The 144,179-nt window shown below is 49.4% G+C and overlaps 1 protein-coding gene across 1 annotated transcript; it reads left to right on the plus strand.

Annotated features, from left to right (window-relative positions):
* The first annotated feature begins 7,775 nt into the window (after positions 1-7,775).
* On the plus strand, positions 7,776-64,611 carry LOC119955118 (stimulated by retinoic acid gene 8 protein homolog). Its single transcript, XM_038781006.1, has 9 exons — positions 7,776-8,168; positions 20,696-20,902; positions 22,760-22,835; positions 23,981-24,062; positions 29,562-29,714; positions 30,777-31,062; positions 32,911-32,999; positions 46,069-46,180; positions 63,897-64,611. The coding sequence occupies exons 2-9, from the start codon at positions 20,702-20,704 to the stop codon at positions 63,966-63,968; spliced, it is 1,071 nt and encodes a 356-aa protein (XP_038636934.1). The 5' UTR covers positions 7,776-8,168; positions 20,696-20,701; the 3' UTR covers positions 63,969-64,611.
* Positions 64,612-144,179: the final 79,568 nt, after the last annotated feature.

Genomic DNA, 144,179 nt, shown 5'->3' on the forward strand with positions numbered 1-144,179 from the left:
TGCTGGAGAGACACAGACTCCAGCAGTAATGACCGGCCGGACTGAGGGAAGACCCTGCAGAAGGAGACCAGGGAGCCGCAGGTCAGGCTCAATGGCCAAAGGCTGCACCAGCCATGCTGGGTGCATGAAGGCACCAAACAAGACCAAGGGTCTACAGGACTCGTGTGTCCTTAATGGAGCTGTTGGTCAACATGCACTGTCGAAGACGTCTTTGTAAACCTTTTGCCATGTGGCAGCTCCCTGTGACCATGACAGTCACGGCAGCCCTAAATGTCTATGCAACGGGGTGTTTCCAGGTGTTCCCAGGTTACCTGTGTGGAATACCCACCCAGAAGTGATGTACTTTATGCTAGGGCTCTGGACTACATACATTTTGACCTGGACCAGGCCTGGCAGGAATAGAGGGCTGGTTTTGGAAACATAGCTAGTCTGCCACAGATGCAGGGGATGATCGACTATACCCATGTCACTCACCGTGCCCAGTGGCACCAGGGCATCCCCTTCATAAATTGGAAGGGGTTCCACTCGCTCAATGTCTAGCTAGTGTGTGACCAGCAGATGCGCTTCATGCATGTGTGTGCCCATTTTCCAGGGAGCATGCATGACAGCTACATTCTCAACCAGTCGCAGATGACTGAACTCTTCAAGGGGTACCCCAGGCTGCAGGGATGGCTTGTTGGGGGACAAAGGATATGGCCGATGATGCCATTGCGGAGGTAACAGTGGTGTCCGATCTGTCATCAAGCCTGTTAAAATGCGCTTCCGCCGCCTGGCCAGGTCCGGTGGGGCCCTTCAATACAGCTCCCAGAGGGTCTCCCGTATTGTTGTGGTCTGCTGTGCCCTACCCAATCTGCCTCTGCAGCAGGACAATGACCTTCCTGAAGGTGACCTTGAGGAGCGGAACGTATCCTCGGACAAGGAGGATGTGAAGAAGGATGTTGAGAAAGAGCCCACTGAGGATTCAAATAATGGAGGCCAGCACAGAGGCAGGAAGGCGAGAGACACCCTCATCACCTCCCACTTCATGGAGGAGTCACTCACTGTCTGACAGCGTGATCCCCCCCAAACATTGTGTAGCCTCTGTGACCAGGGGATCAGGTTGGCCGAGGTACCAAACATCAGGATGCTGGGGTAGTCGAGTCCTAGAGTGCCTACTGCCCGGCTGATGCAGGAGGTTGATGACGACTCACAGTGAGGAATGCTCTCTGATGCTCCTCAGCTACTGCTCATGTCTGACTCCTGTATGTCTGTTGCCTGCACGTTGACTCCCCGATTCATGTCTGAGTGAAATTCTGTGGTACATTCCTTTATCCCTTTGCTCTAGAGAGGGATTAGCGGTGAGGGTCTAGTGTTCACTGAATCATGCATGAGTCCTATCACTACAATTGAAACATTCTCACTGAGCAGGCCTAACCGCCTGGCAGAAATTGAGAGCTAGTGAGAACAACTGTGTCCCAATGGGGAGAGGTACCGAGCCACTGGGAGGAGGGTTACAGAATCGAAGGCGTTAAGGTGGTGATGAACAATAATATTTAAATCAGTGACATTTCCAAATTCAACAAGTGATAATGTCCCCAACTATCTGTGCCTAACTTCATCCGTGCCCACGCTGTGCCTACTATTCCTTAGATGTGCGTACTCTCCCACTAAGTCGGTGTGTTCCCAGGATGTACATCAGAGATGGAGGAAGCGAGCTTCCTACCACACCCCATTTCCAGAGATGCCCTTGGCGGGCGTCCCCTCCAGGGCCGGCTCAAAGCACCGGCAACTCGGGCAGTCGCCCGGGGCGCCATGTGCTAGGGGGCGCCAGAGACTCGGGCCCCGCGCATGCGCAGTTGGGCAGGTGCCAACCAGCGCATGCGCGGTGGCCGCCCTCCACCAGGGCGGCCCCCCGCTCGGTCCGCCCCCCCCTCGGTCCCCCCCCCCCGTCTCCCCCACTCGGGTCCGCCCCCCGCCCCGCCCCCCCCTCGGGTCCCCCCCCCGCCCTGCCCCGCTCCCCCCTCGGGTCCCCCGCCCCGCCCCCCCCTCACCCCCCCCTCGGCCCCACCCCCCCTCCCCTCGGCCCCCCCCTCCCTCGGCCCCCCCCTCCCCTCGCCCCCTCCCCCCCCCAAGTGCGCCGAAGTTCAGCTTGCCCGGGGCGCCAGAAACCCTAGGGCCGGCGCTGCCTGGAGGGTTGGGTTCTGGGGGGTCCCGGCCTACTTTCCAGGGGCAATGGTGTTGCGTGACCCTGTTCTACCCCTGTGCCTACTCAGGAAGGGGAGATTCAGCTTGGCTGGGGACTCCCAGGGTGTCCTGGTGGAAGACAGCGGGATGTGTGCCAGTGGATCCTCCTCTCTCCAAGTGCTCATGGGCCCCTGGGTTACTCCATGGTATAGAGGGGCAGCTGGAGTAAGCTTCAGAACCCTCAATGTCATCTGGCGCTGTCAGTCCTGGAGACCCACCATTGTCTGCACCATGAAGGTGAAGACTTTAGCCACAGACCTTAAGGTGTGAGCGATGCTTTGGAGTTCGCCCGTCATGGGCCAGGCTGTTTGGGTGATGTTCCTGTAAGGCAAGGAAGGTTGTAGGAGTACATGGCCTGGTCAACGGCTTGGACTACACAAAATTCACTTGAGTTTAGTCATCTGGATGAAGGGGTAGTGGCGCCTCACTTTTTCTTACAGGTCCACCACGCTCTCAGCAGAGGCCCACTCCTAATCGTCCCCTGCGAGCTCCAGGGCACTCTTCTCTAAAGGAGTCACGAGCCTCAGCTTGGGCATCCCACCACCTGTCTTCTCTCGCTCGCGGAGATTCTGGGCAGGTTTATCCTGCAGGAACACAAATGGTGACGATGTAAGCTGGCTGCCTGATGGGTCGGGTGTTGATGACACCTAGCATGTGTGGGCACTGCGCACAAGGAGGGAGAGATTCTGATGGGGAATGCCAGGGGCGTGTGAGGAAGCTTGTGGGAGATCGGCTGCTGGGGCCCTGGGTGGTGGCACCATGTGGGATCGAGGTGACATTCCGATAGGTGTAGGCAAGGTGGAGAATTGAGAGGAGACCAGGGGCAATTACCCTGGCAGAACAGAGTAGGTCATTCAGCTTCCTGCGGCACTGCATCGCTGCCGTGTTCTGCAGGCTGCTGGCACTGACCAGTGCTGCCTCCCTAGAAGAATTTGTCACCTTGCTGGAGGGCTTCCTGCCAGCCCACAGATATATTATTGCCCGCCTCTCCTCCATGGCATCCAGCATTAGGGTGAGGGCCCCCTCTATGAATCGAGGGGCAGATTCCCTCTCTGCCATCCTCTTGGCTTGTATGACAGCAAGTGTTATGAAGCTGTTTAACTGCAGCACCCCTTCGTTGAAGTGCTCAAATGACCCCTGAGGCGGGTGAATCAGACACTTTGAGCCTCAGGCACAGCGCTTTTCATGTGGGGAAAACATTTTTTTCCAAACTGCCTGAAAAATGAGATGCGGATCACACCGCCAGGACCGGTGTTAATCACAATAATTTGTGTGACGAAAATGACACTTTTGTCATTTTTTTCAGAAAATTCTGGCCCGGAATTTAAACAGGTGGAAAGTCTGGTTAAATCCTGTTAGTGTTAGTTCCATTGGCAGTCTTGTGAGTTCGATATGGCTCTTAGTGTGCCAACCCTGCTTCTCCAATGTCTGCTCTTCAGGCACCACTTGTATTACCTGACAATCTCCCGGTCTCTTGCTGTGTCTTGTGACCTTCACCCTCCAGATCCTCCACAATTATGTTTTTTTTGCCACAAGAATTTATGCAAGAAGCAGCAGACAATCTTGAACTTTGAAAGATCAGTCTGGCCGTATGGAAGGGCACCTTGTCTTTCTTTGACACGCTGTGTTTTGCAGTCCCTCAGTGAGCAGGATGCTTGCTGGGGAGCACCGTGGCAAGAGCTTCCACACGGAGTCTTTAATTGTGGTGAGGCTGTTGCACTGCAGCTACCATATGGAAACTGTCCCACTCTTACCACCTGCCACAGAAATATTGGGAGGATTTACAGGTTGATCATCATGAACTTACCTTCCATTAGATTCAAGTCCTGAGGTGGAACCTGAACCCATCACCAAAGTTACATTATTGCACAAAGTCAAAACTTCAACTTGTCAAAGTCAAAACTTGTCCCTAGTCTGTGGAACAACACGAGTGACCTACAATTGTATTAGAAATCAATGTACAATATTAAAGCTGCAAGTTGTCTCCATGAAAGGTTAGGCTGGTGATCAGACTCCACTACCCTTTACTTTGGTCAGTCACCCCTTCTGTACACACCAGCTCTGAGGAAGGAGCCAGAATCCTACACCACAGAAGGGGAGATCAAATTGAGGTATGTAAGATGGTAAAAGGTATGGATAAAGTAGACGTGGAGCGGATGCTTCCTCTTGTGGGGAATTCCAGAACGAGAGGTCATCGTCTCAGGATAAGGGGTGAAACAGAGATGAGGAGACCAATGGGAGGTGGCAGTTGGAAAGGGGGAGTGGGAACACTGAAGCTTCCCATTGGTCCACAGAATAAAATGGAACGTAAGGTGTCAAAAGCAATAAGAGGAAGAAGTGAGGGGAGCAAAACAGCAGGAGGAGTGAGGGAAGGTGAGCGTCCGAGAGGAAGAGAGGGGAGTAAAGCTTCTCCCAAAGGGTCGTGCATCTGTGGATTTTGCTACTCCAGAATGTGATGAATGCTGGGACAGTGAATAACTTTAAAGAGGAATTAGACAGACTTTTAATTAGAAATGGGTCGAAGGATTATGAGGACGGGGATGCTGAGGCCATGATGAGATCAGCCATGATCGTATTGTACGGTGGAACAGGCTCGAGAGGCTAAATTGCCTACCCCTGCTTCTTATCTTCTGAGAAATAACTATTCTGTCTAATTCCACATTCCACTTCTTGGTTTGTAGTCCTGTAAGCGATAGCATCTCGAGCACAAATCTGGTGTTCTTGATTAATAAGGGGGCTTTATCGGGGAATGAGGAACATATCAGCCATGATGGATTGGCCTAATTCCGCTCCTACGTCTTATGGTCTTATGAGCCCAAGGTGATGCCTGATCTGGTTATTTGAGATGGCTGCCCAATCACGCCCACTCTTCCCACTTTAATTACTGTTGTGCAAATTTTCCTTTTCAAGTTTGTATTCTCACCTGAAACGTTAACACATCTCTTTCAGAAGCTTACTTGACACCAAAGCTGAATTGACCGAGTATGGCATCAAGGAGCCCGAGCTGAAATGAAATCAATGGGAATCGGGGGAAACTCTCCGCTGGTTGGAGTCATAGCTGGCACAAAGGAAGATGGTTGTGGTGGTTGGAGGTCAATCATCATAGCTTCAGGACATCTCTGCAAGAATTCCTCAGGTAGTGTCCTCGGCCCAATCATCTTCAACTGCTTCATCAATGACCTCCCTTCCATCACAAGGGCAGAAGTGGGGATGTTTGCAGATGACTGCACAATGTTCAGCACCATTCGCGACTCCTCAGATAATGAAGCAGTCCATGTCCAAATGTAGCAAGACCTGGATAATTCCAGGCTTGGGCTGGCAAGTGGCAAGTTACATTCGTGCCACACAAGTGCCAGGCAATGACCTCTCCAAGAGAGGATCTAACTACCAACATTCAATGGTATTACCATCGCTGAATCCTCCACAATCAACATCCTGGGTTCACCATTGATCAGAAACTGAACTAGACTAGCCATATTAATGCTGTGGCTGCCAGGACAGATCAAAGGCTAGGAATCCTACAGCAAGTGACTCACCACCTGACCGCCCAAAGACTGTCCGCCATCTACAAGGCACAAGTTAGGAGTATAATGGAATACTCTCCACTTGCCTGGATGAGTGCAGCTCCAACAATACCCAAGACGCTCAACATCATTCAGGCCAAAGCAGTCGCTTGATTGCTCCTCCTTCCACAAACATTCAAACCCTCCACCACTGACGCACAGTGGCAGCCTTGTGTACCATCTACAAGATGCACTGCAGTAAATCACCTCGGTTCCTTAGGCAGCACCTTCCAAACCCACGGCCACTACCATCTAGGACAAGCAGCAAATACCAGGGAACCCCACTACCTGGAGGTTCCCCTCAAGTCACTCACAGCCCTGACTTGGAAACATATCGTCGTTCCTTCACTGTCGCTGGGCAAAATCCTGGAACTCCCTCCCTAACAGCACAATGGGTGTACCTACACCTCAAGGGCTGCAGCGGTTCAAGAAAACAACTCAACATTACCTTCTGTAAGGCAACTAGGAATGGGCAATAAATGCTGGCCTAACCAGCGATGCCCAGGTATTGTAAATGAATTTTAAAATAATTACTCACCATCTCTGCCTGGCTTCTATTGCCACGATGACAACTTCAGACACTTGCCTTCACTCCCCATACCTCATTACAAAATACATTTTCCACTCCTACAGAGCTCGATTCTCATTTGAGAGAAAAAATGCTGGAAAATCTCAGCCGGTCTGGCAGCATCGATAGGGAGAGAAAATAGCTGACGTTTTGAGTCCAATGACTGTTAAGCTTTGACAAAGAGTTATTGGACTCGCAACGTTAGCTCTTTTCTCGCCCTACAGATGCTGCCAGACCTGTTGAGATGTCCCAGTATTTTCTCTTTCGTTTCAGATTCCAGTATCTGCAGTAATTTGCTTTTATCCATTCTCATTTATCGCTTATGTCAAACTCTCTCCAATTAGTTCCTTCTAGCACAGGGCGAATTGCTGGCGCTTGGTGTTTTACTCAATTAAACACAGCCCAGTAAACTATACCTCACTGCCCAGTTGTCCTTAAACTGGTAGGGGACCGAAACAACATTTAAAAACAGAAATACCTCTGTAAAAAAATGTGTGGTGCTGGAATTATACCCGCGAATAGAATAAACTCAGAAGTGTGAACTTTAGATTTATATTCTTTATATTGGTCTCCCGGCCTATTAACCTTCAAGTTAATAATAATAAAGCTTCGAATCTGAAATGAAAAGCTTCATGTGAACCCTGTCCCCGGAGCTGGCGGCTCGCTGTCCCGCCGGGTGACAGAGACCCAGCTGCCCGGCCTGGCCCCGGCCTCCCCTCCGCTCTCCCCGCCCGGCTGCCCGGCCACTCAGCCCTCTCCCTCCTCCCCGCTGTCGCTCCCATTCCCCCTTCTCCCGCCCTTTCCACGCGCCGCCTCCCATTGGTCACCGAGTTGCTACCCGGACCACGGCGGAGCTTCCCATTGGTCCGCAGAATAAAATGGAACGTTAGGTGTCAAAAGCAATAAGAAACGAGGGGAGCAGGACAGCGAGAGGAGCGAGGGAAGGTGAGAGTCAGAGAGAGAAAAACAGCGAGAGGAGTGAGGGAAGGTGAGAGTCAGAGAGAGGAAATCGGCAAGAGGAGTGAGGGAAGGTGGGAGTCAGAGAGAGAAAAACAGCGAGAGGAGTGAGGGAAGGTGAGAGTCAGAGAGAGAAACACAGCGAGAGGAGTGAGGGAAGGTGAGAATCATAGAGAGAAAAACAGCGAGAGGAGTGAGGGAAGGTGAGAGAGAGAGGAAATCAGCAAGAGGAGTGAGGGAAGGTGAGAGTCAGAGAGAGGAAAACAGCGAGGAGTGAGGAAGGTGCGAGTCAGAGAGAGGAAATCAGCAAGAGGAGTGAGGGAAGGTGAGAGTCAGAGAGGAAAACAGCAAGAGGAGGGAGGGAAGGTGAGAGTCAGAGAGAAAACAGCAAGAGAAGTGAGGGAAGGTGAGAGTCACAGAGAGAGAAACAGCAAGAGGAAGGAGGGAAGGTGAGAGTCCGAGAGAAAAACAGCAAGAGGAGGGAGGGAAGGTGAGTCAGAGTGAGAAAAACAGCAAGAGGAGTGAGGGAAGGTGAGAGTCACAGAGGAAAACAGCAAGAGGAGTGAGGGAAGGTGAGAGCCAGAGAAAGAAAAACAGTGAGAGGAGTGAGGGAAGGTCAGAGAGAGAAAAACATCAAGAGGAGTGAGAGAAGGTGAGAACGAGAGAACCAAAAACACTAAGTGAAGTGGTAGAAGGTGAGAGCCAGAGAGAGAGAAAAAACAGCAAAGCAGTGAGGGAAGGTGGGAGCCAGAAACTCCAGGAGTGAGAAATAAAAACAGGAAGAGGAGTCAGAGAAGGTGAGAGCCACAAAGAAAAACAGCAAGAGGACCGGACCAGACTCAACTGCCTCCTCAAAAGTAAGCTAAAAGAAATGCTTGCTGGACTTGTGTAACATCAATGAGCTGCTGCATGATATATGTTTCATGGTTCGTTCTCACAGCTATGCTAATGTCTGGTCTGCCCAAGACACATAAAAGTGATGTCCCTTAACACCCCATCTTATCTATGGCTGGTTCTGCACAGCATGAATTGACAAATGGTTGGGTGAAATGTTACAACCAGTTTTGAACAAGTTTTCTACAAACACAGTGAAGGATTCCTTCAAATTTGAGAAAACCATACAGGGCTTGCATAACGATAGTGATGCCGTGTCCATGTTCTTATTTGACATTGTTAGTCTATTCAACAATGTTCCACTTAAGGAAGCATTGCAACACTGTTGCACTAGACCCACCATCATTGCATTAACCAGTATTCATTGAACTTATGAACTCAGCAACTCGCGCAGTTCAGCTTTAATGACACCAGGAATACGTAGAAACATATACAGAAAATAGATTCAGGAGGAGGCCTTTTGGCCCTTCGAGCCTGCTCCGCCATTCGTTATTATCATGACTTATAATCAAATTCAGTACTCTGATCCCAATTACTCCCCCTTATCCTTTGATCCCTTTAGCCCCAAGTGCTCTATCTAATTCCTTCTTGAAAGCACACAATATTTTGGCATCAACTACTTTCTGTGGTAGTGAATTCCATAGGTTCACCACTTTCTGGGTGAAGAGATTTTTCCTTACCAGGCAGGCCAGAACGTCTGCCTCTTTCTCCTCCTGGATTTCTGGGTCCTCCGACATCCCAAAAATCGCCACCTCTGAACTCGGCACCACCCTTGTTTTTAACACTGTGGACATGACATCCGCAAACCCTTGCCAGAATCCCCTAAGCTTCGGGCATGCCCAGAACATATGGACATGTTTCGCTGGTCCTCCCGCAGACCTTGCGCACCTGTCTTCCACCCAAAGAACCAGCTCATCCGGGCCACTGTCTTAAAAGGTTTATTCTTTTTTATAATAAACATTTTATTGAGGTATTTATGGTTTTATAACAGTAACAGAAGAAAATATTAGTAACAGAAGAAACGGTGTACATATAAATGTAAACATAGTGAAAAAGCCGTCTTCCTGTCTCACAGGTCCCACCTTTTCTAACCCACTCTACACTAAACTACCCCCCCCCCCCCCCCCCCCTCCTTCTGCTGACGGTTAATTCTCCCTAAAGAAGTCAACGAACGGTTGCCACCTCCGGGTGACCCCTAACAGTGACCCTCTCAAGGCGAACTTGATTTTCTCCCAACAGAGAAAGCTAGCTATGTCAGATAGCCAGGTCTCCGACTTCAGGGGCTTTGAGTCCCTCCATGCTAATAGTATCCATCTCTGGGCTACCAGGGAAGCAAAGGCCAGAACGTCTGCCTCTTTCTCCTCCTGGATTTCCGGGTCCTCCGACATCCCGAAAAGCGCCACCTCTGAACTCGGCACCACCCTTGTTTTTAACACTGTGGACATGACATCCGCAAACCCTTGCCAGAATCCCCTAAGCTTCGGGCATGCCCAGAACATATGGACATGTTTCGCTGGTCCTCCCGCAGACCTTGCGCACCTGTCTTCCACCCAAAGAACCAGCTCATCCGGGCCACTGTCATGTGAGCCCGGTGAGCAACCTTAAACTGTACCAGGCTGAACCTGGCATATGTTGTGGATGCGTTGACTCTACTCAACGTGTCCGCTCAGAGACCATCCTCTATCTCTCCACCTAACTCCTAGTCCCTCTTGAGTTTCAGTTCCTCGGTCTGTATTTCCTCTGACCCATAAGCTCGTTATAAATGTCCGAAACCCTCCTTTCTCTCACCCACACTCTGGAAACTACCCTGACCTGAATCCCCCTTGGTGGTTGGAGCGGGAAGGTTGAGACCTGCCTGCGTAGGAAGTCCCGCATCTGTAGGTACCTAAATTCATTCCCTCCCCGTCAGTTCAAATTTCAACTCCAGTTCCCTCAAGCTAGGGAAGCTCCCCTCTAAAAACATATCGCCCATCCTCTCAATCCCTGCTCTCTGCCATCTCCGGAATCCTCCATCTAACCTCCCCGGGGCAAACCGGTGATTATCGCAAATTGGGGACCAGACCGATGCTCCCTCTGCTCCCACATGTCTCCTCCATTTCCCCCAGACTCTCAGGGCCGCGACCACCGCGGGGCTGATGGAGCAGCATGCTGGCGGGAACGGCAGAGACGCTGTTACCAATGCCCCCAAACTAGTGCCCTTACAAGATGCCGCCTCTACTCGCTCCCAAACTGTCCACTTCCTGATCATGGCTATATTCGCCGCCCAGTAATAATTACTAAAGTTCGGGAGTGCCAACCCGTTCCAACATCTCCTTTTTAACCCGTGGGGTCTTACCCGCCCATACAAAGCCCGAGATCACCTTGTTGACCCGTTTAAAAAAGGACTAAAGAGCAATAAAGATGGGGAGGCACTGAAACACAAACAGGAATCTTGGGAGAACCGTCATTTTCACTCTCTATTTTCTCCTAGGCAGTGACAACGGGAGCGCTCCTCCTTCATTCTATTAGTCGGGACAGATTAAGCTTGTGCAGCCGTTCCCATTCCCACGCCACCTGGATGCCTAGGAACCGAAAGCTTCCCCCTACCACTCTAAACGGCAGCTCCCCCAGTCACCTCTCCTGCCCCCTTGTCTAGATCGCGAGTATCTCGCTTTTCCCCATGTTCAATTTATAACCCAAAAACCGGCCAAATTCCCCCAGAACCCTCAGAATTTCTTCCATCCCTTCCAATGGGTCCGACACATATAAGAGCAGATCGTCCACGTATAGTGAGACTCTGTGTTCCACCCCCCCACCCGGACCAGTCCCTTCCAGCCCTTTGAGGCTCTCAATGCAATTGCCAGCAGTTCTATGGCCAGTGCAAACAACAGCGGGGAGAGGGGGCATCCCTGCCTCGTCCCCCGGTGCAGCCTAAAATAGCCCAATGCCAGGCCGTTCATCCGAGCATTTGCCACGGGCACCTGATACAGCAGCCTGACCCAGTCAATGAAGCTCCGCCCCAATCCAAACCACCCCAATACCTTCCACAGACAATACCATTCCACCTGGTCAAATGCCTTCTCTGCGTCTCTACCCTCTGGGGGCATCATGATAACATTCACCAGCCTTCTTATGTTGGCCGCCAACTGCCTCCCCTTAACAAATCCCGTCTGGTCCTCCCCAATCACGTCCGGGACGCAGTCTTCAATCCTTGAGGACAAGATCTTAGCCAACAATTTGGCAGCTACATTTAGTAGGGAGATCGGTCTGTAGGACCCGCATAGCTCCGGGTCCGCGTCCCGCTTCAGGATCAATGAGATAGTGGCCTGTGACATCATCGGGGACAGCCCTCTCTCTTTCTTGCCTCATTGAATGTCCTCATCAGCAGTGGCCCCAATATCCCAGAGAACTTTTTATAAAACTCCACGGGGTACCCATCCGGTCCCGGGCTTTACCCGACTGCATGGCCTTCAGCCCATCTGCTATCTCTTCCAAACCAATCGGGGCCCCCAGCCTTTCTACCAAGTCTTCATCGACCTTCGAGAACTTCGCACCCCCGTAAGAAATGCCTCATCCCCTCCAACCCAGCTGGGGGTTTCAACTCATACAGTCTGCTGTAGAATTCCTCGAACACCTTATTGACCCCTGCTGAATCTCCGACCAGGTTCCCATCCCTGTCCCTTACTGTCCCAATCTTCCTGGCTGCCTACCGCTTTCTAAGCTGCTGCACAAGCATTCTACTGGCCGCCTCCCCACATTCATAGATCGCCCCCCTCCTTCCTCAGCTGCTCTACCGCCCTCCCTGTGGTTAACAAGCCAAACTCCGCCTGTAGCTTCCGTTGTTCCCTTAGAAGCCCTGCCTCTGGGATCTCCGCACACCTCCTGGCGACCTGTAGTATTTCCTTTATCAGTAGGTCCATCTCTGCTCTGTGGGCCCGTAACAATATCAGCTCCCCTCTAACCACCACCTTCAATGCCTTCCAGACCACCGCCGCCGAAACTTCCCGCTTGTCGTTGACTTTCAGATAGTTCTGGATACATTTCATCAGCCGCCCACACACCTCTTCATCAGCTAAAAGTCCCATGTCCAGCCTCCAGTGCGGGCGCTGGCTACACTCCTTGCTCACCTGTAGGTCAACCCAGTGCGGGGCATGGTCCGAGATCCTGATCGCTGAATACTCAGTGTCCACTACCCCTGTCAGTAAAGTCCTATTCAGGATAAAAAAGTCAATCCGGGAGTACACTTTATGCACATGTGAGTAGAAGGAAAACTCCTTCACTCCCTGCCACCCAAATCTCCATGGGTCCATCCCCCCCCATCTGCTCCATGAACCCCTTTAGCTCCTTTGCCATTGCCGGCACCCTGCCTGTCCTTGAGCTAGATCGGTTTAGCCCTGGGTTAATGATTGTTTTGAAGTCCCACTCCCCCCCAACCAGCTTATGTGAATCCAGGTCCGGGATCTTCCCCAGCATCCTCCTCATGAATTCCACATTTCCCAATTCGGCGCGTACACATTCACGAGTACCACCGGCAGCCCCTCCAGCTTTCCACTGACCATTATGTACCGACCCCCCCACGTCTGCAACTATTCTTCCCGCTTCGAATGACATTCGCTTATTAATCAGGATCGCAACCCCTCTAGTCTTAGAGTCCAGCCCCGAGTGGAAAACCTGTCCGACCCATCCCTTCCTTAGTCTGACCTGGTCAGTTACTCTAAGGTACGTCTCCTGCAACATTGCCACGTCTGCCTTTAGTCCCCTCAAATGCACGAACACACGTGCCCTCTTAACCGGCCCATTTAGCCCCCCCTTCCCTCCCTCGCCGATCAGCCATCACCTTTCTTGGGCCAGTCTCCAGCCCGTGCCCCATGCATTCGCAGGCACGCCCCCAGACAGCCTCCATCCCGGCCTCCCTATTGTCCCACAGCAAAAGTCCCATCCCCGTCAGCAGCACATTCCCCCCCCCCCATTCCACCCTAGTAACAGCACCATACACACAGCCCCCTCCAACAAGCATACCATCTGCTCACCCCCCACTGCGCTTCCGTGAGCTAGTCTGCCCAGTTAGCTTGGTGGCCCCTTCCCCACCTATTGTTCCCTCACCCCCCTCCCCCTACTCAGACACACATATGCAAATGTAAACAATCCCGACCCAATTGCCCAAAAGAAACATGCAATGAAAATCAAAAAGAAGATCAAACATCAAACATCTAACATTCACACCTCCATCCCCATCAGTGCAAATGAAAATTTTAACTCAAGCAGCTCGTCCACAGACCCCAACTCAATACAAAAGACATTACGAGTAACATCCAAAGACAAAAACTTTTCTTTTTTAAAACAAAATTAACTGAAGAGAAGAGAGAAAAAGAAAACAAACACATGAGCACTGCAGCAAAGTTCAATCCAAACACCTCAGTCCAATACCAGCCCATTCCTTCTCGAGAAGTCCATCGCTTCCTCAGGTGACTTGAAGTAGAAATGTTGCTCTTCGTGCGTAACCCAAAGACGGGTCGGGTACAGTAGTCCAAACTTTACCTTCTTCTTAAAAAGGTTCGATTTTATCTGGTTGAACCCTGCTCTTCTCCTGGCCACGTCCGCGCTCAGATCCTGATATATACGCAGGACATTGTTCTGCCATTTGCAGCTCCATGTTTGCCTGGCCCACCGTAGAATACACTCCTTGTCCAGGTACCTGTAGAATCTCACCACCATTGCTCTCGGGAGGGGGGGTGGGGTCACCCACACACAGCTTCCTCGCTAGCACTCTGTGTGCCCTGTCCACCCCCAAGGGTCGGGTGAACGTCCCCTACCCCAGTAGCTTCTCGAACGTACGCACTATGTATGCCGTATGCCACTGCGTGCGTTCCTTCGGACCCCTCCGGGAGACCCACAATTCTCAGGTTCTGACAGCGGGACCTGTTCTCTAGGTCCTCCACCTTCTCCTGGAGCCTTTTCTGCTGGTCTCTCAACATTCCCACCTCCAACTCCACTGCAGCTTGGTGCTTCCTCCTGCTCAGTCAGTGCCTTCTCCCTTTTCTGGATTGGCCGATCTTGAGCATCCAGTCTGAGTTCCAGACACGCAATCGACTCCTTAATCGGGTCCAAGCATTCCTGCTTCTGCTTGGCGAAGCCCTCCTGAATAAATTGCATCAACTGCTCCGTCGACCGCTGGGTCGCCGAGCCAGAACTTTGGTCGTCTGCCATGCTTTCCCCCGCTGCAGCCTCAGCCCAAGCCTTCTCCGTTTGCCTATTTCTTCCTTTGCGAGCACTCCTGGTCCGCTTCTCCATGCACTGATGTAGGATTCCTCTTCACAATTGCGCCCAACATCAATTTTCCACTTCAGATCCGACAAAAAATCGGGGAAGAAGGTCCAAAGTTCCGACCCAAGCAAGAGCCACTAAATGTGCGACCTACTCCTTCATAGCCACCACCGGAAGTCCTTACTCTTATTCTCAAACTATGACCCCTAGTTCTGGATTCACCATCATCGGGAACATTCTTTCTGAATTTACCCTTTCTAATCCTATGAGATCCCCTCTCACTTTTCTAAACTCCAATGAATATAATCCTAACTGACTTAGTCTCTCCTCATAATACAGTCTCGCCACCCCAGGAATCAGTCTGGTAATCCTTCTCTGCACTCCCTCCATAGCAAAAATATCTTTCCTCAGATAAGGACACCAAAACTGCACCCAATACTCCAGGTGTGGCCTCACCAATATCCTAAACAATTGCAGTAAAACATCTCTATTCCTATACTCAAATCCTCTTGCTACAAAAGCCAACATACAATTTGCCTTCTTTCTTTACTGTCTGCTTACTTTCAGCGACTAATGCACAAGGACACCAAGGTTTTGCTGAGTTTCTACCTTTTCTCAATTTACACTCATAAAAGTAATAATCTGCCTTCCTATTTTTGCTACCGAAGTGGATAACCTCACATTTATCCACATTATGCGGCATCTGCCATGCATATACCCATTTACTCAGCCTGTCCATATCCTGCTGAAGCATCTCTGCATCCTCCTCACAGCTCACCCTCCCACCCAACGTTGTATCATCTACAAATTTGGAGATAATACATTTAGTTCCTCATCCAATTATTAATATTTAATGTGAACAGTTTGGGTTCCAGCAGATTCCTGCAGTACCACACTATTCACTGCCTGCCAATTGGAAAAAGATCCATTTATTCCAACTCTTTGCTTCCTGTCTGCTAACCGGCTTTCTATCCATCTCAAGACACTACCCGCAATCCCATGTGCTTTAACTTTACATGGAAAACTGCTATGTGCCAAAAACCTTCTGAAAGTCGAAATAAAGTACATCTACTGGTTCTCCCTGGTCAACTCTGCGAGTTACATTTCCGATATGTAGAAGATACCTTTGCTACATTTAAATCTGCAGCTGCATATAATAATTTCCTTACTGTACTCGTTGAGAGATCTGTCAGGAGTTCATTAGTACAAACTACCACAAGCCTACCTTCACTGGTCAGTATGCATGTTGAAATTCTCACAGTTCCACATGTTATAAGATTGTCTTATCGGCAACTTTGTAAGTTTGTATAAATTGTTCTTTTCCCCTGACATCGGTATTCTTGTGAAGTTGCAGATGAGTGCAAGACAAAAAGCTTCGACGAATCTCCCCTTTTCAGCAATACTCAAGTTCTGTACCACTAAATAACTACTTTTAAATAACTCACATTTTCAACTTCTAAAGCAAAGTTCCCTGTATTGTTATTTAGGACATTCAGCATTTATCTGTACAGCTAACATTTGCCAACAATTGAATTCCAGTGTCGGACTGGCACAAAGACAAAGGTGATGCAAGAACTTTGAGAAGGTCTTCAATAAATGAAATGAAAATCGCTTATTGTCACGAGTAGGCTTCAAATGAAGTTACTGTGAAAAGCCCCTAGTCGCCACATTCCGGCGCCTGTTCGGGGAGGCTGGTACGGGAATCGAACCATAAGCTACATTAGAGATTCAGAACAACAAGCAGGGTATTGGGTCTTGGAGCAAAGTAGCAGAAAGGAATAAAAGACGGCTATAAAACACAGAGGGTAACAGTTTAGGATGTTTCTCAGATTGGCAGAAAGTGGGAAATGCCACACAGGGATCTGTGCTATGGCCACTGTGTTACACATAAATGATTTGGACTCATTGTAAATATGTTCAGATGATATAAAATCAGGGTTGGAGGTAATAATGTGGTTTGTACACCTGAAATATAAAACATAAACAGACTTTCAGATAAAGTGGGCAAATGAAATGGAAAGTGTGAGGTAGCTTATTTTTGTGGAAAGGAAAACACTTATTTCTTGAAAAGTGAACAACTAAATGGGATAAACAAGCTGAATCCCTGGGTACAAAGATTCATAAATACTAGAAGTACAAACACAAGTTGATAAAGGCTCAGATTAACGTCTACGCTCCGAATTGGAATGATGTGGAATTTATGAGACGCATGCTAGGCAAAATCCCAGACTTAGAGTCACACCACCTGATCATGGTGGGAGACTTTAACACAGTCATTGACCCCAAGCTGGACCGGTCGAAGTCCAGGACAGGGAAGCGACCGGCAGTGGCTAAGGAATTGAAGGGTTTTATGGAGCAGCTGGGGGTTGGATCCCTGGAGGTTCGCGCAGCCGAGAGCGAAGGAGTTCTCTTTTTTCTCCCACGTTCATAAGGTTTATTCCCACCTAGACTTTGTCTTGAGCAGGGCATTAATCCCAAAGGTGGTGGGGACAGAATACTCAGCAATCACAGTCTCGGACCATGCCCCGCATTGCGTGGACCTGCGGCTTAGTGAGCAGAGAGGGCAGCGCCCACTCTGGAGACTGGATGTGGAGCTGCTGGCGGACAAAGAAGTTTGTGGGCGGATTAGCAGGAACATCCAGGATTACCTGGAAGCAAACGATACGGGTGAGGTAGCAGCGGCAACGGTCTGGAAGGCTCTGAAGGTGGTTGTCAGAGGGGAACTCCTCAATTCGGTCCCATAGGGGAAAGAGAGAAAGAGCGGAGAGGGAGAGACTAGTGGAGATACTCCAAGTGAGATACGTGGAGGCCCCCGAGGCGGGGCTACTTAGGGAGCGGCGGAGTCTGCAGGCGGAGTTTGAACTGCTGACCACAGGGAAAGCGATAGCACAGCTGAGGAAGGCAAGGGGGCAGTCTATGAGTACGGGGAGAAAGCGATTGGAATGCTGGCACACCAACAAAGAAAGAGGGAGGCGGCCAGGGAAATTGGGGGAGTAAAGAATAAGGAGGGTAACACGGTCTTGGATCCAGGCTGGGGGGGGGGGGGTGGGTGGTGAACGGAGTATTTAAGGAATTCTATAGTAAGCTATACGAGTCGGAGCACCCGATGGGAGCAGAAGGGATGAGGCAATGTTTGGATCAGTTGAGGTTTCCAAAGGTGGAAGAGGACCTGGTGGAGGGGCTGGGGGCCCCGATTGAATTGGAGGAGATTGTCAAGGGTATAGAGGGCATGCAATCGGGTAAAGCCCCAGGGCCGGATGGTTACCAGGTAGAATTCTAGAAAAGAATTTCGGAAATATTGAGCCCACTCCTGATGAGGACCTTCAATGAGGCGAGAGAGAAAGGAACCCTTCCCCCAACAATGTCACAGGCTTTGATCTCACTCATTCTTAAAAGAGGGAAGGACCCGGAACATTGTGGGTCGTACAGGCCGATTTTGCTTTTAAACATGGATGCCAAATTGCTAGCTAAGAATCTGGCCAGTAGAATTGAGGGTTGCGTCCCAGAGGTGATAGAGGAAGACCAGACTGGGTTTGTTCAAGGCAGCCAACTCAATACCAATGTCCGGAGACTTTTGAATATTATGCTGATGCCCTCAGAGGGAGGGGAGGCGGAGGTGGTAACAGCGATGGACGCAGAGAAAGCCTTTGACCGGGTGGAGTGGGAGTACCTGTGGGAAACGCTGGGGAGTTTCAGGTTTGGTGAGGGCTTTATTGGCTGGGTGAAATTGCTGTACCAGGCGCCTGTAGCAAGTGTATGTACAAACCGGCTGAGGTCGGGGTACTTCGAGCTTCACTGGGGAACGAGGCAGGGGTGTCCCCTCTCCCCTTTACTATTTGCCCTAGCTATAGAACCACTAGCTGTGGCGCTGAGAGCCTCGAGGAACTGGCGGGGACTGGTTTGGGTGGGAGGGGTGGGAGTGGAACATCGGGTCTCACTATACGCTGATGATTTGCTCCTGTACATTTCGGACCCTGGGGAGGGGATGGGGGAGGTTCTGTGGATCCTGAGAGATTTCGGTAGTTTTTCAGGGTACACACTGAACATGGGAAAGAGCGAGTTGTTTGTGATCCAGGCCAAGGGGCAGGAGGAGAGACTGAAAGAGCTGCCGCTCAGGATGGTAGAGAAAAGTCTTCGTTGCCTGGGTATACAGGTGGCCAGGAAATGGGATGCCCTGCAGAGGCTCAACCTGACCTGGTTGGTGGAGCAAATGGAAGGGGACTTTAAAAGGTGGGACATGCTCCCACTGTCACTGGCAGGGAGGGTGCAGACTGTGAAAATGACTGTCCTCCCCAGATTTCTGTTTGTCTTTCAGTGCCTCCCCATCTTCATCCCTAAGGCCTTTTTTTAAGCGGGTGAGTAGGATCATTACGGACTTTGTGTGGGCGAATAAGACCCCGTGAATCAGGAGATCGCTGTTGGAGCGTAGTCGGGGAGGGTGGGTGGGTTGGCGTTGCCGAACTTTCAGAACTACTACTGGGCGGCTAATATAGCTATGATTAGGATGTGGGGGATGGGGGGGGGGGGGGGGGGTGGCGTGGGAGCAGCTGGAAGCGGCGCCATGTAAAGGTACTGGTCTGGGAGCTTTGATAACGGCTCCTTTGCCGTTCTCGCCGACCCGTTACTCCACAAGCCTGGTGGTGGTGGCGACACTGTGGATCTGGGGGCAGTGGAGGAGGTACAAGAAGGTGGAGGGAGCGTCGGTCTGGACCCCGATATGCAACAACCACAGGTTTGTCCCGGGTAGGATGGATGGTGGGTTCCAGAGCTGGCCGAGGGCAGGCATCAGAAGGATGGGAGATCTGTTCATAGACGGAAGCTTTCCCAGTTTGAATGCGCTAGAGGACAAATTTAATCTGCCGCCAGGAAACGCTTTTAAATATCTGCAAGTACGAGCCTTCCTGAAAAAACAGGTAGTGGCCTTTCCGACGCTGCCGCCACTGAGGATACAGGACAGGGTGGTCTCCGGCACCTGGGTGAGGGAGGGGAGGGTGTCAGATATCTACCAGGAACTACAGGAGGCGGAGGAAACCCCGGTGGAGGAGCTCAAGGGCAAGTGAGAAGAGGAGCTAGGTGAGGAGTTGGAAGCGGGTCTGTGGACAGAGGTCCTGGGCAGGGTTAATTCCTCCTCATCATGTGCCAGGCTCAGTCTAATTCAATTTAAGGTGGTCCACCGGGCACACATGACGGCAGCGAGAATGAGCAAGTTTTTTGGGGTAGAAGACAGTTGTATGAGGTGCAAGGGCAGCCCAGCAAACCATGTCCACATGTTTTGGGCATGCCCGGAGCTTAGAGTGTTCTGGCAAGGGTTTGCGAGGGCAATGTCCAAGGTGCTTAACAGACGGGTGGGGTCGAGTCCAGAGATCGCGATCTTTGGAGTGTCCGAAGATCTGGGAGTTCAGGGGGCGAAAGAGGCCGACGTCTTGGCCTTTACCTCCCTAGTAGCCCAGAGACGGATTTTATTAATGTGAAGCAACTCGAAGCTCCCGAGTGTAGAGACTTGGGTTAACAACATGGATGGGTTTCTCAGCCTCGAGAAAATAAAGTTCGCCTTAAGAGAGTCTACGCTAGTGTGAAACTGGACCTGGGCCCTCGGGAGGCCATATGTCGGACCGGCTGGGGTTAGAAACGGGCGCGGAGGCAGATGTTGTAGCCTTTGCCTCGTTGATCGCCCGAAGGCGGATCCTGTTGGGATGGCGAGCAGCCTCTCCACCCTGTGCCCTGGAGTGGTGGGGGGACCAGCTGGAATTCTTAACGCTTGAAAAGGTCAAATTTGAACTGAGGGGAAGGATGGAGGGGTTCTACAATTCATGGGCGTTATTCATTATGCACTTTCGAGAATTGGATCACACCGAACATTAGTGGGGATTGGGGGCTGGGAGGGTTGGGGAGAGGGGGGCTGTGTGTGTTAATGGTGACTGGATGATTCCTGATTCCTTTTTGTCATTTGTTTATGTTAACATGCGGGCCAATGTTTGGGGTTTGGTGGGAGGATGGGATCGTTGTTATTGATATGGGGATTGACATTACATTCGTTACTGATTATTATTTATTGTTGGGTGTAAACTTGGGAGAAAATGTGAAAAAGAAGGATACATTATTTTTTTTAAAAAACGATCCATGAAGCTCCATGTTTATTAAGAGAGTGTCACAGAAACTATTCTTAGGAGTCTAATTTGTTGTAATAGGACAGCTATGCTATTCATGTTTAACGGTTTACAAGTCTATATCTGCTCCTGGATTTCAGATTTAAATGGAGAGTTCTGGAGATTGCACTAGTCCTTACACAGATGCTAGCTCGAGTTTCTTGGCGATGCTGCAGGAAGTGGAACCTCGGGTGGCTCGCCGCCGCCTTTCTCAAGCTCGACATCGTGCAAAGCTGGCAGGTCTTTTCAATCACCTGCGAGACACAGTATGTCCTCAGTCCAAGAGGACTAAGAGGACCACTTCAAAAGTAAGACAGGTTTGAGAAACAGTTCAAAAGGAAAATACTGCAGAAGCTGGAAATCTAAAATAAAAACAGAAAATGCCGGAAATACTCTGCAGGTCTGGCAATATCTGTGGAGGGAAAAACAGGGTTAATGTTTCAGGTTCAAGACCTTTCCTCAGAATTTTCTGATTTTAACTGAGCGATAGTTGCTTGTCACCTGAAACTGGGTAGCAAGTTACGTCCAGGATAAAAGGGTTTCAAGAGTTATTTTTCGAGGATAGGTCTTGTTTTTTAAATTATGCTGCAGCATTGTACATAGATTCAGATCTTGTTTATATTACAGAAATCAGAGTTACACACATATGACACTAGTGTATATTGTGAAATACGTTGAATTTTATATTGAAAGGGTAAGAGACGAAATGTAATAAGTTTTGAAAATGAGAAAAGTTGGCCCAGATTATTGCCATGATGAGTCAGGGGCACGTCCCGTTTTGTTAGGGAAGGGAATGAGGGTGTCTCACGTTTCACCAATGCACAGCTTACGGAGGCAGCTGGACATTTACATTATCAGCTGCCTTCACTGAAGTCCGATTTTGTTAGCCCAGGACTGTCAAGCTCATTGGAACTGTCAACAGAGCTCTCAAACGGGCCACGAGAAACTATCAAGAGGACCTTGAAAAGTGCCAAGAGGAACTATCAAAAGCTTCTGTCAAGGCATTTTAAAAAATGATTGTTTGCGATTTCACTCTGCATGTTGACATAAGCTTGAGGGTTTCCATTACTGGATTGCTGTTGCATGACTGATTTCACAACCCTCAATTAACACAGTGGGCTGCCTGCTGTTTCACAATTTGACTGACAGCTACAAGTGGTTATAGACTCTTTCAAGTGGGGCTATGCATTCCATTGGTAGTTATAAGAGATTGAGTACTTCAGTGAAATGTTCATTGTTTTACAGCTTTATTTAGTTGAAGGAAAATAAATCTATTAAAAAACTTTTTTATGAATGAGGGTTCTTTTTTTTTCAATATAGTGAAACCTGCAATAGGCACTTAGAACTTTATTTTGTAGAACTTTATTTTACCTCATCTCTGCATGGAACCTGAAGTCTGCCCAGGGTGGATACAGGATGAGTTAGCATGGTAGGTGAAAGGATGGTGAGTGGGTGGGGTGACATGGATTGGTATGAGTTGGCACTGAGTCGCATAGGGGCTACAAAGGGCCACTGGAGGATAGAGGGATATGGGTTGGCATGGAAGGTATGAAGGGTGGGTACATGGCATGACAAGCATGGGCTGGAATGAATGGGGCATGGTGAGTGTTTGGCGAGGGGGGGGGGGGGAGTGGCTGAGGACTGCAGGGACTTTTCATATTTAATTGTCTTAAAATAATGTTGGACACTGTACCCGAGGCTGGCTTTCTGTCCAGTCTACCTCTGCATCCAGCAGCCTCCTCAGTTCTCCAAGGGCCGACCTCTAATCGAGCTTGCCCTGGATCAAAAATCTGAATATGGGCAGCTATTTTTAGAAGTCAGATTTGTGGAACTGGGAATTCTTCCGATTCTGTGCACCCGACATGTAGACGAAAACCCCGGCTGATATCTCCATTACACTTCATGCCTGTAAGGTCTGCTATCTCCATCTGCTTAAAGGTGATAGAAATAGGCATGCTGTACAGCATCAGGCAAGAAAGAATTGTTCTCCTCTTCAGGGAGGTGAGGGGGGGCACTACACAAGAGCTGACACGAGCAATATAGCATGAGACTGTCCCTTTTACTCTGAGCAAACAACAGATTATTTTAGCAACAGTGACGCCGCTGAATTAAACGATTTTCGTTATGGCAACAGCTAAACATTTGCTATTATATTTTATTTAAAGTGGCAAGTACTTCGTAAGGCAAAGAACTACATACTGGATTTAGAAAGAAAGCTAGAAAATTTGCTGAAACTGAAAGGTTAGTATATACAAGACTATTAAAATGATTCACTCCCTTTTCTAATTTACGGCCAACATCAGCAAGCAAAGAGGTTAGTCACTGAGCTCTGATAACTGCAATGAGCTTAAATAGATATGTTAAGTTCACTTTGGATTAAAGGTTGCTCCCTATCAAATTACAGAAGCAGATTGATGAATGATTGGAGGAGGAAAGTGATTTAGGGTTACATATGCACAAATAATGTTTGTGATGGATATGATTGGAAAGTAGAGAAGTTACCGTAAACCAGTATTGAACCTTGCTTAGACCTCACTTGGAGTGCTTTGCACAGTCCTGACACCACATTATAAAAAGGATATAGAGGCACCAGCGCGGAGGGAAAAAAAAGATTCACAAGAACGGTAACAAAACTGAAACTATAGGCAAGGCATGTTTCTGTAGAAAAGAGAGAAAAGGCTGAAACGTGACCTAACAAAGGTTTTTTAAATGATGGGACCTGATAGGATAGACATAAAGGGAGGAATTTCCCTTGATTTGTCGGAGTCAGTTTCAGACAGAAAACCAGAGAGCAGCTTTCCAGCTGCACAGCCGAGTTTGCGCTCTGGATATTCTGACACTGTGCACAGAGAATGTGGGGTGTGATATACGCTGTTACTCTGGCGGGGCGGGGCCTGATAGAGCGAGCAAGGCCCGTTCCAGAGAGATCAGGTATTATCTTTAAAGGGCACCCTGCTCTGCCCAAAAGTAAACACCCCCCCCCCCCCCCCCCCCCATGGACACGGAGGGTACCCCCACATGCTTTGGGGCACCTCCCCCCTCCTAAAGGCAGAAGCGCAACCTACTCCAAGGGCATCAGGGCACTCTCCCACACCACAAGCATCAGGCGACCTCCCTCCCACCCCCAAAAGCATCAGAGCACTCCCCCACCTCGCAAGCATCTGGGCAACCTCCCTCCTTCGGCATTGGCACTTTGACAATGCCCAAAACGCTTTACGCCTCTGGTTATGTGGTATTCTTATGAACAGAATTAAATGCATCATTTCAGTTCGTTCCTATAAATTTCTGGCAATATTTGTTCGACAGCATTTCAAATTGTAGCTAAATGGCTCTGTTGTGATCTTCACAAATCTGATTCATCTTTTTAATATCTTGCAAAATGACAGAAGCATATCATTTGGAAGATGGGCATCCATCAAATTTGGAAGAAATAAAAGAACAATACATCAATTACTACAAGGAGCATTGGTACAGTATGAGAAACAATGCAGTGATACTTACAGGAATAATTAGTTCAGCATGGACACTGAAATAACGCCCGTTTTTTTCCAATGGGATACATTTTTCCGGGCAAATTCATTGCCTCATCATATGAATTATGATTCAAATATGCTTCATGGATCGAGAATGCTTTGACCTTGCTCTTCAGCGTGTTTCAGTTCATTTTGTCCCATTATGAGCAGCTCATTTTATTTTCCGCACATGATGAGAGCTTCATCTTTACCTTTTGCCATAGTTGTGACCATACCGTTGAACATTACAAAATCCCTGCTAATTGTTGGTTTGTTATTTTGAATGTTCAAGGCAGTCATTAACTTTCAGTTTGAAAACAGACTTTTGGTACTTTCACATTTAATTGGGTGATTAAAGCACGTGGTGACCATGATATTGTATCAGTCGATTCCCCTCTGGTTAATGTGTCAACTTTGTTTGGTACCAGCAACCTGACCCCATATAAATTGGGTGGATGGGGAGGCCAGAATGATGTTCTGCTTTTCGCCTGCAGAGTTATTTTTAAATAGGAGGATCAGACTCTGATGACATAATGTAACCAGTGATCTGAACAAGGAAACCACTTTGGTTCCCCTGTCAGATGAAACTAGTCAGGAAAGGCGCAAAGAGATAAGTTTTGAAAAATACTTTCACTTTCCTTGCGGGAGTAGGATTGCTCCTCCAGGCTTCACAAGGAAACTTAAGGCCCATTTTCCCCACGTGCCCTTCCCCACAACCCCCCACCCTAACTGTCCTTACTGCCCCCGCTGCAATGTTACCAGTGACGGGAGAAGTGTTGAGTGGCCTGTTTGCTTGTGGGCCAATTGAGACCCTTAGGTGGCCTGTTAATGGCTGTCTAAACGCTACCTCCCGCTGCTACTGGGACTTCACCTGCGGCAAATGTCAGGTTGAGGATTGCTGGCCAGGCAAGGGGGGGATTGCGGGGGTGTCTCCTTTTTTGAGGCCCCTGTATCTAATGGACGACCCCCCCCTCCCCCCACAAGGTAGAATCACTCTCCCCAACCTTTCCCTTACCCCTGCCCTATGCCCCACACTCAGCCTTCCCTGAAGAAGAGGAGCCACGGAGTCCAGGGTATTGCGGGAGCAAGGCCGACAGGAGCAGCAAGGAGCGTGGAGGTTGAGCCTCGCGCATGTGGAGGTAGAGTTGACCTGTGCAGTGCTTCGCTCCAGATTCCGCACCCTATTCCGAACCCCAAGTCTTCCTGCCATTTTCTCCTTGTCGTGTCCACACACCTTGCTGCTCCTGCCGGCTTTGCTTCCGCAATACCTTGGACTCCATGGCTCCTCTTCTTCAGAGAAGGCTGATGTACCGGCTGTGGCCACTGGCCTTAGTGACTTAGCAGGGACAAGAGAACTGCCAGAATTTTGTATCACTGCAGCTCTTGGAGGCTGGACTTCCTCCCCAATGAATGTGGAAGCACTGTCTCAAGCCAATTAATCACCTGTCAAGTATTAAGGATTCAACATTAGAAGTCTGGGACAAAAGATTAGATTTTGTTACTTTTTTGGTCATCCCGGCTGTAACATAGAACATAGAACAGTACAGCACAGAACAGGCCCTTCGGCCCTCAATGTTGTGCCGAGCAATGATCACCCCACTCAAATCCACGTATCCCAACAACTCCCCCCCCCCCCCCCCCTTACTATTAGGACACTACGGGCAATTTAGCATGGCCAATCCACCTAACCAGCACATCTTTGGACTGTGGGAGGAAGCACCCGGAGGAAACCCACGCACACACGGGGAGGACGTGCAGACTCCACACAGACAGTGACCCAGCCGGGAATCGAACCTGGGACCCTGGAGCTGTGAAGCATTGATGCTAACCACCATGCTACCGTGCTGCCCTATTCATGTGTCATGAATTTGCCTGGCAACAGCTGTAAAACCAATTTAACAAAACATAATAGAATGTGACCTGACTGGCAACAAGTAGAAATCTTCCTAGAGACAGCAGTAGTCAGTATGCAAAAGGTTGGATGAGGTGCATCACTCCCAATAATAATATAAGGCATTTTAGATAAGAATCAGATGTGAATAGAATATTAGTAGAAACAGTGTGCCCAGACGATTGGGAAGATCAATGAGGTATACGTATTATAATGTCCAGAGTCAAGGAATTTGATAGGGGCAAACAGCCAAATTAACAGAAGGTAAAATCAAAGTGGAAACAAAGGTATAATTGGCTGGATCCACAGAAACAAGGCAGGCCAGTTAACACCTAGCAGGCAGAAGCAGACAAGCTAATTTACAGCTGACAGCCTCTATGTCTTGGAGCCAAGGAAGTGCAGAAAACCTTTGTAAAGGCAGTTTAAATATCTTCACTTGACCAGGACAAGACGTTTTCCAGACTTGATTATCACCCCTGTATTGTATTATAAGCTGCTGCTTCATAACTTAGAGATTTATTTAATTTGGATGGTGTTTGGGCAACAGAAACCTTAAGGAGTTCAGGTATCGTAAATATATTTTGGAACAAGAGGTACATTTTACATCAGCTGTGTGTGTGTTTAATAATTCACAAACTTTAATTATTGTAGGGTAGAGTAGTCCTGTTCATGTGCATTTAATAAATAGTCTTTTAATAATTGTTACATGGCGACTGGGCTACCTATTCTCACTGGGGTTTTACTTGTCTCCTCACACCATTACAAAAACCAAATGTGTACACCCCACAAACCAGTGTTCCAAGTTGGGGTACCCTCGCAGATAAGATCAATGTGGTTTGTGACACTTATGACCTGCCCATGCCAGTTCAGGTGGACATACGCAGCATTCAGATTTTGTGCTGCCTCTTCATTTATCTGATTGGAACATATAGTTGAGCAGTTCCTGTGCTGCTAACTCCCTCTGCATTCAGTGGTGTAGTCATCCTTCTGTTCTTAAAGGTAGACTGTCCCTCCCAACGAGAATATGTACTAAATAATCGTACTGTGAAATTCAACGGTGTTGTCTGATCGGATAAGGCCCCTGACCTATCCTGCGTGAATAAAGGGGCTTTAGAGGCTGGTTTAGCTCACTGGGCTAAATTGCTGGCTTTTAAAGCAGACCAAGCAGGCCAGCAGCACGGTTCGATTCCCATAGCAGCCTCCCCGGACAGGCTCCGGAATGTGGCGACTAGGGGCTTTTCACAGTAACTTGAAGCCTACTCGTGACAATAAGCGATTTTCATTTTCATTTCATTTCATAAAGAACAACATATTATGGAATTGTGTAGCTATCAGTGCCACATTTGTGTAAGGTGTGATGCGAATGCCTGTTCTTGTGTCACGCATATCTATGTTGCACTGACTATTTAAAGTGAAATTCACCTTTTTATTTGAAGTATCATTTGACTGTTAATTCGTGTGCAATTTGCGTTGGTCTGATTTATGTTGAAGTAAAAGCTTCAAAAAGTGAAGAAATGGAGTTTCTTCATTTGGAGGTCATTTAGAAAATTTGATTATTTTACTTTGTGGTTTCCCCACAGGAATTGTAACAGTATACATTGTTTCCTTGCTTTTTCTACTTACCAGCCCATTTGGGATTTCAGCACTTCATTTGTGTATGTTGATTGCAGTAGATTTAAGGAATAAGGAGAGTGGTGGGATGTGTTGGGAAATTTGATATGACTAGTTCAGAGGAAAGAATGAGGTTGGAATATTAGTAGAGGATTAATCACTCTCTCACTGATAGTGGTGCAATGTTAGCAGATGTACATCCAGTTACTGTCTCTACATTCAAATGTAACTGTGGCCAGGCAGTGGTGGAGGCGGGTACAATTTTTTCCTTTAGAAAACAGTTAGTTACATGGGCAGGGTGGGTATCGAGGGATATGGGCCAAATATGGGCAAGTGGGACTAGCTTACTGATAGAAACTGGGCGGCATGGATAAGCTGGACCGAAGGGCCTGTTTCCATGCTGTAAACATCTATGACTCTATATATGCATTTCTGCTTAGTGCAAAAGTCAGCGATACGTCAGCAGTTTAAAAGAGAAAGTGCAAGGATCAGAAAGCAGACATTTCGGAGCCATAAATCTAGTTTACGTTCTTGAAATATAAGGGGCGAGATTCTCCGCAAATGCGGAGTATCGTAAAGACTGCCGTGGGACAGGCCGTGACCCACGGCAGCCTTCACGCCCACTTCCGGGGCCGATTCTACCCCCCCCGGGCGGGGCTAGGAGCGTGGCCCCGTGCGTCATGGCGGTGCGGCCTTGACGACAGTCGTCAAGGCCGCACGCCAAGTGTCATGCCGGCTGACGCGGCCGATGACGTCAGCCACGCATGCGCAGGTTGGACAACGCCAACCTACGCATGCGCAGTTGCCGTCTTTTCCCTCAGCTGCCCCGCAAGACGTGGCGGCTTGATCCTGCGGGGTGGCGGAGGGAAAAAAGTGCGTTCGTTACGGACGCATGACCCGCCTTGGCACGGCCGTGGTACTGCCGTGCCAATCGGGCCCCCAGATGCCCCAAACGGTCATCTGGCGCCCATTTCACGACGGCAGCAAGCAGGTGTGTTTGCTGCCGTGTTGAAACAGGCGTGAAGGCCCGGCCGCTCGGCCCATTGGCCTCGGAGAATCGTCGCTGCCCGTAAAAAACGGCGAGCCCCGATTTGTGGCGTGGGTCGGGCGTGGGGGGGGGGGGGGGGAGAATAGCGGGAGGGCGTGAAAAATGTCGGGAGGCCCTCCCGCTATTCTCCCACCCGGCATGGGGGCGGAGAATCGCGCCCAAGAATCTTGATAAAAATATGACTGAAAATGAACAACTTTATTTGAAATTTGATTCAAAACTATAATATTCTGATTTTAAACGACCAAACTGCACCCCTTGGAATCCTCTGTCCGTTGGGATTCTGTTTTCTTGCTGGCAGCGCTCCCCCATCCATGGGTTACCTGCGTAGAGTGATTTCAGTGGGAAATTCCATTGACAAGCGGCTGGAGGTGTGACATTATCATAAATGTAAGAACTGCAAGGATTAATGTAATGTCTAAATCAACCACTAGAGGGAGCGAGATGTACAAGTATATAAGACATCTAAGCCTTGTGGGTAAGAGGTTGAGGAGAAAGATAGAGAACACACTGAATGAAAGATAGTGTGAGTGAGAGCAGATCATAGTTAATGTAATAGTTCAGATTAGTAGTAGATGAGTGTAGATTATATGTTTATTATCAACTGAATTATATAGGAGTAAGTGTCAAGTGCAAATAAGTAGTGTTAATACATTAATAGCTTTGTTCAATCTAAAGCTATTTGTGGTCTTTGTGAACACTATGCCAACCATCCTAAAATTAGAATCACAAAGGACACCACAGGAAGAAAGAATTCCACTGCTAGCAAGTAGTGCACCTCCGAAAAACACACGGCTGGGGGACCGGAGAATCCCACCCATTGTGCTCCTGAACTCTAATATTTTTGTATTCTTAATGTTTTCCCCTTTGCTTACATCGGTAACACATTTTTCCTACCTTCACAGTGACTTGGCATCAGCAAGCCTACCTGGTAAGACAAGGATGGCCCTTTGGCAGTGGCTGAGAGAATACAGAGGCCATCCTGCAGAAAGTGATCTGAAACCTGTTTGTTCCCAGTCTCCTGTAAAATCCTCAGCAGACCTCATAGAATTTGAAGGGTTAGTTTTGCACATGTCAATGCTACCGTTGGTAATGGTGGGGAGGGGTGGAGGGGGGGGGGGGGGGTGGAGAAATACAGCTTAACTAAGTCACTTGCAAGTGTGTTCAAATAGCCTTTCTCCTCTCCTTGCCCTATTAATCCCTGTTTTCCAAAATAAATGAGCAATTCTTCAGCAGCAAACTCCTAACGGGGTGAGGAAAGGATTCAGTTCTGTACCTGTTGCTGGACAAACATATCACCTATGAGCAGAATAAACGCAGATTCTCTGAGGCAAATGGGCTGACAACATTGGTTTGAACGTTAGATAGAGAGTACAAATCAATTATTTTGCAGACTGTGTTTCCCTATCTTTCTAAACGCTGAATTTCTTCAGGTGTAGCCTGTGCAACTGCATAATCTTTGGGTGCAGACTTGATTAGCGCTGTCTTATGCCCCTGTTCCATGTAATTGCACAACCTACTTTATGTTATTTGAGTTCTTGGAGCATTGTTATTTTATTCATTATTTGTATATTTGTGCTGGAAGCCTTTCTCTGATTCGGGGAGTGTGTTTCTTCCAATGTCACTCGAGGAATCGTGCAAAAAAAATGTGTCATCTACTTTTTCTCAACTTCTTTCAGTGGACTTATTTCTCTCTTCCTGATAACCATACTTCCCGAAGATCGTAAGATTGGGAACGCCTCATGAGGCATTGCAAAGGGAAACCCTATCCTTTTGCAGTGCAGGCTGCCTGATTAGGAGCGCAGCGAATAACAAGAAACTCAGAGAATTTTAAATGCAACTTAAGGGTTGAACCCTGCACGTTCCCTCGGCCGCAGAAAAATACTTTCCACTGCACTTCGGTACATGTGACAATAAATCAAATCATAGAATCATAGAATTTGTTTCAACAAGTTATTTTTGGATCAATGACATTGACATATATGCAACACTATTATTCTTGTGTCATAAGTGGAAATGCCACAGAAAGAAACGTAAAAATTAGATGCTGAAGCACGCCAGGTTGTTCTAACTTTCAAATTGTTTTGAAATGATCTTTACTGTAATTTTTTATCTGGCAGATACCTGAATTTTTACAAAGAAACGGTGGACCTTTTAGTGGAGAACAGGATAGTGTCCATGGAACAGATCACCCTCCCCATTGTATCAAAAGCAATTTCACACCTCTGGCAGGAAATGTCTGGGGAGAAGAAGGAAGCTATCTTCAAAAAATGCTCCCAAAGGGTGTGTTTGTCTCCAGGAGAACAAATCACCTTGCAGATACCTATGCAGATGGACTGCAGTGTGAGAGACAGAGCTTTAGATAGCCAGGGAGCGAGTGGTTCTTCAGAATCAAATCATGATGAGGTATCTTATTAAGAAATTTCTATGCAAGGCTAATTAAAGTTTTTTTTAAAAAGTCTACTTAATAGGCAAATAAAAGACAGGGGATTTATTCCCTTTCCTACAGAAAAAAGATTATAAATGACAAAACCTACAATGTGAAAGACAGGTCTACTGACACATATCGTCCTACCCTCTGTTATTGCTGCAGTGTGGGAAAATAACCTGGCTATTTAAGTAGCTGAGTAGCACCAAATGATGTTCTGCTATTAGTTACATTTATAAAAATAATCTCTTCCTCCCTTTTATATCTGTGCATTCCCCCTCTCCCCTTGCCCAACTGAGCCCCTTTCCTGAACAGACTGTGTCATTCCCACTGCTTCAAGTGACTGGGAGGAAGCAGCTACTGGATTTTCCATCACTTGTGATTTTTGTTCAACATTCCCAATCTGAACTCTAATCTAACATTAATAGCCCACTTCCAGCGCACAGTGGTGAGGACCATTGCCTCAAGGCGCCGAGGTCCCAGGTTCAATCCTGGCTCTGGGTCACTGTCCTTGTGGAGTTTGCACATTCTCCCCGTGTCTGCGTGGGTTTCGTCCCCACAACCCAAAGATGTGCAGGTTAGGTGAATTGGCCACGCTAAATTGCCCCTTAATTGGAAAAAATGAATTGGGTACTCTAAATTTAAAAAAGAAATAGCCCACTTCCATCCTAAGTGAACCGGCTGCAGGTACTTCCAGTTAATTAACCATATTAGGGGCAGCACGGTAGCATGGTGGTTAGCATAAATGCTTCACAGCTCCAGGGTCCCAGGTTCGATTCCCGGCTGGGTCACTGTCTGTGCGGAGTCTGCACATCCTCCCCGTGTGTGCGTGGGTTTCCTCCGGGTGCTCCGGTTTCCTCCCACAGTCCAAAGATGTGCGGGTTAGGTGGATTGGCCATGCTAAATTGCCCGTAGTGTCCTAAAAAAAGTAAGGTTAAGGGGGGGTTGTTGGGTTACGGGTATAGGGTGGATACGTGGGTTTGAGTAGGGTGATCATTGCTCGGCACAACATCGAGGGCCGAAGGGCCTGTTCTGTGCTGTACTGTTCTATGTTCTATGTTCTATATTCTGGTTAACAGGAGGGCATTGCTATATGCAAAAATGTATCCTAATAACTCACTTCATTGGTGTTTTTCCAGCCTGCTCCCCAGTTTATATATAAAAAGTAAGTCTTCATAGTCTCAGATGACCACAGGCTGCTTCCCCTTTGAGGGGGAGAGCTGACTGATGGTGATTTAACCTGAGGATCACCACACCTCAGACGAGGGGCAAGGTTGAGAAGGTGGGCCTTCACGAATAACCTCAGAATAACCGGTACAGGGATTGAACCCGCATTGTTGGCCTCACTCTGTATCACGAACCAGCCAACAGAGCTAAACTGATCCCCATTTATATACACACACCAGTCGATTATATAGGCATATGCAGCTAGTTAGTCAAAAAAAAAAACAATTTGTCAACTCACATTTATATCCAAAAGGGATTGAAAACGTCCAGTAATATTAGGATGCATTAATCCCTAACAGCGCTGTGGGTGTAACTACACCACAGGGGCTGCAGCGGGTTAAGAAGGCAGCTCGCCGCCACATTTTCAAGGGCAGTTAAGGATGGGCAATAAATGTTGGCCTAGCCAGTGACGCCCAAATTCCAATAAAAGTGTAAAAAAGTACATATCCTTCATTTGATCCCCTGCTTCGCAGTATTCAAAGATGAGCCCATTCAATTTTCCTGGAATATCTGCTGTAGAATGGTGTAGATGGCCAGATATTTTTACAATGATCATTTCTGTTCCATGTGCTCCTACTTTATTCTCTCCTTTTTCACAGATGCTTTTTGAAGATGCGTTTGATTTGGCATCAGGATTCTTAGTAAAACCAGAGCTGAATACACGAACAGGAATAAAACGGGAAAGCAGGTAGCTGATTTTTGTCTCTGTTCTTTGTTGTCATGCGAACAATTTTAATGACATGGAAAGCAGTTAAAACCAAATCTTCATTATGTTTTGTGGTAACCAGAATAACTTTATTTGCTATATTTGTGTATGTGGTTCAGAATTCCTTTATCTCTTGGAATGATCTACACGTTTTGTGTTTGCAATTTACTGCTGTTGGTGGCATGTAAATGTATGTGGAATCTGTATTCCGTTATGATCAGGAATTTATCTTTATTGGCCGACACTCAGTAATATGATAGTTTTACCTGACAGGCAAAATCAGTTAAAACCTTTGACAGATGCTGTCACTTTTTCTCAAATGATCACTTCACTGCAATGAGGCCATATCTAAATCAATAAACTACGTTCCTGCCATCATCACCAGTGTATGGGTCCCTTGATCTTAACGAAGGGCCGAATGGCGTACTCCCGCTCCTACATCCTCTGTTTCAGTGGGGCTTTGGTGGGTGTAGTACCGGCACCACCCACTGCCCTCCCAGTGGAACTGCTGAGTGCAGAAGAGCTGATGGCAAGAGGCTTCCAATGGATGGGACTTCTACCCTGGGGGTACTTGATTCCAGGGGAAGGCCTATCACTGGCGTGACAAGTGTCTGAGTGGCACAAGAAACAACGGGCCTTCCAATAACAAGGTGCCCCCTAGTGATTCCGTCTTCTCAAACTCTTCACAAACCTCATTTCTTCGAACCAGAAATCTGCGATAGAATCCATACTGTATAGAAGAAGGCCATTCAGTCCATCGAGTATGCACCGACCCTCCGAAACAGCACCTTACCTATGCCCCCACCCTATCCCCATAACCGCACCTAACCTGTTGGACACAAAGGGGAAATTTAGCATGGCCAATCCACCTAAACTGCACATCATTGGACTACAGGAGGAAACTGGAGCACCCAACTGGAGAACGTGCAAACTCAACAGTCACCCAAGACTGGAATTGAATCCGAATCCCTGGTGCTGTGAGGCACTGTGCCACCATGCTGCAGTGTCCGTACCAACATTCCTCTTTGTGGTTCATCCAAAATCATTACTTTCTTCAGATTGGCATAGCAGCATCTGCTATGGATCTTCTCCCCCCCAAAGCCATTGGTCTGAGAGTCTGGACCACAGTGCAGCCTGTCACCTCTACCTACTCCTTTTGTGTCAAGGTGTTAAAACTTGCAGCTGACTTTGAATAAGTTCTAATTTCAGTTTTCTGATAACCGTCATGAGGAATCACTCATTGATCGACCTGTGGGGCTCCTTGAGTATGAGTTTCCATGGTAACGGGCTGAGGCCCATCCAGCTGGAACATGTTATCGAGCCTTTTAACTACTGTCCCAAACTGGGACTGGGAGCCACTGTTAGTCCAGGGCATTAGTGCTGTATGCCGCGAGTGCGGCTTTACTTTTGAGTTAAAATAAATTGGGTTTAACCTTTATCTTTGTCTCTTCTGGATTATTACACTGGCGACGAGGAGCAAGAACGCGATTCTGGACAGCCCTCTTAAAAGAAAAATGCCTCTGGTAAGAAGTGAACCCAGAAAATGCCATTATTTGGGAAACCCAAGCTTATGATGCGGGTGTTGAGGATTGACCCCAGTACACCGAAAGAATGCACAATTTCGTTCATGCAATGGCATAGAGGCTGATGACTGACAGAAGGTAATCCTCTTGACTGCCTGTGGAACCCAGACATTCGGCATAATTAAGAGCCCAACTTACCCAGAGGCCCTGCATTCAAAAGCTTTTATTGAGCTGGTGGACTTAGTGGTAAACCACTACGGCCTGAGACCATCAGTTATTCTCCAGCGCTAAATGTTCAATACAGGGCAGCAGGGTGGCGCAGTGGTTAGCATTGCTGCCTCACGGCACTGACGTTCCAGGTTCGATCCTGGCACTTGGTCACTGTCCGTGTGGAGTTTGCACATTCTTCCCGTGTTTGCGTGGGTTTCGCCCCCACAACCCAAAGATGTGCAGGGTAGGTGGATTGGTCACACTAAATTGCCCTTGATTGGAAAAAATTTATTGGGTACTCTAAATTTATAACAAAAAAAAATGTTCAATACAGCCGGAAGACTCTCTGGAGTACCTGTTATGGAGTTCCTGATCAGGCTTCGGAAACTGTCCATCCTTGTCGGAGATGCTACTGGTCCGGCTGCTATGTGAGATAAACAATATCGCAAGCTGCTTGTAGAAACCCCTTGGATCTTAAAAGAGCCATAGAACTCCCACTGTCCTGGTAAATGTTGAAAAACTAACCCAGGAGCTCCAAGGTTCTATGGACCGCAGCATGCTCTGTGTCAGACATCCCTTGTATCGGAAAGCCGACTCCCCAGCAGCACCTTCGCGCTCTGTCCCCTACTCAGCCACGGTACACAACGGCATGGCCAATGGCCACAAAACTCCAGGCTTAGAGAAGCTTCCCCAGAAGACTTTGGGGTGCAACTGTGTATATGGATGCTGTAACTGTGGCCGAAGGATATGTCCAAAGCAAGGCTGGCAGCATCTTCAGTACGTCTACTGCTCAGGCCGGAAGCCAAAGCCGCCTCAGGCCCGGGCCCTGCAAATCCAACAGCCCGAACAGGTCGAACTAATGCAGTTGAACTGCATCGTCACTCCATAATTACCCAATCAAAGTTAAACTCCGGATCAACGGTCACCCCTTGGAAATGGAAGTGGACATGGGAGCCGTGTCTCCATTGTGGGAGAACAGACCACCAAGCCGGCATCACACCACTGTGCCTGCGGGACACCAGGGCCAAGTTGGCCAAGTACACGGGAGAGCCTCTACGAATCGTAGGAACCATGGTGACCCCAGTCGCCCATGGACAACAGATAGTCCAACTTCCCTAATAGTTGTGCAAGGACCAGGACCCAGTCTTCTGGGCAGAGGTTGGCTGCGGGAGCTCGATAAAGCATCCACGAAGTTTGTCACCATCAGCATTAATAAGGGGTTGTATGAATACACCCGCCTGCCTTTTGGAGTCTCATCGACGTGTGGAATCTTTCAGCACGTAATGAAAAATATCCTTTGAGGGCTGCCTAGGATGGCAGTGTACCTAGATGATGTGTTAATCAAAGGAGCCACCAACAAAGAAAACCTGTGTCATGTGACAGTACCTTTAAGAAATGGGTGTTTATAAATGGGTGTGTATATAAATATCTGTAGTGAGAGTACCTTTAAGAAATGGGTGTTTATTACTGCAGTGATGTCCGAGAGTGGGTAGAGCTGGGCTGTGTCAGCTTTTTACTTTCTTTTTAGGCTGTTTACTGTATGGTGTGTTTTAGTTTTGTTTTCAGAGCTGGATAGCTGCAGTCACAGCCAAAAGGTGTATGAGTCTCTCCCTCTGTAATCTAAAGACTGTAAATCGATCCTTTGGTGATTTAAAACTAATAACCTCTCAGTAGTGACTTTAACCTGATGTGCTTCTGTTTAAAGGTTTTTCTAAAGCCCAATATCTTGGTGCACTATGATCCCATAAGGCTACTGCTACTAACATGCAAAGCTTCTCCCTAAGGAGTAGGGGCAGTCCTCTCCCATCATTGGGACGATGACACTGAGTGACTGATTTTATATGCGTCGTGAACCCTGACCGATGCGGAGCGATGCTGTGCACAAATCGAAAAAGAGGGTCTAGCTGTGATATTCATAGTGAAGAAATTCCATCCATACATCTACGACTGACACTTTATGATGATCACTGAACATAAACCGCTGTTGCAGGGCGGCACAGTGGTTAGCACTGCTGCCTCACGGCGTCGAGGTCCCAGGGTCGATCCCAGTCCTGGGTCACTGTCACTGTGGGGTTTGCACATTCTCCCCATGTCTGCATGGGTCTCACCCCCCACAACCCAAAGATGTATAGGGTAGGTGAATTAGCCACGCCAAATAATTGGGTACTCTAAATTTATAAAAATTTTAAAAATAAACCCGCTGATGGACATTTTTAAGGACAAGGCGATTCCACCCATTGCCTCGGCTCGGATTCATAAGAACATAAGAACTAGGAGCAGAAGTAGACCGTCCGGCCCTTCGAGCCTGCTCCGCCATTCTATAAGATCATGGCTGATCTTTTCGTGGTCTCAGAACCACTTACCCGCATTCTCGCCATATCCCGTAATTCCTTTATTTTGCAAAAAAACATCTACCCTATCTTTAAATATATTCAATGAAGTAGCGTCTACTACTCCTTTCGGTGGGGAATTCCATACTTTAACCACCCTCTGAGTGAAGAAGTTCCTCCTTGATTCAGTCCTAAATCTGCTCCACCTAATCTTGAGGCTATGCCCTCTTGTCCTACTTTCACCTACCAGTGGAAACATGCTTTCTACTTCTATCTTATCCATTCCCTTCAACATTTGATTGTTTCTATTAGATCCCCCCTCAACCTTCTGAATTCCAGTGAATATAATCCCAATCTACTCAGCCTCCCATCATACGATAACCCCCTCTTGTTCGCAGCGTACGAATACTCCTTCCAGCACTGCCCGGAACCGCACAGAGCCAATGCTGACACCCTGAGTCGTCTATTGTTACCCACCATCTGGAAGGCCGGTTCCGTGCACGGCCGGTGCCATGTTGTACAGCGCAACCGCTGCAGGTCATCACCGTGCTCATGTGCGGCCACGTACCCAGCAATTCTCCGTCCGTTTATTTGTGGAGGCCGGGAGTTTTACATGGCGCAACTGCTAGTCCCTCACCGGTCGGAGGTGCTGGGGCGCCGCCGATTTTTCCCACGTTAAAAAGCCAAGGATCCTCCGGACATTGCCTCAAAATCAGAGAATATAGCCTTTTGTTCTTTTGTTCTCCCTTCCAAAATGAACTTCACATTTTCCCATATTATACTCCATTTTTCCCCAACTTTTTGCCCATTTACCTAACCTGTCAATATCTCTTTGCAGAGTGTTTGTGTCCCACTCACAACTTGCCTTTCCACCTATTTTTGTGTCATTTTCAAATTTGGCTCAGTACACTCGCTTCCTTCCTCCAAGTTATTAATATATCTTGTAAACAGTTGCGGTCCCAGTACTGAGCTCTGGAACCCCACAGGTTACAGGTCGCCAACCTGAAAAATAACCCTTTATCCCCACTCACTGTTTCCTGCCCATTAGTCAATTCTCTATCCATGCCAATATACTACCTCTAACACCATGAAGTCTTATCGAATGACTTAACATTTCGTATGGTGTCTTGTCGAATGAAATGAAAATGAAAATCGCTTATTGTCACGAGTAGGCTTCAATGAAGTTACTGTGAAAAGCCCCTAGTCGCCACATTCCGGCGCCACTGGTACGGGAATCGAACCGTGCTGCTGGCCTGCTTGGTCTGCTTTAAAAGGCAGCGATTTAGCCTGGTGAGCTAAACCAGAATGCCTTCTGTAAGTCCAAATACAACACATCTACTGAATCCCCTCTATCCACTCCGGTTGAGAAGTCCTCGAAAAACTATAATAAATTATTCAGGGACAATTTCCCTTTCATAAAGCCATGCGAATTCTGTTTGATTGGATTATGATTTACTTCCTTAATAATTGATTTTAATATTTTTCCACCAATAGATGTTACGCCAATTGGCCTACAGATACCCACTTTTTGCCTCTCTCTCTGAATAGGTTTATCACATTGCCAGTTTTTCAATCCTCCAAAACTTCTCCAGAAATCAAGGGTGTTTGGAAAATTACAACCAATGCATTCACTATCTCTGTCGCTCCCTCAAAGGAGAAAGCCTGGTCATCTTGGACTATGACAACTTTACCTTACCTACTTCTTGTAGGATTCTAGGATGCAAGCCACCAGGGCCAGGGGACTTATCTGCCTTTAGTCCCATTCATTTGTCTAATACTGCGTCTCTAATGATGGTGATGGTATTTAATTCCTTCCCCGTATTCTTTAGTATTAATGGGATGCTCGAAGTATCTTCCACCGTAAAGACTGATGCAAAATATCTGTTTAACTACTCTGTCACTTCCTAGTTCCCCATAATTATCCCCCCAGATTCATTTTCTAAGGAACCAATGTTCGCTTTGACCTCTCTCTTCCTTTTTAGATATTTATATATTTAAAGAAACTTATTGTTAGGTTTTATCTTCTTTGCTAATTTCCCTCATAGTTTATTTTCTCCCGCTTTATTATCTTTTTAATCTCTCTTTGCTGAATTATGAATTTACCCCAGTCTTCGGGGCTATCACTGACCTTTGCTTACTTATATGCTTTTTCTTTCTCCTTAACTTCCTAGGTTAGCCATGGTTGGTTTGTCCCTGTCTTGGAATATATTTTTGCTGAGCATCACGATTGCCTCCTTAAATGTCTGCCACTGCTTTGTTTACTGTCTATCTGCCCAGTCCGTTTTAGCGAACTCTATCCTCATTTCATTGCAATTCCCTTTATTTAAGTCAAACACAGTTTCTCACTCTCAAACTGATTATTCAATTCTATCATGTTATGATCACTACTTCCTAGGGGATCTTTTACTCTGAGATCATTTATTAAACCTGCCTTATTACCCGTTACCAAATCCAAGATAGCTGGTTCCCTGGTTGGCTCTATGACATATTACTCCAGGAAACTATCCCTAATGCACTCTATGAATTTGTTGTCGTAGCTACCCGTACCAACTAGATTAATCCAAACAACATGAAGATTAAAGCCACCCATAATGATTGCTCTATTCTTTTTCCTCCAACGATTTGTTGATTTGTACCGTTTTCTTTTTTTAATTTAGAGTACCCTATTATTTTATTTTATTTTTCCCAATTAAGGGCCAATTTAGCGTGGCCAATCCACCAAACCTGCATATCTTGGGGTTGTTGGGGTGAAACCCATGCAGACACGGGGAGAATGTGGATTTGTACCCTTTTCTACAGCGTGGCTACTGTTTGGGGGTCTATACACTACTCCTACCAATGTCTTCTTTTTCTTAGTGGGACTAAGTACCCTACACCAACCGTGTCTGGATCATCTCTTACAACTGTCCTCATTTCATCTCTTATTAAGAGTACTATCTCACCACCTTTTCCTTACGTTTTGTTCTTCCAAAATTTCAAATATCCCTGAATATTAAGTTCCCAATTTTGATTTCCTGGTAACCATGTCTCCTTAATGGCTATGAGATCATATCCATTTACCTCGATTTGCGCCATCAGTTCATCTACCTTATTCCGAAAGCTTTGTGCATTAAGATACAAATTCTTGAGGCTTGCCCTTTTGCCATTTCTAATCATCTTAACTTTTCTTTGTACTGTGGCCCTTTGCGGCTCTCGCCCTTGGTTATCCTGTCTACCGTTTGTGCGTTTTGCTGTTCTTGCTTTCATTACTGTCCTTGTTTCTCTTTTCCTTGTCATCCTGCTTCGGATCCCATCCCCCTGCCATCCTAGTTTAAACCCTCCCCAACCACAATAGCAAACACTTGCCCTAGGTCATCAGCCCTGGTCCTGTCCAGGTGTAACCCCTCCAGTTTGTACTGGTCCCACCCCTCACAGAACTGGTCCCAATGTCCCAGGAATCTGAAATCCTCCCCCTTGCACCATCATTCTAGCCACATAATCATCCGATATATTCTGTTATTTCTACTCTGACAACACGTGGCACCGGTAGTAGTCCTGAGATCACTGCGTTTGCTGTCCTACTTTCCAACTTACTTTGAACTCCCAATATTCAGACTTTTAGGACCTCATCCCTTTTTAAAAAATCTATTGGTACTGATATGTACCACCACCACTAGCTGGTCACCCTTCCCCTCCAGAATGGCCTATAGCCGCTCTGAGACATCCTTGACCCGAGCACCAGGGAGGCAAAATATCATCCTGAAGTCTCCTCCTCAGGCACAGAAATGCCTATCTATTCCCCTGACAATTAAATCCCCTATAACTATTGCATTCCCACACATTTTACCCCTGTCTGTGCAGCAGAGCCAACCGTGGTGCAATTAAATTGACTGCTGCTGCTTTTCCCTGAGAGGCCATTCCCCTCAACAGTATCCAAAACGGTATCAAAATCTGTTTTGCAGGGGAATGGCCACAGGAGATTCCTGCACTGCCTGCCTCATCCTCTTGCTCCACCTGCTGGTCACCATTCGCTTCCTGTCTGTGGCTCTTAACCTTCAGTGTGACCATCTCTCTATACATACTATCCACAAACCTTTCCACCTCACGGATGTTCCAGTGTTCCCAGTGTTGCTTGTTATGCTCTCTCCTTAATTGGCTTTGTTTATGGTGGTTAATATGGTCGCCTTCCTTAGTTCTAATTACATTAGCTGAAGAGTTGCCAGGTATCTTCTTGATACCGCCACAAGGTTCAAAGCCGAATACTGATCAAAGACTCGATACACCAGTTAGTAAGTTTGAAATCAATGCTCATTTATTTACACACACAGTCAATTATACTCATGCACAAACTCTACTCAATAAACTATCACTACTACTAAAAGCCTAAACTTAACTTCGGGCGCCCACTCAGTCAGAGGAACAATGGCCGTTGTCCGGTTCTGAGGCTGCTGGCATCGAACTTGGAAAGAATAGTAGCTAGGAGCGTCTATCTCGTAGCGTGCGTTGACTTTGCGCTTACTTGCCTGGTGCAGCTGCTAGGCAGGTCTCTTGCTGCTGAGAGCCAAGGCCAAGAAGAACAATTCTGTCTTGGGGGCTTCTTTTTATACCCCAAAGGGGCTTCGCGCGCTTTTGGGCGGTCCTTGAACTTGGCCCCAATTAATTGGACTATATCTTGACTTGTATTGATTTCTTCCAATAAAGGGTTGGCTGCCCTGATTGCTTGGCGGGCCCTAGGTGGCCGTTGGCCTGCTTTTGTTTTAGTCTCCTCTGGCGCCGGGGAGTCTGCTTTGGTATCGTTTGCTTAAATGTTTCTCTTTTGTCCCCGGGGATGGCTCATTAGTATGCTAATGGCTTTGCAGTATCGGTCTTGTCTGGGAGCTGCAAACTCCAATCCACAGACAAACCTTGCACTTGCTTGCTTTCTCAGCATTGTCCAATTTTCTCTTCAATCTCTGCAAGTGTCCATTTTGTAATCGGGACGTGGCCACCCCAGGTGTCTACACCAGCCGCCACTACTCCATCTTCACCCATTTTTATTTCTATTGATTTTTAAAAAAAAATTGTTTTTACAGGATGTGCGCTTCGCTGGCTGGGCCAACATTTTCCTTTCTTCCATTGATCTGTTTTTTCCTTCCGACCGTCTCCCCTCCCCTCACCCCACCCCACTAAGGCCATCTGTTCCCTGTCCCAGGTTGCCCTTTGACACACTGCTTACATTTGTTCTCCCATTAACACATCCTGATCTTGTAATGTGCCACTATCAGCACAGTTCTTAGCCTTGACCACCACCATTTCCATTTCCTTTGTCTTTTTGTTCACAACATCTTTGTCAATCCCTCCCTTGCCTCCACCTATCATTGGCCCTCTATTTAACATAATATTAAATATATTTTAAAATCCTTCCACACTATACGGAAAATACCAGATTTTGAATTTGTGCAGGATTAACAAACCATTTTAAATATGTTCATTTTAAAACTCTCAGTTTGATTGCATTGAAATAACTCACCTGGAATTTGGTCCTTTTCTAAACCTTCATCGGAAGAGGTCCAAAACCAATTGTGTGCAGCTTTGTTAGTTATTTATGTATTTTCTGTGCCTCTTGTGTTCTTTTTGAATTTTTTTGTACCTCTTTTTTGTTTTTGAATGTATTTTCTCGTTTCTCTATTATTTCAAATCCCCACCTGCTCCCACCATTGTGAGACAACGGCAGCAACTCGTATTTACAACATCTGTCTTCAGAAGTAACACCCACTGGCTGTCAGCATCGAGAAAGTGGCAATGACAGTGAGTTGGAGCTAAATTGAGAACCATTGACAGGGAGCAAAAGGCCAGACCTTAACCCAGACCACCAACTCAGAGTAGACCAAACACCCCATGCCTGGGCAAAACCACATGGAGAGAGGGCGGGAGTCAGAAAAAGCTTGAACTTAAGATCCAGGTAGCTTCATGTTCCAGGATTGTACATAAGGACCGATATGGACTTAAGTCAAACATTCTAAGATTACAGAGCCTCTCAAGAATTCACGAGTAAGGCTTAATTTTACTTTGAAACTGCATCTTTCATGATAAATTTGGAAGTTGCCATGTCTGAGTACAGGCTGAGGAGCTAGGAGTTGCAAAACTGAGGTGCCACACTACCACTACGGGTGGGAGAAATGTATTCAACATGGCAGGCTTTTTAAAGAACTTGGGTGTAAGCATGATCAGAAGAATTTCGAGTGGAGAAATATTTTTTTTATAAACATTTTATTGAGGTATTTTTGATATTGTAACAACAACAAAATAAACAATGTACGTGAAACTATAAACATAGTGCAAATGCCGTCTCCCTCACAGGTCCCACCTTTATTAACCCCCTACTCTAATCTAAACTAACCCCCCCCCCCTCTCTGCTGACGATTAATTTTCCGTGAAAAAGTCGACGAACGGTTGCCACCTCTGGGCGGACCCTAACAGTGACCCTCTCAAAGCAAACTTGATTTTCTCCAAACTGAGAAAGCTAGCCATGTCCGATAACCAGGTCTCTGACTTCGGGGGCTTTGGGTCCCTCCAAGCTAATGGTATCCGTCTCTGGGCTACCAGGGGAGCAAAGGCCAGAACGTCTGCCTCTTTCTCCTCCTGGATTCCTGGGTCTTCCGATACCCCGAAAATCGCCACCTCTGTACTCAGTACCACCCTTATTTTTAACACCTTGGACATGACATCTGCAAACCCCTGCCAGAATCCCCTAAGCTTCGGACATGTCCAGAACATGTGGACATGGTTCGCTGGTCCTCCCGCACATTTTGCACACCAGTCTTCCACCCCAAAGAATCTGCTCATCCGGACCACTGTCAAGTGAGCCCGATGAACGACCTTGAATTGTATCAGGCTGAGCCTCCTCCCACTTGCGCTTCAGCTCCTCGGTCTGCGTCTCCTCTGACCCCATATTTTCCTTGTAAATGTCAGAGACACTCCCTTCTCCTACCCACCCTCTGGAAACTACCCTGTTCTGAATCCCCCTTAGCGGTAGGAGTGGGAAGGTTGACACCTGTTTGCGTAGGAAGTCCCGCACCTGCAGATACCTGAATTTGTTCCCCCTCGCCAACCCAAACTTGTCCTCCAGCGCCCTCATACTCGGAAAACTCCCCTCTATATCCCCATCCTCTCAATCCCTCCTCTCCGCCATATCCGGAACCCCTCATCCATACTTTCCGGGGCAAACCGGTGATTATTACAGATTGGGGACCAGACCGATGCTCCCTATACTCCCACATGTCTCCTCCATTGCCCCCAGACTCTCAGGGCCACCACCACCACGGGGCTGGTGGAGTACCGTGATGGCGGGAATGGCAGAGGCGCAGTCAGCAACGCCCCCAGACTGGTGCCCTTGCATGAAGCCGCCTTCATACGCTCCCTTGTCAACCCCTTCCCCACCACCCACTTCCTGATCATGGCTATATTCGCCGCCCAGTAATAATTACTAAAAGTTGGCAGAGCCAGCCAGCCCTCTCCCTGACTCCGCTCAAGCATTACCTTCCTTACCCGCGGGGTCTTCCTCACCCAAACAAAGCCAGTGATCACTTTGTTGACCCGTTTAAAAAAGGAGAGTGGAGACATCTTTAATAAGCAAGTGAACAGGGTACTCAATACAGTGCATTACCTCTGCCACACTGTGTTAACTCAATGTTATTACAATTAGGCAGCATTTCCTTAAGGTTTTTTTCCCTGCCTTGTTGATGCTTTGTAACTACAAAGCTGAAAAAAATAAACCTCTTTTTCAAGAGCTTCTGTCTCACTGCGGAGACTTCACGCCAATCCACATCTAACAGCTTGCTCTAAAAACTCTGCTCACATTTTGACAGCTGTGACAAATTCCACCACAGCAGCTGCAACAATCCACAACATTACAAAACAAATCGTCAATTCAAGCTGTCTCTCAGTGTTAATGGATCTTCTAAAATATTTCAGAATCTGATTCTAGATCCACAACTTCACCAATAACTAAGTAGTTCTCCCTTGGGCCATACCCTATCCATGCATCAAGTTTCGATTAAAATAAACCATTAGTTTTTGAGGTATAGGGCTGGATTTTATGCAGCGGGAACCACGGTGGCTGAAACCATTTAATAGCAAGAGAGGCCGACTCCAATCTCCAACTTGGGAAATCCTCTCCCAGTTCAATTGGAGATCAGAGGGGTTGACATGGGATTCCCAGTTCCAGCAACGGGATGTCAGTTATGCTCATTAATGAGCCAATTGGCATCTAGTATCCTTGAGCCCATGGTAATTTGGTGGTAACTTGCACATTCTCGAAGGTCCGCGCCGTAAAACCTGTCGGAGTTGCCATCAACCTCCTGGGGATGGTGCCCTCACTATCAAGCACTCTGTGCCCAATTAATGGACCGGGTTTGGGGCAGGAGGTTGGCCACTGAAAACCACCCTTCTGTCCTTGCCTCAATGAGTCCCCTCCCCAATCCTATTAATCCACCCCACAACCCCCCTATCCCACCTGCGCTCACCTGCAGTTTGGAAGATCCCTCTGTGATTCCGGGTCTTAGGTGGATGCATTGCTTCCTGTTGGTGTTGATGACATGAGGATCTGTCATCCTCTGATGGGCGGCAATTCTTGCTTATCAGGGACCCCCAAGCGGCAGAAACGCCCGTGACAGCAGCCAAATAAGTGTCCTTCCTCTCATGAAACTGACGGGGGACCTGCGCTGGTTCTCCGGTCGGTGGGCAAAACCCCCGACCACCTGAAAAAAATCCCCAATATATTATTTACAGATTTCTAAACAGGGGTAAAAACATTACCTCTGCTAGTGGCAGAGGTAAAAAGTGTGACAACAATGGGAAATACATATTTTGCAGACAGGAATTTGCGCAAAAGTAGAAGCTCTTAATATTTTATAAATGCAATACTTCATTTGGTAGGAGAATCTTGTGTTTATAGTAAAAATAATATTGGGCACACAAATGCTGATGTACTGATGCCTTTGCCTTTATTTCCTCTGATTCAATTAAAAGCTCTATCTTCACTCACTGCTCCTCTGAAAATCCAGAAGAGACGTGCATTTTATACAAACAGATAATTAACTTTGTGATGGCTCGACCTGGTACTGTTGCACATCACTCGCAGGTAAGACTTCACAACTAAGTTAAGCACAACAGCTGAGTCCAATTGGAGTTCTGATGGTGTAATATTGAAAATCTAAATTTCCCTACCAGGTAACTCACTTAAAAAATAGTTTCTTGCTAACAAAGTGGAAGTAAGTGCTTTGCATTTAATGTGCCAGACCTGTAGTTTGTTTTTAATAGTGTTCTTCCTTATTTTCTCCTCCCCTTTTGCTGAGTTGAGAGTGACTGTCCTTGACATCGAGGTCGCATTTGACTGAGCGTGTCATCAAGGAGTCCTGACAAAATTGTAGTCAGTGGGAATCAGGAGAGGAAAACCTTTCACTGGTTGGAGTCATACCTAGCACAAAGGAAGATGGTTGAGATTGTTGGAGGCCAATCATCCCTGCTGAGGAGATCAGTGCAGGAGTTCCTCGGGGTAGAGTCCATAGCCCAACCTACTCCAGCTGCTTCATCAATGGCCTTTCCTCTGTCTTAAGATCAGAGGTTAGGATGTTGGCCGATGATTGCACAATGTTCAACATCATTCGAGGCTGGGCTGATAAATAGCAAGTAACATTCGTGCCATACCAGGCACCAGGCAGGGATCACCTCCAGCAAAAAAAAAATGTAACCGTCTCCCTTTGACATTCAATGGATTACCATCGCTGAATCACCCACCAGCAATGTTCTGGGGGTGACCAGAAACCGAAGTGGACGAGCCATATAAATACAGCGGCTACAAGAGCAGGTCAGAGGCGAGAATTCTGCGGCAGGTAACTCACTTCCCAACTCCTCAAATCCTGTCCACCATGTTCAAGGCACATGTGATGGAATACTCTGCACTTGTCTGAATGAATGCAGCTCCAACAAGACTCAAGGAGCTCAACACCATCCAGGACAAATAAGCCCACTTCATTGGTACCACATCAAGCACCTTCACTCCCTCAACCACTGAGGCACAGTGGCAGTATTGTGTACCATGGACAAGATGTATCACAGCAAAACACCAAGGCTTTGACAAACACACAGCCTCCGCCACCTAGAAACCCAAAGGCAGTAGATGCATGGGAACACCGCCATCTACAAGTTCTCTGAAAGCCGCACACCATCCGAATTATGAACTGAATTTTACAGGGTGGGTGGGTGTATTGCAGGCCAACTGTCTTTAAAAAGATTGCCCACAGCGATAATGCACACTGAGTGACCTTAATAACTAGAGGAATGAATTTTACATGCCTCCTGGGGAGATGGGGGGGGGGGGGGGGGGGGGGGGGTTGTGGCACGTGAAATAGGATGGGTGCCCACCCATCTCACCATCTTCTCGCCCACCCCCCAAGCTCTTTCCCCATAATATGGGGATGTGGACAGGAGTGGGAAGCCCGTTTTTAAATAAACTTAAATGTTTAAAGGGTGGCGAGGAAGGGGAGACGATTCGCTCTTTGGGAACTGCCCTTGGCCAATCACATGGTAGCTCTCCATTTCTGCTCCCTCCTTTTAAACCCACTCCCTCCCACTCGGATTGACTGACAACTCCAGAGAATGAAGGTCCCACTCATTAATCAGCCCCACAGCGCTTTATGGCTATGAGCATGTTGACTCCACACTGACATGGTTTTTAGAGTGGGAGGAGGCCACGCCCCTCACATATCTCTTGCTAAACCCAGAGGGAGGGACATCCATCGCTCAGTGAAATGAACTCTCACCCTCAAGAGCTGCCGGCCAATCGGATTGGTGCTGGAACTGCCAGCAGGCCTGTGAACAAGATGTGGGGCAGAATTTTGCGCTGACGGGATTTTACGGTCCCACTGTCCTCAATGGACTATTGAATGACTTGCCACATTTTCAGGCCCCACTCATGCAGAATCAGGGCTGTATTTCTGCTCAGAATGCACCTCGGAGTGAGGTGAGCCTGGCTTCTCTGGGGGGGAGAGATTGAGCACTGTAGAAAGGAAGGTGAGGGATATGGGGGGTTGGATTTTAAGGCTGGGTTGAGGAACATTGGAGGGAGTATGATCTTAAGTGAGGGTGCCCCCAATGTGCACAAGGCAACTCCCAAAAGCACATAACCCTCCCTTTTTTTAAATTACTTTATCTGAGTTACAGAGCCAGGGCTCAGAGTGTGGATCAGAGGCAAACCCCTAATCCAGCTCCTTGCCTGCTCCGAAAACCAATTCAAATTGAATCCAATTCATGGTCCCCACAAGAGAGACATACCAGATCTGAGCCAAAGGCTCAATCTACGCTCAATCTTAGCCAAAAGGCCGAGAAGCGATAACCCTCCCCCCTCTCAAGAGTAGTTGGGAATGTGAAGCTGAGGTTGAAATCCAATAAGCCATAATCTTATTCAGCAACAGAGCAGGCTTGAAGGGGCAAATGGCCTACACCTAATTTGTATGTTCCTTCCTGTGCCTTCAAATGTTGGTTGAAAAACAGACCTGCCCACTCTCGCCCGTCTTCCAATGCTCAGTGTATTATGGCACTGGAGATGGATTTATGCTCTTAATTGCCCATTAATTGGGCAAGTGAGTGCAAACCCCGCCATCTCCTGTATTATGGGGAGCAGGTCAGGGGTGATGGGGAGAGAGCGGCATGTGGTGCAGTGGTTAGCACTGGGACTAGGGCGCTGAGGTCCCAGGTTCGATCCCGGCTCTGGGTCACTGACTGTGTGGAGTTTGCACGTTCTCCCCACGTCTGTGTGGGTTTCTACCCACAACCCAAAGATGTGCAGGTTAGGTGGATTGGCCAATCCCTTCCCTCTGCTGCCCCCGCGGGGGGTAAGGGTTAGGGTGCTTTCGGGGGTGTGGGTCGGGGATGGGAAGGTGTCTGACATCTACCAGGTAATGCAGGAGGTGGGGGAGGCGTCGGTAGAGGAGCTGAAGGCTAAGTGGGAGGTGGAGCTGGGGGAGCAGATTGAGGAAGGGGCATTGGCGGATGCCCTGGAGAGGGTGAACTCCTCCTCTTCATTTGCGAGGCTTAGTCTCATCCAGTTCAAGGTGCTGCACCGGGCCCACATGTCCGGATCTAGGATGAGTAGGTTCTTTGGGGGCGAAGACAGGTGCGTCAGGTGTTCAGGGAGTCCAGCGAACCATGCCCATATGTTCTGGGCATGCCCGGCACTGGAGGAGTTCTGGAAGGGGGTGGCGGGGACGGTGTCGAGGGTGGTGGGATCCAGGGTCAAGCCAGGATGGGGACTCGCGATATTTGGGGTTGGGGTGGAGCCGGGAGTGCAGGAGGCGAAAGAGGCCGATGTCTTGGCCTTTGCGTTCCTAGTAGCCCGGCGGAGGATCTTGCTGCAGTGGAAAGATGCGAGACCTCCGAGCGTGGAGAGACCTGGATTACTGACATGGCGGGATTCATTAAGTTGGAGAGGGTCAAGTTCGCCCTGAGGGGGTCGGTACAAGGATTCTTTAGGAGGTGGCAGCCTTTCCTCAACTTTCTGGCTCAACGATAAGGTACTAGGTCAGCAGCAGCAGCAACCCGGAGGGGGGAGGGGGGTAAAGGGTGGGGGGGGTTAGGGGGAATAGTGTTTAAGTTAATTTGCTTATTGTTAATTTATTTTGTTGTTTATGGGGGGTGGGGGGGGGGGGGGGGTTATATGTGTTGTTATGGGTGCCGGGGGGTGTTTATTATTATTATTATTGATATTGTTATTGTTTTGTTGATATATATTTTTCAAAAAATTCCGATAAAAACTATTTTAAAAAAAAGGATTGGCCAATCCCCCTTAATTGGAGGAAAAACAATTGGGTACTCTAAATTTTAAAAAAAGGAGTGGAGGGAAGGGTGTTGGGGTGGGCCATCCACCCTTCGCATTTCATGTGCCCCCCCCCCCCCCCCTCAGAAAACACGCCCGGATTGGGATTGCAAAATCCAGCCCAATTCACCGTTCCTTCACTGGATTCCTATCCCTATGTATGTACCTACACCACATGGGCTACAGCGATTTAAGAAGGAGACTCACCACCATCTATTCACCGACAATTAGGTATTGGCAACAATTGCTGCTCTCACATCCCCTACAAGATTAAAAATGTACTGGGTTCTGTTACAAGTGTTGATAGATGTGAATGGGTGAGTACACATTTCACGGCGTTGACTGTGATCTTGGTCTTACCTGATACCCGTGTGTCTGCACTCTGAAGCAGCGGAGCCCTTGCTGTTAATTCATCACCTGAGGTTGGCACCGAGGCCAATTGAAATAGGCCGTTGCGTTTGGAATCGGTTAACTCACTTGTAATTATCGTCTATGTGGTGAAGGCAACAGTTGTCCTCCAAACTTTCCAATCACAACAATAGTGGGTGACCTCTGTTGGAGTTCTGGTTAAACTAGTCCTTAATTTTGTTGAACTGTCAACCTCTTACACATCTTCCTTTAATCCTGCTGCTGATGGGTTGCATCCAACACTTCTGCATGGATATTACTTCAATACAGACCAGAAGATCAGACCGCATGCGTTCTGGTGTGTGCCAATCAGTATTACTGTTAGATCTATCCTAACCTTCCGCGGTCACTCTCATTGACAAATCCTCCCTGTGTCTTTCTGTGTTGAGGTTTCAATAATTTGTTCAGTGTAAAGCTGTTTGGTAATTGCTTTTTTTTAAGCTAAGAGACTTACTCAGTGCCTCAATAAGATCTTACTTTAATCTTTGAAAACAACAGCACATCACATCAGAAAGAGTTTTAAGTTTAAAATTTCAAAAAAAATTATTTCCAAAAATGAACAAGCATTTTTTTCCTGGGGAAAATTGATGTACAGAGAGATCTGGGAGTTCAGGTCCATTGTACCCTGAAGGTGCCAACGCAGGTCGATAGAGTGGTCAAGAAGGCATACAGCATGCGTGCCTTCATCGGACGGGGTATTGAGTACAAGAGTCGGCAGGTCATGTTACAGTTGTATAGAAGTTTGGTTGGGCCACATTTGGAATACGTGTGCAGTTCTGGTCGCCACATTACCAGAAGGATGTGGCTGCTTTAGAGAGGGTGCAGAGGAGGTTAACCAGGATGTTGCCTGGTATGGAGGGTGCTAGCTATGAAGAAAGGTTGAGCAGATTAGGATTGTTTTCGTTGGAAAGACGGAGGTTGAGGGGGAACCTGATTGAGGTCCACAAAATTATGAGAGGTATGGACAGGGTGGATAGCAACAAGCTTTTTCCAAGAGTGGGGATGTCAATTACAAGGGGTCACGATTTCAAGGTGAGAGGGGGAATGTTTAAGGGAGATGTGCGTGGAAAGTTTTTTACGCAGAGGGTGGTGGGTGCCTGGAACACTTTGCCAGCGGAGGTGGTAGAGGCGGGCACGATAGCATCATTTAAGATGCATCTAGGCACATATATGAACGGGCGGGAACAGAGGGAAGTAGATCCTTGGAAAATAGGCAACAGGTTTAGATAAAGGATCTGGATCGGCGCAGGCTGGGAGGGCCGAAGGGCCTGTTCCTGTGCTGTAATTTTCTTTGTTCTTTTAATGTACATAAGCCATCCTTTGATGTAACTCCTAAATAAACAAAATATGAAAAGATTGCAGCAAAGCCCTGGGCTGAACGTTTGCTCGCAGTGTTTCTCATCATTTGTTACTATTGTGGGAGCTAATTAATCTGAAATGTCTTGGAAAACTCAGCAATATGATGCAGCTGCAGAAAATTTAAATATAAACACAGCGCTGGACATGCTCAATAGGTCAGGCAGCTTATGTGGAGAGAAACAGTTAATGTTTCAGGTTGATGACCTCTCGTCAGAGCTGGAAAATGTTACAGATGTAACATGTTTTAAATGAGAGCAGATGCAGGGAAAAGGTGGGTGGGGGAGGAGAGAGGAACGGAACAAAAGGAAAGGTCTGAGTATTGAAAGCAGGAGTGATTAAAACACAGAATTGTTACGGTGCAGGTTAATTGGCAAAAGGAATGATGGTGCAAGGAAAAATGAGGTGGTATTGGAACAAGTTACGAGAAGAAAAGGTGAGTGGCAAAGGGTTGTAAATGGCGATTGTCGGGTCATAGAATTCCCACAGAATCCCTTCAATGCAGAGGGTGCCATTCGGCCCATCGATCTGCACCGAACCTCTGAAAGAGCAGCCTACCTAGGCCCACTCCCAGCCCTATCCCCATAACCCCACCTACCTTGCACATCTTTGGACACTAAGGGCAATTTAGCATGACCAATCCACTGAACCTTTGGACGGTGCAGGAAAATGGAGCAGCTGGGGAAAAACCCATGCAGACACAGGGAGAATGTGCAAACTCCACACAGTCACCCAAGGCTGGAATCGAACCCAGGTCCCTGGCACTGTGAGGCAGCTGTGCTAATCACTGTGCCACCGTGCCGCCCATTATCAGTCATTATCAGCACTTGCTCTTTCAAAGAATGGGAGCAGTGCTTCCAGTCTGAAACCGTTCAACTCAGCATTGACTGGAAAGTTGTAGAGCGCTCAATTAAAAGGTGAGGTGCAGGTCCTCATGTCTGTTGAGTAGCATTGGAACAGAGTAGGAGGTTGAGGGCATCAAGGTAAGAGTGGGAGTGGGGCAGAGAATTGAAATCACAAGTCGGCAGAAGCTCAGGGTGTCGTGTATTCATTGTTTATTCCTGGTTGGAACAAGGTCACTAAGGTTCCGATCACATGACGTATTGATGATGTCATTGGCTGTTTGAGCGGGCAAATGTGCAGTCTGTCCTGAAAGCATGTAGAGTAAACACCTTGCCAATAAAGCTCTTGTTTGTTGCCTTTGTGGTTTGCAAGCCTATCCTTTAAAATTCCACTAAGAGAACTGTTGACAAGGAAGGGACCATGCTGGCAGACTCCTGGATAAGTAAATAAAAATATTGAAAAATTGGCAATCCATGCACAGATATCCAAAAAGAATGAAGAAACTGAAGACTTTGCTGCACCAAAGCTGGCAACGGAGGGGTGCCAAATATCGGCAGAAGGAATCAAAGGAATTGAAATTCAAACATCAAAAGGATGCGCACCACGTGCTCTGCCCGGAAAGATCTGGAACAGTACAGGAAGCATTGTGAGTAGCAAGTACACGGCAACAATAGTTTAGAACTGGGGGTGATCCAAAACTCAGATGGAAACAGGCTCAGGGTACCTTGATTGAAAAAGAAGCAAGGTAGTGCAAAACATTTCATGGAACATCATGCATTCGGGAATGGGGGGAATTTCTGGTGCCCTGGGACCATACGATGAGAAACCCAAGCGATGAGAACACCAAGATTTGATTATTTTGTCCAAATTAATAAAATTGCAGCAGATATTGTAGTCCCAACTTTCCTGCGAAGCCTGGTGCAGCCAGAAAAACCAGGCTCGAAAACCAATGATGAGATTGTGGAGATTTTACAGGACCACTTCTCACCTAAACCTAAGGTCATCACCAAGAGGTTCAAATTCCATGACCATAACCAACAAGAAGGTGAATCAATCACACAGTTCGTAGCTACTTCAAAAACATTAGTTGACGACTGCGAATTTGAAGATATCATGAACGATACCATTAGAGACAGACTAGTGTGTGGGTTAAGAAGCAAAGCTATCCAAAGAAGGTTGTTAACTGAAAGCAACTTAAACCTAAAGAAAGCTTTAAAAGTCACGATCTCTATTGAAATATTGTGGTGAATGTATTCACCTAAGTAGGAATAGTCTGTATAGTGCTGTGACTTATGACCTGGAAATGATAATACGGTCTACTTCCAGGTACTGTACTGGTGATATATAGACCGACCACCTGTGGGTGGCATTCATTTGTACAGCAGACACTGGCAGGCGAGTTCCTGGATAATAAAGCCTTATATTCACTCGTTCTCACGGTGTCATAGTGAATTGACGTTATGACAATTTATTATCCAGCGACAGCACCATGGAAGCCGCTCTAAAGCCAGATAAACTCGAGCTCGATGGGCGAGCGACAGAAGCCAAAGAGATCTTCGAACATTGGCTTCGCTGTTTCGAGGCCTACCTTGACTCCTGCGCTACGCCTCCCTCTGAAACCCTCAAGCTGCGACTTCTCCACGCTTGGGTGAGCCATCGAATATCCATGATGATAGGGAAACCTCAAAGCGCATTTTGTGAAGCCCATAAACGAGGTATTCGCATGACAGCTCCTCACTACTGGCCGTCAACGCACCGGGGAAATCGCTGGACGAGTACCTGGAAACCCTGAACCTACTCGCGAGGAACTGCAACTATCGGGATGTGACGGCAGAGGAGCACATGAAGCTACAGATCCGGGACACCTACGTGACTGGGGTCCGATCAAACTATATCAGGCAGCGCCTGCTGGAAAACAGGACCACTGACCTGCGGGACATGGTAAAACTAGCCACCTCGTTAGAGGTGGCCTACCAGCGCCCCAGTGCATTCCCTGCGGACTTGGCGAACCCCTCGTGGACACCATCTCCGTGGCCCCCATCGGACCCGACTATGTCACAGGCCTGTGCCGCGCGGCTGCCAGTCCAGCCCCAGGAACCGCAGTGCAATGCACGCGGTGGACGAGTCCGTCCCTTCCAGGTAGAGAGCGATGCGTCAGACGTCGCCCTGGCCGCCACCCTCGAATCAGGTGGGCAGGCCGGTAGCCTTCTCTAGAACCCTCCACGCTTCCGAAATCCGACACTCCTCAGTCGAGAAGGAAGCACAAGCCATACTGGAGGCACTACCTAGCCAGGTAGGAGGTTCACCCTCGTCACCAACCAACGGTCGGTAGCCTTTATGTTTGACAATGCACAACGGGGCAAAATTAAGAATGACAAAATCTTGAGGTGGAGGATCAAACTCTCCACCTCCAATTACGATATCAAGTATCGTCCTGGGAAGCTCAATGAGCCCCCAGATGCCCTGTCCCCCGACACATGCGGCAGTGCGCAAGATAGCTGACTTCAGGCTATCCACGATGATCTCTGTCGCCCGGGGGTCACCCACTTTATTATTAAGGCCCGCAATCTGCCCTACTCCACTGAGGAGGTCAAGGCCATGACCTGGGACTGCCAAGTCTGCGCGGAGTGCAAACTGCACTTCTACCGGCCAGACAAGGGCCACCTGGTAAAGGCCTCCCGGCCCTTTGAGCGCCTCAGTATTAACTTCAAAGGGCCCCTCCCCTCTACCAACCGTAATGTATACTTCCTAACCGTCGTTGATGAGTACTCCCGCTTCCCCTTCGCTGTCCCCTGCCCCGACATGACCTCGGCCACTGTAATAAAGGCACTGCACATCATCTTCACACTGTTCGGTTTCTCTGCGTATGTCCACAGCGACCGGGGCACATTGTTCATGAGCGATGAGCTGTGTCAGTACCTGCTCAGCACAGGCATCGCCTCGAGCAGGACTACGAGCTACAACCCGCAGGGAAATGTGGTCGAGAGGGAGAACGCGACGGTATGGAAGGCCGTCCTTCTGTCCCTCTAGTCTAGAAGTCTCCCGATCCCCCGCTGGAAGGAGGTTCTCCCCGACACCCTCCACTCCATTAGATCACTCCTCTGCACAGCCACGAACGAGACCCCTCATGACCGTTTATTTGTCTTCCCTAGGAAGTCCATCTCTGGGGTCTCGCTTCCATCCTGGCTGACAACTCCGGGTCCTGTCCTTCTCCGGAGGCATATGAGGAGCCATAAGACTGATCCCTTGGTCGAGAGGGTCCAGCTGCTGCACGCCAACCCCCAGTACGCCTATGTCGCGCACCAGGACGGACGGCAAGACACGGTCTCCCTTCGGGACTTGGCGCCAGCTGGTTCTCCTGCCAATGCGCCCGCTGCCTACCACCACCCCCAGCGCCCCTTACGTCCCCCACTGGGTCTCCTGTATTGTCCCGCTTCTGCACTGCCACCACCCACCACCCCCCTGCCTACCCCCACCCCTCAATCGTCTCCGACACGCCGGACTGAGGCTCAAGCTCCAGACAACATGCCCCTGGAGTCGCCACCTGCAACTACCGTGCCCGCCGCATCGCCAGAGCTGAGGAGGTCTAGAAGAATGATCCGGCATCCAGACAGACTGAACATCTGATGACCCCACGTCACCCCGCTGGACTTGATTTTTTTTAACAGGGGGTGAATGTGGTGAATGTATTCACCTAAGTAGGAACTGTCTGTATAGTGCTGTGACCTATGACCTGGAAATGATAATACGGTCTACTTCCAGGTACTGTACTCGAACCCCGGTGGGCGATATATAGACCGGCCACCAGTGGGTGGCACTCATTTGTACAGCCGACTCTGGCAGGCGGGTTCCTGGATAATAAAGCCTAATATTCACTCGTTCTCACGGTCTCATCGTAAATTGACGGTATAACAATAGAAGGTTGTTAACCGAAAGCAGCTTAAACCTAAAGAAAGCTTTAAAAGTCACGATCTCTATTGAATTATCAACTATGGAAGCCCAACAATTAAGTTTGCACTAGAATCCATAAAATATTAGCTGAGATCTTAACGCCGACACCGGTTCAAAATTTCCATCAATGTGCAAAAACAGGGGCAAAGATGCAAGACACAGTAATTGTGGTTAAAAAGGGGAACATCGAGTGTGTGTGTTTCTGCACACAAGAAAGATGGTGCGTGGGGAAAGAAACAACAAGTTCCAAACAAGAACTATAAAAAGCAAGAACCAAGTGTATCAAATGTAAAACTGAATAGAGGGAAAAGGGTTCACGTGATGTAAAAAGGGAGAGAAAAAGACCAGAGTCACAGTAAATGACCAACTGTTGTTGAACATACTGGCCATTTCGGGTGCAAAAAACCGTTACTTTACTGGACAGACAACCGGCAAAAATGGAGGTGGAGACTGGAGCAGCAATTTGGTGGTACCGGAAACTTTACCAAGAGAAACTACAACATATCACCGTAAAATCCTCAAAGATAATACTAAAAACCGATACTAGAGAAGTGGTTCCATTGAGGGGCCATATCGATGTAAATATGCAGTTAAATGGATAGACCGCAGCCTTTTCCTGCACATCACATCCAGTCCTAATGGGGAGAACTTGGCTGGACAGAATCAAGCTAAACTGGGCCGTGGTAAATCACATGATGGGGTCCAAAGCAGGTCTACCGAAGATTTTAAAGAAACGTGCCATTGTTTTTAATGGAGAGCTGAGAAGCACGAAATATTAAGGATGAAATCCAAACAAGATGCTTAAAGGTGAGGTCAGTGCTGTATGACATCACACCTACGGTGACAGAGAATTAGAGAGTCTGCTCAAGTTGGGGGTCCTTGAACCCATTAATGTAAGTGTTTGAGCCATGCCAATAGTATCTGTAAGGAAGAAAGATGGTTTGGTATGCATATGTGGTGACTTTAAAGTCTCGATTAATCCAGTACCTTGTGCAAAGCAGTATCCTCTGCCTTTAATTTATTTATTGGCTGGAGGCCAGCATTTCAGTAAAGTTGACCTTAGTCAATCTTATCTCTAGATTAATGTGGATCCAGATCCACAACAACATTTGACAATCATTTTTTAAAATTATTTTATTAAGGCATATATAATTTTAACTATTTTCAAGAGGAAAAAACAACAAAGTAAATAACACCCACCCAACTAACCAGCAAACCCAGCCAACATGGCTTACATACATAATTCCCCACTCCCCCGTTCTATTTCCCACCTCAACCAGCCCCCATACCTCTCTCTTTCCTTTACACTGCCCCCCCCCCCACCTCCCCAACCCCGCTGCTGACAGCTTAATTATCCCCAAAGAAGTCGATAAACGGCTGCCACCTCCAGGCAAACCTAACATCGATCCCTTCAGGGCGAACTTAATCTCAAGCCCGAGAAACCCGGCCATGTCACTAACCCACACCCCCAATTTCGGGGGCTCCGAGCCCCTCCACGCCAATAAGATCCGTCTCCGGGCTACCAGGGAGGCAAAGGCCAAAACGTCAGCCTCTCTCACTCCCTGGACCCCTGGGTCTTCCGACACACCACAAATCGCAACCTCTGGACTCAGAACCACCCGTACCTTCAATACCTTTGACATGACATCGGCAAATCACTGCCAGAATCCCCTAAGCCTCAGACATGCCCAAAACATATGGACATGATTTGTGGGCCGTCCGCACACCGTCCAAGAGTTCATATAGATTATGCCAGACCAGTTGAAGGACAAATGTTTTTCATTGTGGTAGACACGCACTCAGAATGGCCCTGATGTTGCCATTATCAAGACTACTTCCTCAGAGAGAACAATTGAAAGACTGAGTGAGATTTTTGCAAGGTTCGGTTACCCTGAACAACTTGTTAGCGACAATGGGCCCTAGTTCATTTTGCAAGAATTTACAAATGATCTAAACGAGAATAGAATCCACAAATCCGATCTGTTCCTTATCACCCTGCTATAAATGGGCTGGCTGAAAGATTTGTTCAGACAATGAAGCATTCAATGAAGGTAACACGTGACAAAGGATTGTTGAATAAACAACTAGGCCAATGCCTGCTGACATACAGGAATACAACACATTTCGACAACCCAGTGCTCTCTGACAATACTCATGATAAAATGTCAGTTCTGCACAGCATGTGATTTGCTGAAGCCACCGGAGACAAGAGAAATTGTTGAGAGGAAACAAAGTCTGGTTTTGCGATGTGAGAACAGGGCTAAATGCTGTTTTTCAGAAAGGCCAGATGGTATTGGTATGGAACTATACGACCAGTGAGAAGTGGATAACTGCCATCATCTTACTACAGACAAGACTAGTCTCCTTCAGAGTTCAAACTTGGGACGATGTGTTGTGGAGAAGATACTTTTACCAATTAGAACCCGTTTACCAGTGACAGAGTCAACGAGAGTCCACAACGAACTGAACCAAGTGAAGACCTAAACATTATAAGATGATCAGGGGAATAGATAGAGTAGACAGTCAGAGACTTTTTCCCCGGGTGGAACACACCCTTACAAGGGGACATAAATTTAAGATAAATGGTGGAAGATATAGAGGGGATGTCAGAGGTAGGTTCTTTACCCAGAGAGTAGTGGGGGCATGGAATGCACTGCCTGTGGTAGTAGTTGAGTCGGAAAAGTTAGGGACCTTCAAGCGGCTATTGGATAGGTACTTGGATTAGGGTAGAATAATGGAGAGTAGGTTAACTTCTTAAGGGCAGCACGGTAGCATTGTGGATAGCACAATTGCTTCACAGCTCCAGGGTCCCAAGTTCGATTTCGACTTGGGTCACTGTCTGTGTGGAGTCTGCACATCCTCCCCGTGACTGCGTGGGTTTCCTCCGGGTACTCCGGTTTCCTCCCACAGTCCAAAGATGTGCAGGTTGGGTGGATTGGCCATGAAAAATTGTCCAAAATTCTATGATTAGCCTAGGACAAAAGTTTGGCGCAACATCGTAGGCCGAAGGGCCTGTTCTGTGCTGTATTTCTCTATTTCTATTTCTATTTCTATTACTGAGAACCTGACAATACCAGAAACAACTCTGGAAGACAGTACCCCAGTTAAGGACACTTCAACCTCGAAATCCTACTCCCACTTCGATTGAACCAACTACGGAACACATCAAAACAAAACCAAGCGCACCAAAGGTTGCAGTCAACAAGAAAAAGCAGACACTGAGGTTCACTGACAAGCACACAGAAATCAATATCCTCGGAAATGTCTAACTCATTGACTGCTATATTTATTAATTGTTCATATTGTAAATTTTGATCGTTAATATATTGGGCGGGATTCTCTAAAAATGGGGCTATGTCCCCACGCCGGCAGGAAAACTGATGCCAATGACTCCGGCTTCAATGGCCCCTGAAAGTGAGGAATGCTCACCTTTCTAGGGGGCTATTTTGTCGCTGGAGTCGTTCCCGCAGCTCTAGCCGGTGCTGAAGGGCAGGCGCGTGTTCGCACATGCGTGAAATGGCCGGTGTGATCTCATGCATGCGCGGACCGGCTGGCGTATTTTCCCGCATGTGTAGAATGGCCAGTGTATTTCCGCGCATGCACAGAACGACCGGCTTATTTCCGCGCATGCGCAGGGGTTCCCTTCTCTACGCCGGCCCCCGGGCAATATGGCGGAGCCCTACAGGGGCCCTGCGCAGAGGAAAGAAGGCCCCCCACGGAACAGCAGATCGGTAGGCCCCGATCGTGGGCCAGGCCACCGTGGGGACCCCCACCTCCGGGGTCAGATCCCCCCCCCCCCCCCCCCCCCCCCCCCATGACTGACCCCGCACACTTCCCTGTCAGGTCCTGCCATGTGTTAGGTGTGTAATTCACGTCGGCGCGACTGGGCAAAACCTTACGGCCACTCAGCCCATCGGGTCCCGGAGAATCACTGCGGGGGGAAGGGGGGGAACGCTGTCAACGGTCCCTGACCGGCCCCCGAAAAACAGCGCCTGAGAATGGGGCCTGGCAGCAGGGCAGGATTCGCGCTTCCCCCTGGGATTCTCCAGCCCGGCGCAGGGTCGGAGAATCCCGGCCATTGTGTTTCATTTCAGGAACCTCTAATCATGTAAAGGGGGAGGTAAGTATTGTGTATTCATGTTTGTTCCTAGTTGTAACAAGTTCACGTTAAGAGTCTGATCACGTGATGAATTGATGACATCATCAGCTGTTTGTGTGGGCAAACGGGCAGTCTCTCCTAACAACCTGTGAGGACACACCTTTCCAATAAATCTCTTGTTTATTTGTACCTTCTTGGTCTGCAAATCTATCCATTAAAAATGCCACAAGGGGCGCTCCCCGCGAAGGGGGTGAGTGACAGGGTGCTCTCGGGGGTCTGGGTCGGGGAGGGGAAGATATCCGATATCTACAAGCTTATGCAGGAGAAGGAAGAGGCGTCAGTAGAGGAGCTGAAAACGAAGTGGGAGGGGGAACTGGGGGAACAGATCGAAGACGGGACATGGGCTGATGCCCTGGAGAGGGTAAATTCTTCCTCCTCGTGTGCGCGGCTTAGCCTCATCCAATTCAAGGTGCTGCATAGGGCCCACATGACTGGGACGAGGATGAGTAGGTTCTTTGGGGGTGAAGATAGGTGTGCCAGGTGCTCGGGGAGTCCAGCGAACCATGCCCATATGTTCTGGGCATGCCCGGCATTGGAGGAGTTCTGGAAGGGGGTGGCGAGGACGGTGTCAAGGGTGGTGGGATCCAGGGTCAAGCCAGGATGGGGACTCGCGATCTTTGGGGTTGGGGTAGAGCCGGGAGTGCAGGAGGCGAAAGAGGCCGGTGTGCTGGCCTTTGCGTCCCTAGTAGCCCGGCGAAGGATTTTGCTACAGTGGAAGGACGCGAGGCCCCCAAGCGTGGAGACCTGGATCAATGACATGGCGGGCTTTATTAAGCTTGAGAAGGTTAAATTCGCCCTGAGAGGATCGGTGCAAGGGTTCTTTAAACGGTGGCAACCTTTCCTCGACTTTCTGGCTCAACGATAGGGTACTGGGACAGTAGCAGCAGCAACCCGGGGGGGGGGGGGGGGGGGGACGTTGATTATGTTAGCTTATTTTATTTAAATTTGATTTATCTAATTTTAATTTATGGTTAAGTTCTCTTGTTTGGGGGGGGGGGGGGGGTGGGGGAATGTGATACATGTGATGTTACGGTATGGGGGGAATTGTGGGTGTTATGGGGCTGTTAATTGCATATTACTGCTTTTTGCTATACTTTTTGTTATATTTTCTGCAAAAAATTCCAATAAAAAAAATAAAAAATAAAAAAAATAAATAAATAAAAAAAATTTAAAAAATGCCACAAGGGTCACACATGTGGACTGAACGGAGGTTCCGTACAGCGATCACCCACTCAGCATTTGATCTTCCCAGCGTGGAGGAAGTAGATTACTCTTTCACCTAGTCGAAGTGTTTGGGGTCCTGGACAGTGCATGGGAAGTTAAAAGAGCAAGAGAAAAGCAGGATGTTCTGCAGAGAGTAATCGACCTCCTGAATCTCCAAAGTGGGAAGACCTTCGTTGGGGTTTTAGCCTGTGTGGATTAAAAACAGGCTTTGCCAGAGATATTAATATCCATCTTTGGGCATGGATTTCTTCACATTATACAAGCACCCTTTTTTCATAAATGTTGACTTCATTTTTTGGGGACTGATTTTGGATGGTTTACTAATATAAAACCAGGAGTTGCACACATGGAGATGACATGCAGGTTCAAATGTTGGCAACAAAATTATTTTTAAATTATGTGAAATAAAATCACTCCTGTCTTGTAGTTTGAAAAATAACAAAGGTGGTGGGGGCAAAGCCCATTAGAACCAAAAGAACTTTCAATTTCTGATAGACTTTAATCCTATTTACTTTCTTTTGCCGTGTACTTTAAATACCTGTAACCTAGAAGAAGGGACAATGCTTGACTTCTTTCCACTGTCAGTAGCAACAACATCCCCCCCCTGTGATTAGGTGACCAGAACTGCCAACCACATTACAGAACTGGGCCTGACCCCACCTTATACAGCAACAATACAACTGTTTTTCATTGATATGCTATACCTCTGCTAACAACCACTTTTTCCTTTTCTGCAGTTATGATCTGTGTATTAGGGATTCTCCGCCGGTGTGATTCTGCGTTTTGCCGGTGCCCGGGGGTTTCCCGACTGTGTGGAGTTGCCCCACAATGGGAAACCCCATTGACCAGCCGAGTAACGGAGAATCCCGCCGGCCGGTTGGGGCAAAAATGTGGCGTGGCGGGGAGGAGAATCCCGCCCCAGTTTAGGGACAGTCTCTTTGACCAATCTCAAAGTCGGTTTGATGTCTTGAGTAGTCGCTTCCCTTCACCTACTTAGTTTAGCACGGGGGTTCCATCAGCAGTGTGACAGAAAAATAAAGAATCGCAGATAGGTAGAAAAACATTCCTGTACCTTCATGTGTGATTATTTACCTTTCTGAATTGAACCAGGCCCCAGAATAAGATAAATACTGTTCACATAGGTGCAAAGTTTGTGTTATTTACTGAAGCAAATGCTGTTTGGAGAATGACTGCCCCAGCTGCTACCATTGCAGAGCATTCAGGACTATCTAAACATCTAATTTGTGAATGAAAATGAATACTCTCCAGTTGCCTGGATGAGTGCAGCTGTAACAACACTCAAGAAGCTCGACACCATCCAGGATACAGCAGCCCACTCGATTGGCACCTCATCCACAGTGTTCACTACCTTCATCACTGACAAACAGTAGCAGCCGTGTGTCCCACCTGTAAACTGGCGGGACCCATCAAGGCTCCTTCGGCAGCATCTTCCAAACCCCCAACCACTATCATCTAGAAGGACAAGAGAAACAGATACCTGGCAACACTACCACTTGGAGGTTCCCCTCCATGTCACTCACCATCCTGATTTGGAAATATATCATCGTTCCTTCGCTGTTGCTGGGTCAAAATCCTGGAACTCCCTCACTAACAGCACTGTGGGTGTGCCTACACCACATTAACTGCGGAGGTTCAGGGAGACAGTTCACCACCACTTTCCTAAGCAGTAGGGATGGGCAATAAATGCCGGCTTCGCCAGCGACACCCACATCCTGTGAATGAATTTTTTTAAATGTTGGTTCCAGTTCCCAGCTATTCACCCATTGTTAGTATCGATTTATGTCACCATTTTGTTTCCCAGATCAATGCTGGATTGTACAGCCTGATATTGGAGAACTGAGCACAATCTGCAGGGAACATGGACACCATCCCAACACTGGGGCATGTGCTGTTCAAATGTTGAAAAAAAACACGATTTCATGAGCCAGAAGAAGGTTGTTTTAGGCAATGTGACCAGATGTAATTGACTGAGCAGATTGTCCTCCTTTTGGTACTAAATTACCTTCCCATCTCTGCCTGCAGGAGAGTTCCCCCAATGTTGATGACGAGACAGTTCTGCTGAGATGCACAGAGACATTCGATGATGATCTGTAACTAAAGGAGCATCTACAAACAAATCTGACGCAACCAGAGATGCAGAAAGCAAATGATTAGCTCACTACCAAATCAGCCAAATATGAACAGAATTGCTAATACCTAGCACTGTGAAAGAAAGGCAGGTTGACAGGAATTGCTGTTTACTTGCGACCATTTACTCAATTTCTTTCTGCGTTTGATAATAGGAAAGAGCAGGCCCCAAATGAGCTATATTTAACACACTCGAGATTCATCCAAAATCTAGTCTATTCAATTAATTGTTATTTATTTATTCTGTACAAGGAAAATAATTTCAGACTGGAATTTCTTTACTCAAGGACAGCAGCCCATTGGTTACTGTGGAGAAGCGATTGGCAGCATTTTTAGTTATCACATTAAGTTATGTTGCTTGCAGCTAACTGCAGCGCAATGTAAAAATGAAAATGTTTTACTTAAGAGCTTTTAAAAAAACAAGTTTTGCTGATAATTAACAAGCAGATATATACTTATTCTGCTCAAATCGTTCTTTGAGAACATAATTTTGTTTAATTAAAATCTCTTATAACTAGACTTGTGCACAGCATTTGTCTAGCGCAAACAGCATAACTGCCATGATCTGATAACAAGATTGTTAGCAAGTTGCAAATGGCCATCTCAGAGAGAGGAGAGCATTGAGTTTGAAAGTTGCCTTATTCTCTGTGTAAATGAAATAAAACAGAATTGTTTCTAGTAATTCAATGTGTCCAAAAATGGTTTCTAGACTGAGAACTTACACTTTGAAATAAATAATTTGTACAATATTATGGGCGGGAATCGGGCGGGAATCATTCCAGACTTTTTCCTAGAAAGTCTGGGGTGATTCTCCGTCTTCAAGGGGGCTAGCAGAGCCCCGGCATGCATCCTGCAGCTGCGGCTGCCAGCGAGGCCCTGCAGTGCCTCCCGCACAGCCACGGGTCTGCACATGGCGGAGTCCTACAGGGGCCCGGTGCGGAGGAACGTAGCCCCCCCCCCCGGAATGAACGCACCTGCCGATCGGTAGCCACCGATCGCGGGCCTGGCCACCTTGGAGGCCCGCCCCGGAATCGGATCCCCCCCGCCCCCACCAGGACGGCCCCTGCAGCCCGAACGCCGAGGTCCCACCGAGCAGGACCATACACGAACCGCGCCGGCGGGCACTCGGCCCGTCGAGCGCGGAGAATCGCCACGGGGGCCGCATTCAACGGCCCCCGACCGGCGCCGCATCAATCGCCCGCGACTGGTGTCGATTCTCCCGTCGCTGGAGAATCGCGTGCCGGTGTGGAAGCCTATTTTAGGTAATTCTCTGCCCCCGCGCAGAGCACAATTTTGACGCAGAGGGTCGGAGATTCCCGCCCCTATTTGAATTTTAACTTTGTGTTTATATCAATATTGTGATGGGTTTTTTTTTGTGAACATGTGGTAACAGCTGCATTGCTATAATCGAAGTGCAGCCCCCTTTCCTCCCTACAGAATGGTTTAAGAACTTTTTTACTCCTGTCTCTCTTTGTTGTTCTGGTGAGCCAGTCATTTTCTGATAGCTTGCCCAAGCGTATATTCTTTGCTTGTGAGCATTAACAGTGAGTATTAAGAGGCAACTCATGGCCGAGTCTGATCCTGTCCTCACCCAACATTCATGCGCGCATTGATTTTTCATCTTGGCTACTGGATCTGTCAGCCCAGGCGAGGGATTGAACATGGGGAACACTATGGTCTGTTCGACTTATCACAGGTGTATCTGATACCCTTACACATTCGCAATGTATTTGAAATTGTATTTTGGATTACTGTCTGAAAAGGAAGCATGCGCAGGATTGCTCGTTTGGAATGTAGACCCGATGGGCTAAATGGACTCCCTCTGAGCTGCAGTGATTCTGTGAAATATCGCGTCTCAGCATTTAAGTGAGTTATCTTTCCATGCGAAATGGCAAATGGACACGAAAGAGGAAATAGTTTACATCCACAGTTTATCCATTTCTCTCTGATACGGTATAAATTTTTGACTAAATTGAGTGAAATTGGTGGGCATTGATAGTTTGTCAAATCAAACCCGAGATTTTGATTGAAACCTCTGGCAGTCAGGAAAAAAGATATTGCAGCCTAACTTTGTCTCCTGCTTCCTGACAGGACAAAATATATACTCGGCTACAACTGTGGGTGAAGGTGGGAAATTGTCCAAGAGAAATAAATGTTGTCCATCACTTTAAAAGAACAGCACATGTGTCGACTTCTGTCCATTGTGAATATTTCATGCATTTCCCCCTGAAATGCAGCTTCATACTGAGGGCCGATAAACAAAAAATGGGAATGTTCCCAATAGATCTTTAAAAATATATTACAGGACCATGGGCGGGATTCTCCGACCCCGTGGCGAGTCGGAGAATCTCAGTAGGGGAATCCCACAACGCCGCTCCGACGCTGGGCCGCTGATTCCCCGGTGACCGGAGAATCGGCGCCAATGCCACTGGCAAGGTCGCCGTGGCGCCAATCGGGGCCACTCAACGTGGCCTCCCGGCGATTCTCCATGCTCGATGGGCTGAGTGCCCGCCGGGTCCCGCCGGCGCCATTCGCGTGTGGTCCTATCCGGCGGGACCTCGGCGTTCATGCTGTGGAGGCTGTCCTGGTGGGGAGATCTGACTCCGGGGAGGGGTGGGGGGGGCCTCCACGGTGGCCAGGCCCGCGATCGGGGCCTCCCAATCGGCGGGCGGGCTAATTCCAGGGGAGGCCTGTGCTCCTCCGCACCAGGCCCCTGTAGGGCTCCGCTATGTTGCCCGGGGGCCAGCGTGGAGAAGGCAACCCATGCGCATGCGTGGACCCGCACCGGCCGTGGCGCGTTTATGCGGACCCGCACCGGCTGTGCTGGCACCCGTATCAGCAGCTGGAGCTGCATGAAGCACTCCAGTGTCGCGCTGGCACCCGTATCAGCAACTGGAGCTGCATGAAGCACTCCAGTGTCGCGTTGGCACCCGTATCAGCAGCTGGAGCTGCATGAAGCACTCCAGTGTCGTGCTGGCACCCGTATCAGCAGCTGGAGCTGCATGAAGCACTCCAGTGTCGCGCTGGCCCCGTATCAGCAGCTGGAGCTGCATGAAGCACTCCAGTGTCGCGCTGGCACTCGTATCAGCAGCTGGAGCTGCATGAAGCACTCCAGTGTCGTGCTGGCCCCGTATCAGCAGCTGGAGCTGCATGAAGCACTCCAGTGTCACGCTGGCCCCGTATCAGCAGCTGGAGCTGCATGAAGCACTCCAGTGTCGTGCTGGCACCCGTATCAGCAGCTGGAGCTGCATGAAGCACTCCAGTGTCGTGCTGGCACCCGTATCAGCAGCTGGAGCTGCATGAAGCACTCCAGTGTCGTGCTGGCACCCGTATCAGCAGCTGGAGCTGCATGAAGCACTCCAGTGTCGTGCTGGCCCCGTGTGCAGCGCAGGATCACTGCTCCTATTGGTCAGATGACGCTGTCTGTCGTAAAATGCTCCGGCGTTTACGACGCCATCAACACTTAGCATTATCGGAGAATCCCGCACCATATTGTTCGCAATTCTCAGACCCACATATTTTTATTTTTAAACTCCTGTTCAGAATCTTGTTTAGTGATGAGCTTTTACATCACAAAGGTAGGGAAGTATGTTGCTATTGTGGGTTTGGTTAAAATAAAACTTGACTTCTGTTATACCACCCATTGTACATAGTATTATCATTGAGCCCCTGTGGCTGGCTTTTGAGACGACCATGTCATTGCAGAGCCACTTGTCACCATGTTGTAGTGATTTTCTAAATCAATTAATAAATAGGCAAATGAATGAACTGCCCCTGAGGAGCTGACTATCGCACCAACTGAATTTCTGAGTGATTTTATCAAAAATAATGAGGGGTCAGAGAAATCTCATTTTGTTGATGAGTGTCCACTATGCAAACTGAATGTGAAGCTGGTTGGCAAAATTAACACCCTGACTTCCGTTTAACCTTTCAGAAAGATAGCAGTGAGGTTGCTAAGTTTTTTAATTTTTTACTGAATATTGCACTGCTCTCTCTCAATGAAGCATTCCGCTTCCATGGAGTTTAAGTGGAAGGGGACCGTCAAAACATATTTTTTGAACTCAAGCCAGTAACCGGGATTTCCTCCTCCTTTTCCGTTGACGGTTCTATTTTGTTTGCCAGCATTAAAATGACAGAAAATGACTGCATAAACATTTGAACCCATGGGCAGAGAATATCAGAGACAACTGACTGTTTTACTATAGTAGTCTCTTAGAGGATTTTCGCCAGGATCATTATCCCTCAAAAGTTTTGTTGTTTAGTGGGAACTGACTAAGAAGAAATAAATTAACAGAACTTGTTAAGATCTTTTTTGACATTCTTTCTCATCTCTTGTACTGAGAAATATTACTGCAATTCTCATGAGCATACATTTTCCGATGTTAACATGGTTTTAAAACAGTTTTAAATTAAAACATCACTTTCTCAATCTCTGTGCTCAGTGCTGTCATTGTGACAATTGTGGAATGTAATATTCTATATACTGCAATTAAATGGCATTACTGTTTATTTTAAATCATTTGCATTCTAAGCTTTCCTCCTGCATTCAAAGCTGATCCAGCTGGTTGGGATAAAAGCCCCTCTTTCTGATTATACAGGGTCAGGAGTTAGAATGAGCCCTGAAGGGGGTGGGGTTGGAATGTCACAGGAGTGGAGGTGGAATGGATATATTTGGGGTCTGCAAATATCTGCAGGAATGGCAGAGACGAGGTGCGCACAAGCAGAATATAAAACCTGCTGTTCCCCAAAGTGCCAATTGCAGCACTGGGGGAATAGGCAAATTGGAAAGGTAGGAAATGGAATAGGCCATTCAGCCCATCGAGCCTGCTTCGCTATTCATTATGACCATGACTGATCAGACACTTCAATGCCTTTTACATCCATTATCCCCATAATATTTTATTTTTTCATTTCATTTCAACCCTTTATGTGATTGTTAATCAAAAATCTATCAATCTCTGCTTTAAACATACACGATGACTGAGCTACAATAGAGACTTCCAAAGATTCATAACTCTATGTGTAAATAAATTTTTCCTTATCTTGGTCCTATGTGGCAGCTCCCTTATTTTGAAATTGTGTCCCCGGTTCTCGACTCCCCAACCAAGGATGAAAACCAAAAGGAATAAACTGACCCGCATGTCGTCGTAACAGGTAAGGAGGAACAAGGTTGATCTCAAGACAAAGCTAAACACTGGAAATCTGAAATATAAAACACAAAAAGCCGAGACATGCTCACTGGATCGGGCAGAATCTGTGGAAAGAAAAATAGTTAACGTCACCTTGCATCAGAACTGAGGGTGGTCTGTTTGAGATTGTGACCCAGCAAAAATGTAAATGAGTGACAGTAAGTGCCTCCTCTTTATCTGGGATTTCTGGAGCAGCCAGAATAAAATACCTCCTCCCCCACCCCCAAACGCATGCTCCTCCATCATCCATAATCCTAGAAGTAACAGGGAAGTCTGAGGTGAAAGTGAGAATGACAGTGGGGCAGCAGAAGCTCCTCTGTGCTCACAACCTGGCTTCTACCTCCAACCTCAGATTTTTGGGGTTCGACTGTAAAAAGGGATGATAAATGAACATCACACTCACATGGAGACACTGAAGGTCATCTCCCGCGATGAAACAGGTTAGAGGCAAGTTCCAAAGGAAACAAAGTGCTCCTTATTTCTCTGTATTATGCCCCACAAATCGGTGCACCAGTGGTTTAATATAAAGAAGAAACACTAATTATTGGTTAAGTATAGCATATAGTGGGGTGGACCTCATGCAATAGGGAAAAACAGGTGATAGGAAGTCAGAGCCCATTTTATAACTCTCCTGATAACCATTGAAGTTAATCAAAATGAAAAGTGGGGAGATGTAAAACAGACTTGAGCTGCACTTGCACAGCCAGCACCGGCCAGCTCACAAAATGGAGCCGAGGAGACTGATGCACGATCAATTGCACGAAAGACTCAGATTGGTACAACTGTGGCTTTATTACAGGCAGATACGTGGCCTCCTACTGCAGCAGGCGAAATGGCAGATCAGAGGAGGACACGCATATTTATACGGCTCCTTGTGGGCGGAGCTAGCCAGCAGGGGCTACCGGCAAACCTGTAGTGCAGGTCCTACCTTACATCCCCTAATACAGGTGCACACAGTGGTTCACCACATTCACCCCCTGTTAAAAATGAGTCCGGCGGAGGTGGCGTGGAACTATATACAATGTTGCAAATTATTTACAGCGGGGAGGGGGAAAAAAATGTCCATATTGACGGTCCGGTGCCCATCAGAGGGTCAGTCGATCCGGTGCTTTGACGGTTGGCTGGGAGCAACGTAACGGTGGCGGCGATGCGGTTCTGGTGTCGCCGACGTCGGTGCTGGTGGTGTTGATGCTGGCCAGTAGTCGGAAGACTCCGGGAGCGTGCCAAAATCTTCATCGTTCTCTTGCGTGGGCAGGGGAAGGAGGGATGGACCTGGTGGGGTTAATGTTGGGAGCGCTGGGGGAGGGGGGGGGGTGGCGTGTGGGTGGGGAGGTGTGTTGGAGTGGAACCTGACGGTGCCAGGTCCCTGAGGGAGACAGTAACTAGGCGGCCGTCGGGGAACTCCACGTAGGCATACTGGGGGTTGGCATGGAGCAAGTGTACCCTGTCCAACAAGGGGTCCGCCTTGTGGAGTCGGACGTGCCTACGGAGCAGGACCGGTCCTGGAGCTGCGAGCCAAGTCGGGAGCAACACCCCAGATATGGACTTCTTAGGGAAGGTAAAAACACACGCATAGAGTATATTTGTGGTGATGCACAGTAGTGACCGTATGGAGTGTAGTGCATCAGGGAGGACCCCCTGTCAGCGAGAGGCTGGGAGGTTTCTGGACCGTAGGGCCAGCTGGACGGCCCTCCAAACCGTCCCGTTCTTCCTCTCTACCTGCCCGTTTCCCCGGGGGTTGTAGCTGGTCGTTCTGCTGGAGACGATACCCCTGCTGAGCAGGAACTGACACCGCTCATCACTCATGAATGAGGATCCCCTGTCACTGTGTATGTAGGCGAGGAATCCGAACAGAGCAAAAATTGTGTTGAGGGCCTTGATGACGGTGGCAGACGTCATATCAGGGCATGGGATGGCAAAGGGGAACTTGGAGTATTCATCGACCACACTGAGAATATATGTGTTGCGGTCGGTGGAGGGGAGGGGCCCTTTGAAATCCATGCTGAGGCGCTCAAAGGGGCGGGAGACCTTCACCAGGTGCGTTCGGTCTGGCCGGTAGAAGTGCGGCTTGCATTCCGCACAGACCTGGCAGTCTCTCGTGACTGCCCGTACTTCCTCGACGGAGTAGGGCAGGTTGCGAGCTTTGATTTTTTTTTATAAATGTTTTTATTCAGTTTTCATATTTTATATTGAACAAATTACAAATTGCTAGGAGAGAAAAAGAACAAAAAAAAAAAACAAACAAACACGCAAAAATTAACATACATATTTACAGGTAGGCATCTTCGTAGTAGTAACTGCGCCCGCCCCCCCCCCCCCCCCCCCCTCAACATGTTTATTTAGTTTGGTTTTGGGCCTTAGCTAGCCATCGAACCCCCGTACCGAACCTGTAGCCCCCCCCCCCTCCCGCTACCTTCCCCCGACTATTCTTCCTCTTGTACATTGGCCACAAATAGGTCCCGGAACAGTTGCATGAATGGCTCCCACGTTCTGTGGAAGCCGTCGTCCGACCCTCGGATGGCAAATTTGATTTTCTCCATTTGGAGAGATTCCGAGAGGTCGGACAGCCAGTCCGCAGCTCTGGGCGGTGCTGCTGACCGCCAGCCAAACAGGATTCTACGGCGGGCGATCAGGGAGGCAAAGGCAAGGGCGTCCGCCCTCCTCCCCAGGAATAGATCTGGCTGTTCTGAAACCCCGAAGACCGCCACTATCGGGCATGGCTCCACCCTCACTCCCACCACTTTGGACATAACCTCGAAGAAGGCTGTCCAGTACTCCACGAGTCTGGGGCAAGACCAGAACATGTGGGCGTGGTTGGCCGGGCCTCTTTGGCACCGTTCACATCTGTCTTCCACCTCCGGGAAGAACCTACTCATACGGGTTCTTGTTAAGTGGGCTCTATGTACCACTTTTAGTTGCGTCAGGCTGAGCCTTGCGCACGTGGAGGTGGAGTTGACCCTATGCAGTGCTTCGCTCCAGAGTCCCCACCCTATCTCCATCCCCAGGTCGTCCTCCCATTTCCTTCTTGTTGCGTCCAGTACGGTGTCGTCCCTATCTACCAGTCGGTCATACATGTCACTACAGTTCCCTTTCTCTAGGATACTTGCGTCCAGTAGGTCTTCCAGTAGTGTCTGTCGTGGCGGTTGTGGGTACGTCCTTGTCTCCTTTCGTAGGAAGTTTTTGAGCTGCAGGTACCGTAGCTCGTTCCCCCCAGCTAGCTGAAATTTCTCTCTCAGTTCGTCCAGTGTTGCGATCCTGTCGTCCGTGTATAGGTCCCTGACTGTCAGTGTCCCCCCGTCCTGCCTCCACCTTTTGAAGGTGGCGTCAGTCAGTGCTGGTGTGAACCTATGGTTGTTGCAGATGGGAGCCTTGTTCGACATTTTGGTCAGGCCAAGTTGCTGCCGCAGTTGGTTCCAGGATTGGAGGGTGGCTGTCACCACTGGGCTGCTGGAGTGTTTTTTGGGTGGGGATGGGAGTGCTGCCGTGGCGAGGGCCCGGAGGGAGGTTCCCATGCAGGAGACCTCCTCCGCACGCACCCACTCAGCCTCTGGCTCCTGGATCCATCCCCTTACTCGCTCGGCTGTTGCTGCCCAGTGGTAGAATTGTAGATTCGGGAGGGCTAGCCCTCCCCTGGTTTTTGTTTTTTGTAAGACCTTCTTTGGGATCCTAGCATTTTTACCCCCCCATACGAACGCCATGATGAGTTTGTCCAGCGCTTTGAAAAAGGCCTTGGGGATGTAGATCGGAATGGATCTAAACAGGAAGAGGAACCTGGGCAGTACGTTCATTTTGATCGTCTGAACTCTCCCCGCGAGGGAGAGCGGGAGTGTGTTCCATCTTTGCAGGTCCTTTTTAACTTCCTCCGTCAGGCTGGTGAGGTTCCATTTGTGGATCCCTTTCCAGTCATGGGCTATTTGGATCCCCAGGTAGCGGAATTTATGTCGGGCTTGATTGAACGGCAGCCCCTTTAGTGCTGCCCCCCCCCCCCCCCCTTGCGGGTGTACTGGGAAGATCTCACTTTTGCTCATGTTGAGTTTGTAGCCCGAGAAGGCTCCAAACTCTTTCAGGAGCGCGATGATTCCGTCCATGCTGCTTTGTGGGTCCGAGATATAGAGGAGCAGATCATCCGCATAGAGTGAGACTCTGTGCTCTCTACCTCCCCTTCGGATCCCCCTCCAATTTTTTGCTGCCCTGAGCGCGATTGCTAGCGGTTCAATTGCTAGTGCGAACAGCAGCGGGGACAGTGGGCATCCTTGTCTGGTGCCCCTGTGCAGCTGGAAGTATTGGGAGTTGGTATTGTTGGTCTGTACACTCGCCATGGGAGCGTTGTACAGGAGCTTTACCCAAGCGGTGAACCCTGTTCCAAGCCCGAACCGCTCCAGTATCTCTATGAGGTATTTCCACTCGACTCTGTCGAAGGCCTTTTCTGCGTCCAGGGAGACGATCACCTCTTGTGTTCTCTCCCCGGAGGGGGTCATTATCACGTTCAGCAGGCGCCTGATGTTCGCGGTAAGCTGTCTACCTTTGACAAAGCCCGTCTGGTCCTCTGTGACCACCTCAGGTACACAGTCTTCTAGCCTCTTGGCTAGGATTTTGGCCAGTATTTTGGCATCTGCATTCAGCAGAGATATGGGTCTGTATGACCCACATTCCGTTGGGTCTTTGTCTTTCTTAGGTATCAGCGAGATTGAGGCCTGTGCTAACGTGGGTGGCAACGTGCCCCTAGCTAGCGAGTCTGTGAACATCTCCCGCAGGTGCGGGGCCAGCGCTGTCGCAAATTTTTTGTAGAAGTCCGCCGGGAATCCGTCCGGTCCCGGCGCCTTCCCCGCCTGCATGGAGCTAATGCTCTCCATGATCTCTCCCAGTGCTAGTGGTGCTTCCAGATCCCGTTTTCTGCCCTCTCCCACAACTGGTATGTCCAGTCCGTCAAGAAACCGGTTCATCCCAGCCTTCCCCGTTGGGGGCTCTGAGGTGTACAGCTCTTGGTAGAAGGCCTTGAAGGTTTTGTTAATCCTCTCTGGTTCTGTTTCCAACGTGCCTCTGGTATCTCTGATTTGCGCAATTTCTCTGCTGGCTGCCTGCTTTCTCAGCTGGTGGGCCAACAGGCGGCTGGCTTTGTCTCCGTGTTCGTATAGGGCCCCGCGTGCCTGGCGGAGTTGGTGTACTGCTTTCCTGGTGGAGAGCAGGTCAAAGTTCCTTTGTAATTCTTTCTTCTCCGCCAGGAGTTCTACGGTTGGGGCCTCGGAGTATTTATGGTCTACCTCCAGTATGGAGTCGACCAGCTTCTGCCTAGCCACCCTTTCCTCCCTATCTCTTTGCGCTTTGTAGGCTATGATTTCCCCTCTTAGTACGGCCTTAAGCGCTTCCCAGAACGTGGAGGGTGAGACCTCCCCGTTTTGGTTGATCTCAGTGTACTCCGCTATGGCCTGCGCTATCCTTTCGCTGAAGGCCTTGTCAGCTAGTAAGGCACCGTCCAACCTCCATTTGGGGCGCTGGGCCCTTCCCGTCTCTAGCCGCACATCCATGTAGTGTGGAGCGTGGTCTGATATCACAATTGCGGAGTATTCCACCTTGTCTATCTCTGGAAGCACCGTTTTCCCCACCACAAAGAAGTCAATTCTGGTGTACACGTTGTGTACTGGGGAGAAGAAAGAGAATTCTTTCTCCCCCGGGTGGGCGAATCTCCAGGGGTCTACTGCTCCCATCTGCTCCATATAGTGACTGAGTTCCCTTGCCATGCTTGAGGTTTTCCCCGTTCTGGGGTTTGATCTGTCCGTCGTTGGGTCCTGTACACAGTTGAAGTCCCCCCCCATGATTAGTCGGTGCGTCGCTATGTCCGGGGTTTCTGCCATGGTCTTTTGGATGAAGCTCGTGTCGTCCCAGTTGGGCGCATACACGTTAACTAGAACTACCGGCGCCCCATCCAGGGCCCCGCTGACCATGACATACCGTCCCCCTGGGTCCGTAACCGTCTTTGTCGCCCTAAACATTGTCCTCTTGCCAATCAGGATCGCCACCCCCCTGGCCCTTGCCCCATAACAGGAATGATAGGTTTGTCCCACCCAGCCCTTTCTTACCCGCAGTTGGTCCTGCTCCCTCAAGTGCGTCTCTTGGAGGAAGACTATGTCGGCCCTCATGTTTCTAAGGTGGGTGAGGACTCTAGATCTCTTCACTGGGCCGTTAAGTCCCCTTACGTTCCAGGTGACTTCTGGTGGGGGGCTTCTGCCCCCTTGCTCCTGTGGGGTTAACCATATTTGTCCGGTGGACGCGCCCCTGCCCTCTGGGGTTTCCCTTTGTTAGGGGGCCGTCCAGGATGTCCACTATCACTGCTCTCCCCATGCGGTCGGGTCCCTGCGCTCCGGGGTTCCCCCTTGTCCCGGGGACACCCGCCATGGCCGTCCACTGTGTGTCCGCCACGCGGGTAGTCCCCTGCACTCCGGGGGGCCCCTTCACCCACAGACCGTACTGGGTGGGTGCTTGCAGCAGTTCCCTGTTTCGAGCCCTTGTCTGTGGCACTTTGTGGCCCTATTCCCTTTCTGGCCTCTTTTGTCCCTTCATCCCTGCATTTCCCCTCCCTGGTCTCTCGCCCCCCGAGTGCCCCCCCCCCCCCCCCCCCGCTCTATCCCTTTCGGGGATACCCCTGTGTACCCCTCCATTGCCCCTCTCTCCCCCATTCCTGTCCCCATTTGCTCTCCCACCTTTGATGGGTGATCCCCCCCCTCCCCTGCCTGGCGCCTTCCCCCCTGTTGGGGGTGCGCTGCGGCCCTGCTCTGTTGCGCGCCCCCTTCGCTAGCTTTCCTGCTAGCACGGTGGCTCCCCTCTCGGAGGTTGCTGTCCCGCTTCCCCTCTCCCCTCACCAGTACTCCCGTTCGCTCGTGCCGGGGCCTGGCCTCCCACCTGGAGCGGGCCCTTGGGCATTGGGTTGTTTTTCCTGGGTGTTCCTGCCAGGGGGGAGGGGGCTGGCTTTGCCTCGCCCCTCCCCACCCCCCCGTCGGCATGACGTATCTCCTTGCCATGGGCCCCTCGTCCCTACTTCCCATGGCGTTTTTCCAGCCCGTGCTCCTCGACGAATCTATTCGCCTCGGCAGGGGCTGTAAAGAAATATTCCTTGTGTTGGTGTGTGACCCAGAGTTTTGCTGGGTACAGCATACCAAAACGTACTTTGTTCTTATAGAGAGCTGCTTTCGCTCTGTTGAACTCCGCCCGTCTCTTAGCTATGTCCGCTCCAAAATCCTCGTAGATTCGGATGGCGTGCCCGTCCCAATTGCAGGCTCTATTCTCCTTGGCCCAGCGCAGGATTGTCTCCCTATCCCGGTACCGGTGCAGTCTGGCTATAACTGCTCTCGGTTTTTCCCCTTCCTTGGGCTTCGGGCGCAGTGACCGATGAGCTCTGTCCATTTCCGGTGGGGTGGGAAAAGTTTCCCGCCCCACTAAGGAGCCCAGCATCGCAGCCACGAATGTTGTGGGATTTCTACCCTCTATCCCCTCTGGCAGGCCCACTATCTTAATATTTTGCCTTCTCGAGCTGATCTCCTGGTCGTCTACCCTGCCCTTCAGGCTCCCCTGTGTTGCACTCAGTTTCGCCATTTCCCTCTCCAGGGACATGACCCGGTCGCTCACGTCAGTCGCTGCCTTCTCCAGCTCTTTAATGGTTGCCCCTTGGGCTTCCAGTATCTTCCCTTGGGCATCCACTTTCTCCTCCATTCTGGTCAGAGCCTGCTGCACCCCTGACATGGCCCTGGTCACTGCTGCCTGTGCTGCGGCCTCTGTGTCTGCTTTTAACTCTGCCTTGATTGCCTGCAGCTGCTCCCTCACCACCTCGGCAATGGCTTCCTTCCAATTCACGCCCCCCTCTAACCCCAGGGGAGAGGTTGCCCGCCCGTCCAGCTCTTTTGGATGCGGCGATACATTCTTCCCGCTGCTTCGCGTGTTGACTCGTTCGCCCAAGCTGGTTTGCCCTTTGCCCCGTCTACCTCCGGTGCCCCCTTTCTCTTGGGTCCCTTCTGGCATTTTTTTCTCCCCCTTCCCCTTCATCGTTTCTTCTCTCCTTGTTCTTCTTTTCCCCCTTTTCCGCACCCTATTTTAATTTTATTTATTAATATATATATATATATATATATATAAAAATATATGTATATATATATTTTTTTTTAAATGAAAAATGTATTTCCCCCCTTCTTTCCTTTACCCCTTTATTTCACCCCTTTTCTCTTTACCAGTTTTCTTTTGGGTTTTTATTTTAAAAAAAGAACAGAAATATAAGTCTCTTTTTTCTTTTGTTTTCTCTCCCCACTCGCCCAGGAGAGAGAGAGAGAGAGTCCCTTTGTCCTTGCCACGTGGTGGTCACTGCAGTTGGGGGGGGGGGGGGAGGGGCGAGTGGGCCGGGGCCCGCTGCTGGTTGGGGGGGGGGGGGTGTGGTGTCCCCGCTGCTGGTTGGGGGGGGGGGGGTGGTGTCCCCGCTGCTGGTTGGGGGGGGTGGTGTCCCCGCTGCTGGTTGGGGGGGGGGGGGGGGTGGTGTCCCCGCTACTGGTTGGGGGGGGGGGTTGGTGTCCCCGCTGCTGGTTGGGGGGGGGGGGGGTGGTGTCCCCGCTGCTGGTTGGGGGGGGGTGGTGGTGTCCCCGCTGCTGGTTGGGGGAGGGGGGGTGGTGTCCCCGCTGCTGGTTGGGGGGGGGGGGTGGTGTCCCCGCTGCTGGTTGGGGGGGGGGGTGGTGTCCCCGCTGCTGGTTGGGGGGGGGGGGGGGTGGTGTCCCGCTGCTGGTTGGGGGGTGGGTCCCCGCTGCTGGTTTGGGGGGGGGGGGAGAAAAGAGGGCCCGCCGCTGCCGCACCGTTCCCGGCCCGCGTGTGGGGGGGGGGGGGGGGGGGGGGGGAGAGGGGTTGGACCTGCCGCTGCTGGGCCTCCCTGTCGCCGTTGCTCCTCGCCTCCGCCTTCCGCCTTCCGCCGCCGCCTTCCGCCGCCGCCCGCTCCTCCTCCGCTGCCGCCCGCTCCTCCTCCGCTTCTCCTCCGCTGCCGCCCGCTCCTCCTCCGCTGCCGCCCGCTCCTCCTCCGTTGTCGCCCGCTCCTCCTCCGCCGTTGCCGCCCGCTTCCCCTCCGCCGTTGCCGCCCGCTCCTCCTCCGCCGTTGCCGCCCGCTCCTCCTCCGCCGTCCGGCCTGTCGGGGGGGTTCCTTCCTGGCGCTTGCGGGAGCCCCTCTCCCTGCGACCTCCTCGCTCGCCGCCCGGAAGTCGAGTCCTCCTTTCCCCGGTTGCGAGCTTTGATGAGGTGGTACAGTCGTGTGACCCTCGGGTGACAAAGGCTGTCATGCAGGGCCCGGAGCTCGATTCTCCACCGCAAGGTTTTATGATTTCTGATCTTGCCCCACTGTGGGTTGTTGAACATGAAGGCTACCGACCGTTGGTCAGTGAGGAGAGTAAATCTCCTGCCGGCCAGGTAATGCCTCCAGTGCCCCACAGCTTCAACGATAGCTTGGGCCTCTTTTTCGATGGATGAGTGCCGAATTTCAGAGGCATGAAGGGTGCGAGAAAAGAATGCCATGGGTCTGCCTGCCTGATTTAGAGTGGCGGCAAGGGCGACATCTGAAGTGTCGCTTTCTACTTGAAAGGGGAGTGTCTCGTCTACTGCGTGCATCCCGGCCTTGGCTATGTCTGCTCTGATCTGGGCGAAGGCGTGTTGTACCTCGGCTGTGAGGGGGAATTGAGTGGTCTGTATGAGTGGGCGGGCCTTGTCCGCATAGTTTGGGACCCACTGGGCGTAGTAGGAGAAGAACCCAAGGCAGCGTTTGAGGGCCTTGGGGCAGTGGGGGAGGGGAAGCTCCATGAGGGGGCGTATGCGGTCGGGATCGGGCCCCAGAACTCTGTTTTGGACTACATAGCCGAGGATGGCTAGGCGGGTAGTGTGGAACACACACTTCTCCTTGTTGTACGTAAGGTTGAGGAGAGTGGCGGTGCGGAGAAATTTATCGAGGTTGGCGTCGTGGTCCTGCTGGTCATGGCCGCAGATGGTGACATTGCCTAGGTACAGAAACGTGGCCCGCAGACCGTACCGGTCGACCATTCGGTCCATCTCCCTTTGGAAGACCGAGACCCCGTTATTGACGCCGAAGGGAACCCTAAGAAATTGATAGATCCGATCAAAGGCAATGCATGGACAGTCCGATTTATGAATGGGGAGCTGGTGGTAGGCATATTTCAGGTCAATTCTTGAGACGACCCATACTGGTTGGCCATCTCAGATATGCATGGGAGGGGTTACGCGTCGAGCTGCGTGTACCAATTGATGGTCTGGCTCTAGTCCACGACCATTCTGTGTTTCTCCCCCGTTTTTACTACTACCACTTGAGCTCTCCAGGGACTGTTGCTGGCCTCGATTATACCCTCCCGAAGCAGCCGCCGGACTTCGGACCTGATGAAGGTCTTGTCCTGGGTGCTGTACTGTCTGCTCCTGGTGGCGACGGGCTTGCAATCCGCAGTTAGATTGGCAAAGAGGGAGGGGGGTCACCCTTGAGGGTCGCGAGGCCGCAAATGGTGAGTGGAGGTAGGGGCCCGCCGAATTTGAGGGTGAGGCTCTGAAGATTGCACTGCAAATCCAGGCCCAGCAATAATGCAGCGCAGAGGTTGGGGAGGATATAGAGGCAGAAACCGCTGAATTCTATGCCCTGGACAGTGAGATTGACCACGCAGAATCCTCGGATCGGGACAGAGTGGGTTCCGGAGGCCAGGGAGATCTGTTGGTTGGCAGGGTGGACCGCGAGGGAGCAGCGCCTTACTGTATCTGGGTGTATGAAGCTTTCAGTGCTCCCAGAGTCCAGCAGGCAAGAGGTCATGTGGCCGTTGATTTTCACCGTCGTCAAAGCGGTGGCCAGGTTGTGAGGACAAGACTGGTCCAGTGTCATCGAGACGAGCTGCGGGTGGTCGTCTGAGGTTTCAGAGGTAGAGCGTCGGCAACACAGTTCTGGCGTCCGGAGGTCCTGTAGGGAATAAAATGGTGGTGCCCATGGAGCGCACATTGCAGGGGTGGGGCGACATGGCAGCGACCATGGGCCGCACGTGGAGTGAGGGGGTGGGATGGCTGCACCTGCTGGCCGCACCTGGCCCTGGGGGGAGAAGATAGCGGCGCCCACTGGTCGCACGTGGCCCTGGGAGGAGAAGATGGCGGCGGCCATTGTGTGTTCGGCAGGGGGGAGGGGGTGATTGCGGGCGCGATTGCGGGCGCGATTGCGGGCGCGATTGCGGGCGCGATAGCGGCGACTGCAGGGGCCTGGCACACAGCTTCTAAGTGGCCCTTTTTACTGCAGGACTTGCAAGTGGCGGCGCGGGCCGGGCAGTGTTGGCGGGGGTGCTTCTGCTGACTGCAGGAGTAGCAGCGTGGTTTGGTGGGCGGCGCAGGCATATTGAGTAGGCAGGGCCCCAGCCGGGGGAGTCGTTTGCGGGGTCCAGGAGGGGTAGGACGGGTGGGCCGCACGGTGAGCGGGGTAGGCCTGGACGTTTCGGGATGCGACCATCATGGGGAGTGCTAAAGCTTTCGTCTCTGTTAGGTCGAGTGTGGCCCCTTCCAGCTGTCGTTGTCGGATGGGGTCCGACGCAATCCCCGTTACAAACGCATCGCGCATGAGGAGATTGGAATGTTCAGTGGCCGTAACGGCCACAGTCACAGTCCCATACGAGTGGGATTAGAGCCCGCCAGAAGTCTTCGATAGACTCACCAGGGAGTTGAGCGCGAGTGGTGAGTACGTGCCTGGCGAAGAGCATGTTTGCTTTCTGTGCGTAGTTCTCTTTTAGGAGTGATATCGCCTCCGCGTAACCCGGGGCGTCCTGGATCAATAGGAACATGTTGGACCTCAACCTGGAGTATAAAACCTGAATCTTCTGAGCTTCTGTTGGCGTGGGGGACGCAGCGTTGATGTAGGCCTCAAAACAAGCTAGCCAGTGATTAAAGTCCTTTCTGGCGTCGGGCGAGTGCGGATCCAGCTGCAGGCTATCTGGTTTGATTCTGATATCCAACTCTTAGTAAATCTGACTGTAATAAATTGATGTGCGATCAATTGCACGAAAGACTCAAATTGGTACAACTGTGGCTTTATTACAGCCAGATGCGTGGCCTCCTACTGCAGCTGGTGAAATGGCTGATCAGGAGGAGGACACGCATATTTATACAGCTCCTTGTGGGCGGAGCTAGCCGGCAGGGGCTACCGGCGAACCTGTAGTGCAGGTCCTACCTTACATCCCCTAATACAGATGCACAATGGTTCACCACAGAGACCAGCCCCAAGATTCAGGGATGCTGATCTGGAGAGGCTTCTAGAGATCATGGAATCCAGGAGGAATGTCCTGCTCCCCCGAGGTTCCAGGAGGGTCAGCCAAAGTGCAGCCAGTGCTTCCTGGGACAAGGTGGTAACAGCTGTGAGCGCTGTGAGTGCACCTCTAGTGCAGGAAGGAGGTCAATGACCTACACCGGGTAGCACGAGTGTGTAGACATCAATGCTCCCCCCTCAAGGGAATATCCATTCCCCCACCACCCTCCACTCTGCCCTCTTCAATCCTCCCTCAACCCCCTCCCCGTTCAACCTCACCCCCCCACCCCAACCCTCACAGGTGGGCATTGCCGAGGGCTGCAGAGCACGTCCAGTCACCGAGGAGCATTGCGAGGGCATTGACATGATGATGCGGACCATGGGGAACCGCCAGGGCTGGCAACGCCAGATGATGGAGGGACAGCCAGGGCACGAACCAGCTGCCCCTCCCTCTCAAGGTAAACCCCGGGCCCTATGGGCACCGAGTGGGAGGAGGGGGCGCTGGGTGGCATCCCGGACCGGTCCCATGGAGTGGGGATGGTGGCCATCAACTCCTGAGATTCACCCCTCTGATGAGGGAGCATCTCACAGCCAGCACACAGGATTGGGCGGCATGGCTGTGCATGTGCCATTGACAAGTGAGCCAGAGCACTCCAGCCCCAAAGCCCCAGAAGACGCCTGCCAGGGGCATCGAAGGCCACCGGACAAGATAAGCAGCTGGCTGCCTCCAACTCTGATGTGCATCCTGGGGAGACACCTAGACGTAGCAGTAGAGCTAGGAAGGCAAAGAACATTGAGGATCACTGAGGGCAACAGGGGAGGGGGGAATGGGGTAAGTAGGGGGTGACCGGGGGGGGGGCAGGGGTTGGCACCATCGATAGAGTGAGGAATTGTATTACACATTAAACACCGTTGTGCACAACCAGTATGACTCCTCTGTCACTTTGTCCTGCGCTGCGGGTCGACGTCCGAACCCTTGGCGCATCTTCCCAGGCATCCCCCCGGACACACGGCGTCCAGCTGATGGGTGTGAGCGAGCACTCAGCAGACAGGCAGGGGTCATGTTATGGCATAGATTGAGGAGCACTGGTGCTCACCTCTCTGTGGATTCTCATCACCCCCCTTCCCTTGACAGTGACCCGCTGACAGTGCCGTCACAGTCCCAGCACCCTGGAGTAATGTGACACTCGGAGGGTGGGGAGGGGGGGGGAGGGGGGGGGGGGGGCGTGACAGACCAGGCTTGTCCCAAGTTAATCGGGCGAGAAGAAGGGCCGCTATGGCTCTCCGGGCTTGCCAGACCCTCACTGCTGCCGCCTGTCCTGCAGCCTCCTGCTGGTCCTGAGGGTCCTTCCCGGCCTCGTACCTCAGCACCTGCTGGTCCTGAGGGTCCTTCCCGGCCTCGTACCTCAGCACCTGCTGGTCCTGAGGGTCCTTCCCGGCCTCGTACCTCAGCCTCCTGCTGGTCCTGAGGTCCCTTCCCGGCCTCGTACCTCAGCACCTGCTGGTCCGGCACCACCTCAACATCCTCATCCTCCTCCTTGGAGGTGGCCACATGTTCCTCATCACCAACCTGCAGCACGTCGCCCAGCTATTGTGTGAGGTTCAGGAGGGTACAGCAGGCCACCACAAAGTGTATCATCCTTCGGGCGGCGTTCGGTCGAGGCATCAGAACTGCATCCTGAGGAGTCCGATGCATTGCTGACTTGCCTCTGGACTGGAGGCATTAGCCAGCTCCTCACCGGTACCCCTAATCCCCCAAGAGCCAGCCACCCATCCTGGAGCTGACTGATTGCCCCAGGATGTAGTTGTCATGGACACCACTCCCCCCTCCGGGAAGCAGGCACACAAGTGTATTATCTTCATCTGGTGGTTGCAGGGAGTGGAACCCATTTTGGTTAACGTAGGGCACCCCAGATGGCCCGGTGAGCGCAGGGCATTTATGACCTCCTGGACCTGGGGCATCCCGGCGATGGCGGAGAAACCTGCAGCCCTGGCATCTTGTAGGGCTTGGTCCATGTCAAAGGTGATGTAGTTTTCAGCCCGGGCATACAAGGCATATATGACCTGTCGGATCTTGCGATGACCCGCGAGACACCACACAGGTCCCCACTCGAGCCCTAGAATGATCCTGAGGCATAAAAGTTCAGAGCTAGAGTGACCTTGACGGCCACCGGGAGCAGGTGTCTTCCACCTCAATGTGGTGCCAAGTCCGCGAGGACATGGCACAGGTGCCACACCGTCTCCGTGTTGAGGTGGAGCCTCCTGTGGCACGCGCTGTCCGTCATCTGTTCAAAGGACCAGCGATGCCTGCACACCCTGGGATGTCGCGGGACACCCCCTCTGGGTCCCTCCCAAGCCTGATAGGCAGCCGGGTCCTCAGAGTGTGGGTTGGGTTCTGGGACATGGGCCACCGCATCAAGCATTTGCAGACCCTGCTGCTGCCACTGTGGTGATCACAAGTTAACCAGATGCAACACAACTGAGCGATCACTAGAGGGAGCACGGGAGAGCCATATAAATACATCAGGACAGGAAGTGGGGAGACACACTCTTCACAGCAGGCGGGCTGATAAGCAGGACACAGCAGGCAAAGCTGGTAGTTAGCACTGGAAGGTAGTTCTAGGTCGAGCTCTGGAAACTGAACAAACCCACAATAAAGCATCTTCTCCACACTTGAGACTGCGAGCTTTATTAAGACACGAGGAACAACACATGGTACCTAGGAGTGATTTCAGACGCTTACGACAGGACAACTCAGCTGCAGATACAGAAAGCACAAAATGGCATGGAAATCTCCTACTGGACATTTGACTGGGGAAGACATCGCTAATTCGAGGATGTGGCATGGATACCCACCTCAGCTGGACACGACTGGTAATGTAATAAATGTCTGGAAAAGGTTCAAACAAATGTTCGATTTTTATCTCATAGCTAATGATGTAGCAGACGCCTCAGACAAAATTAAAATAGCAATTCTCATCGAAGGGCCTGTCAATAAGAAAGTGTATAATGGATTTAAACACTCAAAAGGTGAAGACAGGAACAGCTTACAAACGTTACTAAACAAATTTGAAGAGTACTGTGAGAAATTTGAACAGCAAGGCATGCTCACAGTCCAACCTGCACAGAGACTGAGTGATGCAAAACTTAAAAAATCACAAAAAGATCAGGAAATCGCGAATGCACAGTACAGATCAAAAAGAAGAAATAACATGAATTTTTCACAAAGCCAAAACGCTGAAATCCAGTCCAGATCGGAAAGAAAAGGTAACTTACAACTTTTAGAAAGAAAAAACGCTGAAATCCGCGATAAAATGGCGTCGGAGCACATTTTGCAGTCTCTGGTAAGCAAAGAACTACAAATCGCGTCTGCGCATGCGCCGGAACCGGAAGTTGCGCATGCGCCGGAACCGGAAGTTGCGCATGCGCCGGAACCGGAAGTCGCGCATGCGCCGGCACCGGAAGTCGCGCATGCGCAGTTTACAAAAGATCGCGGCGCCGATTGTTATGCGCATGCGCAATCCGCGCATGCGCAGTCAAAAAAAGTCTTCGTCGCGGACCGTCATGCGCATGCGCAAGCCGCGCATGCGCAATGGACACCGAACCGCACAAGGAAAGAAAGCCGATTTGCGCATGTGCAAGTCGTTCCTACGCGTGACGTCATGACGTCTGAGAATCCTGACCACGCCCACTTAAAAGGGAAATGCCCCAAAATTGAAAACAAGACACTTAAAGTGGTAAAACCAAATTTTCTTGCCTCAGAACACAGAAAAAACGCCTGAACTTAAACCAACAGTGAAAAACAACTTGCACAAAACCTTGGAAAAAGCTGCCTTCACCACACACAGTGAAGCGAACAAAAAGAATTCCGAAACAACAAAAGATGATTTGTTTTTCGACGATTACCTCTCAGACCTGACTGGGTCAGTCGGATATGCTTATCACAGCATCAGCGACACGGTCGCAAAGCACAACACGAACCAACTCGTGGTAGAAGAATCCAACCAGGATGATTTGGTTTTCGGAGAATACTACTCAGACACAGCTGAGTCAGTCGGATATGCTTATCACAGCATCAGCGACACGGTCGCAAAGTTCAACACGAATCAACTCGTGGTAGAAGAAGCCAACGAAGATGAAATGGGTTTCAAAGAATACTACTCAGACATGGAGGAGTTATTTGGACATGCTGATCACAGCATCAGCGACACCGTTGCAAAGCTCAACACGACTCTACTCATGGTGGATGAATCCAACACCATGGTGCCATGGCAGCTCGTCGATACATTGGATGACAGCAATACCCAAGACGAAGACGACGCCACACAGAGAGCACAGGAAGACTCCACGGAGCGAGCGATGACAGGCTCCACAGTGCGGGTGATGAAAGACGCCAACAGGGATGCAAGCAAACACTCCCGGGCGGACACCAAGCATGAACAAGACCATGAAGGTAAACCCGCTGTACCTGAGCAACCGCAAGCAGACTATGAAAGTCTACCAAGCTCACAGGAACAAGAGGAAAGAGCGGACTATGAAAGTCCAACACGCTCACAGGAACAAGAAGAAAAAGCAGACTATGAAAGTCCAACACGCTCACAGGAACAAGAAGAAAGAGCGGACTATGAAAGTCCAACACGCTCACAGGAACAAGAAGAAGACAATGCACCTCTGCCCACTGCATGCGAAGACAGTGACAAGGTGATCACACTCAACGTACAGGATCACAGTGAGACTGACAGTTCTCAGCTTGTCTGTACCGAAGCACAGAGCGAAAACAGTGACAAGGTGCTCGCACTCGACGTACAGGATCACAGTGAGACTGACAGTTCTCAGCTTGTCTGTACCGAAGCACAGAGCGAAAACAGTGACAAGGTGCTCGCACTCGACGTTAGGGATCACAGTGAGACTGACAGTTCTCAGCTTGTCTGTACAGAAGCACAGAGTCGGGCCACCCAACAGTCCAGAGAGACGATGCCGAAAGAAAACATGCAGATTTTGACTCCAGAAGAGGAGCACCTGGAGCCCAGAGAGACAACGCCAAAAGAAAACATGCAGATTTTGACTCCAGAAGAGGAGCACCTGGAGTCCACAGAGACAATGCCGAAAGAAACCATGCAGATTCTGACTCCAGAAGAGGAGCACCTGGAGTCCAGAGACATCAAACAAAAAGAAACCATGCAAATTTTGACTCCAGAAGAGGAGCACCTGGAGTCCAGTGAGACAACATCAACAGAAATCATGAAGATTTTAACTCCAGAAGCGGAGCACCAAGAGTCTAGAGAAACCACCTCAACTGAAATCATGCAGATTTGGACTCCAGAAGAGGAGCGCCGAGAGTCCATAGACACCGCGTCAAATGTAATCAAGAAGACTTTGACTCCGGAAGACGAGCACCAAGAAAGCAAAGATACGGAATCCAATTCTCCACAACTGATTGATGTCACCTGCACCGATGCAACATCAGATCATTCGCACCACTCGCAAGACGGAATGCTCAATGACTCAAATTATCCACTCGGGACACTCATAGAGTATAACAAGAAAAACGAAAGTCAAAAGAAACACAGCAAGAACAAAAACAACATGAAGCGCGACAAGACCAACAACAATAGCAAGAAGCACAGCAGAAACGAGAACGACAACAGCAAGAAGAAAAGCAACATGAAGCGCGACAAGACAAACAACGATAGCAAGAAGCACAGCAGAAACGAGAACGACAACAGCAAGAATAAAAGCAACATGAAGCGCAACAAGACAAACAACAACGTCAGGCACAAAGATAGCGACAACGACAGGGACAGAAACAACAAGAATGGCAACAAACACAACAAAGTCAGGAACAAAGATAGCGACAACACCAAAGACGGAAACGACAAAAACAGCGACAAGTACGGCAACGAAAACAACAAAAACAAGAACGACAGAAACAACAGCAATGAAACAACGACTTGTACACAATGGAACTACTTGGCACATGACGGACAATGCCACAGCGCATGGCAAAACGATGACAAGACTACAAACATGTCATGGGATGACGACGAATCGCATAAACACACGTCTGCTCCAGAACGAGCAAGCACACCAGCATCCAAGGCGGATGAGACAATAAATCAACACCACAAGCACAAAAAAAAAGTCCATGCCAGTCAACATCAGTGATGTGACCATGCAAACACCTCGGGATGACGCATTGGGTACTTAAGATAACAAGGAACACCAACAACATTCACAGCGGACTTGCAATATCAATATCACCACGTCATCAACAACAAAAAGAAAAAAAAAAAGCTCTGAACAAATTCATCAAGTTTGGACTCATAAATGTGTTTATTAAGTTTGGACATATAAATACATTGGCTTTGTTAACTAAGGCAATAGCATCATCACTTGTATAGATACGCATATCATAAGTTACTGTTTGTATAATTTTCCTTAATGCTGTACAGAAACTATGTAATGAGAGAGAGGGGGATGTGGTGATCGTAGATTGACCAGATACAAAAACAACAGAGCAAACACGAGCGGGAGAGCTATAAATACACTGGGACAGGATATACAATTTTCTTTAACGATGTTCAGCAAATATGTTAAGAGAAAAAGGGGGATGTGGTGATCACAAGTTAACCAGATGCAACACAACTGAGCGATCACTAGAGGGAGCACGGGAGAGCCATATAAATACATCAGGACAGGAAGTGGGGAGACACACTCTTCACAGCAGGCGGGCTGATAAGCAGGACACAGCAGGCAAAGCTGGTAGTTAGCACTGGAAGGTAGTTCTAGGTCGAGCTCTGGAAACTGAACAAACCCACAATAAAGCATCTTCTCCACACTTGAGACTGCGAGCTTTATTAAGACACGAGGAACAACACAGCCACCATCTCCGGAGTCTGGTTGCCCAGTCTAGCAGCAACACCACCAGAGCAAATCCTGGTCCAATATCCCTGCTATAGCATTCAATATCTGTAAGGAATTGGGAGATGGTGTTAGACTGACAAATAGCGGTGGCTCCGTCTGGGACGCTCCAATCTCCCATTAATTCACACACCCCCTCCCTGAATGTCCTGCCACTCACATCCGGCTGCAGTGGGCTCCCCAGACCCTGTACCCCGGTTGCCCGATCGTAAAGTCACCTGGACCGGGTGCTGGTCCCCTTCCCATGGCACTCACCCACCCTCCGGCCGTGGACATGTCCCCGGAGCTGTGTCCCATCCCCTGGCTGTTCGGATGTTGGCTCCTGCAGTGTTCAGGCACAGTGTCCAAGCATCAAAATGTGATTGGGATGACTCCCACATGCTACATGGCCTGCCCACTCGCGGGAATCGACTTGGGTCGTGTGAAGTGCTCACTTAACTATGATTACCAATTCCCGATTAGCAATAGCCTTCAGCTGCATAGCCAGAGGCCTCAGCAGACAGTGGGGGTTATAGGTGGTCAGTGGGGCCGATGGGCATGGTCAAGGGTTGCCCCAGAACGTTCCAGAGGTTGGCATGGTGATGCCACAAGTGGTTGGCCCCTCCCCACCCTGGTTTACCTCTCCACCGTCTCCCCCACCCCCTTTTCATGGCGGCCCACTGCTGCAGAGGGTCCCCCACCCCCAGTTGAGCTTCCCCCACACCCCCGCTGAGCACTGGGTAGCAAGCCCAGGTCTTTGCATGTGCGTAAAGATGGCTACTCACTTCCTTGGCTCCCCACAGAAGCCCTTCTGCCAGGTTTACATTTTTTAAAAGTGTAGCCACCTGGATTGGCCACTTCCCTAGTTTAAAATGGAGATTCACAAAGAACGCAGGGAAAAATGGACAGGCTCAGAGACGCAAGCAGTTTGCAAAGTTTTCCTGTATATTCGACTCGCAGAAAGCAGACAGCATTGAAACCAGCAATTTGAATATTAATGAGCGATTCCCGGGCACAATGGTAACAATCGAGAACGGTCAAAACAAGTCAGACTCCTCGGCGCCAGCAGGAGTCCAAGCCAAAAAGAGGCTAACGAGCACCCAAGGAACGCCCAGCGATCAGGGAACAGCCCCAGTATTGGGGGGAATTCAAACCGATCGATTGGTACGTGATCCAATCGATTAGAGGCAGGAACGGGGTCCGCCCAACAGGGCGCAAAGCCCCTGGGGCCTATAAAAGACAGGTCCCAAGTTCAATTCAGTCTCTTAGCCGGCCCTCCCAGCAGAACACCTTAGCAGCAGAACTCTCTTGACCGTGAGCAGGAGAGGCCTGGCTAACAGCTACACCGACAAGTAAGTGTCCAGTCAATGCACGCTACAAGACAGGCGCTCCTAACCCTTAGTCCGTACCAGTTGGAAGCCTGCAGCCCCAGGATTGGACAAAAGGCCATTGTTCCCTGACCCAGTGGGTTCTTTTCCAAAGATAAGTATTGGCCTGTAGTGGTAGAGATAGTCTAGTTTTGTAATGTTTATGCATGAGTAGCGATGAACTGTGTATATAATAAAAGTGTTTGATTTGAACCTTACTAATTGGCGTACCGAGTTATTGATTAGCCCTTGAACTTGAACCTCGTGGTGTTATCATAAAGATACCTGGCGACTCTAGAGCAAGGTAATAAAACAGAGCCAATTGAGTGTACAGCACACTCACCAGAACAAGCAACAAAAGGAGTACATATACCAAGGGAAAACCAGCAAGGGGTTAAAGTCATTCACTGGAAATGATTTGAATATGAGAAAGGAAACACAGGAGGCCGCAGTAAGCCTAAGGGATCCATTGTCCAACACATTCGCACCTCTTCTAGAAGTTAAATATATTAGGTGAGATTGTAAGGAAACATTGTATTCTTTAATCGTTTTCTCATTTTGGGGACCAGAAAATATGCATATTGATCACTTTGGATTGTTCCGAATGATTCAGTGACGTCAATACCTGCTTGTGACTCCGAAGAACTTTACATATAAATGCATGTAATTCTGAGGACAGGCAGAGCTGACTATTGCGACGTACAGGATAGTGGCACAATCTATCTCTCCTGTGTGCACACAGTTTTTCCCAATTAAACAAAATGTTACCAACGCAACCCGGTCGAGAACAGACTTTGAGGTTTTTCTTCCCTCCAACTATTGGCGTAGTCAGGGCAGGAGATCAACACAGGACGACCGGCGACTATGTGGCTCCAAATCGGGTGAGTGTCTTTTAACCTACCAGCCATAGCTAGGGAGCGATTCCACGTTAGTCTTTGGCCGGCCATAAGTTGTGATCTTAAAGAACAAAACGGAGGAAAAGTCTGACCGCATGAGGTGAAGTAAAAATCGTTGGGGGAAACCGGGGTGTGGGATGGGGTAGTTAAGTTAAGGAAAACTTGCGAAGGAACTTGCTTTGGAGATTGGAGTGCCTGGTTAAAAGTAAAAACCCATAGGACGAAATACCACGGGAGAAAGAGTTAGAAGGATTTCACCTACTGTGAGAAAGGAGTAGCGGCAGGAGTAACCGCGAGAGGGTAGAGCCGCGGAGGAGGAACCCCACAGGAGCGGTATGTGTGAGTGAGAGCGAATGGCAGAGATGGCCGGATCAAACAGGCAGCAGGAGCAAGGTAGAGCAAGGTAGATGGGGGCCCGAGGGATCGATTGTGCAGATGATTGTAACCCACGATAGTAAATTAATTACAAAGATGAGGGAGAAAGGATACACCCCAGACACACACGCGGCTGAGCTGAAGGCCCGGTGGGCAGACCAAACCAAGAATAAGTATGAGAAGGGGGTAATAATTGCAACTGCAATTTTAAGGAACACAGGGAGCAAAGAATTGCAGGAGACAAGAGTAGCAGCTGTAAGACGCGCGCAGGAAGGGGACAGGAGAAAACCGCAGGGCAGATTTGTGGGGACTGTGACTCCGACCGCACCACGTGTCATGGAGGCGAGTGACTATGGGGATGACTGGGACAGTACCGAGGAGGGAATGCACGGGGATTATGCATACCCCTCTCCTTATGAGGAAAAGGAGGAAGCGTTGCCTGTAGCCACAGTGCGTGTAGTGAGGAAAATGGTGGAGGGGCAAACCATTGAGCAGCATATTCAAATGCCCTTCACAGCTGGAGAAAAACAAATAACCCTGAATGAACTGCCCTCTCTAAAACAACAGGATGATAATGGCTCTTTTTGGGATAAACTGGACGAATTGCGGGAGGCTCATGGGTTAACCAATGATGATATCCATTTATTGTTAAGGGCAAAGATTCCCATACCAGTATGGGCAAGCATGCCACAACCATATAGGGATCGCACGTGGGTCACGCAGAGGGGTGGGAGAAACAAAGCACTGCCACTTTGCAGCCTTTAGAACGGTAGTGCGAACTGCCCTAGGAAGAGGTAGCCCAAATTGGACATTGATCACCTTACTTAAACAGGGACCAAAGGAAAGGGTCGAGGATTATGCAGAGAAGAAATTTGAGGCGTTTAAGCATCATTCAGGGACAGTAGCCCCCAGCAGAGATGATGAAATCTTTTTTAAAATGTTAACGGATGGAATGGGACCGCACCTGACTAGGATCGTAGATATGGGACTTCCGGTAGGGAACGACTTTAATCAGGTCTTAGCATGGGCCATGAAGGCAGAGGCTAATTTTGGAAAGGGGTCCAAGGTGAGCTCCGTAGGAAAATTAGAAGGAGGAAGGCAGTGCTACACATGCAGCAAGGAAGGGCATTTTGCAAGGGAGTATAGAAGGACGAAAGAACATAAGCAGGGACTGCTGAGGTGTCCGAATTGTAGGAGAACAGGACACGAGCAGGAAAATTGTTGGGCAAAGGGAGGGGGCAAAGGAAGGTCAGGGACCCACAGCTCGAAACAGCAATGGGGGGTCGAGTGCCCCAGGATCGGTAATACAAGTTTCAGCTAAGGAATTAGCGAAGATATTCAGTGCCCTAAAGCAATGACACGTTTCAGCCCTCACTGGTAAAGAAAGGGACTCCCGGATATTTATTGATGCGCTGTTAGGGGGCCAGCCGTGCACAATGTTAATAGATACTGCAGCCGCAATATCAGAAATTACCATAGAATTTACAGTGCAGAAGGAGGCCATTCGGCCCATCAAGTCTGCACCAGCTCTTGGAAAGAGCGCCCTATCCAAGGTCAACACCTCCACCCTATCCCCATAACCCAGTAACCCCACCCAACACTAAGGGCAATTTTGGACACTAAGGGCAATTTATTATGGCCAATCCACCTAACCTGCACATCTTTGGACTTAGGGAGGAAACCGAAGCACCCGGAGGAAACCCACGCAGACACGGGGAGGATGTGCAGACTCCACACAGACAGTGACCCAAGCCGGAATCGGACCTGGGACCCTGGAGCTGTGAAGCAATTGTGCTATCCACAAGGCTACCGTGCTGCCCTAAATATCTATCACTGATATAGATTTACCCTTAACCGGTCACACAACCCAGATAAGGGGGGTGGGGGTTGGGGTCCGTGTAGCCACATTAAGCAAACCCACCCTTTTAGAAATCAGGGATTTCACGGTTAGAATCCCAATCTGGGTATGCAAGTCTGCTGAGGGGACTGTATTAGGAATAGACTGGCTAGAGCGATTGGAAGCAGTAATAAACACTAAAACACAGGCCATTGAGGGCCATACAATGTAGGTCGGTGGGGAAGGAAGGCCTGGCATTGCATCCACAGCATGGCTTCAGTCACCACTGACTGGGAGCAGCAGAGGATATTGGGAATAAGAGCACAAGCATATCCAGCAGTATGGGCCAGAAACAAGCAAGATTGTGGGAGCCTGGAGGTGATTCCAGTCACCATCACCGGAGACCCACACCCACCACATAAGCAGTATCCCATAAAACGGGAAGCGACCGAGGCAGTAAGGCAGATCGTGCAAGAATTAGAAGCTCAGGGGATAGTAAAAGAGAGCCACTCATCCACTAACTCCTCAATTTGGCCGGTGAGGAAGCCAGATGGCTCGTACCGACTGACGGTAGATTACACCAGCTTAAACAAGCACGCGGTAGACTTCCGGTGACTGTGGGCGGGAGGCAGCCGCACATTGGAGGGCTCCCGTTTGGGTACGGCATTTTCGGGGTTTAATACCCGGTCCCAGGGGCAACAGAGGCGGCAAAAGCAGGGAGAAGGAAAGGAAATGTCGAAAGTAAGTTAAAAAACGGCCGTGAAAAAAGCAGCTGAGAGTCCGTCGGGGAGTGGAAAGGTCACCGTGGGGACGGCAAGAAAAGTGGAGGCTGGGGCACCAGGGGAGGCCGCATTGCCCACGGCTGAAGAAATGACTAAAGTGATGGCCGCGGAACTTGAAAGGCAGTTCACTAAGCACATGGAGGCGATGAGGAAGGAGATGGGAGCGGTATTGAAAGTGCTGGTGGAGGAGGCGAGTGCCCCGGTGAGGGCGGCGGTATTGAGCACAGTGGCGGAGGTGCGGGAGCAAGGGGAGGCGCTGAAGGAAGTGGAGGAGACATTATTGCAGCACAGTGATCAACTCACCTCGATGGGGAAGGAGATACGGAAGGTGATAGAGATCAATAAAGTTCTGCGAGCCAAATAGACGACTTGGAAAACAGATCCAGGTGACAGAATCTGAGGATTGTGGATCTTCCCGAAGGAGTGGAAGGCCCGAGGCCGATGGAGTATTTTGCCACGATGTTGGCGAAGCTATTGGGGAGGGGAATGATCCCTCCCGATATGAACTGGATCGGGCTCATCTGTCGTGGAGGCCTGTACCAAAGGAGAGTGAGCCGCCAAGAGTAATAACTTTGTGTTTTCGTAGGTACAGTGCGAAGGAGAAGGTCCTGTGCTGGGTAAAGCAGAAGTGGGTGGTGCAGTGGGCTGGAGATGGTATACGGATATATCAGTACTTTACAATGGAGCTGGCGAGGAGGCGGGCTGCCTTCAGCCGGGTGAAGAAGGCACTGTACATCAGTAAGGTGCAGTGCGGCATAATACACCCAGCTAAGTTGAGGGTGACCTACAAATCCAAGAACCTTTATTTTGGGACGGCGGAAGCAGCAGAGGAGTTTGCGAAGGCAGAAGGACTGTGGCTGTATTGAGAAATGGTCATGTACCGATGTAGCCTCATGTAACTGTATCTTTTCACTGTGTGCTGGTGTATGTGCTAAATGAGCCAACGTTGTATATATCTGGACAAGGGAAGAGAGGGGACTTTCGCTTGCAATGAGGGTTCTTTGGGGTTTGGGTGTGTCTAAGGGAGATTTCTTGGTTTTCCTGGGACCCGGCAAGGGGGAAAGAGACCCTGGTGGGGGCCTCCACGCTGGCCGGTTTAAGCCAGCCAGTGAATGGGAGTGAGGTGGGGGAGGGGCTGCGGCCATCGGAGCCTGGCAGAACAGGTTCCGATGAGTCTAGCCGGGGTGGAAAGTTGGGGGGAAGGAACAGAGGTTGAGGGGAGGAGTTTTATAAGAGGAAGTGGAGGGGAGGAGTTGGGAGGGAGGTTTACAATTCATGGGTGTAATTTACGGTACTCTTTCGGGGATTGGATGGCATTGCATGTTGGGGGGTGTGGGCTCTATAGGTCAATGGTGACCATAGGCGATTCCTGATTCCTTTTTCTTTTTTTTTCCTTTGTTTTTCCCACCGTGGGAGGGTTTGTTTTATTTGATGCTTATATTGTCAGGTGGGCCGTTGTTTGGGGTGGTGGGAGGATGGGATTGTTGTTGTTGCTAAGGGGATTGACTTTGTATTTGTTACCATTTACTGCTTGTTGGTGGGGTGTAAATTTTGAAGAAAACATGAAAATGGAGAATAAAAATATTTTACAAACAAAACCAAGCACACGGTAAGGGAATACACCATTGTGGCAAATGTGACCACTATTTGGAATAAATGACGGCCAAAACAGAATGGGCGAGATTCTCCCGTACCCGGCGGGGCGGCGGGGCCCCAGCGGGACGGAGTAGCGTGAACCACTCCGCCGTTGACTCGCCCCAGAGGTGCGGAATTCTCCGCAGCTTCAGGGGCTCGGCCGGTGCTGGAGTGGTTTGCGCCCCGCTGGCCGGCATGGAAGGCCTTTGGCGCCACGGCAGCCGTGGCCGAAGGGACTCCGCCGGCTGGCGAGAGTCCGAGCATGCGTGGGGGGAGGGGAGTTCACCTATTCGTCGGCCATGGCAGAGGCTGACATGGTTGGCAAGTAGGAAAAGAGTGCCCCCACGGCACAGGCCCGCCCGCGGATCGGTGGGCCCCGATCGCGGGCCAGGCCACTGTGGGGGCATCCCCTGGGCCAGATCGCCCCGCGCCCCCCCCAGGACCCCGGAGCCCGCCCACACCACCAGGACCCGCCGGTAAGGGTCTGAGGTACGCTGGCGGGACTGGCAAAGAACCAGCGGGACTTCGGCCCATCGCGGGCCAGAGAATCGCCGGGAGGCCGCTGCGAGCGGCCGCCGACCGGCACGGAGCGATTCCCACCCCCGCCGAATCTCCAGCGATTCCCCGACCCGGCGGGGAGTCGGAGAATCCTGCCCAATGTCTTCTCAGTCTTAGATATAGCCAATGGGTTCTGGTCTATTCCAGTGGGGGAAAAGCGTCAGGACAAATTAGCTTTTAACGTAGGGGAAAAAAAGTATACGTGGACTAGATTACTCTAAGGCATTCACAATTGTCCAGCCATTTTTCATAGGCACATGGCCGAGGTGGTCGCCCAAGTGAATCTTAGCGGGACACAATGTACCACACTCCAGTATGTAGACAACATCCTAATAGCTTCAGTAGGGGAGCAAGACCACATCATTGCCCTCACCCGGACCTCAGCAACCGTACAGTGAGTTGGCCTTAAGATGAACCCCAGGAATGCTCAGTTATGGCGGGGAGAGGTGGTGTACTTGAGATACCACGTTAAACAAGGGGAGAGAAAGATTCCAGGAGAAAGGAAGAAAGCCATTTTAGGGATGCCCAAATCCCAGACCATAAGAGGAGTTAGGCAGGCATTGGGGCTATTCAACTACTGTAGGAACTTTATTGAGAATTACTCCGAGCTTGCGGAGCCATTGCAAGGATTGACCAGGGGAGGGAGACAGTCCCGGGAGCGAGTCGAGTGGGGCCCAGAGTAGGACACAGCCTTTCACAAATTAAAGCAGACCCTCACTTTACCCCAGCCCTAGGGTTGTCAGATTCGACTAAACCTTTTCACCTCTACTGTGACAATCAGGGGGGACATTATACAGCGGTGGTATACAATGCAGGCTTACATTGATGTGCACAGGCCCTGGATTGTGCCACGTGGGCAATAGAGGCAGCAGAAGCAGTGACTCTCCGACAATCCATTATCCTTCACTTCCCTCATTCCATAGTACAGCTATTGGAAGCAGGGAAATTAAGGGCAGTTTCAGATAGTCGCCGAGCTAAATGGGAAAGCATTTTACTCCCGGCAGACAAAATAATCCAGATAGTTAAAAATTCAACCCTTAATCCTGCGTCCATGATGGTTAAAGAAGGTACGGAGCATAATTGTGTGGAGGAGGTCGATGAGAGCGAGGGTGGCGGGATAGCAGAGGAAGCCCTGGGAGGGGAAGATGTATGGGTATTATCTGTGGACAGGTCCCGGAAATATCATTTGGGGGTGCCCCGTACCGCATGGGCAGTAGTGAATAAAATAGGCACGGTGATGCACGATCAATTGTACAAAGACTAAGGTTGGAAACAACTGTGGCTTTATTGCAGTAGGATGTGTCCTCCCACAGTAGCTGGCAAAATGGCTGCTGAATAGAGGACACACTCCTCCTACCGGGCGGAGCCAGCAGGCAGGGGCTACCGGCGAACCTGTAGTACAGGTCCTACCTTACATCACCTAATACAGGTGTAACAGTGGTTTACCAAAGAGCCGATATCGCCAAGGCCGCGATGCACGCAGTCGACAAGACGTTATCCTTTCAAGTGGAGAGCGAAGCATCAGACGTCATTCTAGCCGCCACCCTCAATGAGACAGGCAGGCCCGTGGCATTCTTTTCACAAACCCTTCATGCCTCCGAAACTCGGCACTCGTCCATCGAAAAAGAGGCACAGGCCATCGTTGGAGGCATTACCTGGCTGGCTGGAGATTCACTCTCCTCACTGACCAATGGTCGGTAGCCTTCATGTTTAACAACACACAGCGGGGCAAGATCAAAAATGATAAAATCTTGAGGTGGAGGATCGAGCTCTCCACCTACAACTACGAAATTTAGTATCGCCCCGGTAAGCTCAATGAGCCCCCCGATGCCCTATCCCGAGGTACATGTGCCAGCGCACAGGTGGACTGACTCCAGACCCTGCACGACAACCTTTGTCACCCGAGAGTCACATGGTTGTACCATTTCATTAAGGCCCGCAATCTGCCCTACTCCATCGAGGACGTCAGGGCCATCACCAGAGACTGCCAGGTCTGCGCAGAGTGTAAGCCGCACTTCTACCGCCCAGACCGTGCGCGCCTGGTGAAGGCCTCCCGCCCCTTTGAACGCCTCAGCGTGGACTTCAAAGGGCCCCTCCCCTCCACCGACCGGAACACATATTTCCTCAGTGTGGTACTCCAGATTCCCCTTGCCATCCCATGCCCCGACATGACGTCTGCCACCGTCATCAAAGCCCTCAACACCATCTTCGCTCTGTTCGGCTTCCCCGCCTACATCCACAGTGATAGGGATCCTCATTCATGAGCGATGAGCTGCATCAGTTCCTGTTCCACAAGGTTATCATCTCGAGTAGGACGACCAGCTACAACCCCCGGGGAAACGAACAGGTGGAGAGGGAGAACGGGAAGGTCTGGAGGGCCGTCCAGCTGGCCCTACGGTCTAGAAATCTCCCGGCCTCCCGCTGGCAGGAGGTCCTCCCCGATGCACTGCACTCCATTCGGTCGCTCCTATGCACTGCGACTAGCGACACACCCCATGAACGTCTCTTTGCCTTCCCCTGGAAGTCCACCTCCGGGGTGTCACTCCCGACTTGGCTCGCAGCTCCAGGACCCGTACTCCTCCATAAGCACATACGACTCCACAAGGCGGACCCGTTGGTGGAAAGGGTGCAGTTACTCCACGCCAACCCCCAGTAGGCCTACATGGCGTACCCCGATGGCTGCCAAGATACTGTCTCTCTCAGGGACCTGGCACCAACAAGTTCCACACCCCCCCCCCCCCCCCTCAGACCGACGCCACCCTCCCCTCCCCGGCGCACCCAGCACCAACCCCCCCCCCCCCCCCCCCCCCCCCCCAGGACCATCCGTCCTCCTCCTGCCCACGCCCGAGGATGAAGAGGATCGCGGCACGCTCCTGGAGTCACCAAGGACCCAACCGACGCCAGAATCGCCGGCACCACTGTGTTGCTCCCAACGTCGGATCAAGGCTCCGGACCGGCTAAACCTGTAATCGGTTCTGGACCCAAAATTTTTTTTTCCTGTATATTAAACTTGTGCTGTATATAGTTCTCCACCACACCCGCCGGACTCAATTTTAACAGGGGGTGAATGTGGTAGTAACTACTGCTGTATATATTAGGGTATGTATGGTAAGGCCCTGTACTACATGTGCGGTGGTAGTCCCTGCCTGCTGGCTCCACCCAGTAGGCGGAGTATAAATATGTGTGCTCCCTGTACAGCAGCCATTTCGCCAGCTGCTGTAGGGGGCCACACATCTCTGTGTAATAAAGCCTCTGTTGTATTCAACTCTTGTCTTTGTGCAATTGATCGTGCATCAATAGACACACAGAGAGTGTGAGATTGGGAGAAAGAAAGGGATTGCTTCTGCAGCCAGACCCCAAAGGCTGGGGACAGAGTCATGATTAAGGTACTTCCAGAAAGGGCAGGCTTACAGCCCAGATGGGTGGGACCGCATGGAGTGATTGTTGCAGGGGACACATGTGAATACATTAGAAGGATGAGAGGGGATCTTATTGAAACGTAAAAGATACTGCGAGGCCTGGATAGAGTGGATGTGGAGAGGATGTTTCCACTTGTAGGACAAAATAGAACCAGAGGACACCATCTCAGATTAAAGGGACTGTGGTGAATGTATTCACCTAAGTATGAACTGTCTGTACAGTGCTGTGACCTATGACCTTGTACTAGAACCCCGGTGGGCTCCGCCCTCCCCGGGGCGATGTATAGTCCGGCCACCTGTGGGTGGCACCCATTTGTACAGCAGACACTGGCAGGCGGGTTCCTGGATAATAAAGCCACATATTCACTCGTTCTCACGGTCTCACAGTGAATTGACGGTATAACAGGGACGATCCTTTAAAACAGAGATGAGGAGGAATTTCTTCAGCCAGAGGGTGTGAATACATGGAACTCTTTGTCACAGAAGGCTGTGGAGGCCAATTCACTGAGTGTCTTTAAGACAGAGATAGATAGGTTCTTGATTAATAAGGGGATCAGGGGTTATGGGGAGAAGGCAGGAGAATGGGGATGAGAAAATATCAGCCATGATTGAATGGCAGAGCAGACCCGATGGGCCTAGTGGCCTAATTCTGCTCGTCTTATGGTCTTATCTGCCTTAACTGAAATGAAAGGCACACCGAAGTGGGAGCATTATACTCAAATTAAAATGCACAAGGAACCAAAGGAGGTCAAACTTCCCCCGGTTATGAGGGGTTCATAACATCTTTTGTTACAGATTCCTGCTTCGGTGGATATGCCTAGGCCAGACCTGGGAGGCACCCACGGTATTTATCAGCGACCACACATGCTTGCACCCGGGGCAATATGTGCAACTCCCCACTGAAGGAATGGGGGAATGGATAAAGAAACCAACCACGTGGATCTCTGAGAGGGTCCCACCAGACAGCCATCGAACCCAAGTGATCACGACCGTAAGGGGAAGGATGGTGGCAGAGCCCACAGTTTCGGTGCCCCTTGAAAGACCCGGTACACCCATCAGACTCAAGGATCCAGGCTGCGACTGGGCCAACGTCAACTGGGGGACAAACAGCATGAAGCGACCCACAGGATGGCACTTTCTGAAGACACGTGTGGGAGGAGGGTGGTTTGCCACCCCTTCCGACTTGGGGCTAAAATCTGGACATTGAAGGACATTTGCTCATAAAGGGGATTTATGATGTACACACGTGTTTGGGAATGTGGGGATATACATGCAATGTAACAGGATCACAAGGGGAAGCTTGGCTATTTGGTCCATATTTAAATATAACAGCTGGATGGGCCAGTCTGCCCCCCTTTGTGTGGGAGCCTGGCCTTGGAGGGTTGTACTGTCAGGAATATTGCACATATGTGATAGACAGATTAGGATGTAAAGATGTAAGATGCTACAATCTCAGCACTTGTGGATATCAAAAGCCCACAAAATGCCCCCATATGGTTGAACTTCCCCCGGACGGTTTAGTTAGGATTGGGCAGCCAAAATTACTATTACATGATGTCACCATGGTGTCGCTAGAGGTCACATATGGTGTTACAAGGTTATTGGACGTTTTGCGCTCCAAATGCTATGACCACCCTAGTGCTATAATTTGGGCAGAGACCAGACTGCAGGAAGCCACAGACAACTATACCTACAGGATCGCCCCAGAATCAAAGTTATACAGGCGCAGCAAACGCAGTATCCTAGGGGACGTTGGCGGGTTGTTTGGCAGCACAAATTCTGCTCTGAATTCAGCAAAGTTAGCGGAGGCCAACAGTTACGCCTCCTGGGTAGCAGCCGAAGTAGGACAGGGGCTGCAGTACGGAGCTTATGGGACTGAATATGCACTGACTGCCATAAACCTACAAGGAGAAGGGCCAGTGCGAGTCTTAGATATGCTATCAGCAGGAATAATTAACACCACAGAAGAGCAAGCGAAAGGCAGAGCTTGCGATACGTTGGCAAGGGATGCAATTGATGGTATCAAAGCTGACATCACAGACTTACGATTTGGAACCATCCCAGGGCATCTGTTCGCCTCCCTACACGGGCTAAATCTCTTAAATTTACATCGGGACAGGCATGAGCGTGTGGTCACCAGGCCAGGTGGCGAACCAACTGAGGGAGGGATGAGATTCATAATGGCGGTCCCTCAGGAAAGTCAAATAATGGGCACCTTTGAGACCAGTTACAGGTTTGAATCCCTGGGGACAGTACAGGAAGGCTGGGTCTATCGAACTGGATCCAGGGGGTACATTGCACACAGCGAAGGTTTGGCATACATAAGCACTGCGGAGTGCTGTTCAGAATCAATACATTATATTGTGTGTGCATGTAAAACCCTCGAGCCCCTGTCTAATAGCAGCAAAGTGATGGTCAACATACTGCCTTTACGGGAAGCCTTCAAAGCTATACAGGTAGGGCTGACACAGCGGTGCTTCACAACACCGGAGACGGAGATAATCTCTGGGGGTTTACTCAGTGGGAGCAGCCATAGCTTCTTTTTGCAAGTCACAGGCTCATTGACAGTGGGAGAATTTCACCTGCCAGGGAGCACATCAGGGTATTTATTCGGAGCCTGGTGGGGCGATTGCCTGTACATTGACAAGACACCGGGCAGTATAATGCGTGAGGCAATGTAACGCGCCACAGAATTAGCCCAGGATTATACCAGTCAGTCTGCAGAACAAACTGGCAAGGGGAGAATTCATGTGAACTTAGAGCTTCAGACCGCCATCATAGGACTCTCAGGGGCACACCACTGGTGGGACATATTTGGAGGGGGTCGTTCAGCAGGCATATGGGAGACAGTAAGGTTAGGGACAACCCTGGGGAAATGTGCTGTACTGATATGGGCAACAGTTATGTGCTGCGGCAGGGGAAAGTGTTGCTCGTTATGCTTTCCCTTAATTTGCTCTGTTTTAATTACCTTTGCTCAAGAGTCATAGAACATAGAACATAGAACAGTACAGCACAGAACAGGCCCTTCGGCCCTCAATGTTGTGCCGAGCCATGATCACCCTACTCAAACCCACGTATCCACCCTATACCCGTAACCCAACAACCCCCCCCCTTAACCTTACTTTTATTAGGACACTACGGGCAATTTAGCATGGCCAATCCACCTAACCCGCACATCTTTGGACTGTGGGAGGAAACCGGAGCACCCGGAGGAAACCCACGCACACAGGGGGAGGACGTGCAGACTCCATACAGACAGTGACCCAGCCGGGAATCGAACCTGGGACCCTGGAGCTGTGAAGCATTTATGCTAACCACCATGCTACCCTGCTGCCAGGTATCTTTCTGATACCACCACAGGGTTCAAAGCCGAATACTGATCAATGACTCAATACACTAGTTAGTAAGTTTAAAATCAATACACATTATTTACACACACAGTCAATTATTACTCATGCATAAACTCTACTCGCTAAACTACAACTACTACTAAAGGCCTATACTTAGCTTCGGGGGGCCCCACTCAGTCAGAGGAACAATGGCCATTATCCGGTTCTGATCCTGCTGGCTTCGAACTGGTATGGAATAGTAGCTAGGAGCGTCTATCTCATAGCGTGCGTTGACCTTAGACTTACTTGGTTGGTGCTTGGCGGCCTCTCGTCGCGGAGAGCCAAATGCCAAGGTGAAGGTGAAGAGATCTTCTAAGAGCTTCCGAGAGCTTCCAAGAGAGCTTCCAAGAGAGCGAACTGACCTTGGGGACTCTGTTTTACAGCCCCCAGGGGTTTCGCGCCCTTCTGGGCGGACTCCGGACTTGGTCCCAATTTGGTCGTTCCCTGATGGTTGGGCGGGCTCTAGGTAACCATTGGCCTGCTTTTGTTTTAGCTTCCACTGGCGCCGGGGTGTCTGTCCTGGTCTCGATTGTTTCAATGTTTCTTTTTGTCCCCGGAGATAGCTCATTACTATGCTAATGGCTATTGGTTTCAATTCTGTCTGGGTTCTGCAGGTCCTCATACACAGGAAACCTTGCACCTGCTTGTTTTCTCTAGTGCTGTCCATTTTTCCCTGCACTCTTTGCGAGTGTCCATTTTGAAATCGGGACGTGGCCACCCCAGGTGGCTATACTAGGCCAATGCCCAATGGCATTCGTCCGAGATGGGGGAGGGGAGGAGAAAGGAGTGGCTGGAATTTACAGCCATGTTGTTTAGGACACGTTCCGTGGAACCGGAAGGCTGGCCACCTGATGGGATCAGGTGCGGTCAGTGTCTTCAACAAATAAGTAAAATGGTAGGAAGTCACCCATGGACGAGCAGGCATGGTAAATCCACAAGATAGCTATAAAATATGTTTTCAACCAAAGGAAGCACACAGAGAGAAGGGAGTATTTATATGGCTTTCTTGGGAATGTATATTACCAAGAGCCATCCTGGGGGAGTGTTAGCGAAATAAATTTCTATATGTGTCAGGATTGACATAATAAAGATGTTTCAAAGTATTGTAATAGCACAGGTCAAGAGCAAACCAGCAGGCAAGGGGTTAAACATATACCAAGGGAAAACAGCAAGCAAGGGGTTAAAGTCACCCACACTGGAAATGATTTAATCATCTCACAGAGCATTTGAATATGAGAAGGGAAACACAGGAAGCCGCAGTAAGTCTAAGGGATCCATTGTCCAATACATTTGCATCTCTTCTAGAAGTTAAATATATATATTTTTTAAATTTAGAGTACCCAATTCATTTTTTCCAAATAATGGGGCAATTTAGTGTGGCCAATCCACCTACCCTGCACATCTTTTGGGTTGTGGAGGCGAAACCCACGCAAACACGGGGAGAATGTGCAAACTCCTCACAGACAGTGACCCAGAGCCGGGATCGAACCTGGGACCTTGGCGCTGTGAGGCTTCAGGGCTAACCCACCGTGCACCACCGTGCTGCCCAAGAAGTTAAATATGTTGAGCACAAACCCATGAGATTGTAAGGAAACATTGTGGGCGCGATTCTCCGCAAATGCGGAGAGTCGTGAAGGCTGCCGTGAAACTGGCCGTGTTTCACGGCAGCCTCCGCACCCCCTCCCGGGACCCGATTCTGCTCCCCGATCGGGGCTAGCAGCGGGGCCCCGTGAACCTCGGCATTGCAGGCTTAGCGAACTTCACTAAGCCCGCGCGCCAAGGGTAACAGTAGCTGACGCGCACGATGACACCAGCCGCGCATGCGCGGATTGGACGGCTCCAACCCGCGCATGCGCGGATGACGTCATCACGCATATGCGTGAAATCAGCGCATGCGCAGGCCGTTATGCCCCTCAGCCGCCCCGCGGACTGATCCAGCGGGGCGGCGGAGGAACAAAGAGTGCGCGGGGTTCGGACCCGCGGGCCCATGCCACCCTTGGCACGGCCATGGTGCGGCCGTGCCAATCGGGGCCATGGTTCTCGAGAACGGCCGTTTTCACAAACTGTGAGAGCAGGTGTGTTGGAGTTCGTGAAAACGGCCGTAAAGGCCTGGGAAATCGGCCCATCGGATAAGGGAGAGATTCGTGTCGCGGGGCGGCCGTGGGGGGGGGGGGGGGAGAATAGCGGGAGGTCGGGAAAAATGTCGGCAAGGCCTTCCCGCTATTCTCCGACCCGTCATGGGGGGCGGAGAATCGCGCCCTGTATTCTTTAATCGTTTTCTCATTACAGGGACCAGAAAATATGCATATTGATCACTTTGGATTGTTCCGAATGATTCAGTGATGTCAATACCTGCTTGTGACTCCGAAGAACTTTACATATATATGCATGTAATTCTGAGGACAGGCAAAGCTGACTTTTGCGAGCAATAGGATAGGAGCAGATTCTATCTCTCCTGTGTGCACACAGTTTTTCCCAATTAAACAAAGTTTTACCAACACCACGTGGTCGAGAACAGACTTTGAGGTTTTTCTTCCCTCCAACAGTTATTGTGCACTAAGTCAAGATCCACCCCACTGGCTTCAGTTGATAATTGTGTTCCCCCTTTTTGTGAGTCAAAGGAAACAAGCTATGCTGGTTTAAATGGTCAATCTCACCTATTCCCCCTTAGCTCTCGGGAGGGTAGACCATACAAAATCATGGAATCTAATGCCATAACTTCACTTAATTCTATCATCTCGTAAACTAGTCCTGTAGATATAAAGACTAGCCTTTTGTTTATGTACGGGACAGTTCAATGATCTATGTACCTGGCCCAAGTGTTTTTGGACCTCCACTGTTTCTAGCTTTCAATGTTTAAAAAGCAGTGTTATTTTATTTTTGTCCAAAGTGAATTTTTTCCAACTTTGGAATCCATTTGCCATTGTTTTTCCCATTTATGTAATTTGTTAATGTCGCTTTGTAATTTTATTCTTCGTCAAATGCAGCCTTGATGAGTCAGTCAGTCTCACCTCACCTCTTGAGTTCAGCTCCTTTGTCCATGTTTGGCCTAAGGCCAAGGAGGTCAGGAGTTTCTTTCTGCCATTAACTAGGACAAAAGGGAGTTCCCAAACCATTGAGTGACATACCTCCCCAGCGAAAAGCCTCAAGGTAGTGTTGCTGGAGCTGCAACTCCACTTGAGGGCAGCGAGGTTCCAGAGGGCATGGGACACGTTAGGAGAGTGTCCACTCCGAAGCCAAAGGCCCCAGCTAGGAAGCATTTTGATTGGTCTGGCTGGTAGATTATGGCAAATTGAAATGGGGACCAGGGAAGTTCCCAAATTGGTCCAGAAAGAGAGAGGGTGATACCTCACTTAGTTAAAAAGCCACCAGGAGGTACACCGAGAGCTGACCACCAGAGGGCAGCAGAAGCTAGACCATTCCAGTTGTGCTAGCGCCTGAACCAGACCCTGAATTGGAATCCCCTACAGGGAACAAAGTCCCATTAAAACACCGTGATCTCCTGGCCACCAGCCTAACCACAGTCCCTGGGTTTGAACAGCTGAACTCACATGTTACCACAGCTGAACTCACATGTTACCAAGGTGGACTGGGAGGAGCTAAACTGCAGCTGAGCCACTCAGCACTGTGATCCTAGGCCATGGCTCCCACACAGTGAGATACCTGGCATTCTCCTGTAGATGACCCATAGCAGCTTGACCACCTATCACCCCCTGAGTGCTAACCCCTGTAAAAAAAACCTTGACACCTCAGAGGATTTTTAATTAGACATTGAACAAACAGAAAACAATTGCTGTGCTTATTCCTGATCCCCAAAAGAGGGGATTCAGAATTCGAGCCCAGAATACATTTCCCCAATAGACAGATTTTGAACCTTCCCGGGTCATCTAAACATTCTACATCCCAGAACAGGACAACGATGCACAAACCCAGATTTAAACCTCCAAAATAATTTGCAGCAGAGAACAGCCATTGTCCCTGTGTTATTCCTTGTGTCTGAATAAAGCTCGTAGTCTTACAGTTGAAGAAGATGCTTTATTTGTATGAGTTCATTCTCTCACCAGCAAATATACTATGTTACATCTGAGCTGCCTGTCTGTGTCCTGCTCAGCAGCTGCCATTCCTGTGACAAGAGAGAGACTACTTCCTGTTTGTCTATGTATATATACATCTCTGGTGGTCCCTCTAGTGGTTATTTAGTTGTAGTGTATTTACCTTAACCCCTTGTGTATATACAGTGATGCATATCACTACATCTCCCCTTTTTTTCTTTTTACATATTTTCTGTACTTTGTTAAAGAAAATTGTACAACACAGGTAGATAAATGATGATATGTACAAGTTTTGATGATATTGATGATTATATAATACCAATTAATATTTATGAGTCCAATCTTAATTTTAAAAAATTATGAGTCCAAACCTAATCAATTTGTTTGTTGAGTTGCTTTCTTCTTCTGTTGTTGAAGTGATGATGTTGATGTTGTCATTTCTTTGTGAACGTTGTCAGTGTTCTTGTGTTTAAGTAACCAAGAATTTATCATGAAGTGTTCGAATGGTGAAATCACTTTTTGTCTAATTTAGATTTTTTTTCTGTGCTTGTGGTAGCGATTCTATATGTCATCTTTGTTGTCTGACCTGGACTTTTTTCTGTCTTTGCGGTATTGATTCTGTATGTCATCTGCCTTGAAAGCTGGTTTGCTTGTTTGTAGTGGAGCAAATATAAATTTGTGAGATTCGTTGTCATGCCATGGTATGTTTGTACTCGTGCCATTGGTTTGAGCTGTGCTGTTACATTGTCCTTCATGTGCAGAGTTGTACCATGTCGTACAAGTTGTTGTTTCATTGTTGTTGTTTTTGTCATTTCTGTCTTTGTTGTTTCCATTGTTGTTCTTGTTGTTTTTGTTGTGCTTGTTGTTCTTGTAGTTTTTGTTGCCGTGCTTGTAGTTTTTGTTGTTGTTCTTGAAATGCTTCTTGTTGTTTTTGTTGTTGCTGTTCTTGTTTCTGTTGTGCTTCTTGTGGTTTTTGTTGTTCTTGTTGCGCTCAATGACTGTTCCGTGTGGATAATTTGAGTCATTCTCAAAGTTATTTGTGTCAGTGTCCTTTGTGGTATCTGATGTTTCATTGAGCATTTCTTCTGGAGATTGTGAGAATCATCTGATGTTGCATTGATCTTGGTGACATCAGTCATTTGTGGTTGATGTGATTCCTCTTATTCCCTGGTGCTCCTCTTCTGGAGTCATTTCTGGTTCACTTGAATCATCATTGATTTCTTGGTGCTCCTCTTCTGGAGTCAAAATCTTCAAGGTTTCATTTTCCTGTGGGTAGTTTAGAGTAGATGAGGTTTTAATTGTCGTGGTCTCACTGGACTCAAGAGTAGTTCACTTTTATTGGTTTTTTTTAAATATAATTTTTATTGGAATTTTTTACAGAAAATATAAAACATAACGACAAACAATGAAATGCAACAAAATAACCCATAATAACCGTACCACCCCCAGACCGTATCGACACATGTATCCCATCCCCCACCCCCCCAACCCCAATGAACAACAAAAGAACTTCAAAATAAATTTAAATTAAATAAACAAACATAGTCATCGTCCGCACCCCCCCCCCCCACCTTTTACCCCCCCCCTTCCCCCCCCTCCCCCCCACCCTCGGGTTGCTGCTGCTACTGTCCCCGTACTCTATCGTTGAGCCAGAAAGTCGAGAAAAGGTTGCCACCGCCTAAAGAACCCTTGTACCGACCCTCTCAGGGCGAATTTGACCTTCTCTAGCTTAATGAAACCCGCCATGTCATTGATCCAGGTCTCCACGCTTGGGGGCCTCGCATCCTTCCATTGTAGCAAGATCCTTCGCCGGGCTACGAGGGACGCAAAGGCCAGCACACCGGCCTCTTTCGCCTCCTGCACTCCCGGCTCCACCCCAACCCCAAAAATCGCGAGTCCCCATCCTGGCTTGACCCTGGATCCCACCACCCTCGACACCATCCTCGCCACCCCCTTCCAGAACTCCTCCAGTGCCGGGCATGCCCAGAACATATGGGCATGGTTCGCTGGACTCCCCGAGCACCTGACACACCTGTCTTCACCCCCAAAGAACCTACTCATCCTCGTACCAGTCATGTGGGCCCGGTGCAGCACCTTGAATTGGATGAGGCTAAGCCGCGCACATGAGGAGGAAGAGTTAACCCTCTCCAGGGCATCAGCCCATGTCCCGTCTTCGATCTCTTCCCCCAGTTCCCCCTCCCACTTAGCTTTCAGCTCCTCTACTGACGCCTCCTCCGCCTCCTGCATAACCTTGTAGATATCAGATATCTTCCCCTCTCCGACCCAGACCCCCGAAAGCACCCTGTCGCTCACCCCCCTCGCGGGAAGCGAAGGGAATCCCTCCACCTGCCGCCTAGCAAATGCCTTTACCTGCAGATACCTGAACATGTTCCCCGGGGGGAGCCCAAATTTCTCCTCCAACTCACCCAGGCTCGCAAACCTCCCATCAATAAACAGGTCCCTCAGCTGTCTAATGCCCGCTCTGTACCAACCCTGAAATCCCCCATCAATGTTCCCGGGGACGAACCTATGGTTCCCCCTTAACGGAGCCTCCATCGAGCCCCCACTTCTCCCCTATGTCGCCTCCACTGCCCCCAAATCTTGAGGGTAGCCGCCACCACCGGACTCGTGGTATACCTCGTAGGAGGGAGCGGCCACGGCGCCGTTACCAGGGCCCCCAGGCTTGTATCTCCACAGGACGCCCTTTCCATCCGTTTCCATGCTGCCCCCTCCCCCTCCATTACCCACTTGCGCACCATCGACACATTGGCCGCCCAATAATACCCCGAGAGATTGGGTAACGCCAGCCACCCCCATCTCTACCCCGCTCCAAGAAGACCCTCTTCACCCTCGGGGTCCCATGCGCCCAAACAAAGCTCATGATGCTGCTCGTAACACTTCTAAAAAAGGCCCTAGGGATAAAGATGGGCAAACACTGAAAAAGGAACAAGAACCTCGGGAGAACCGTCATTTTGACGGACTGCACTCTACCCGCCAACGATAGCGGCACCATGTCCCACCTTTTAAATTCCTCTTCCATCTGCTCCACCAGCCTGGTAAAATTAAGCTTATGGACAGTCCCCCAACTCCTGGCCACCTGCACCCCCAGGTATCTGAAACTCTTCACTGCCCTCTTAAATGGGAATCTCCCAATTCCCTCCTCCTGATCACCCGGGTGTACTACAAATACCTCACTCTTGCCTAAATTTAACTTATAGCCCGAGAAGCCCCCAAATTCCGCTAACAGCTCCATCACCCCCGGCATTCCCCCTTCTGGATCCGCCACATACAACAGTAGGTCGTCCGCATACAGCGATACACGATGTTCCTCCCCACCCCGCACCAGACCCCTCCATCTCCCTGACTCCCTCAACGCCATAGCCAAAGGTTCAATCGCCAGTGCAAAGAGCAAGGGGAACAGGGGGCACCCCTGCCTGGTCCCACGGTAGAGCCTAAAGTACTCCGATCTCCTTCCATTGGTAACTACACTCGCCATCGGAGCCGCGTAGAGCAGCCTGACCCATTTGATGAATCCCTCCCCGAATCCGAACCGCTCCAGCACTTCCCACAGGTACCCCCACTCAACTCTATCAAACGCTTTCTCCGCATCCAGCGCCACCACTATCTCCGCCTCCCCCTCCACTGCCGGCATCATAATAACATTTAGCAGTCTCCGCACATTCGTGTTGAGCTGCCGTCCCTTGACAAATCCTGTCTGATCCTCGTGTATCACCCCTGGCACACAGTCCTCTATCCTCGTGGCCAGGATCTTCGCCAGCAACTTAGCGTCAACATTGAGGAGCGAGATAGGCCTGTATGATCCACACTGCAAGGGGTCCTTATCCCGCTTTAGGATCAGAGAGATCAGTGCCCGTGACATTGTCGGGGGCAAAGCCCCCCCCTCCCATGCCTCATTGAAAGCTCGCACCAACAGGGGGCCCACCAGATCCGCATACTTTTTATAAAATTCCATCGGGAACCCGTCCGGCCCCGGCGCCTTACCAGACTGCATTTGTCCAATCCCCCTGACTAGCTCCTCCAACTCTATCGGCGCCCCCAGCCCCTCTACCAGCTCCTCTTGAACCCTTGGGAACCGTAGCCTGTTCATGAAGCTCTCCATCCCCCCTCTCCCCATCGGAGGTTCTGACCGGTACAGTTCCTCGTAGAAGTCCCTAAAGACCCCATTTACTTCTGTCCCCTTCTGCACTACATTCCCACCCCTATCCGTCACTCCACCAATTTCCCTAGCCGCATCTCGCCTGCGGAGCTGATGCGCCAACATCCTGCTTGCCTTCTCCCCATACTCATATACCGTGCCCTGCGACCTCCTCCACTGTGTCTCCGCCTTTCTGGTGGTCAACAAGTCAAATTTGGCCTGCAAACTGCGCCGTTCCCCCAGCAACCCCTCCTCCGGTGCCTCCGCGTATCTCCTGTCCACATCCAGGAGCTCCCCCACCAGTCTCTCCCTCTCCTTCCTCTCCCTCCTTTCCCTATGGCCCGGATGGAGATCAGCTCCCCCCGGATCACTGCTTTCAGAGCCTCCCAGATCATCCCCACCCGGACCTCCCCCGTATCATTGGTATCAAGATACCCCTCAATACTTCCCCGGACCCTCCTACACACCTCCTCATCAGCCAGCATCCCCACATCCAGGCGCCAGAGCGGGCGCTGGTCCCGCGCCTCCCCCATCTCCAGATCAACCCAGTGCGGAGCATGGTCTGAAATTGCTATGGCCGAATACTCGGCATCCTGCACCTTCAGGATCAATCCCCTGCTCAGGACGAAAAAATCTATTCGGGAATAGACCCTATGGACATGGGAGAAAAAGGAATACTCCCGCGCTCTCGGCCTCCCAAACCTCCAGGGATCCACCCCTCCCATCTGGTCCATAAACCCCCTCAGCACTTTGGCCGCCGCCGGTCTCCTACCCGTCCTTGAACTGGACCGGTCCAGTGGGGGATCCAGCACTGTGTTAACCACCTCAGCCGCCTCGAATGCCACCCTCTTCCCCACCAGGATCGCCACCCCCCGGTTCTTCGCGTCCAATCCTGAGTGAAAAACCTGCCCCACCCACCCCTTCCTCAGACGAACCTGGTCCGCCACCTTCAAGTGAGTCTCCTGGAGCATAGCCACGTCCGCCTTCAGCCCCTTCAGATGAGAAAATACCCTGGTCCTCTTAACCGGCCCATTCATCCCCCTCACGTTCCAGGTAATCAGCCGGATCAGAGGGCAACCTGCCCCTCTCCCCCGCCGGCTAGCCATAGCTTATCCACTGCTCGCCCCAGGCCAGCTCGCCCCGCCTGACCCGTTCCCCATGGCGATAACGCCTCTCCTCTACCCCCCCGGCCCACGCCAGCTCCTTCCTGGCCATTCCAGCAGCAACCCGGTATCCCCCCCCCACCCCCCCAGGCTAGGACCCCTCCTAGCCGCGACGCACCCTCCATGGTACTTCCGTGAGTCAGCTGACTTCTGCTGACCCAGCAGCTCCTGCCAAAACCCATCTCCTCCCGGCATGGGGTCATCCCCCTCTTGCCACACCTCCTTGGCACCGCTTCAGCGCGGGAAAGAAAACCAGTAGATGTCACGCCCCCACCTCCAGCTCCGCCCCCCCGCCCCGCAGCGCAGACAACCAGAGGAAAGCCCGCGCTTTCACACTGCCACACCCCACCCTTCCGACGCAGCTCCTCAAAATCCAGTTTCACCCCAACCCCCGGCCCCGTACAGAAGAGAACATATAAAGCACATACCCCCAACGTTCCCCACATACCCCACACCCATACCCAACAGACAAACCCACCTGGAAACAGAGCAAAAAGAAAAGCAGCATAAAAAAAACACGTGTCAAAATTGAAGAACAGCAACAGTGAAAACAGCAACGGCCATAGTGTGTCCCCAGATCCTAGTTCGAGTCCAGTTTCTCCGCCTGTACAAAGGCCCACGCCTCCTCCGGGGACTCGAAGTAGTGGTGCCGGTCCTTATATGTCACCCACAGACGCGCAGGCTGCAGCATTCCAAATCTGACCTGCTTGGCATGCAGCACCGCCTTCGTCCGGTTGAACCCGGCCCGCCGCTTTGCCACCTCCGCACTCCAGTCCTGGTAGATTCATACTACCGAGTTCTCCCACTTGCTGCTCCTCTTTTTCTTGGCCCAGCGCAGCACACACTCCCGGTCACTAAATCGATGGAACCGCACCAGCACCGCCCGTGGGGGTTCATTTGCCTTAGGCCTCCTGGCCAGCACTCTGTGAGCTCCCTCAAGCTCCAGGGGCAAATGGAAGGACCCCGCTCCCATCAACGAGCTCAACATCGTGGTCACGTACCACGGGAGATCCGACCCCTCCAGCCCCTCCGCCAGGCCCAGGATCCTCAAATTCTTTGGCCTCGTGCAAACGTCCAGCTCCTCCAAGCGGTCTTGCCACTTTTTGTGAAGTGCCTCGTGCAACTCCACTTTCCCCACGAGGACCACGGCCTCCTCCTCCCGCTCAGCGGCCTGCTGCTGCAACTCCCGGATAGACACCTCCTGGGCCGCCTGAGCTCCAAGCAGCTTGTTGGTAGTCGCATTCAGTGAGTCCAGCAACTCAGCCTTCAGCTCCGCAAAACAGCGCAGAAGAGAAGCTTGCTGCTCCAGCGCCCACTTCCACCAGTCCTCGGGTGTTCCGCCGGCCGCCATTTTGTCCTTCTTCCCCTGCTTTTCTTGTGGAGCTGCTGCAGCCTTTTCCTTTGCCCCACTCCGGGTGAGCACCATAAATTATGGGGAATGCTCCTCTAGACACCTTCCCCCACCGGGATTCGTCGAGACAGCGCCGTTTGGGGCCCTCAAATCGGCCCAAAAGTCCTTAAGTAGCGGGAGCTGCGGTGCGGCTTAGCCGCAACTGCAAAGCCGGTTTTCTGACCGCTCCACTCCTAGTCCAGGCCATCCACCGGTGGAGAATCTGAGAGGGAGTGTTCCCACACGGGGAAAATTCCAAACACCACCACTACGAGCCCTTAAAAGAGCCCCAAAGTCCGAAAATAGTGGGAGCCACTGAACGTGCGGCTTAGCTCCGCATCACCGCTACCGGAAGTCCGTCTCCGCTTCTTCAGTGGCCTTGGTGAGATCTTTTCACAGTTCTTCCCTCTGCTGCTAGAATTCAGCTTTCATAAAGGCCCTCAGGTCAGCTTGAGACCTATAAACTGGCCCTTCCCCCGCTAGCATGCTTGCAGAGGCTTTTGTTTGTTGCTGTTCAGACAAATCTTGCACTGTTTCTGAGGGTCTGATAACCAAGAAACATCCTATTCCTGGGGGAAAATACTCCTTGAACATTCACCCACGCCTTTTCATCGAAATTCCAACCCGTGCTTCCCAAAAAAGAGCTCTTTTCTGCAACCTTAGGCAGGAGCTGCCTCTGTGTGCTCACTCACTTCATGATGCACACCAGAAGTCCGTTCACTTTGATTATTGAGTGCTTCTTTACATATGAGCTGAGATCTGTCAGTCTCGCTGTGATCTTGCACATCTTGTAAGGGAATTGTGATTTTTTTTCGTCACTTGTCTCACATACAGTGGGTAGACATACAGTGTCTTCTTGTTGGTTAAATGAGCTGGATAGACTTTCATAGTCTTCTTCTGGTGGCTCAAATAAGCTGGGTAGACTGTCATAGTCTTTTTGTTGTTCACGTGAGCTTGGTAGACTTTCATAGTCTGCTGCTGGTTGTTCAGATAAGGTTGACAGACCTTCATGGTCTTCGCTATTGAGTCTTGAGTTGCTTCCATTGTGCAGTCTGTCAACGAGCTCTCTGTGGAGGCTTGCATCGCTCTCTCTGTGGAATCTTTCATCGCTCTCTGTGTGCAGTCGTGGTGGTCTCTCTGTGGAGTCAATCTGTGCTCTCCCAACGGAGTCATTCAATACTCGCTGTGTGGCATTGTTTTCTTCTTGGGTATTTGACAGGTTGCTGTCATCCAATGAATTGACGCTCTGCCATTGCATCATGGTATTGGATTCATCTGCCATGAGTAGAGTCGTGTTGAGCTTTTCAACCGTAGCACTGATGCTTTTATGATCATCATATTCAAATAACTCCGCCATGTCTGAGTAGTATTCTTCGATAAACAGATTGTTTTCTTTTGTTTCGGATTTGTCATCATGCTCTTCATGTTCAATGAACAAATCACCTTCTTTGGTTTGGGATTTGTCATTGTGCTTTGGGTGGTGAAAACTGCTTGTTCCAGGGTGCTGTGAGATTATTTTCAACTACTGGTAGAAGTTCAGGCATTGTTCTGTCTTTTGAGGTGAAATAAATTTTGTTTTGTATCTTTAAAACTCTTTTTTTCAATTTTTGGACATTTCCCCTTTAAGTAGCCGTGGTCCAGGGCCTCCGATGTCATGATGCTCGTGACATAAAGCATAGGAATCGATTGCGCATGCGTGAATCGCTTTTCCTTTACAGTGCGTTTTTCGTAAACTGTGCATGCGCGGCTTGCGCATGCGCAGAACGATCTGCGCCCAAAACATTTTTTTAATTGTGCATGCGTGGCTGCCGATTCCTGCGCAGACTCAGATTTGTGCATGCGCAGACTCACATTTGCATCTTTTGTTCCCCGGACTAATTAAAATATGCTCAGACGCCATTTTAACATCTTCAGACCCATGGAAAAGACATTTTTCGCCATTTGTTTCTTGTTAAAAACTTAAAGTTATTTTTTTCTTGCCATCTGCGATTTCCAGCATTAACCCTTTCTGTTCTGATGAGTGTTTGCAACACTCGTTCCCTGTGCAATTTGGTCTCTGAGCATTGAATGTCTTAAAGCACCATTGTTACTGATGTTACAGTAATCTTCAAATTTTTAAAGTATTACTTCTAATTTGGTGCTGTCTTCATCTTTCAAGTAATTAAAGCAGTTATAGATTTCTCTAGCTTCATGTCCTGCTCGGAGAAGTGCTATTTTTATTTCTTCTGACGCCGCGCTCAACTCATTATCTACGATATACAGTTTGAACGTTTGTTTAAAGATTTTCCATCTATGACTTAAATTACCGGTTGTTTTCAGCTGCGGTGGAGTTCCAATGACTTTTATCGACTCAGCGAAGTCTCCCCACATCCGAGTTTTCTTCTGTTTTTGATCGTGCTTTGTCTGCATCTTGTGTAATTTTTCTAGTAAGCGTTCTGAAGTTACCTGGTCCTGGTACCATATATTATTCCTTGTGTCTCAATAAAGCTCGTAGTCTTACAGTTGAAGACAATGCTTTATTTCAATAAGTTAGTTCTCTCTCCATCTTTTATACTATGTTACATCTGAGCTGCCTGTCTGTGTCCTGCTCACCAGTTGCCGTTCCTGTGAAGAGAGAGGGACTACTTCCTGTTTGTCTATGTATATATACATCTCTGGTGCTCCCTCTAGTGGTTACTTAGGTGTAGTGTATTTACCTTAACCACTTGTGTGTATACAGTGATGCATATCACTACAGTCCCTGTTAACTCTGTGTCTGACGTGCGAGTGTGAATGAGAGAATGCCTGCCTTTACTTCCCATTCTTCCTTCATAAGACCACATTAAAAAGAAGTTTTTATTTTTCCCCGATGCTATAAGGACAATAAGATCTCATATGCTATTCTTTTATAAAATATATATATAGATAGCCTCTTGGCTAATGGGCAGCATGGTAGCACGGTGGTTAGCACTGTTGCTTCACAACGCCAGGGTCCCAGGTTCGATTCCCGGCTTGGGTCACTGTCTGTGTGGAGTCTGCACGTCCTCCCAGTGTCTGTGTGGGTTTCCTCCGGGTGCTCCGGTTTCCTCCCACAAGTCCCGAAAGACGTGCTTGTTAGGTGAATTGGGCGTTCTGAATTCTCCCTCAGTGTACTCAAACAGGCGTTGGAGTGTAGCGACGAGGGGATTTTCACAGTAATTTCATTGCAATGTTAATGTAAGTCTACTTGTAACAATAATAAAGATTATAATTGTTATTATAACTTCTAAAATTTTAAAAACTAGACAAACAATTTTGTCTGAACAAAATGGCTGAAACTATGGCTGTGACTCTCGAACAATAGGAGCTAATATGGCAGGTTCACAGAAACAGACACCTCATTATCTCTGAAGAGCCCCCAACAACTCGTGTGGGCCTCAGAGGCCAAATTCAAAGTGAACTATGCAAAACTCAGGCCTGGCCAACTGGAGCTGATTCATCTGCTGGACCGAAGGACTCTGCAACCACCCATTCAAGACTTAATGGTTGGTACATTAACAATCTCAGGAAGCCAGGCAAAGGAATACACACCCATTGTCAATGCCAGCATCGGGTGGTTGGAATTATGTGGGGACCTGCACGTTCCCCCCTTGCTTGCGTGGATTTCCTCCGGGTGCTCCGGTTTGGGTGGAGTTACTGGGTTATGGGAATAGGGTGGATGCGTGGGCTTGGGTAGGGTGCTCTTTCCCAGACCTAGTGCAGACTCGATGGGCTGAATGGCCTCCTTCTGCACTGTAAATTCTATATATGTAAATTTAGCCCTGGTTCCCACAAATGATGACCAGGCAGAACAACACTTGAGAGGGCGGTACTGCTGATGCTGCCCAGGCACCTTGGATAAGGCGCTTCTTCAACACGAGTAGCGTTGAACAGTCACGTGTTTCTTGGCACTGCGAGTGCCGGGAAACACATGGTTAAACGTGCTTGCTAGGGAACTTTGTTCCCTTTTGGGAATATTGTGCCCGGTATCTCTTCGCCCTTTAGTGGTCCGTGGTTATTTTTTAGTGAACTACAGTTTAGATCTTATAGGAACAGTAACTACACGAGTAGAAAACCTACTATTAACTTGCAGATAAAATGGAACTTTGTCGTCGGAATCTGAGCCAAATGGATCCCACCCACGTTGAGTAGCACTTGCTACATGAATGTCGACTTTGAAATGTTCACTTTAACAAAGACATAAAAACACTTCAAAGGGGGGCGGTGGATGCCCTAAATCCCTAGAAGATTGTAGTTTAGTCGGGCAGCATGGTCGGCACGGGCTTGGAGGGCCAAAGGGCCTGTTCCTGTGCTGTACTTTTCTTTGTTCTTTGTTCTTTGTTCAGTGTAACACAAACAGAAATCAATTAAGTGGCATCTTATGAGTGAAATTGCTATCTATTCCATTGGAGATAGGGATACTCAAAAAACTTGTCCAATAATTTATCATTCTTAGAAACCAGGAAAGGGTTTTAAAAATTAACTCAAGGTTAGCAAATCCTCAATTTGATCTTTGAATGATAACACATTGTGCCTATATATTTATTATATTTAAACTATTTCTGCAGTGAGGTTAATGTAAAAATCAAAATGCGATCAGATATGAAGCTATTATAACAGTTTCATTGGACATGCACATTAACCCCTGTTAAAACAGAGCTCAGAAAGAGGTCTTTATTCGCTGGCAGGTAGACAGATCCAGCTCTTCATGACAATTGCCCCCAAATTATCCATGAGTTGAAAGGTGGGAGGTTCTTGGGGTATAGTAGTTTTATTTTTCTATTGCATCCTTGCCGGCAGGCACCTGGTGTCAGTGGTTTAGTGCCTTACCTCTGATGACATGGCCAAGATCCTGAAAAGAGCCACGGGTTTCTGTTTTGTTTAATGGGAAAATGCATGATTTCCAAAATACCAACAAATACCCTTGGACACTTTTTGATAAGAATGGAATTTTAACTTATTCACTTACCAAATCAGGGACCTATCCCCAGCCTTCTGGCAGAGAAAGATGGGTATGAGCCTCTTCCCCACCAGAAATTCAGCACCAAATTAGTGTGTGTTGGTTGTAAGGAGACTAAGATAGCCAGCATTGCCCCTGTTGCGTAGGATGTGAGGATTTCAGGCTGTAATGTGACCTGTGGTATAAAGGCTCGATATGCAGGCACACACATGGAGAATAATCTGTGGAGCCACATGACAGCAGGAGGGGAGAGAAAATTGGCAAAAGTAGGATAAAATCAATGGGTGTGTCAATTGTTAACCAGTGAATCAGGTTCTTTGTATTTATTACTTAAATGATTGATTATGGAATGCTTTATCATAATTGTTATTAGTTAATCATATGATTTATATAGTGATTGTGTTACTGAATGGTTAATCAGACTAATAAATCATAGAAAGTTCAAATTTTGCCATGAAAGTTTTGAGTTTGATTTCATTTTGAAAATCTAGCAATAAACAAAAATCTGTGGGTTTGTCATAAAAACCCCACAGGTTCGCTAATGTTTGTTAGGGAAGAAACTTTGCCATCCGTACATGCTGGGGCCTATACATGACTCCAACGCCACATCACTGTGGTTGACCCTGAACTGTCCTATGAAGAGGCAAAGCAATCGGTGGTCTGAGAGAAGGTCCAGCACCACCTTTTCAAGGAAATATCAGCCATTCCTGGTCAGTCATGAGATGGAACGAACATTGGAACATATATCATCACTGCCCATAGCTCCAGATTACAATATGCATGTAAAAGTGCATGTTGCCACAACAACCCAGACCCCTAGGTAGAGCTGGTGGTCTAGTTGGTTCAGTTGGCAGCACAGCCAGTGTGAATCAGATTGGTATCATCAGCAGGGAGTTTGATTCCCTAAAACACAAGGGTGATTGCAGCAAGAATGAAACCCCCAGGGGAGAGACGCAGGGTCTGATGGAGGCACGCCACAATCTGGGGAAGGCACGGCAGAGGCCGTGCCATGAGATTCAGGCAAATGAAACCCACTCATGCAGCCTTGAGGAACAGCAGTCGACAACTAAAAGGCAGATCCACAGCCTGGGGCAAGAACTACTGAATCATAGAATCCCTACAATGCAGATGGACACCATTCAGCCCACTTAGACGCAAGCGCCACCGACATGACAGAGCCACATAGCGGGCCCACGCGGTGGAAGGTAGGTTTCCCCCCCCCCCAGTTCCCAATGGGCCGCCGACCGGTGGCCCCGGATCGCGGGTCAGGCCAGCGCTGAGGCCCCCCCGTGGAGTCAGATTCACCCCCGTCCCCCACCAGGATCGCCACCGTGGCTGCGGGTCCGAGCTCCCGCCAGGTGGTACCAGATGTGAACCACGCTGGTGGGAGTTCAGACAGTCACCCGCAGAGAATCGCCGCGGGGACTATTTCAGCGGCCTCCGACCAGCGCCACGGCGTCCATGCGGGCGCGATTGCCGCCGATAGTCCAGTCGCCGGAGAATCGTCGGCCCACCGTCAGAACGGTGTAGCGGGAATTTCCCACTCCGCCGGCGATTCTCCGACCCACTGTGGGCTCGGAGAACCCCAGCCCATGTTTTTCATAAGTATTGGCAAGGAACCAGTGAGAAATGGATACCTGCCATCATATTAACTGACAGGGCCAGTCTCCTACTCCATTCAAACTCACGTCAATGTTGTGTGCAGAAAATTTGTTGACCAATTTTTAGCAGCTAGAACTAATTTGTAAGAGACAGAGTCAACTGAGAGCAATGTACAAACTGGGCCAAGTGAAGTCATACCGGAGAACCTGACAGTACCTAAAATAAAACTGTGGAAGACAATACCCCACTTGAGGATATTTCAATACTGACTGAGCCAAACTCCAAATCCTAAGTCGGCTCCAGTTGAGGCAACAATGGACGATGTCCAAATTCAACCAAAAACACCAGAGGTTACAGTCAACACAAAAAAGCAGATGCCTGAGTTCGCCAACAATCATTCAGGAATCAATAGCTTCTGAAATATCTAACTTATGAACTTATTGTGTTTGTTAATTGTTCATATTGTAAATTTTGATTGTTAACATTATATTGTGTTTAATGGCAGGAACCTCTGATGTAAAGGGGGAGGAAAGTGTTTTTTTTTGGAAAAAGTTTTATTGAAGCATTTGTAATTTTCACAGTTCAAGACAATAACATTTCTTAAACGACCACGCGGACTGACGCAAGCAAAACACCTAAAAAACAAAAAACAGTAAACAACATCCCCTACTACCCCCGCCCTATCCCCTAATTACCCGTATACTAAGTTCCCTGTCCTTATCTAACATTGCCATGTTTCCTGTTTCTCCCCCCCCCCCCCTCCCTTACTGCTGACATTCAATTTTCCTTGAAGAAATCGATGAATGGCTGCCATCTCCGGGCGAGCCCCTGAATTGATCCTCTCAAAGTGAATTTGATTTTTTCCAGACTGAGAAACACTGCCATGTCGCTGACCCACACTCCTGACTTTGGGGGCTCCGAGTCCCTCCATCTCAGCAAAATCCATCTCCGGGTCACCAGGGAGAAGGCCAGGACATCTGCCACCCACCTCCCCCTTGGTCCCCGGATCTTCCGATACCCCAAATATTCCCAGTTCTGGACTCGGAGTTACCCTCCCTTCCAGGACTTCTGACATAACGTCTACAAATCCCTGCCAGAAACCCCATAACTTCGGACACGCCCAGAACATATGCACATGGTTTGCCGGACTACCCCCACACCGCCCACATCTGTCCACCTCCTCAAAGAACCTGCTCATCCAGGCTGCCATCATGTGGGCCCTATGGACCACCTTGAACTGGATTAAGCTAAGTCTGGCACAAGACGAGGATGAATTGAATCTCTTCAAGGCTTTTTCCACAGTTCAATTTCCAGCTCTCCTCTTAGCTCCTCTTCCCACTTCCTCTTCACTTCCCTGATAGGGACCCCTTCCCACTCCATCCACTTGTTTATCTCCAAAACCCTTCCCTTTCCAACCCCTGTTTTTGACATCACTTTATCCTGCAGTCCCCTCAGGGGAAGGCGAGGAAAGCTTGGAACCTGCCTCCATACAAAGACTCGGACTTGAAGGTACCGAAACCTGTTTCCACCTAGCAGCTCAAACTCCTTCTCCAGGCTCGGAAACCCTCCTGAATGAATAGGTCCCCAAATATCTCAATCAATGCTCACTGCCATCTCTTAAAGCCCCCATCCAGCCCACCGGGGCAAACCGGTGGTTGTCACAGATAAGTGACCACACTCAGGTCCCATGTGCTGCCTCCATTGCCCCTGTATTATTCCTTGTGTCTGAATAAAGCTCGTAGTTTACAGTTGAAGTAGATGCTTTATTTGTATGAGTTAGTTCTCTCTCCAGCACTTACACTATGTTACATTTGAGCTACCTCTCGGTGTCCTGCTCACCAGCTGCCGTTCCTGTGAAGTGTGTCTTGACTTCCTGTTTTGCCTATCATATACATCTCTGGTGCTCCCTCTAGTGGTTGCTTAGTTGTGGTGTTTTTACATTAACCCCTTGTGTAAATACAGTGATGCATATCACTACATCTGTCCTTTATTTGTTTTACATATTTTCTGTACTTTATTAAAGAAAATTGTACAAAACATATAGATAAATGATATGTACAATTTGCGCTGATGCTTTTATGATCATCGAATCCGAATAACTCAGTCATGTCTGAGTTGTATTTTTTGATAAACAGATCATCTTTTTTTGTTTCGGATGTGTTTTTGTGCTCTTCAAGTTGAATGAACAAATCATCTTCTTTGGTTTTCGATTTGTCATTGTGCTTTTCCCTTTGGGCGGTGCAAACTGCTTGTTCTAGGGTGTTGCAAAAGTTATTTTCAACTGCTGGTAGACATTCAGGCAATGTTGTACCTTTTGAGGTTGAATCTTTTGGTTTTGTGCCTTTAAGAGTCTTGTTTGTGATTTCCGGGCATTTCTCCTTTAAGTGGGCATGGTCTGAGTCTTCTGACATCATGAGGCTCGTGACGTAAAGTGTAGGAATCGATTGCGCATGCGTCAATCGATTTTTCTTTACTGTACGCTTTTCCTTAAAGTACGCATACGTAGATCCGACGTCGAACCTCTGCGTTCTTTTTGTTCAACTGAGCATGCACCATTTGCGCATGCGCAGAATGCTCTGCGCCCAAAACTTCTTTCTTTGATTGCGCATGTGTGCCTTCCACATGCGCAGAACGATCTGAGTCAGAAATGGCTATTTTCAACTGCGCATGCGCGGTTGCAGTTTCCTGCACATGCGCAGACCCAGATTTGCTTCTTTTGTTCCCCGGGCAGTTTAAAATGTGCTCAGATGCCATTTTAACTTATATAGACCTGTGGAAAAGAAATCTTTTGCCGTTTTTCTTGTTAAAAACATAGTTTTTTTTCTTGCAATCTGAACTTTTTAATTGCGATTTCCAGCGTTAATCCTTTCTGTTCTGATGATTGTTTGTATTTTGCATCACTCATTCCCTTTGCAATTTGGTCTCTGAGCATTGAATGTCTTAAAGCAGCATTGTTACTGGTGTTACAGTGATCTTAAAATTTTTAAAGTATTACTTCTAATTTGGTGTTGTCTTCACCTTTCAAGTAATTAAAGTTGTTATAGATTTATCTAGCTTCCTGCCCTGCTAGTAGAAGTGCTATTTTAATTTCTTGATCCTATGCTCAACTCCTTAGCTACGATATATAGTTTGAACGTTTGTTTAAAGATTTTCCATCTATGACTTAAATTATCGGTTGTATCCAGCTGCAGTGGAGTTCCAACGAGTTTCATCAACTCAGCGAAGTATCCACATGTACGAGTTTTCTTCTGTTTTCGATCTTCCTTTGTCTGCATCTTGTGTAACCTTCTAGTAAGCATTCCGAAGTCTCCGGGTACCATGTATTATTCCTTGTGTCTGAATAAAGCTCGTAGTCTTACAGTTGAAATAGATACTGTATTTGTATGAGTTTGTTCTCTCTCCAGTTCTTATACTATGTTACATTTGAGCTGCCTGTCTGCGTCCTGCTCATCAGGTGCCGTTCCTGTGAAGAGTGTCTTGACTTCCTGTTTTGTCTATTATATACATCTCTGGTGCTCCCTCTTGTGGTTGCTTAGTTGTGGTGTATTTACATTAACCCCTTGTGTTTATACAATGATGCATATCACGACAGCCCCCACACCCTTAGGGCTGCCACCACCACAGGACTTGGCAAGAACAGCAGGGGCGCCATCAATAAAGTCTCCAAGCTCGTACCCTTGCAGGATGCCGCTTCCATCACTCCCAAACCAACACCTCCCCCACTACCCACTTCCATCCAGTAATAGTTAATAAAACTTGGGAGGGCCAAGCCCCCCTCTCCGTGACCCCATTCCAGGAGTGGAATTCCGTGACCCCATTCCAGGAGTGCCTTCTTTACTCTCGGCGTTTTACCCGCCCACACAAAACCCAAGGTCGCCGCGTTCATTTTCCTGAAACAAGCCTTTGGGACAAAAATTGTGAGACATTGAAAAAAGAAGCAGTCTCGGAAGGACCGTCATCTTTACCGTCTGGACCCTCTCCGCCAGCGTCAGCGGGAGCATGTCCCATCTACGGAAGTCCCTTTTCATTTGATCCACCGCTTTGCCCAGATTTAACTTGGAAAGCTGCCCCCAATCCTTAGCGACTTGAATCCCCAGATATCTAAAACTCCTCTCAGCCACTTTAAAAGGTAACTCCTACAGTCTCCTTTCCTATCCCCATGCCTAGATCACCAACATCTCACTCTTTCCCATATTTAACCTGTAGCCTGAAAATCGTCCAAATTCTCCGATTTTGGCCATTCCCCCCACCGGGTCTGTGACATAGAGCAGCAAATCATCCACATAGAGAGAGCCCTATGCTCCACCATGCCCACCCCCCCCTCCCCCCCCCGCACTCCCCCCCCCCCCCCCCCCCCCCCCACCTCACTATCCCCCACCAGGCATTCGATGATCTAGGGGCCATCGCTAAGGGCTCTATGGCCAGGCAAACAGTAATGGGGAGAGCAGGCATCCGTGCCTCGTTCCTCTACAAAGTATTCTGATCGGACACGGTTGGTTCTTACATTTGCCACCGGAGTCTGATATAACAGCCGGACCCAGTCCACAGAGCCCTGCCCGAACCCAAATCTGCCTAAAATATCCCACAGATACTTCCACTCCACCCGGTCGAAAACCTTCTCCGCGTCTATGGCTACTACCATCTCAACCTTGCACCCCTCTGTTGGCATCATTATAACATTGAGAAGCTATCTAATATTGGACGTCAGGTGCCTGCCCTTCACAAATTCCATCTGATCCTCCCCGATTATCTCCGGACACAATCCTTTATTCGAGTGTCCAAGATCTTTGCCAGCAATTTAGCATCTACATTCAAAAGGGAAATTGGCCTGTATGGTCCACAGCTCTCCGGGTCCTTGTCTCGCTTTAGGATGAGAGAAATTGATGCCTGTGATAGCATTGGGGGAAGTACTTGGACTCGTTAAAAGCCTTAACCAGGAGTGGCCCCAGTAACCCAGAAAACCTTTTATAAAATTCCACTGAGAATCCATCAGATCGCCCCCAATCCGTCTATCACCTCTCCGAGCCCAATTGGGCCCCCCAGGTCTTCCACCAGCTCCTCATTTACCTTTGAGAACTCTAGCCCCTCCAGGAATTGATTCATACCCTCCTCCCCAACAGGGGGTTCAGACTCATATATTCAACTATGAAGTTCACGGAACACGTCATTAACCGCCCCCAGGTCCATCACAACCTTCCCTCTCATTCCTTTCTTTTCCCTATTTCTCTCGCCACCTCCTGCTTCCTCAGCTGATGCGCCAGCATCCTGCTAGCCTTTTCCCCATATTCATATATTGCCCCTTTTACCCTCCTCAGCTGTCCCTCCGCCTTACCAGTGGAAAGGAGCCCAAATTCCATTTGGAGCCTGACGCTCCTTTAGGAACTCCTCATTTGGGGACTCCGCATATCTCCTGTCCACCTGTGAGATTTCTCATGCCAACCTGTCCAGCTCCACCCATTCAGTCTTCTCCCTATGGGCCCGAATCGAAATACATTCCCCTCTAATAACCGCCTTCAATGCCTCCTTCACTCACTCACAGATCTCCTCGTCCGCTAATAGCCCTGCATCTAATCTCTACTGCGGGCGCTGGGACTTTCCCGTGCTTACACATTGGTTTATCCAATGTTGCGCGTGGTCTGACACCACAATTGCTGAGCACTCAGTGTCCTCCACCCTCGCTAACAGTGTTCTATCCAGTACAAAGAAATCTATCCTGGAGTACACCTTGTGTACATGGGAGTAGAATGAATATTCCTTGCTCCTTGGCCTCCCGAATCTCCACGGATCAACCCCTCCCATGCGCTCCATGAACCCCCGCAGTTCCTACGTCATTGCTGATACCTTCCCTGACCGAGAACTCGACCGGTCCATTCTCGGATCCAGGACCGTGTTGAAGTCACCCCCCGTAACCAACTGGTGTGAGTCAAGGTCCGGGATCTTTCCCAGCACCTTCCTGACAAACGCAACATCATCCCAGTTGGGGGCATATAGATTTACCAACACCACTGCCATTCCCTCCAGTTTCCCTCTAACCATAATAAATCTGCCTCTATCTTGCCCACCTCAAATGCCACCCTTCTGTTAATCATGATGGCTAACCCCTTGTTTTAAAATCTAGTTCCGAATGGAATACCTATCCGACCCATCCCTTCTTCAGTCTCAGTCCCAGCTTCAAGGGTGTCTCCTGTAACATGATCACGTCCACTTTGAACTTTCTCAAGTGTGCGAACACACGGCCCTTTTGATGGGCCCATTTGCGGTATTGTGTGAAGCAAATAATGGCATGATGGGAAAACTAGTCAAGTCTTCTTGGTACAATTGAATTTAACCTAAGGCACAGATACAAAATACACAGATACACAAGGTCAACATGACCTGAGAACTGGGTGACTCTGAAATTCTAAGATAAGGCTTGTTCGTCATGAACCTAGAAGCAGTCTCAATAAATACCAAGCTGAAAAGCTGTCTCTTCCTGTTCGTAAACAAATTTGTCCCTTTCTTAAAACAAAGACAAGATAATGATATGAAACTCCATTCCCCTAAAGGTCAGCAAGGTGACGCCATTGTAACGATTATTACTTTGTTTACTTTCGATCAAATTCCTGACCAAGTTGTATTCATGTTATCTTGATCCTATAATGTATAGAAATCGCCTTATTCTTCTGTAATATCGCAGACTTGGGACGGACTCAGCAGTTTGTATTTGACTGCCTTCCGACTTAAAGTCTCAGCCTTACTGCTAGCAGTCAGTTCTAATTCGGAAATAAAGTTCAGTTTTGCTTACCTAATGAATCATGTTTGTATTTCTCTATCACAGTCAAGAAGCGGGGAAAATATTGAATATGACATTTGGCGCTGTGAGCAGGGTTCGAACCTGCGCGGGGATTCCCATTCAAAATGCTCTTTGGGTTAACAATCTCCTCGATGCTATTCAGCTACCCCGTCAATTGGCAGTTATTAAATGCGTTGCGCACACGAAGGGTGACACTCTTGTTCAATTAGGAAATGCCCGTGCTGATTCAGCTGCTAAAACTGCAGCTTCATCAACTTCTTTAATTGTTCCCAGTGGGGCTAATCAGGCTCTAAACCAGGTACCTGCATTACGGACGAAGGGCATGCCAGAGATAGCTAAAGTTCAAAATTTACAGAGGGACGCCTCTGATTCTGAGCGAACACTATGGAAGTCAATGAGGTGTTCGCACTCCTTGACACGAGACCTCTGGCTGACTCCAGTTGGTCAAGTTTGTATTCCGAATTCTTTATTGCCGTTACTTGTTGATTATTTGCATTCTTGTACCCATCTTGGCAAGAAGGAGGGAGTGGTACAGCTACTCCTAAAAACTTGGTGGCACCCAGATTTGAATACAGCAGCCCAAACGCGGCTGGACTGATGCGTCATTTGCATGAAACATAATAAGGGTAAAGGTATTAAATGCCCTCGGGAACCACCCCCTTGCCAGATGATCCTTTTGCTTGTATACAGCTTGATTTTATTCAATTGCCAAAAGCACAGTGTTATAAATATTGTTTAGTAATAATCAATGTGTTTAGTAAATGGATTGAAGCATTCCCCACCACTAATTGTACGGCACATACAGTAGTGAAGTTGTTGTTAACGGAAGTCATTCCTCGTTTTGGGGTACCCAAAATGGTTAGCTCAGACAATGGACCACATTTTGTAGCTCGAATTAATACTGAATTGTGCAAAGCACTTGTAATTAAACAGCAACTGCACTGCGCGTATCACCCGCAGGCAGCAGGAATTCTGGAAAGAGCCAACGGGACTTTAAAAGAAAAATGATCTAAATTAACTGAAGAAACTGGGTTGAATTGGCTAAAAGTATTACCCTTGGCACTGTTTCACATGCGAGTGACTCCCCATTCGCGGACCGGACTGTCAGCTACAGAGATAGTCTATGGTCGGCCAATGAGGACTCCCTGGGATGTCCATGGAAAGCCCCTAGAGGGAGTAGACCTCCATGTGATGGGGGAACAAATGCAGAACTATTTGATGCAAATAACACTTTCTTTGAAGTTTCTTCACTCACAGGTAAAACAGGCACATCTACCAGTAACGACAGGGACAGCCGTCCCTCGATATCCAGTGATCAAACCCAGAGACCATGTGTTGGTAAAAAAACTGGGACAGAAAGAAACTAGGACAACGCTGGAGCGGACCCTTCCTCGTACTACTGACGACGCCAACTTCGGTCAAACTTGAAGGACGTTCAAGTTGGATACATCTATCCGATTGCAAGAAGATAGTCTCCAACCCAGACGAGAACAGGATGAAGATCTTCAGTATAATTTTTGGACTTTCTGGACTACAGCCTTAATAGCCACTCGGTAGTAAAAAAACGAACTAAACGAGACCTGCCTTCCAATACCTATTTACATATGTCATATCTTTACACCGAAAAATTGAATATTAGCAAGTGTTGGGTTTGTACCCACATCCCCGTCCATTCAAGGGAAGGAATACTTCTCCAATCTCTCCCCTTTACCGCAGAAACAGTTGAATGGATTTTACGACAAAATCAAACAGGCATCAGGGGAGCTAGGGGGAATATGAAAATATGGAGATCCGCTGGCTATGACATGACTAAATTTTCAGCTTCGTATCAACCTACCTGTAATCATGCCCTAACTCCACCCTCCCTCACTGTCCACTCGTATAATGTTCAAGATTCCATATGTTTTAATAAATCAGGGAAAGGAAAGTTAATGGGGCAAAGTAGGTGCAACCTACCAATATAATCCCCTGGATGACATCAGCTGATGATTTTACAGCCTACAATGGAACCTATTTCATATGCGGCACTAAAGCATATCTGTGGCTCTCCATTGATTGGACAGGATCCTGCTTTTTGGGATATGTCATACCCCAAATGCGTCACCTACCCACCCTTATGCACTCCCCCTCGCGAGCAAAAAGAACAATTTCTAAAACGGAACGGGCAAGGCATCCAACGAACTGATCTACATGGCCTCAGCATTGGAACATCTGGCAAACGTAACGGCAGCAGAAGCCAGGGACACTGGGCAGGCACTGGCCGAGGTCTCAGCTGAGCTAGTGGCTGTCCGGACTGTGGCATTACAAAATCGACTGGCTTTGGATTATCTGTTAGCCTCGCAGGGAGGAACGTGCGCTGTCATAGGCCAAGAGTGCTGTACTTACATTCCAGATGGCTCTGAAAATATCACTAACCTGGCCGACCATATTAAGAAACAGGCTGCTCAAATTCAAGAAATTGGCAGTGAATTACACGACTATAACCCGCCGGATTGGCTAGGGTAGTTGGGTCATGGAGTATTTGACTGGATCTTTAAGGCCTTTATTCTACTACTAATGCTACTAGGGATAGGATTGCTTGCCTGCTTGTGTAAATGCATTTTCAAATGAATCATGGATGTACCTATTTAGCTAGTTGTCATGATATGACAAAAGGGGGGAGTGCGGTATTGTGTGAAGCAAATAATGGCATGATGGGAAAACTAGTCGTCTTCTTGGTACAATTGAATTTAACCTAAGGCACAGATACAAAATACACAGATACACGAGGTCAACATGACCTGAGAACTGGGTGACTCTGAAATTCTAAGATAAGGCTTGTTCATCATGAACCTAGAAGCAGTCTCAATAAATACCAAGCTGAAAAACTGTCTCTTCCTGTTCGTAAACAAATTTGTCTCTTTCTTAAAACAAAGACAAGATAATGATATGAAACTCCATTCCCCTAAAGGTCAGCAAGGTGACGCTATTGTAACGATTATTACCTATGTTTACTTTCGATCAAATTCCTGACCAAGTTGTATTCATGTTATCTTGATCCTATAATGTATAAAAATCGCCTTATTCTTCTGTATTATCGCAGACTTGGGACGGACTCAGCAGTTTGTATTTGACTGCCTTCCGACTTAAAGTCTCAGCCTTACTGCTAGCAGTCAGTTCTAATTCGGAAATAAAGTTCAGTTTTGCTTACCTAATGAATCACGTTTGTATTTCTCTATCACAGTCAAGAAGCGGGGAAAATATTGAATACGACACATTCAGTCCACGAACATTCCATATAACCAGTCTGGTCGGGGAGGGGCTCTTGCTCCCCTCCCATGTGGGGAGGAAAGTGTTGTGTTTTCATGTTTGTTCCTAGTTGGAACGAGGTCACTTTAAAAGACCAATCACATGCTGTATTGGTAACATCATCAGCTGTTTGGGTGGGCTAACAGTCTAGTCTAGCAGCCTGTAGAGAACACACCTTTCCAATAAAGCTCTTGTTTCTTTGTATCTTTGTGACCTGAAAGCCTGTCCTTTGAAATTACCACACTCCCCCCTTTTTCAACCGCTTCCAGGCCTGTTAGGTTAAACAATGTTTGCTTCTACTTTCTTTGATTTATCAGAGAGATCGGCATGGCAGTATGTGCCCCATTCCTTTTCAAACTCTTCCAACTGGTGCCGATGTTCTCATTGAAGATGAGTGGATAGATGCACCAAAGCCCTCGGGCCATGTTGGCTAGCCCCTGATACCATGTAAAGTTGCTGGGTTGTGTACAACTGATGACAAAGGACTGCAACTTAAATAGTTTGCTATAAGATCTTTCGCCACTCTTACACACCATGCCTGTAACCACCCTGGTGAAAACTCCCGCGCTACCGACACGTCACTTCCTTTCTACAGGTCATGGCAATATATATATATGAATACACATTCTACAAGCCTCATTCAAGTAATTTGGATGTGGTAACGGTTCAATGAGACTTGATTTGACTTCTTCAGAAACACGTACAAAAACAAACCAATTGCTCCTCTATTTGCTTGGATAACTTTAAGAACTGGTTTCTATTGACAGAGTACCTGACACGACAACAGAAACTATTGGCTCAGAACAATCTACAGATAGATAAATAGCACAAAGAGATCAGTGAATCATGATCTCTGAGTTAGTTCTGTACTAGCAACAAGTTTTGCAATGGTTTATTCAGTTACTTATTGGGGTGTTGCCTCCTGATGATGTGCGTCTTTATCACGAAAGGAATTTCTGAAATTAGCTGTATGTGATCAGTCATTCGCAACAAATATGCAGGCGATTGATAATGGTCATGCCAGCATTTGCAGTAAATTATCCGATGTAGCTTTGTTGAGACTGATGGAGCAGGAATTGTCCGGTTGGATTTGTCCTGCTTTTTGTGAACAGGACATACCTGGGCAATTTCCACATTGCTAGGTAGATAGCCATGTTGTAGCTGTACTGGAACAGCTTGGCTAGGGGCAACCTCGCACAGCAGCAGGGCAACGAGATGGGTGTTGTTTATGAGGAAGATGTGGCCACCTCTGAGGAGGAGGGCGAGAATGATGAGGCAGCTCTGGATCACCAGGGGCTGGAGGACGAGCCCAGGGAGGAACCAGAGTACCAGCCGGAATTTGCAGGACAGGCAGTAGGGGCGAGGGGTCTGGCAAGTCTGAAGGGTCAGGGAGGCCCACACACTCACCCGATTCACTTAGGACGTGGCCTGGTCCGTCATCGCTACCTTACCCACCACTACCCCCATTTCCCACCCTCCCAGGGTATGTTTTACATCACTCCAGGGTGCTGGGACTGTGTCGATGGGGAGTGATGATAACCTGCAGACAGCTGAGCATCAGTGCTCCTCAATCGATGCCATAGATTGACCACTGCCTGTCTGCTAAGTGCTGCCTCACAACCATCAGCTGTACACGGTGTTCCCAGTGGGGTGAAGGGAGGGATGCCTGGGGAGATAGGCCAAGGGTTCTGACGTCGATCTGCACTGCGGAAGAAAGTGACAGAAGAGGCATGCTGGTTGTGCACAAGTCTGCAGTACGATTCCCACGCTCCCGATGGTGCTGCCGCCACCCCCCCCCCCCCCCCCCCCCACCACCCATCTCCTCCCTTCCCCCCTCTCCCTCTCACCCCCTACCTACCCTTGATGCTTCTGGCAGGCGACTGCTGGGGGCTCTGGGACCATAGGGCCCTGGCAGACTTACTAGCAGCATGTGCATAGCCGTGTGCCCTGTTCCAGGCGTTGGCTGCGAGACCTGGCCTTATCAGAGGATAACCCGGGCCTCCATGGGACGGGCCCGGGTTGGCATCCAGTGCCCTCTCCTTCCAGTTGGTGCCCATAGGGCCCTGTGGTTCACCTTGGGAAGGAGGGGCAGTTGGTTCAAGGCCCTGCTGCTCCTGCGTCATCTGGCTCTGCCGGCCCTGGCAGCTCACCGATGTCTGCACCATCATGCTGACGCCCTTGGCAATGCTTCTCAGTGACTGGGCCATGCTCGGCAGTGCCTCAGCGATGCCAACCTGCCACTGGGACAAATTCCGCAGCTCCTCGGTCATTCCCATTTGAGAGTGGGACATGGCCCGCAGAACCTCATCAAGGTCAGCCTGGTACTGGGTGACCTCACCCAGCAAGGTGGACATTCTGCCAAGACCTTCAGCCATGTCCGTCACCGTCTGTGCGACGCCTCGGACACCTTCACTAATGATGCCAACATCGTGCACCAGGCTCTCCACTGTGGTCGTCACCCTAATAATCTTGGCCTCACTGCACCGCATTGCCAGCGACATCCCCAGAGCCCGTGACCTCTGGGATTCCTGCAATCCACTATGGACCTGCTGGAGTGATGCTGACATCTCCCTCTGAATGTCCCGGCTGTTCCCTAACATCTCCTTCAGCTCTGGGTAACCCATTTCCACAGGCTCAGCATCAGGCTGGGACCCAGCTGAGTCCTGAGATCCAGCAGAGCTCTAACTGCTGTCTCGCCTGGGGGTTCCTGCCTCCACTGGATGTACATCAGCAGCTGTGTGGTGCTCACCAGACTGTGCCCCAGCAGCCTGACCACGAATGGTTTCCACCAAGGTGCGTGTGTCTGCGCTGGTGGAGGGGAGGGGTGACAGCTGTGACGCCTCGATCGTGTCTTCCTCGGAGCTCCCCTCTGTAGTGGTCTCCTGGGAGGCTGGAGAGGAAGCCACCCGGGATGGGCCTGTGCCGTTGGCTGGAGGGCTTGCGGTATATGGTCAGTGGGAGGTATGGGTCAGTCAGTAAGGCAATAATAACTCACGTTTGACAGGTCCGCGGGGTCTGGTGGCTCCTCCCCTCTGCGACTTCCACCAATTTCCGCGTGGGTGCCGGCGAATCAGTTTAAACCTTCATTTGCAGCAGATAAACGTGAATTGCGCCGGGAAACTCGCGGCAGTTCACGCTCGCTATCACACGTATAAATCTTTCCGGAGAATCGCGCCCTAGGTAGCTATTGATCCATTGAAATCTCAAAGAGGTTCTATTGTCCAGTTTCCTTATGCCAGAGGGTAATACACACAGGAATACAGTAGCAGCCGACAAATCCCAACTTTCCTAATTGCAATCTTTTCCTTACTTTTTCATGTTGAACATGTTTTGGTCACTTGTCACTAGTGAAAATTACCTTTAAACTGTTGATAAAGCTGAATGCGTTATTTTGGCTGTTGTGGTATTTAGCAATTGTGTTTCTCACATCTACCAACAAAAATATTTTAATAATTGGTTTGTTTACAGCTGAGACAAGTCCATTTGCAATGTGTAAATAAAAAGCATTAATCTTTTAGCTATTGAAACTCAAAATATAGAAATACTAGAGATATGTTTGGTGGAATGAAACTTTCATTCACTGCTCTGACCTCTCAATTACTCCACCCAAGACCAGGAACGGGGTAATTTACACATTCGGGCAGGCGCTGAAGGCGTACCGACACAGAGAACCTGCTAGGATTTGAGTGTGGCACCTTGCTCCTTTGACCCGCTTCATTGCAGCTTTTGTCTGAGAGGTTCTCGGACTCCAGCCTAAATCCCATTAGTTATGTCATTTATTTCGGGTCCAATGATTTAATTTTAACTGTGTGGGATTGGCATCAGAATTGGAGTCACATGAGCCAGGGGAAAATGTAAAGAGTCACCAATGATTCTGTTTTTTCTGATTACTATATTGGAAATGCCTTTTCTAGCTTGCAGATTAATTTTGTTGTTTGCATTTTCCTTATTAAGCTTTTGCACGGACCCCATTTTTACTTCTGCGTTCTAGATGGATGAACAGTTGGACGCAAAGCAATGGCACTGAAGTAGCCTCAGAAAATGGAAAAGGCAGCACCTCTGTTAGTTAGAGCACATTATGAAAGGAACGGCTCATAGAAAGCCTTACCTGGGCCACAAACCTATCGGATAACCCAGGACAGCTCGGGCTCCTTCTTCACTGCAACAAGAGACAACACCCACATCTTTCAATCTTCAGTGTGCAGCATCAGGTTGCCATGGCTGGGTTCCCTGGCAACTGAGGTCATCAACTATCTACCCCCTGGGCTGCATGCATCCAACTGACTAACGCTGTAGTTTTCTGTTTCCCCCCTTGTCCCCCAGCCCGCTGGATAAGGCCGCGCATTACCCCCGGGAGTGGGAGAAGACAGGAGGGGGATTGATGGACAGCGGCAGAGCAGGGGAAAGGGAGGTTGCAATAAATAAGGTGGAGTTCGGCTGCGGGCAAGGAAGTGAGTCGCTGCTTAGCTGCGGTTCCCTGTGACATGTGTGTCAACCCCCTCATCAACACCACGCCTACAGCACACTCACCCCCACAACACACTCACCGTACACCATCCATCACTCTACACCAGCCCCACCCCCACACCACCCTTACCCATAAACTTCACTCACCCCATCCCTCCCCACACCACACCAACCTCACCCTACACCACCCCCACACCACCCTCACTCCCACACCACACTTACCCCCACACCACCCTCACTGTACACCACCCGTCACCCTATACCACCTCCACCCTCAATAATAATAATAGTCGCTTATTGTCACAAATAGGTTTCAATGAAGTTACTAGGAAAAGCCCCTAGTCGCCCCTCTGCTGTGCGATGATGTGGAGGACGCAGCAGGCCGCCACAATGCGGGCGACCCTCTCAGCATCATACTGGAGGGCCCCTCCAGAACGGTAGAACCGTATCTACAGGATGCCAAGGCACTGCTGGTTTCTGTATGGGCGTTGTTATAGTGGGTCTCTGCATCAGTCTGTGGCCACTGGATCAGTGTCAACAGCCACGACCACAGTGGATAACCCCTGTCGCCTAGGAGCCAACCCTCCAGCCGAGGGGGCACCTCGAACAAGTCTGGAATTGTTGAGTGTGCCAGGATGAAGGTGTCCTGCATACTGCCCGGCTATTGGGCGCAGACATGTATGGTGCGTAGTTCATGGTCACACATCAGCTGCACGTTCATCAAGTGGAACCCCGTTTGGTTTGTGTAGAGCGGCCTGTCACCTGCAGGTGCTCATAGGGCAACATGCATCCCGTCCATCACCCCCTGGATCCAGAGCATCCTGTCAATGGCGATGAACCCTGCTGCCTGGGCATCCTGGTAGGCTTGGTCCGTTTTGAAGTGGATGTATTGAGCCACCTGGGCATATAGGGCTTCAATGAATGTGCGGATGCACCTGTGCACAAGCTCTGTGAGATGCCGGACAGGTCCCGACTTGGCGCCTGGAAGGACCCTGTTGCGTAAAAGTTCAGGATGATCGTCACCTTGATGGCCACCGGGAGCAGGTGACCTCCCCCATACCCCCGCAGTGCCAGGTGTGCCATCATCTGGCAGATATGCCCGGTCCGGCAGGTCCTCGAATGACAGGCACTGCCGGTAGACACAGAGGCCTCATGCGGAGGCTCTGGCACTTCCTCCTCCTCGGCCTCTTTGACGGCTGGCCCTCCATCCTGGGCGGCTTCTTTCTGTCCCTCTGTGGCATGCTCTGCTGCTGCTGCTTCCTCTTCCTCCTCAGACAGCACCAGCTTGTACAGCCAGAGAGCATCCCCCAGGACTAGCAGGAAGGCCATTATTGCTGGTTGAATTCCAATACCAATTTTCCGAAGGGGATGAAAGGCTGACATGTTAGCATGGTGCATAGCATAGCATAGTCCAACGGACTGCACAATGGCACCGGTTGGCACTGAGGACTCTGCCCCAGCATGCTCCCTCCCCGTTCTCACACGCCTGGCCCGATCGATGCACGACACTGGGGAGACCTCTGGCCCTGCCGTCTGTCCCCGATGCCAGGGGTACCATTGGCTGGCACTGCCCTTGCGAGCGGTACACTCCACGGCTTCCACCCGGCACCCCCTTAAGGGCTACCGTGGGCTGGAGGTATGATTGAAGGTGGGGTGGGGAGTTGGGTACACCCATACAGCTGGTGTCACTCTGCTGAACCAGGGGCCAAGCTGGGTGGTCAGTGAGCACGCAGCAAGATGGCCGCCTTGCCAGCCACTGCAATGGCGGTCAGTGACTAGACATCGCCCCAGTCTCGTTGTGGGGGGGGGGGGGATCACCACAGCCACTCAGCCCGTTTCTCCATCACCCCCCCCCCCCTCCCCTCCCCTGGCCCAGGCAGGCCCCCGCCCCACATCCCAGCCAGCCCGGCCAGTGTCTGGTCCAGCAGCCCACAGTCGCTCCTCTCTGTGTCCTATCTGCTCTTTCTCTCCTTCATCAGCTACGGCATTGGCTTCTCCGCCTCCGATGGGCCGAGTTCCCGACGGCGCGGCTCACTTGTGCTTTTAAAGGTTGTGAAACTGGCATGGCGGCTACTGAGGGGAGAGAAGGGGTACGGAAAGTGTCCAACATGGCCCTTGTTTGCTAACAATTGTGCCGCTGGCCACGAGGGGCTTCTGCCAGTGCTGGGGGGAGTAGGGAGGGTGGGGGGGGGGGGGGGGGGGGGCTGGCCAGCAGGTGGTCTGTGGGGTCAGGATGAATGGACACAATGCACCATTGCTGCAGCTGGCAAGGTAACCATGCAGCTGGGCACACCGCTAACAGCCCTGGTGCCACGGGGCACCTCCCTGTGTGCCCACTGGCCATAACCAACCCATCAGCTGTATGGGCGCGCTCCAGCACACCCAGTGCCATCTTTTTGGCTGGGAAAAAGTGTGTGTAGGAAGTGTATGTGCGGCTGCAGCTTGTCAGTCTCTCGAGTGTCGATCACGGACCCGGCGAATCTCGCACTATTTTTCAGTGGAATTGAGTGTGTTCCTCGTGGCAATGGTGCTAGCCCCTCAATGGAAGCAGAATCAGTCCAGGTGCGGTGCCCATTTTTCTGTCTTAAAAGTCCACGGATTCTGCATTGGCGTCAACACAGTCTCAGAAACGGAAGTCCAGCCCAGCTTCTTAATGCACAGACATTAAATCAACAACGGTAATTGTGGAGTTGCGATGTGAATGGAGAATACAGGCATCAGTAGGGGGCAGCAGGGTAGCATGGTGGTTAGCATAAATGCTTCACAGCTCCAGTGTCCCAGGTTCGATTCCGGCTTGGGTCACTGTCTGTGCGGAGTCTGCACATCCTCCCCCTGTTTGCGTGGGTTTCCTCCGGATGCTCCGGTTTCCTCCCACAGTCCAAAGATGTGCGGGTTAGGTGGATTGGCCATGCTAAATTGCCCGTAGTGTCCTAATAAAAGTAAGGTTAAGTGGGGGGTTGTTGGGTTACGGGTATAGGGTGGATATGTGGGTTTGAGTAGGGTGATCATGGCTCGGCACAACATTGAGGGCCGAAGGGCCTGTTCTGTGCTGTACTGTTCTATGTTCTATGTTCAGTTGTAATTGTGGAGTTGCCATGTGAATGGAGAATACAGGCATCAGTTGTAATTGTGGAGTTGCCATGTGAATGGAGAATACAGGCATCAGTTGTAATTGTGGAGTTGCCATGTGAATGGAGAATACAGGCATCAGTTGTAATGCGTAACACAGAATTCAATCATTAAAGAAAAAATAAATGCCGCATTTTGTTTAAGAAATTCCAACTAAATGGGATGGGAGCATTGAACGCCAACTTTAAAAATAGACTGGAAGGAACTATTAAATCTAGGGAAATTGGTCGTATGTTCTTTATCTTTATCCTAATTGAATAAATCTTCCCCTCAGCTGACTCAGTGAGCAGATTGGTGATGAATGTTCTTATGTATGTACATGCACATGTTCAGTACATCTGACTCGTGTTATAACTTCTTCAGCTCACTTCCTGTGCATATGGCCCACTACAACTTAGCAACAATCAGGAACAAGGACACAAAGGTTTTTCCTTCAATAAAGTGAATAATAAATGTACTTTTATTTGAGAGCTTCCAGCGATTATTATTCTAATGTTTGTTTGATTCAGGGATTTTTGTACCTCTTGTGTATAATGCAAGGTATCAATGTACTGAATATATAAGGATAGATTTGAACTAGACTCACCCAGCAGACACCAGGTGAGGAAGCAGCTATCTTGCAGTTGACTATTTTTGCCAACACTTCTGCAAGTTTGGATAAATTGACAGTGTTGTTATTTAAATATTCAGTGACATGTGAAGATATAAATTAGGAACAGGAGTAGGTACCTCGAGCCTGCTACACCATTCAATGAGATCATGGCTGATCTGACTGTAACCTCAACTCAATATTTGGTTAGAATTTTAACCCCTCGCCTGACCAGGAGGCCAATGCGACTTTTCCACCAGGGAAGCCCTGTGACAGGATTGAAAGCATAAAAGGCCAATTAACGTTTGTTTATTTGTGCCACAAGGAGATGCAGGGATCTTCATTCAAGCCCCACTTGTAAAGTTTAGACCTTCCCTTGTCCCAGATCCCCACTCCTCCCAAATCATAAGCTGCTGCAGCAATTCCAGGCCTCACACTTAACCCGACGACAGCCGGGCTGCTTAATTTCACAGGCTGTCAGCCTTTTCCCGCCTGCAATGATGCACATTCACATACTTTATTAGAAGCACGAAATGTGACTTGCGGTGGCGGCTATGGAGTGACAGGTCGCACGTTTGGCAGCTCCCACTCATGGTGGTCTTTGTGTGGCTTTTATGCCGGATTGTTGCAGGAATTTTGTGAAATAAAGTTGTTGGAATTTTGCGAAGTAAAGTTGTAGGAATTTTGCGAAGTAAAGTTGTAGAAGCGGGAACAGAAGGAGGGGACCCCTAGGTTATGGAGCTGCGGCCCAGAAAAAATTGGAAAAGGATGAATCGGAAGTTGATGGCGAGTGAGGCCCAGATTTCGAGTGTGGAAATGGCGGATGCGCAGGTTCCGGCCCCATCAGCTCAGTAGTAGATGGACCAGTTGGTGAGCTTCTTGAATGAGAGGTTTACCCAACAACAGAAGGAGTGTGCGGAGGGCCTGGCCCAGGCGGTAGACCCGATCAGGGCGGTGGTTGACCGCGTGGAGGCGAAATTGACAACCCAGGGTCAGGCGATCCGGAGGTTGGAGGAGCAGGCGGGGAAGCAGGAGGAGCAGTTCACCTCGATGGCAGTGGAGATCGGGATGCTGCGTGATCAGCAGAAGCGACTGTTGGAGAAAGTGGAGGACCTGGAGAACCATTATCGGAGGCAGAACATTCGGATCATGGGTCTGCCGGAGGGAAGGATCGGATGCTGGTGCGTATGTGGCGAAGATGCTGGAGAAGCTGATGGGGGAAGGTGCGTTCGACAAGCCGCTGGAGGTGGACCAGGCCCACAAGGTGCTTATATGCAAGCCCCAGGGGCGTGATCCCCCCCCCCCCTCCACCCCACCGAGGGCGATGGTGTTATGACTACATTGGTCCCTAGACAAGGAATGTATTATGAGATGGACCAGGCAGACGAAGCGGCGTGTGTGGGAAGATGCCGAGATCAGGTGTACCAGACTTGGGAGAAGAACTCACAAAGAGTCAAGTCGACCCTATAAGTGAAAGGAATAAAGTTTGATCTGCTTTACCCAGCCCGTCTATGGGTGACCTATGAGGGTTGGGAACTGTACTTTGGCTCACCGAAGGACGTGGTGGACTTTATGAAAGACAATAAACTGACGGGAGAATGAAGACCTTGAACTCTGACTGTGGGGAACTCAGCAGTGAGCTATGTTTTGCAAAAACTTTAAACCTCCAACGTTTAATTTGCGATGTTTGGAACGACGTTTGAGGCTTTGTATATATATTTTCTTTTTCTGTTTTTCATTTGGTTCTGTTTGAGATTTGTTGACCAGATAATACTTTAAGGGAGGAGGGATGGGCCAGGGGCGGGGGCTGCCAGGCTAGCTGGGAGGTCTAGTTCACGGAAGCATAGTGGGGGGTGAGCTGAAGACCAACATAGGGGGGATGGGAGGGCGAGGGGGGGGGAGGGGTAGACTGCTGACGGAGAGGGACTTTTAGGGTGGTGGAGGAGAAGAGCTCATAACATTAGCTGCCGGAGGGAGGGCCAGTTGAGGTGCGGGGCATGGGCCAAGGGCTGGCCTAGGAGAGGCTGTGGCTGATGGACAGAGGAGAGGGATAGGGTGCCCCCTGACCAGGTTGATCATGTGAAATGTTCGTGGACTGAATGGGCCGGTTGAAAGAGCCTGTGTGTCCACACACTTGAGACAACAGAAGGCGGACATGGCTACGCTGCAGGAGATATGCTTAAAGTTGGGTGACCAGGTTAGATTGAGGAAGGGATGGGTCAGACAGGTATTTCACTCGGGATTGGACTTTAAATCAAGGGGGCGGGCAATTCTGGTCAACAAAAAGGTGACATTCAAGGTGGGTAAGATAGCGGCAGACCCGGGGCGGTAGATTTATTATGGAATTATGGAGATACTGGAAGAATTTGGTCAGTTATCAGGCTCCAAGTTAAATATGGATAAGAGCGAGGTGTTCGTGATCCAGGCACGGGGGCAGGAGAGGAGACTGAGGGAGTTACCGTTCAATGTGGGGAGGTAGGAATTTTAGGTCCATGGGGATTCAGATGGCTAGGGACTGGGGTCAGCTCCAAAAGTTAATCTGGGCAGGGTGGCTGTGCATATGAAAAGAGACCTCCACATGGAATTTGGGCTCCTATCCATGGGAGACATGCTCCCACTGTCATTGGCAGGGAGGGTGCAGACTGTGAAGAAGACAGTCCTCCCGACGTTGCTGTTCGTTTTTCAATGTCTTCCAATTTTTATCCCTAAAGCTTTTTTCTGAAGATGAACGCGGCGATCTCAGGTTTTGTATGGGCTGGTAAGACCCCGAGGGTGAAGAAGGTACTTTTTGAACGGGGGCATGGGGAGGGGGGCTTAGCCCTTCCGAATTTTATGAACTATTACTGGGAAGCCAACATTTCGATGGTAAGGAAGTGGGTAGTGGGGGAGGGGTCGGTGTGGGAGCGAGGAGAGGCGGCATTGTGTAAGGGTACGAGTTTGGTAGCTTTGCTAACGGCGCCCTTGTCGTTCTCGCTGGCTCAGTACTCCACAAGTCCAGTGGTAGTGGCAGTCCTGAGGGTGTAGGGACAATGGAGACAGCACATGAGATTGGAGGGGGCGTCAGTGTGGTCACTGATCTGTGACGATCACCATTTTGTTCCTGGATGGGGGCTTTAGGAGGTGGCAGTGGGCAGGGATTGAGAGATTTGGGGATCTCTTCATTGAGGAGGGGTTCCAGAGCCTGGAGGTATTAGAGGAGGAGTTTGAGTTGCCGGCGGGGGGGGACACAGATTTTGGTACCTACAGGTCGGGACTTTGTACGGAGGCAGGTTCCAAGCTTTCCTCACCTCCCCCCAAGGGGATTACAGGATAAGGTGATGTCAAAAATGGAAGAGGGGTTGGGAGGGTCTCAGAGATATACAAGGAATTGATGGAGTGGGAAGGGGTCCCTTCTCGGGGAGGTGAAGAGGAAGTGGGAGGAAGAGTTGGGACAGGAGCCGGAAGTCGGACTATGAGAAAAGGCCTTGAAGAGAGGCAATTCATCCTCATTGTGTGCCACACATAGCCTGATCCAGTTCCAGGTGGGTCATAGGGCCCACATGACGGTAGCCCGGATGAGCAGTGTTTTCGAGGAGGACTGATGTGGGTGGTATGGGGGAAGCCCAGCGAATCATGTGCATATGTTCTGGGCATGACCGAAGTTGAGGGGTTTCTGGCAGGGATTTGCGGACTTCATGTCAGAGGTCCTGGAAGAGAGGGTGACTCCGAGTGCAGAAATGGCAATATTTGGGGTATCGGAGGATCCGGGGGCCCAGGGCGGGAGAGAAGCCGATGTTTTGGCCTTTGCCTCCCTGGTGGCCCGGAGACGGATTTAGCTGGGATGGAGGGACTCGGAGCCTCCAAAGTAAGGAGTGTGGGTTAATGACATGGCAGGGTTTCCCAGGCTGGAAAAGATTAAGTTCACCTTGAGAGGATCAATTCAGGGGTTTGCTCGGAGGTGGCAACTGTTCATTGACTTCTTTAAGGAAAACTGAACGTCAGCAGAAAGTGGGGGGGGGAGGGGAAAGGGGGAAGAAAATGGGAGGCATGGCAGTGTAAAATAAGGACAGGGAATCTAGGAGCTTAGGGTGGCAGAGTAGTTGGGTATGTTATTGCGATGTGCTTGTATGCGTTGGGCTGCTAGGTTGTTTGGATCGTTAATTTGTTAATTTTGTTAAACTGTGAAAATTACAAATTCTTCAATAAAATATTTTCTCAAAAAAGAAGCATGAAATGTATTTATTAATAAGAAAAATTGTATGAAGGCCAGTCGGCCACCGGCTGTCCCAGTCAACTTACATTACTTCTGCATGTCTTCTGCCCAAGAGAGGACTACCTCCTCCTGAAGTGATTACCCACTCTCGTTCCCAATCTGTACCCCAAGCCAGGTGACCCTCTTCTGCTGTGTTGCCCTTAAAAGGGCAATCACCACAAATCACCAGACCTCCTTTCGCACGCACATGCAGACTTTCCACCAGTGGGCTGACAGAGGCACTTAAGAAACCTTTGTCCCAGCCAAGTTTCCCACCAGATCCTCACTCTGAGGGACATTTATATCACCTATCATTGTAGACATCTGAGCAAACATCACATGAAGAATAAAAGTTGGAATAGTGTAGATGGATAAAATAGGGGGTGAAGAGGAAAGAAGTTCCTGGATCAACAACACCAACTTGCATTTTCAGCCCATTACTTAACAGTTTACTTAATTGTCTGCACAGGAATGAAATCACATTGATAAACCAATTCAAAAGTGAGGAGCATTTTAGCCAATATCATTAGTAGTTCAGCTGAGATCTATGTCCACAACAGCCTCTGACGCACATTCACAATTTTATTTCAGTTCTGACACTTGAAGAAACTTGAAATGAAAATCACTTATTGTCACAAGTAGGCTTCAAAATGAAGTTAATGTGAAAAGCCCCTAGTCGCCACATTCCGACGCCTGTTCGGGGAGGCTGGTACGGGAATTGAACCCGCACTGCTGGCCTTGGTCTGCTTTACAAGCCAGCTATTTAGCGCACTGTGCTAAACCAGCCTCCTCAGCATCATGCGACCAGGAAAAGAAACAAAGATCAGTTATGGTGTGAAATGGGCTGCTGATTTGCGATAGGTCCATATTGTACTCCTGTCATTCACAGTTTCATCCCGCTGTCCCACAAATGCTGCATTGACACCAAAATTACCACTGAGTTAACTCCTGCTTGTGGAAGAGAGGAGGGAGGAGGGAGTTACATCCACCACCTATCAATTCATCATTTGGGTGAGTTCACAATTTTGACTGTCCGCACACTTTACCTGAAGTAATGAGAAAAACCTCAGCACTGCAAGTATAGGAAAGAAGTCTACAAGTTATATTTCAGGCAGGGAAATCTTTTGTGTCCCGCCTTCTGTTATGGAGCTTTTAGCATGAGTTAATTTGTGACAACCCCGTAAGTATCCTTAAGATAGTTGCAGAACATGAACAGGAGGAAGGGGAATCATCAGGATAAGATTGCACTAAAGGAGAGGGAGGCCAACAAGAAGGTACCTTCCTCCCCAGACCACCCAGATCTCACTGCTTCCGGTGATGTAACAGAAGAAGGTCTGCATGTGACGGCAGCGGTTCAGTAAAGAAGTGGAGCAGGAACTTTGTTCCCTGTTGCAAATTCACTCCAAAACAAGGAACAGACTTTCTTCATAACTCTGGATTTCACAAATGGTCCTTCTATCTACTCCAGTACCTTTCTATACTATTCTTAACGTTAACCTAAAGCTGCCCTAGAGTGTCAGGGGCTCCAGTGGTCTGTACTGTGGTATCATGGGTCTTGTAAGAGAGAACTCCTTGACAGGTTCTAACACCACAGAAGATGCGTGAGCAGTCAGGTCCTGACACCAACATCAGGCATCTGGAGAGGCTGGTTCCAATAGTAGCACAAGGTTCCAACCAGGAGAGAGGATGTCTTCATGAAAGTGGATCCATGCTTGCGCTGACTCCTGG

This window comes from Scyliorhinus canicula, chromosome 20 (assembly GCF_902713615.1).
Source record: "Scyliorhinus canicula chromosome 20, sScyCan1.1, whole genome shotgun sequence".
NCBI lineage: Eukaryota > Metazoa > Chordata > Chondrichthyes > Carcharhiniformes > Scyliorhinidae > Scyliorhinus > Scyliorhinus canicula.

What these genes read in the sequence shown, in the direction of transcription:
- LOC119955118 (XM_038781006.1), top strand. Translation starts at nt 20,702, where the DNA reads ATGGAGAGTTCTGGAGATTGCACTAGTCCTTACACAGATGCTAGCTCG. An exon ending in GACCTCATAGAATTTGAAGG is followed by an intron (nt 29,715 to 30,776) that starts GTTAGTTTTGCA and finishes TTTATCTGGCAG; the next exon opens with ATACCTGAATTTTTACAAAG. An exon ending in GGAATAAAACGGGAAAGCAG is followed by an intron (nt 33,000 to 46,068) that starts GTAGCTGATTTT and finishes TTCAATTAAAAG; the next exon opens with CTCTATCTTCACTCACTGCT.